This window comes from Schistocerca serialis, chromosome 7 (assembly GCF_023864345.2).
Source record: "Schistocerca serialis cubense isolate TAMUIC-IGC-003099 chromosome 7, iqSchSeri2.2, whole genome shotgun sequence".
Lineage (NCBI taxonomy): Eukaryota > Metazoa > Arthropoda > Insecta > Orthoptera > Acrididae > Schistocerca > Schistocerca serialis.
Genome location: NC_064644.1, coordinates 260877462 through 261004802, shown reverse-complemented (window position 1 = coordinate 261004802; position 127341 = coordinate 260877462). Strand labels below are relative to the sequence as shown.

Genomic DNA, 127341 nt, shown 5'->3' with positions numbered 1-127341 from the left:
TATAACATACCATGGTGCTCCAACTCTGTGCAGCAGTTCATCAATTGCAGTGGTTGGCAAGTGGTGCTGTCCCAGGTTCTTAGCAACCCATGGCCTGATGTTTTCAAATGGTGAGAGATTTGCTTCTGTATTGAGGTAGATCAGAACAGCGTGGGCAGCATGGAGTCTCACATTATCTTGTTGAAAGATATCATGAAGACTTGAAGATAGGGCACAATCACCAGCCTTAACACATCAGAGATGTAACACGTGCTGTCCAGTCTACCAGCTATGAGAACCATAGTGGTTGCATTGTGTACCTGATACAGTCACACCAATAGGACAATGATGAATAGAATCTGGCAACATTTGACCTTATGGAATGTTGCACATATCTGATGAATTACACAGAACTGGGACTCATCTGCATAGATAACACAATGCTATTCCTGTATCCAGTGTCATCATTGGATGCACCATTGTCACTGCTGCCACATCAAGGGAAGCTGCAACAAAGGTTGCCATGCTGACAGCCCATGGTGCTCCAGATGTCACTACGATGCCATTGTGGGTACTTGTCTTGTTGCATACATGCTCATTTCCTGATTCAAGGTACATGATATGACTATATGGTCCTGCATGGCCAAGTGGAAAGTATGTCTGTCCTCTTAGGTACTGAGTGCACAGGGCTGCTGAAACCCTGCACAGCATTGAGTATGGTCCTCTTGGATGCATCAATTCTACATTTGCATAACAGTCATGGAACTCCCTCCGAAGTGAGCAGCAATATGACAGAATGATAAACCACAGTCTTGATAGCCGGGGTCCTGCTGCTGTCAAATGCCGACACATGCTAGTAGAACCTTCTCCTTCTTACACAAAGCATAACAGAATCTTCTCACAATAAACACACCATTCAAACGCAATTTTTGAATGAGAAATCTGCTTTGTAATCCTACCTTATATACAGAATGTAGATGGCATCACTGAATTGGCACAGTATACTCACATTGTTAATAATAGAAATTGCTTTTAGAGTCTAGATGTATTAGAACAGGAAAAGTTACTTTGCAAAAAATCTGCTGTCTACCTGTTACACTAATCAACTGCTGTTTTCATCTAGTACTTCATACTAGGCATATGACTCCCCTGGTTTCAGAGACTACTATACCTGTCTGTATAATGGGACTGTTGAACCCAGTTTCAAATGAACATTAGTGTTAATCAGAATATACATCCCTGAGCCCAAATGTTCTGATAAATTACAGAAAGACTGGCTAAGGTACTCTTCCATTTTGTTGTTGAATACCTGGGATATTCGGTTTCCTGTCTAATGGCAACTTTATGTAGACTTTTGGACCTGAATATAAAATTCAGTTTTAGAACCTTGATAAGGAATCACACTCTATGTGGAAATTATTTTTACTTCTAGTAGTGTGGTTGTGAATTTCACAGTTCATTCTAAATACCATTAAAGACTAAAGGTATTGGCATCTATGTGTAAAAATCTCAATGTTCTTTATTATGCCATAGGTTAGTATTCTAGCAATTTCATCTGCTGGTCAGAACAGTGAGATTTCTAAGTACAAAACTAGCATAATGTAGCTTCCTGGTTAACTGGTGCACATGCTGGTACAATTTCAGTTTATTGTTCATCTGGATATGTAGGAAATTCACTCATGAAGTCCCATCCAGTATCTGCATACTGAGTTGTACTTCCAGTATGTGTAAGTCATTTTTATTTCTCTGGCATTACATAATATGCGTCTTTGTAAGAGAAACATTTCATCTGTTTACTGTGAATTACTTGTAAGCCCATTCCATTATTATCTTGACTGTGTCTAATATGGATATGTCAAGTCCTTTATCAGTATACTTGTACTATCAGTAAACATGAAAGTTTTTGAAAGGCTCTCCGGTGTTCCACATAAATCATTCATATAAGTAAAAACAACAAAAGCAGATCAGGCAATGAACTTTATGAAACACAGTTTTTATTGTTTCTTCAGTCCAAATTTGTTCTTATTCTTGTTGTATCATTTGTTAACACAACCCTTTGTCTTCTGTTGTTATTAAGATATAGCTACAATTGAAAGGGGGGGGGGGGGGTCTTTTAACAACATATCATTCTAGTTTTTCTAGTAAAATTTTGTAATCTACACAAAGGCCTTGGCTAGTTTGCAGAATATGTGTATTTCTTTCCTGAATTGTAATGCCAAGATTAAACGTGTGCAGGACCGACACTCAAACTCAGAACATTGCCAAAAGTGCATATTGTGCTGCAGAGTAAAACATTCATTCTGGTAATTTTTCTTATTTAGTTCAATCAAGATGGAGTTTGTGAGGCATTTACTGCCTTCTCTGCAGAGAAGCCTTTATGGAAGCAGAACTGAGCCATTCTTGTAAGGTTATTCTCATAAAGGTGGTGCAATATTCTGTAATAAACTTCCTTCCCAAAAACTTGTGATAATATATCAAGGAGGGAGATGGATCTAGTTCCCTATTGCAAATGTTGTAACCAGGCACATAAATGAAGCTCTATTATAAGTCTGTATTTACAGAATATTTTTTAAAATATATATAACAACTTATTCAATAGCAGATGACAGTAAAGCACACAGAAAATAAAAGCATCTGAAAAATGGAAGTTAATTCAACCAACAGAGCATTAACATTTTACAACTAACACTCTCCATAAGTGCTGATCATCAGCATTACAAAAATTAATGACAAGTTTTAAATAAGTCTACATCTATATTCTGCAAACCACCATGAGATGCATGGCAGAGTGTATGTTTCTTCCTGATCCAGTCACGTATGGGGCATGGAAAGAATGATTGTCTGAATGCCTCTGTGTGTGCAGTAATTATTTCTAATCTATTCCTCATTGTCCCTATGTGACAGAGACATTGTAGTATACTCCTAGGGTGATCATTCAAAGCCAGTTCTTGAAACTTTGTAACTAGACTTTCTTGGGATTGTTTCCATCTTCCAGTTCAGTTCCTTCAGCATCTCTGTGACACTCTCCCATGGATTCAACAAACCTTTGAAAATTTGTGCTACCCGTTCTCTGTATACATTCAATATCCTCTGTAGGTCTTATTTGGTATGAGTCCACACACTTGAGCAATATTCTAAATCCAGTTGCATGACTGATTAGTAAGCAATCTCCTTTGTAGACTGATTGCACTTCCCCAGTATTCTGCCAATAAACCAAAGTCTACCACCTGCTTTACCCATGGCTGAACCTATGTGATCACTTCATTTCATATCCCTACCCAGGTTTTTGTATGAGTTGACCAATTCCAACTGTGACTCATTGATATTATATTCATAGGATACTACATTTTTTTCATTTTATGGAGTGCAAAATTTTACATTTCTGAAAATTTAGAGCAAATTCCCACTCTTTGCACCACTTTGAAATCTGATCAAGATTTGACTGAATGTTTACACAGATTCTTTGAGATAGTACTTCATTATAGATAACTGCATCATTTGCAAAAAGCCTGATTGCACTATTAATATTGTCTGCAAGGTCATTAGTATACAATATGAACAGCAAAGGTCCCAACACAGTTTCCTGGGGCACACCCGAAGTTATTTCTACATCTGACAATGACTCTCTATCCAAGATAACATACTATGCCCTCCCTACCAAAAAGTCCTCAATCCAGTTGCAAATTTCACTTGATATGCCATAGGATCATTTTTTGACAGTAAGTGTAGGCATGGTACTGAGTTAAATGCTTTTCAGAAATCAAGAAATACTGTGTTACCTGACTACTTTGATCCAAAGCTTTGACTATGTCATGCGGGAAATGTGTGAGATAGTTTTCACATGATCAATGTTTTCGAAATCCTTGTTGGTTGGCACTGACGAGGTCATTCTGTCCAAGATACCTCATTATGTTCCAGCTTAGAATATGTTTTAAGATTCTACAATAAACTAATGTTAAGGATACTGGTTGGTAGTTTTATGGGTCACTTCTACTACCCTTCTTGTAACCAGGTGTGACCTGTGCCTTTTTCCAAGAACTGGGTGCAGTCATTTGTTCAAAGGATCTAGTTAGAAGAGGAGCTAACTCAACTACAAATTCTATACAGAATCTGAGGGATTCCATAGGGCCTTGGAGGTTTGTTTAGTTTTAATGATTTCACCTGTTCCTCAACACCACTGACAGTAACATTGATTTCAGTCATCTTTTCAGTGCAAGGATTAAATTTGATCAATTCTCCTAGGTTTTCCTTTGTAAAGGAACATTTGAAAATGGAGTTAACCATTTCAACTTTTGCTTTGCTACCTCAATTTCAGTTCTGTCTCACACACTAGGGAGTGGACACTAACTTCAGTGCCACTAGCAGCCTTTACATATGACCAGAATTTCTTTGGGTGCTGTGAAAGATCATTTGACAATAATCTGTTATGGTAGCCATGGAAGGACTCATGTATTGCTCTCTTGACAGCCAAATGTATTTCATTCAGCATCTCTCCTTCTATGACCCTATGCTTTGTTTTACATTTCTTATGCTGTAATCTCTTTCTCTTTAGAAGTTTCTTTACAGTGACTGTGTACAATGGAGGTTCCCTCCCATTATGAACTGTTCTATGGGGTACATGTCTATCCATTACATAGTCAACTATTCTTTTAAACTTCTACATCTACATCTACATTTATACTCCGCAAGCCACCCAACGGTGTGTGGCAGAGGGCACTTTACAAGCCACTGTCATTACCTCTCTTTCCTGTTCCAGTCGCGTATGGTTCGCGGGAAGAATGACTGTCTGAAAGCCTCCTTGCGCGCTCTAATCTCTCTAATTTTACATTCGTGATCTCCTCAGGAGGTATAAGTAGGGGGAAGCAATATATTCGATACCTCATCCAGAAACGCACCCTCTCGAAACCTGGTGAGCAAGCTACACCGCGATGCAGAGCGCCTCTCTTGCAGAGTCTGCCACTTGAGTTTGTTAAACATCTCTGTAACGCTATCACGGTTACCAAATAACCCTGTGACGAAACGCGCCACTCTTCTTTGGATCTTCTCTATCTCCTCCGTCAACCCGATCTGGTACGGATCCCACACTGATGAGCAATACTCAAGTATAGGTCGAACGAGTGTTTTGTAAGCCACCTCCTTTGTTGATGGACTACATTTTCTAAGGACTCTCCCAATGAATCTCAACCTGGTACCCGCCTTACCAACAATTAAGTTTATATGATCATTCCACTTCAAATCATTCCGCACGCATACTCCCAGATATTTTACAGAAGTAACTGCTACCAGTGTTTGTTCCGCTATCATATAATCATACAATAAAGGATCCTTCTTTCTATGTATTCGCAATACATTACATTTGTCTATGTTAAGGGTCAGTTGCCACTCCCTGCACCAAGTGCCTATCCACTGCAGAACTTCCTGCATTTCGCTACAATTTTCTAATGCTGCAACTTCTCTGTATACTACAGCATCATCCGCGAAAAGCCGCATGGGACTTCCGACCCTATCTACTAGGTCATTTATATATATTGTGAAAAGCAATGGTCCCATAACACTCCCCTGTGGCACGCCAGAGGTTACTTTAATGTCTGTAGACGTCTCTCCATTGATAACAACATGCTGTGTTCTGTTTGCTAAAAACTCTTCAATCCAGCCACACAGCTGGTCTGATATTCCACAGGCTCTTACTTTGTTTATCAGGCGACAGTGCGGAACTGTATCGAACGCCTTCCGGAAGTCAAGAAAAATAGCATCTACCTGGGAGCCTGTATCTAATATTTTCTGGGTCTCATGAACAAATAAAGCGAGTTGGGTCTCACACGATCGCTGTTTCCAGAATCCATGTTGATTCCTAGATAGTAGATTCTGGGTTTCCAAAAACGACATGATACTCGAGCAAAAAACATGTTCTAAAATTCTACAACAGATTGACGTCAGAGATATAGGTCTATAGTTTTGCACATCTGCTCGATGACCCTTCTTGAAGACTGGGACTACCTGTGCTCTTTTCCAATCATTTGGAACCTTCCGTTCCTCTAGAGACTTGCGGTACACGGCTGTTAGAAGGGGGGCAAGTTCTTTTGCATACTCTGTGTAGAATCGAATTGGTATCCCGTCAGGTCCAGTGGACTTTCCTCTGTTGAGTGATTCCAGTTGCTTTTCTATTCCTTGGACACTTATTTCGATGTCAGCCAGTTTTTCATTTGTGCGAGGATTTAGAGAAGGAATTGCAGTGCGGTCTTCCTCTGTGAAACAGCTTTGGAAAAAGGTGTTTAGTATTTCAGCTTTACGCATGTCATCCTCTGTTTCAATGCCATCATCATCCCCGAGTGTCTGGATATGCTGTTTCAAGCCACTTACTGATTTAACGTAAGACCAGAACTTCCTAGGATTTTCTGTCAAGTCGGTACATAGAATTTTACTTTCGAATTCACTGAACGCTTCACGCATAGCCCTCCTTACGGTATCTTTGACATTGTTTAGCTTCTGTTTGTCTGAGAGGTTTTGGCTGCGTTTAAACTTAGAGTGAAGCTCTCTTTCCTTTTGCAGTAGTTTCCTAACTTTGTTGTTGTACCACGGTGGGTTTTACCCGTCCCTCACAGTTTTACTCGGCACGTACCTGTCTAAAACGCATTTTACGATTGCCTTGAACTTTTTCCATAAACACTCAACATTGTCAGTGTCGGAACAGCAATTTTCATTTTGATCTGTTAGGTAGTCTGAAATCTGCCTTCTATTACTCTTGCTAAACAGATAAACCTTCCTCCCTTTTTTTATATTCCTACTAACTTCCATATTCAGGGATGCTGCAACAGCCTTATGATCACTGATTCCCTGTTCTGTACATACAGAGTCGAAAAGTTTGGGTCTGTTTGTTATCAGTAGGTCCAAGATGTTATCTCCATGAGTCGGTTCTCTGTTTAATTGCTCGAGGTAATTTTCGGATAGTGCACTCAGTATAATGTCACTCGATGCTCTGTCCCTACCATCCGTCCTAAACATCTGAGTGTCCCAGTCTATATCTGGTAAATTGAAATCTCCACCTAAGACTATAACATGCTGAGGAAATTTATGTGAAATGCATTCCAAATTTTCTCTCAGTTGTTCTGCCACTAATGCTGCTGAGTCGGGAGGTCGGTAAAAGGAGCCAATTATTAACCTAGCTCGGTTGTTGAGTGTAACCTCCACCCATAATAATTCACAGGAACTATCCACTTCTATTTCACTACAGGATAAACTACTACTAACAGCGACGAACACTCCACCACTGGTTGCATTCAATCTATCCTTTCTAAACACCGTCTGTACCTTTGTAAAAATTTCGGCAGAATTTATCTCTGGCTTCAACCAGCTTTCTGTACCTATAACGATTTTGGCTTCGGTGCTTTCTATCAGCGCTTGAAGTTCCGGTACTTTACCAACGCAGCTTCGACAGTTTACAATTACAATACCGATTGCTGCTTGGTCCCCGCATGTCCTGACTTTGCCCTGCACCCGTTGAGGCTGTTGCCCTTTCTGTACTTGCCCAAGGCCATCTAACCTAAAAAACTGCCCAGCCCACGCCACACAACCCCTGCTACCCATGTAGCCGCTTGTTGCATGTAGTGGACTCCTGACCTATCCAGCGGAACCCGAAACCCCACCACCCTATGGCGCAAGTCGAGGAATCTGCAGCCCACACGGTCGCAGAACCGTCTCAGCCTCTGATTCAGACCCTCCACTCGGCTCTGTACCAAAGGTCCGCAGTCAGTCCTGTCAATGATGCTGCAGATGGTGAGCTCTGCTTTCATCCCGCTAGCGAGACTGGCAGTCTTCACCAAATCAGATAGCCGCTGGAAGCCAGAGAGGATTTCCTCGGATCCATAGCGTCACACATCATTGGTGCCGACATGAGCGACCACCTGCAGATGGGTGCACCCCGGACCCTTCATGGCATCCGGAAGGACCCTTTCCACATCTGGAATGACTCCCCCCAGTATGCACTCGGAGTGCACATTGGTTTTCTTCCCCTCTCTTGCTGCCATATCCCTAAGGGGCCCCATTACGTGCCTGACGTTGGAGCTCCCAACTACCAGTAAGCCCACCCTCTGCGACTGCCCGGATCTTGCAGACTGAGGGGCATCCTCTGGAACAGGACAAACAGCCATGTCAGGCCGAAGATCAGTATCAGCCTGAGACAGAGCCTGAAACCGGTTCGTCAGACAAACTGGAGAGGCCTTCCGTTCAGCCCTCCGGAATGTCTTTCGCCCCCTGCCACACCTTGAGACGACCTCCCACTCTACCACAGGTGAGGGATCAGCCTCAATGCGGGCAGTACCCCGGGCAACCACAGTCGATCGGGGGATGCGTGGGACGAGCTGGCCGTCCCCGACAAACCCCCATCCGGAACCCCACAGTGATGCCCATTGGCAACAGCCTCAAGCTGTGTGACCGAAGCCAACACTGCCTGAAGCTGGGAGCGAAGGGATGCCAACTCAGCCTCCATCCGAACACAGCAGTTGCAGTCCCTATCCATGCTAAAAACTGTTGTGCAAAGAACGTCTGAACTAATCTACAGATAGCACAAACAAATCAACACAAAATTTAAACGGTTATTAAAATACAAGATTGTCTAGTAAATGCAGTAATGCTGCTACTTGCGCACTGCTGACACACTGCTCGGCGGCCACAGTTTCTCTGTATGCTCCTGCCCAGTGACACACACACACAAACGCACACACACACACACACACACACACTTGTTTTAGTTGTACTTTGTTAATCATTGTTGCCACGACTGTGTCATGGTCGCTAATTTCACTTTCAATGTGGACATCCTCAAAGAAGCCAGGTCTAGTTGTTGCCATTAGATCCAGTGTATTGCCATCATGAGTGGGAGTTCCTAACTATCTATTCTAGATAGTTTTCAGAGAAGGCATTTAGTAAAATTTCACAGGATATCTTATGATGCTCACCACTAACAAAACTGTAATTTTCCAATTATTTGTTGGATGATTTAAGTTTCCTCTAATGATTGCAGTATGACTGGGGACATTATATGCAATTGAACTGTGGTTATCTCTAAGGTTTCTAGTTATATCAGGAGATGGGTGAGAGAAGGATTCAGTCATCAGTTTAAGCCCACCCCTGATACTGAAACTTGCCCAAACAGTCTCACATGCCACTTCAATTTCTATCTTGGTGCATTTGTGTTTCTTGTCTACTGCAACAAATATGCCTCTTCCATGTCCCATTTGCCTAGCCTTTCAATATACAATTAAATTTTCCCCAAAAATCTCACTGATATCAATTTCAGGTATCAACCAGCTTTCTGTACCTAGTATTAAGTGAGTTTCACTGCTTTTCATAAACGCTTCAAACTCTGGCACTTGGTTATGAATGCTTCAGCAGTTTACCATTAGGATTTTAATGCTCTCACCTGTGGGAGATATTTCTTTTGATCCTACACCTCCGGCTGCTGTGGCCGAGCAGTTCTAGACTCTTCAGTCCGGAATCGCCCTGCTGCTATGGTCGCAGGTTAGAATCCTGCCTCAGGCATGGATGTGTGTGATGTCCTTAGGTTAGTTAGATTTAAGTAGTTCTAAGTCTAGGGGACTGATGACCTCAGATGTTAAGTCCCATAGTGCTTAGAGCCATTTGAACCAATTGATACTACACCTATAATTCTGGTTTTCCTACGGCTGTTGTTACCTGAATTTATTGGAGAGTCACCTAATCTAAAAAACCCTTGTGTGCATCCCACACTCAGTCAGCTTCCTGAATAGCACCCTCTGATGTGTAGCACACACCTGACCCATTTGGGGGGGACCCTACAGTTCTCGACCATATGGCGCAAGTCCAGGAAGTTGCAATCTAGCATGCCACGGAACCTTCAAAGTCTCGGGTTCAGTCCTTGCACTCAATTCAAAACCAAAGGGCCATGATCATTTTTGTAGATATGCTGCAAATTGTGATATTCATTGAAATTCCATGCACAAGGCTGGTCTTCTCAACCTTCTTTGCCAGCTGCTGGAATGACCAAAGTATGACCTTGGAGCCCAGATGAAAGGCACTATTTGCAGGTGATTGCTCCCCGTACGCTCAGTGGCTGCTGGAATAGCCTCTTCAAAATGTTGAATAAGGCCCCAAGGCGTGCACCTCGTGCCATCATTCACTGTACATTTGAACTGCCAATGATTAATAAACCCCTACCCTTTTGTGTTTGTTTTCTCTTGACACTGGGCAAAACAGATTTCTCCAAAACAGTTGAAGTGAGTCCCACTGGCTCATTTTCAGTTTTTGTGAAAGACAGCACCTCGAACTTGTACTACCAAGTCCTAACAAGGCTCTAAATTTCTCAGGTTTTATTTTACCTAGTGCCTTTGTCAGAACATCATCTTGTTGATCATTTGTGCTAATGTGCTTTAAAAGAATTTTTGAAGCAAACACTTTATCCCTCACAAAAGAAATTTTGACATCTATATGCTTTAGTATATGATGGAACTGTTGTTTCTTGTAAAGGCTTATTATTGGCACATCTTCTTCATAAAGTACTCATTGTCCAGTTCCTCTGGAGCAGTCATAGAATGTGAATCATTATTGTTGATTGTTGCTACTACTGTGTGAAGGCTGAGCAGTTGTACTCATTGGCTGCATGCACCAGGCAGACTTGTTGTGTAACTGTTGTTACAGCAACAGCAAATTGTCATGTGTGTGTGTGTGTGTGTGTGTGTGTGTGTGTGTGTGTGTGTGTGTGCGTGTGCCATGGGCAAAGGAAGATGTGGAAAGCAGAAAAAGCTGACTGTAACCAGAGGCTCGTTGATGACGTGTCTGAGGACTTGACAGAGAATACAGTCTTGGAAGATTAACTGGGTAGTCCTGACAGCCATGTCTCATAGCTGACACTTGTGTCAGCTCTGAAGAGGAAGAAGCTTCTGACACAACGGAACATGTCCCTCATGACCATGAAGAAGAACAACATGGCACTAGTGATCCTCCAATCACAAAGCAGGCCTCCCCAGTCATCAAAGTGCTGATACCACAATCCTACACCCCTACACAGATGGAGACTGGCTGGACTATCTGAGTGTACTCAAGGATGCCACAACAGGAGAAATCAACATCAGGTGTGTTGACAATGGTGCTCTTCTGGAGGTGAGAGTAGACTGCTGGCTTGTCTACGAGGTCATGCAGACCCTGCCTAAATTTGACCTCATCACAGTGCCAGAGAAGAAACCACAACAAAAGAAGAAGACAGTGCCTAAGACCACCACATCCCTCTGTGACAGATCTGCAGTGAAGACACAGTCTGCCAAGGGCTATTGTGGGCTGGATTTGGCAGTGTAGCCATCAAACTTCACAATAAAAACAACAGAAGAACACCACAATTGTTCATCCTAGTGATGGATGCAGACCAAAAACATGCAGTGGGTTGCATGTCGCAAATTGATGTGTCTGCAGTATCTTCACAGGCTGTGAAACCTCCAATGCGTCAAACAAAGTGAGATCTTCAAACACTGATCAAGCAAAGAAGAGACACAGAAAGAGATGTAGACAGTACAGCCTTGGCTTCACATCCCAAGCAGACCAGTGATGATCAGATAGCAGGCCCCACTCCTGCAAAGCTCACTACCCCCTCCAACAGTGAGCATGGAGGAGTGGGAAACCACCCGCATACAGTAGAGTACAGGCTGTCTGCACCGCACCGCCTTGCTGACCAGGACACTGCAGTGGCAGAAGGTAGTACATGCTCAGAACAGAACTGGATTAACATTACCCTGGAAGAATCTGTAGCATGCTTCGAAAAAGCGCTCCATGTAGAGCTGGAGGCAGCATGTCCATTGCTGTGCGAGACCTTCCAACAGCAGCCACAACTTGAAATGCAAGCAGCCCAGACCAATGTTCACACCAGAGTGGTGACAATCTCCTAAAGAGAGGAACTGATACCACACCAGCAGAAAGCGCAGTCAACCCAGATGTCAGAGACAACAGGTCTGTGGCCAAGGAAGGTCACAGAAGAAAAATGCCTCCCCAACCAATGATGGTCAACGAGGAAGTGATGACAACTGAGTACGTCAACAGACAGGGTCTCCTGGTAAGCACTGACTTACTCAAGAAGATGGACTGGATTAACAACACAACTCATGTATATCATATGAGTTGGTTGAAACCCCACAACAAACTAAGAGGACCACAAAGAAGCACATCAAGGAACCGCAACAAAGCTATGTGGCAACACCAGCTGCTGTGGCTGGGTTTTGCAGGTTTTCCTCAAGCTGACCCCCAAATAAATTCCCAATTGGGAGAAATAAGCTCCCCTTCCCAAACCCTAGTTGTAAGTGCCAATGAAGTGTCAAAACAGCATTCCATAAGCAAAGACCCCAATAGAGTGAAATGCTCTCCAGTGATCCACCTGATTCCGTAAGGATAGAGAATGAAAAAAAAAAATTCATAAAGTACAGTTAATGAGCCAACAAGCTTCTCTAATAATAGTATCCACCTTAAATTCTGAACAGTTTTCATTCCCAAATAGTTCCTAATCAGACCCAAATTCATCATATTAAAGGTATCACTTAACAACAGCTTTAAATTATCAATTTCACTCTGGAAAGTTGAAGCTATCAGTGTATCATCAATGTAAACAAGTAAGTATGTTTTATGGCTATTTTCTGTCTTTATTACTGTGTGGAATTAAACATTTCAATTTTTGGATATGTCCTTTAAACACTACAGAACCTTTTTAAGTTTACAAACTTTACCATTCACGTTATTGAAACATCCAGCAGATAATGTAACATAAAAGTCTCCAACTATCTCTCCACAGGAAAAGCACTTCAAACATCCAGTTGATAGATGGAAAAGTTGTTCTTATTACAAAAAAACAAGAAAAAGTCTCAATGATGTTAATGTTGCTGCTGGACTGTGTATTTTTTTATAAGTCAATCTTTATTGGAAACCTTTAGCTACAAGATGAGCTTTATAAGAAACTTCACTTCCTTCTTCATCTCTTTTTCATCTAAAAATCCACTTTGTGTCAGTAAAATTACAATAATTTGGCTTACATACATAATCCCATATATTATTTCCTTCCAGGGCTTGCAAGTCTCTTTCCAGTTTTCTGCATTACTGTGCTGTGCTCATCATCATTCACTGCAGTCAACAAGCCCAGTCATAATCCTCTAAGTAATGTAGGTACTGAATATTCCTCCTGTGTCTCAGATTGTATTTTCTTTCATTCTCATCATCTATACTGTCTCTGTATCCTCAAAAGAAATGTCACTGTTTTCTCTGTCTTCACTGATATCTTATTCTTCTCTAAGATGACTTCTATTTTCTTCCACAACATCAATCCTCATTTCTTCTCTCTGACTCTCTTATTCTGAAATTTTATCTATGTTCTCTTCATCACAATAAGCAATATCTGATTCTATTATAGGAATATCAGTTTTTGTTACCCATTCAGATACCGCTAGTAGCAAGAAAACTACATCTCAATGCACCGCAGTTTTCTTTGTGGAAGGTATAAATATTCTATACCACTTCACATCATTATTATAACCCATAAATAAAATATCTTGGGGTCTAGTTTCTGTCTTTTTACTTTGGGTGCAAGGACAGACACATAAACTCCAAATATTTTCAAATCTTTTAAGGGCAATTCTCTTTCACAAAAGGCTTCAAATGGAGTTTTACCTCTGACAGGACTTGGACCAGTTCAATTTAGTACATAAGCTGCCATGTTAAGTGCTCCAGCTCAGAAATGTTTGGACATTCCTGAAGTCATCAAACAAGCAGCTTCAACCAATGTGAGCATTTCTCTCTCAGCTCCTCTATTTTGCTGTGTTGTGTACACAGTGCTTCTTGGATGGGTTGTGCCATTTTCACTCAAAAATGTACCAAAGTCAGTATTTATAAACTCCAGTCCATTATCATTCCTTAGAACTTTAAGTTTCAGACCAGTTTCCTGTCAGCTTCAACAGTAAAGTTCTTGATCAAACCTTTAATTTCATCCTTGTGTTTCATAAAGAATACTTTGTGACAATCTTAGTAGCCATCCTTCAAAAGCAAAAAATTCTTGCTCCTCCATGTGAATGCATCTCCATTGGTCTGCAGAGAACTGCATGAACCAATTCAAGTTGGGCATTAGATCTTGACAAACTGATAGGGAAAGGCAAGTGATGTTGTTTATCCACTAAACGCTCTTCACAATTGACAAATTCATCAACAAAGTCCACTTCTTTACATGCCAAGAATTCTTTCAAATGCATTATGCTCTGATAGCACAATTTTTTAAAGCCAAACACTGCAGTTTTCAACACATTGAGACAAATTTACCAGACCACTATAAAAACTGGCTAATGAAAGCTCATTAGTGTCATTACTGTCAACTACAGAGTACATTTTAGCTGAACACTTCAGAGTAACCCTGACAGTTCTGTTGTGTTCCATTTAGGGAAAACAACATATGATACATTTTACTGACATATCTGAATAATGCATAAACTTCACCTTTACTGTTCAAGAATTCACATTGTTCCTTGTTTGACACTAAACACATACCTTTGTCCAACACAGTTCCTACTGAAAACAGCTTGAATTTCAGTTCAGGCACAAGATGCATTCCACCATGTACTGTTTTTATAAATTTACCCTGTTCTGTGCATATCATTCTACAGTATCACATCCAGTCACATCAAATAATTTACTGTCACCCATAGTTACCTTATTTTATGGACTATAAGACACTACAAACTATAAGATGCACCTTAATTTTAAAGCAATTTTAAAAAAAATAACATTTTTACCATTTTCATTACTTGACTTCAAAGCCAGATAAATAAAATTCTTAGTTTATAAAACCAAACTGATCTTTAAAATCCTTGAAAACTGTCATCTGAACTTTCTTCTTCTTCTTCTTCATCATTATTGTTGTCCTCTTCAAATTAAGATGGTCTTCACTGCCATCAAGAGTGTTATTTATGCTGCACTTCTAGAAAGATTTAACAAGTATGTCTTCTCTCACTCTAAATCATAATTATTTTATCCACTGATGCACTTGTTTGATTGTAGGTTGTTTTAAAGCTCCCTTTGGCATGAACTAATGTTGGGTTCCATCCATCATCCATTTCTTCCATTCTTCTCTCATGTTGTTGTTGTGGTCTTCAGTCCTGAGACTGGTTTGATGCAGCTCTCCATGCTACCCTATCCTGTGCAAGCTTCTTCATCTCCCAGTACTTACTGCAACCTACATCCTTCTGAATCTGCTTAGTGTATTCATCTCTTGGTCTCCCTCTGCGATTTTTAACCTCCACGCTGCCCTTCAATACTAAATTGGTGATCCCTTGATGTCTCAGAACATGTCCTACCAAACGATCCCTTCTTCTAGTCAAGTTGTGCCACAAACTTCTCTTCTCCCCAGTCCTATCCATTACCTCCACATTAGTTATATGATCTACCCATCTAATCTTCAGCATTCTTCTGTAGCACCACATTTCAAAAGCTTCTATTCTCTTCTTGTCCAAACTATTTATCGTCCATGTTTCACTTCCATACGTGGCCACACTCCAGGCAAATACTTTCAGAAATGACTTTCTGACACTTAAATCTATACTCAATATTAACATATTTCTCTTCTTCAGAAACGCTTTCCTAGCCATTGCCAGTCTACATATTATATCCTCTCTACTACGACCATCATCAGTTATTTTGCTCCCCAAATAGCAAAACTCCTTTACTACTTTAAGTGTCTCATTTCCTAATCTAATTCCCTCAGCAACACCTTACTTAATTCGACTACATTCCATTATCCTCGTTTTGCTTTTGTTGATGTTCATCTTATATCCTCCTTTCAAGACACTGTCCATTCCGTTCAACTGCTCTTCCAAGTCCTTTGCCGTCTCTGATAGAATCACAATGTCATTGGTGAACCTCAAAGTTTTTATTTCTTCTCCATGGATTTTAATACCTACTCCGAATTTTTCTTTTGTTTCCTTTACTGCTTGCTCAATATACAGATTGAATAAAATCGGGGAGAGGCTACAACCCTGTCTCACTCCCTTCCCAACCACTGCTTCCCTTTCATGCTCCTCGACTCTTATAACTGCCATCTGGTTTCTGTACAAATTGTAAATAGCCTTTTGCTCCCTGTGTATTACCCCTGCCACCTTTAGAATTTGAAAGAGAGTATTCCAGTCAACATTGTCAAAAGCTTTCTCTAAGTCTACAAATGCTAGAAATGTAGGTTTGCCTTTCCTTAATCTTTCTTCTAAGATAAGTCGTAAGGTCAGTATTGCCTCATGTGTTCCAATATGTCTATGGAATCCAAACTGATCTTCCCCGAGGTCGGCTTCTACCTGTTTTTCCATTCGTCTGTAAAGAATTTGTGTTAGTATTTTGCAGCTGTGACTTATTAAACGGATAGTTCGGTAATTTTCACATCTATCAACACCTGCTTTCTTTGGAATTGGAATTATTATATTCCTCTTGAAGCCTGAGGGTATTTCGCCTGTCTCATACATCTTACTCACGAGATAGTAGAGTTTTGTCAGGAATGGCTCTCCCAAGGCCGTCAGTAGTTCTAATGGAATATTGTCTACTCCCAGGGCCTTGTTTCGACTTAGGTCTTTCAGTGCTCTATCAAACTCTTCACACAGTATCATATCTCCCATTTCATCTTCATCTATATCCTCTTCCATTTCCATAATATTGTCCTCAAGTACATCGCCCTTGTATAGACCCTCTATACACTCCTTCCACCTTTCTGCTTTCCCTTCTTTGCTTAGAACTGGGTTTCCATCTGAGCTCTTGATATTCATACAAGTGGTTCTCTTTTCTCCAAAAGTCTCTTTAATTTTCCTGTAGGCAGTATCTATCTTACCCCTAGTGAGATAAGCCTCTACATCCTTACATTTGTCCTCTAGCCATCCCTGCTTAGCCATTTTGCACTACCTGTCGATTTCATTTTTGATACGTTTGTATTCCTTTTTGCCTGCTCCATTTACTGCATTTTTATATTTTCTCCTTTCATCAATTAATTTCAATATTTCTTCTGTTACCCAAGGATTTCTACCAGCCCTCGTCTTTTTACCTACTTGATCCTCTGCTGCCTTCACTACTTCATCCCTCAAAGCTATCCATTCTTCTTCTACTGTATTTCTTTCCCCCGTTCCTGTCAATTGTTCCCTTATGCTCTCCCTGAAGCTCTGTATAACCTCTGGTTTAGTCAGTTTATCCAGGTCCCATCTCCTTAAAGTTCCACCTTTTTGCAGTGTTTTCAGTTTTAATCTGCAGTTCATAACCAATAGATTGTGATCAGAGTCCACATCTGCCCCTGGAAATGTCTTGCAATTTAAAGCCTGGTTCCTAAATCTCTGTCTTACCATAATATAATCTATCTGATACCTTCTAGTATCTCCAGGATTCTTCCATGTATACAACCTTCTTTCATGATTCTTGAACCAAGTGTTAGCTATGATTAAGTTATCCTCTGTGCAAAACTCTACCAGGCAGCTTCCTCTTTCATTTCTTAGCCCCAATCCATATTCACCTACTATGTTTCCTTCTCTCCCTTTTCCTATTCTCGAATTCCAGTCACTCATGACTATTAAATTTTTGTCTCCCTTCACTACCTGAATAATTTCTTTTATCTCATCATACATTTCATCAATTTCTTCATCATCTGCAGAGCTAGTTGGCATATAAACTTGTACTACTGTAGTAGGCATGGGCTTCGTGTCTATCTTGGCCACAATAATGCATTCACTATGCTGTTTGTAGTAGTTTACCCGCACTCCTATTTTATTATTCATTATTAAACCTACTCTTGCATTACCCCTATTTGATTTTGTATTTATAACCCTGTATTCACCTGACCAAAAGTCTTGTTCCTCCTGCCATTGAACTTCACTAATTCCCACTATATCTAACTTTAACCTATCCATTTCCCTTTTTAAATTTTCTAACCTACCTGCCCGATTAAGGGATCTGACATTCCATGCTCCGTTCTGTAGAACGCCAGTTTTCTTTTTCCTGATAATGACGTCCTCTTGAGTCCTTCTCTCATATACACTTCAAATGGTGTATTTATTGAGAGATCATGAGGTTGCAATTGTGAAATAAGTTCTCCAGAAATAATAGCAAGCTCTCTATTTCCCTGTCTCAATTTCTCTTTCACAGAATTTTTCAAATTACTACTAAACTGTTCTAGCACAAGAAGAGAACTCTGCTTCAATAAAGCACCTTCTCTTCCACACTCTATAAATACATAATTTCATACTAGCTTTAACCATCCAACCCTTGTCATGTATGTGCACAACACCTGGCTGTATTTCAGAAGATTTTGGCATTGTTTTGCACTTGAAAATTACGATTGGATTAAGTTTAGTACCGTCAGCACAACATGAAAGGACCATAGAGTAGTGTATTTTTTTTATGTCCACTTGTTTTTATACACACATCAAAAGTGTTTTACACCAACTTGGTTCCCAGAACTTCTGAAGATAGACATTGACTGTAGATATTGTATCACAGACACAGTCCCTTTGACTGTTTAGAGATGTTTCTCAACCCACCTAAAGGTGTAAACAACCATGCATGAGCAGCACCTATTAGACGGAGGGGGTCCGACAGCCAATCAGTTCCAGTACCAGGAGACATACGGCTCTTGTTATCTGTAGTTCAACCATTCCTAGACTGTCAGTACCATGGTTTGGTTGTGTCTGCATTGTTACTCTGTGCCAATAAGGGCTCTCAACAAGGGAAGTGTGTAAGTGTCTCGGAGTGAACCAAAGCGATGTTGTTCGGACGTGGAAGAGATACAGAGAGACAGGAACTGTCGATGACATGCTTTGCTCAGGCCGCCCAAGGGCTACTACTGTAGTGGATGACCGCTACCTATGGATTATGGCTCAGAGCAACCCTGACAGCAACACCACTATGTTGAATAATGCTTTTCGTGCAGCCACAGGACGTTGTGTTATGACTCAAACTGTGCGCAATAGGATGCATGTTGCACAACTTCTCTTCCGATGTCCATGGTGAGGTCCATCTTTGCAACCATGACACCATGCAGCGTGGTACAGATGGGCCCAACAGCATGCTGAATGGACCACTCAGGGTTGGCATCACATTCTCTTCCCCGATGAGTGTCACATATGCTTCCAACCAGACAATCATCAGAGATGTGTTTGGAGGCAACCCAGTCAGGCTGAATGCCTTAGACACACTGTCCAGTGAGTACAGCAAGATGGAGGCTCCCTGATGTTTTGGGGTGGCATTATGTTGGGCTGATGTACGCCGCTGGTGGTCATGGAAGGCGCTGTAATGGCTGTACGATATGTGAATGCCATTCTCCGACCGATAGTGCAGCCATATCGGCAGCATATTGGCGAGACATAGTTACTCAGCACATCATATATCAGAGGTGTTTCATCCATATTCACTATTTGGCTTAGTTCCACATTGGTTTTCTTCCAGCATTGGATAATAAAGTGATGGAAAGGCAATATTTTCTCTTCACACTCCTGTGACATTTTCTGAGATATTTTGGTTTTGGTTCACATGCTAAGCCCATGACGCTTCATAAACCTGTAACACCAACCAGCTCCACCCTTAAAGTCTGTTAAGCTCTACTGTTACGCTAGCTTATGAGTGTATATTTGAATCATTTTTCTATTAATTCAAATGTTATTTTGATGATGTCCTTAAATCCATCTCAATATGTCCTCTTATAGTTTTGGCCATTTTGCATTTAGTCCTCTATTTGCACATTTAGTCTTCCTCATTTTTAAAGTCTTCATAAATAGTTTTTTTCTGTTGGTGGAGGGCTGGTGCCCAGCTGCTCTGTTTCCATGTACTTCTGCATATGCAGTGTTAGCAAGTTTGTGAATCCCCGCAACTCATGTTCATTTCATGGGTGCAAGATAGGTTTCCTGTGGCTTTGGATATATAACCATTTTTAAGACTGGCAGGAATTTTAAATCAAACACTCAACAATTTTATATTAATTTCAAGTATAAGATGGACTTGAATTTTGAAGGCAATTTTTTAAAGAAAAAAGTGTGTCTTATAGTCCATAAAATAAAGTACTTTGAGCTTTGCACACTATCCAGTTTTTTTTAATAATTCTCTCTTCTTGCACATATGCTCACTAGCACCCATATCCATCAACTAATAATGTTCTAGGTCAGCTCCCAGACTCATACACCTAAAGGCATCGATATCTCAAGCCTTTTTGCTTTCCTTGGACTCCAACAATCTGCACTATGACTTCAAATGACGTCTTTTCTTACAATAACTGCAGCTTCTCAGTTCTCTTTCTGCTTTATTTTTGCAATCCCTTGCAAAATAGCCCTCCTTACCTCAAGCCTAACAAGTAATTTTTGCTGCCTGCTTACACTGGCCAATATTACCTCCTGCTGATCAGAATGATTGTTTCTGTCTTCTTCAAAAAGTAATCTGGAAGTTTTTGCTTCTCAAAGGAGAGGGACTCCCATGTTGAACAGAAATGTTTACATCACTCTGGCAATGACATTAACACTTTAGTTATTATAATTTTATCTAAATGAGGGTTCACACACTTGCTTCAATTTAAAGTTAATTTCTTGTACTTTCAACATAACTGTAACTGATGAGTCATCACTAAATTGGAGCAAGAAAAACTTTTGCTGAAGTAAGTGAATGCTCATCATGGACTCCTTCTCATAAACAGTTGTCAGTTTAGTTCACATGCCAGCTAACATTGTACATAAAAGTCAATGAGTCAATGATGCTACCATCATCTGCCTGACAATAAGTTCCTGTGCTTTTTTCCTCAGCTTCTTTCTCTTTTGGAGATTTAATAGCCTATGCCACTGACAATATCTAAAAAGCCTATTCTTCTGAATATCAGTTCCATCTGGAAATTCCACATCGCCCAATTGTCCTCTCCAGACAACTTCAAACACTGATGCATAGATAGTTCCATTGTTCCATGCCAGCAGTACACCAGTAACGTCAACTCTGCCACTACACTGAAGAACAGACTTATGCGCCTGGGGCCATAACTTGTAACCATGTGCAGTAAATGAAGCTCTATTACAAGTCTGTTTGTACAGATTACACTCAATGACAATTTTATGAAAAGGATGTTTGCTATTCACCATATAGTGAAGATGCTGAGTCACAGAGAGGCATATCAAAATGACTGTGAAACAAAGCATTTGGCCAAACAGGCCTTCATCAAAATTATGCAACATACACACACAACACACTCACGCAAATGTAAATCACCCTCACATGACCACAGTCTCTGACTGCTGAAGTCAGACTGCAAGCAGCAGTGGATGATGGGAGAAGCAACTGAGTGGTGGAGTGGGAACTAGTAAGGGATAGATGGGTAACGGACAATGACTAATGAAGATTGAAGATAGTAGTGTTATGGGCATGTAGAATACATTGAAGGGAGAGCTCCTAACTAAACATTTCAGAAAAGTTGGTGTTGGTGGGAAGAATCCAGACGGCACAGGTTGTGAAGTGGTCATTGAAATGAAGAATGTTGTGTTGCGCGGCATGCTCAGCAGCTGGATGGTCCAGCTGTTTCTTGGCCACAATTTGTCAGTGGCCATTCATGCAGACAGACAGTTTATCAGTTGTCATGACCACACAGAATGCAGCACAGTGATTTGAGCTTAGCTTGTAGATTCATGACTGGTTTAACAGGTAGCCCTGCCTTTGATAAGTTAGGTGATGCTTGTGACTGAATTGTAGTAGAAGGTGGTGGGAGGATGTATGGGACAAGTCTAATCTCCATATAACTTCTGTCTAAGCTCCCAACTGCACCTAGCTGCCCTATCCTCTCCCCACCTCATTCCTGTAGGCTCCCACAAGCAACACTTTACTGTCCCCCATTCCTACCCAGCTACCCCTCCCCATCACTGCCCCAATCTCCTTCTTACCCCCACCACCCACTTGCTTCTTCCATCATGCACTGCTTTTTGCAGTCTGCCCTAGGCAGCCAGAGACTGTGGTCATGTGTGTGTGAGTTGCATTTGCATGAGGGTGCATATATATGAAGGCCTGTGTGGCTGAAAGCTTTGTTTGACAGTCTTTTTGTTGTGCGTATCTGCTACATGGTGAGTAGCAACTACCCTTTTCATGATTTTGTCATTATTCTATCCTGGATTTTCCTTTGTTTCAGCATTTTACATATTCATAAAAGTATAGTTGTTACTAATTTTTACATTATAAATTATATATACTCATACATATACATACATCATCATTTTACATATGCATAAATAATAAATACATAAAAATACATAAATACATAAACTTATTACTAATCAGAAGATTTCACTAATAATCATTATACAGTTTACTATCAAGAATTAATTATACAGTTTTACACATTTAGTTAATGATAGTTACATTATTTCATTGTTTATACATTCCTTCCAAATTACTTCCAAGATATACTTCAATTGAGTAGTATGCTTTATTTTTAAACCATGTGTCTAATACCTCCTTAAATTGAAAGAGGGTGAGGGTTTTGACTGATTGTGGCAGTTTATTATATAACTTTAGGCTTAGGTGTTTGTGACTGTTGTGTGTCAGTGACAGCCTAGAATATGGTATATCAAGCATGCAGTTATTTCTAGTGCTGTGGAAATGTAAATTCATTCTCTGTGTAAATTGTTGTATATTTTCTTTCACATGTATTAAGCATTTATACATATAGAGACTTGGGAGGATCATTATGTTTAATAGGCTGAAGTGCTCCTTACCGGTTCTTCTTGGACCAAATCCTTGTATACATCTAATTGCTTTTTTTTTTTTTTTTGCCATTTGAATACACAGTTTGTGCCTGTTGAATTACCCCATAACTGAATCCCACATTGTAGTTGTGACTGAAAGAATGCATAGTAGCAAAGCATCGATAACCTTTTACTGACAGAATATCTTAGTTTATACAGGAGGAATATCACACATGCAAGTTTGCCTGTCACATAGCTTATATGGTCATCCCATGAGAGCTTTTGGTTAATTTTTAGTCCCAATAATTTGACACTGTGAATCTCTTCTTCTTCTTTCTGGACCTTCGGGTTAAAATAATTATGGTTAGCAATACACCACACCCTACATTTTTCAAAAAGTTCATTATTTTTGTTTACCACCTCTTGCATACTCTCACCTGTGGAGATCATGGTCATATCATCAGCATATAAAACATTCTTGCAGGCTATACAGTTTGAGAAGTCATTAACATATATAATAAAGAGGAAATGTCCAAGAACGGAGCCCTGTGGAATTCCTCTCTTAATTTTCATTAGTTCTGACCTTTCATTGTTCACATACACTAACTGTTACCTGTTATTTAGGTATGACTTAAATTAAGTGGTTTGTCTGCTGTACCATAAATTCTAATTTTTTAACAATTATCTCATGTGATATTGAGTCAAATGTTTGCTTAAGTCTATGATTGTTGCACAGGTGGTCAATTTCCTTTCAAATGCATTGTGGATTTTAGTTATCAGGCATTTAATGTCTTTTATGGTTGATTGACTAGTTCTAAATTGAAACTGACTGTCATTAAGTAATTTATTGCTCTCAAAATGCGTGTAAATCTGTGTGTGTTTGAGCAGCTGTCTATGATTTTGGCCAGTCTAGAGACAGTTGATGTTGGTCTATAGTTATCTGGCAGTTCTCTGTCACACTTTTTGTATAAGGGGAGTGTGACCATAATTTTAAGGCAATCGGTGAAAATACCATCATCAAGGATTTTATTTGCAAGATAGAGTAAAGGAAATCTAATTTCCTTAATTATAGCCTTTATTACAAAGTTACTGAATCCATAGTAGTCTTCTGTTCTAGAGTCATTCAGCTTGTTTACAGAGTTATTTATATCTGTAGCAGTTATTCTACTCCAATTAAATCTTTTATCTGTTTTATTCTGTGGTTACGAAAGAAAACCTTCCACATCAATTAAATCATCACTTTTTGGTACATAGGCATTTACTGAATTTATGAAGTGTTCGTTGGGAGTGATACAATTGAAACTTCCTGGCAGATTAAAACTGTGTGCGGGACCGAGACTTGAACTCGGGACCTTTGCCTTTCGCGGGCAAGTGCTCTACCAACTGAGCTACCCAGGCATGACTCACACCCTGTCCTCACAGCTTTACTTCTGCCAGTATCTCGTCTCCTACATTCCAAACTTCACAGAAGCTCTCCTGCGAACCTTGCAGAACTAGCACTCCTGAAAGAAAGGATATTGTGGAGACATGGCTTAGCCACAGCCTTAGGGATGTTTCTAGAACGAAAGTTTCATATCAGCGCACACTCCACTGCAGAGTGAAAATCTCATTCTGGAGTGATACAATTAATTGGGTTACTGATTTCTTCCTTTCCCATCTTTATCTCACTTTTAACTAAGTTCCAGGCAGCTTTACATTTGTTTTTAGAATTTAAAATATACTCCTCATTAGCTTTCATTTTGCTTTAATTTCAGATTTGTTTATTTTTCTTAAGTTTATACATCTATTCTTGTTTTCTTGACTGTATTCAATTTTGTCCTTCAGCGTGAGTAGAAGGATTCTGATTTTATTGAGGTGTGGGGTGTACCACTTTTTTGTATGCTAGGGTTACATCTCTCAGTAATAAGAGGGCAGTTACTGTCTAATGTATTTTTTCACATTGGACATGAATGCAGAAAAGCTTTCACTTATATCCTTGTCAATGGTTAGTATTCTAGCCCGTTCTATTCTACTCAGTTCATTTCTCATTATTTCAGTGTTCTCTTCCTTGAGAGCTCTATATGTAGTTAGCATCCTGGTATCATCAAGTGTCAGATTTCCAATTTTGAGCCATATGCCATCATGGCCAGATCGTCCTAGTTTGGTGGTATCCCACTCTACTTCATTCCTACACACATTGCTAATTATATTGTCAAGGCTTGCCTCCATTCTGATCAGTTTTTCATTTAAGCAGTAGTAATTAACTGATCTTAAGATATTTAGGATGTGTAGCACAGTTTTTCTCTTTACTCTTACATCTATATTAATGTCTCCTGTGATAGACGTTTTATATTGCTTATATTTGGCAGTCAGTGAGATTAATTCAGAGAGTTTTTCTATGAATATCTCATCATCAGAAGCTGGTGGTCACTGAACTGTTGCAATAATGAGTTTCTGGGTGTGCTTTAAAAAGTCCTTCAACAGACAGGCTTGTCAGGTCTGTGGTTGAATATTTTAGATTCAAGTTTTTGTTGATATAAATGGACACTCCACCATGGGCATTGTTTGGTCTACAGTAGCTTGTTGCCAGTGAGTAGCCATATGGTACAAATAAGCTTATTTCCTCACTTCTAATCCAAACTTCATTCACACAGAGAGTACCACACTGAATTTCCTCCAGCCAGTACTGTAGTTCACTGACTTCATTTCTTAGGGACTGTACATTTATATGTAACAAAAGTAATTCATTTGTGTAAACATCCTCACTGTTGGTAAAACCCTTTCCCCACAAATGTTCTGTCAGCTTATAGATGGAAACACTCCACGTGGGAAAAATATATCTAAAAACAAAGATGATGTAACTTACCAAACAAAAGCATTGGTATGTTGATACAGATACTAACAAACACAAACACACACAAAATTCAAGCTTTCGCAACCCACGGTTGCTTCATCAGGAAAGAGGGAAGGAGAGGGAAAGACGAAAGGATGTGGGTTTTAAGGGAGAGGGTAAGGAGTCATTCCAATCCCGGGAGCGGAAAGACTTACCTTAGGGAGAAAAAAGGACAGGTATACACTTGCACACACACACACACACACACACACACACACACACACACACACACACACACACACACACATATCCATCCACACATATACAGACACAAGCAGACATATGTAAAGGCAAAGAGTTTGGGCAGAGGTGTCAGTTGAGGCAGAAGTACAGAGGCAAAGATGTTGTTGAATGACAGGTGAGGTATGAGCAGCAGCAACTTGAAATTAGCAGAGGTTGAGGCCTGGTGGGTAACGGGAAGAGAGGATATATCAGAACTCCAGAGATGGGAACTTGTCCTTCAATATATCCTCTCTTCCCGTTACCCACCAGGCCTCAACCTCCACTAATTTCAAGTTGCTGCTACTCATACCTCACCTGTCATTCAACAACATCTTTGCCTCTGTACTTCCGCCTCGACTGACATCTCTGCCCAAACTCTTTGCCTTTACATATGTCTGCTTGTGTTTGTATATGTGCGGATAGATATGTGTGTGTGTGTGTGTGTGTGCGAGTGTATACCTGTCCTTTTTTCTCCCTAAGGTAAATCTTTCCGCTCTCGGGATTGGAATGACTCCTTACCCTCTCCCTTAAAACCCACATCCTTTCGTCTTTCCCTCTCCTTCCATCTTTCCTGATGAAGCAGCAGTGGGTTTCAAAAGCTTGAATTTTGTGTGTGTGTTTGTGTTTGTTAGTATCTCTATCAAAATACCAACACTTTCGTTTGGTAAGTCACATCATCTTTGTTTTTTTATATATATTTTAAAAAATGGAAATTGTATGAAGCAAGATGTGGACTGTCTGGTGGATGCTTACAAACCACTACAACAAATTAAATTTTGCCTATTAATTAAGTACCATGCAGAGAGACATGTATATCCTTGAACTCAATGTGCTAGAGTTGAAGGAATAATTTTGTTCTTCTTTTATATAAAACAAAGAAGGTTCCTGAGAGTCCTACTTACTTCACTCTCTTTCTTCTGTCTTGAAGCATGTAAGATTGCCATGTTCATTGCTTTAAGTTAATTATGAATAATAATCTTGCTATTGAGTTAAAATGACTTACTATTTATTGAGTATGTACCTTAAATATCACTAATTGTCTGTATAAATTTATTACATGTTTCAGCAGTTTAATTTCACAGGGAAGCAAAAATTTGGTGATGTGACAATTACACATCATCAGAATGCTGTCATATGCATATTTGCAACCTTCTTCTAAGACCTGCAGTCTAAATTGCTTGTTATATAAAGTCAGATTATTCTTGCTATGCACTGTGATGTATTTCACCACACTGTGCTGCATTTCAACACAGTCGCCCAACACCCAACTTATCACTCTCCTACAGTAATCTCTGCACCTGGTTTCATCATAATAGGAAAAGTAATGGTAACAATGTGCAGAATCAGCTTCAGTAAGGAGTTTCTTCAAATCATCTCTTAACGGAAAACTAAATATGATTATTTTCAGTCCCACTGCAACCTTTGTGATTTATCCCACCTCAGAACAATTTGTTTTCAAGGTACAATGCAGCCTAGCATTCCATCTTTATTTTGATGAAGTTACAGGATAAAAAAATCACACCTCCCTTTAGAAATGCTGAAGCAAGGTTTGTGTCATGTGCACCATGTGGACTGTTGCATTGTCTTATAGGAGAGCACTACCTTTGATTAATTTTCGACTCTTCTTCTTTATGATGTTGTGCAGCAACATTAGTGTTGGACAGTAAGAGTCAGGATTAATAGTTGTGCTGTTTTCCATGAACACTGTATATGCAACTCTTTCACTGTCAAAGGAAATGGTGGCCATCACCTTTCCTACTAGTGAAACAACTTTGTATTTCTTTTGTGGCAGTGGGGAGGTGTTTCCATTCCATAGACACTCTCTTTGTTGCAAGTGTGAAATGACGGTCCTGTGTTTCATAGCCCATCATGACATGGCTTAGGAAATCATTGCCTTCTACAGAGAAATACTCAAGGAATTTCAGAGATGACATAGATCTTGCACCTTTGTGTGTAGGTGAAATTAATCACAGAACTCAGTGTGAGCACCAGCATATGCAGCTGATTGCCGAACAATTCTACTGCTGCCATCATATGTTTTGTATGAGGACTGCAAAGTCAAGATAAGAGAAATTAGAACTCGTGCGGAGACATATAGAAAGTCGTTTTTCCCTTGCTATATTTGCAAGTGGAATAGGAAAGCAGTGGTATGAAGTACCCTCCACCATGCATTTTATGGTGTCCTTTGAAGTATGTATGTAGATGTAGAGCACAATTTTCAATACTACAGGTGATCTGGGGCAATGAAATGATCACTGCCTATTGAGATGCACTTCTGCTAAGCAATGTCCCTGATAGTCTCACTGCAATTGCTGCAAATCAATTCCTTGACTGCCTTGACATTGTTGTCTGTGGTCAGCATTGGTGGTCTTCCTTCTTGATCTGCATTACCCATGTCCCTGGAGCCTTGGTTAAATTGTTGGCACCATTTCACTACACTGCTGGACACGACATTTCATTTGGTCATTTACCGCCATAATTTCGTGGTGCAGCTTTGAGTGATTTAGTTGTTTAACAATAATGGAAATTTCTGGATGGAGCAATACATAAAATTATGGAAAGACACCCATTCACCTGTAGCACCCATTCACATAACAGCATTCACACTAACTTTTGAGCACTAGCTTTTTTTACAGCAATAGTACACACAGTCACACACAACCACACAGACACTCAAATGCATACTCAGTATGTAAGAGCTAGTGCTCAAAAGCTAGTGTGAATGTTGTTTTTTGTTATGTGTTTCACTGCTCCATGCACTGATCCAATTTAGATGTTTTTTTTCATGTACTTCAACTCTGCCGTATGTTTCTGGTTGCTATGCCATTCTGCAAACACACTGTGATGCATCTGTTATCCATACAGCTGCAGAACTATGTTTGCAGGAAACCTGGATCATGTAGTCTCTCCTGACAATGTGCCACTCTTCTCGCTATCTTAATGTAGGACTTTTACTTTCTGAAGTCCATCCGTTCTTTTTCAATTTTTCATTTTCCTGTAGTTATATGTGAAGCTCATATTTCACTATGTTGAAATATATTATGATTGCTATTCTTTTGTGCTATACCAGCTGATGGGGTTTTTTATTACTTTATTAATTGTTGCAATGTGTCTGCAGTTATTCTACAGTAGTATTTTGCAAATATTTAATTCGTGTGGTGGATGAAGACTGATATTTTATAACTGTTTCTGTATGAATATGTACACACTTTTTGCTACACTTTGCCCTGACACTACAAACTTTGTATATTGTAACAATACGAGGCCTTCTATGTGTGTTAGTGATGTAGACTACACTAGTAATAGCCAATCACATAACGAATTGCGTAGATTTATTCACCATGAAAACACAACACAACACGAAACTTTACAAAGCATGGTGCAAAAACTACTAAGAAAATAGGCCCCAGTCAAAGAAGTCAGCATAGAGAATACAAAACCAGCAATTATGCTTTGGCATGGTCCACACTCGCCAAAAAGCATCTCCCCCCCCCCCCCCTCAAAGATAGTGTGGAGGTGGGGTAGGTGCAGAGCTGGAAATAGTGTCAATAAGACAAAGTCTCGAAACCATCAGGGAGGACTTACGCGGCAACCCGTGCAATACTAGAAATGGTCTCTGGCAGTCGGGGGTAGAATGGTCAATGGCAGGCAGAGAGGCACGTAGATTGAAAAGATGCCATCACCTGAAAGAGATGCTGTTAGAGTGTTGATGTTGGCATTGTTGGGGACACCGAATGTGGCAAGAGGGGGGTGACATTAAGTGCACTGTGCACTGATGTGTCCTGTGGTGGGGCTGAAGGAACGTTGAGGATGAAGATAGTGCCATTGCACACTCTGATAGATAGGTGATTGGTGGTAAGGCCATAGACAGGTCGTTGATGGTAAGACCGTAGACATTGACATGGAACACTGACCTATCTAAAGGAAAAGAATCTCACACAGAGGAAAGGACAGTGCACTCAGGCAGTGAAGAATCCCTAAAGGAATCACTCAGAAGAGAAATGGTAAACTCACCCTGGGGACCAAAAATTGTAGAATCAGAACTGTCATCTATACCGGAGGAGGGGTGGGGGGGAGGGGGGGGGGAGGGACACTTGCTTCCTTCTTCCCATTACAGATAATGTTTAAGGGGGTTCGTCCTTTACTGAGTGCTCTGTGTGGGCCAGAATAGGGAGGCTGGACTGTGGCTCAAACTGAGGCATTACATATCATAACATAGTCACAATGTTTGAGGTCTTTATGCAGGAATATGCGAGGAATGTCTTTTAAAACTGTATTTGCACACTTGTTTAACCAGTTCTGGACATTCATTCGTGGTTAGAATGGGCACTGGCTTGACAACCTGAGTGGGTAGGACATGGGCTTCATCATATAAGACCTGTGCTAATGAGAGGTTGTCTTTATGTACTATGTGCACTCTAATTAGAATCCATAAGAGTTCCCATGCTCCATATGTGAATGGAACAGGAAGAAACCTTAACAACTGGTACAATGAAACATAACCTCTGCCATGCACCCCACAGTGGTTTTCAGAGTATAGATGTAGATGCAGGTGTAGAGTGCGGAGGACCAAGATCCACCATGGCACATGAGTGCCACCTTCAGAGTGTGATGCCATCTCTCCCTGAAGCAGTAACTCTGAAGATGGTGTGCTGTCATATGGAATTTCTCCAACCCACAGAGCCTGCACAGGCAGAAGAACAATGCTGATACAAATTGGCAGCCCTGTTCCACGGTAACAGTGGAAGGACAACCAAATTGAGCAATCCACACATTGATAGAGTAGGACAGCTTCAACCCACCATGTCTTACAATCAATAATAGAATGGATGTAAAGGAATCAGTCAGATAGGGATAGAGGACAATGATGTTGATGTGCACATCTTGTAACCTGCCCTTCAGTATGCTAAACATTCTGAGAGGTGGCTGGGCATGTCTACTGACTTTGGTCCTTTGGAACAGTACGCAAGCACGTGTCCATTCCCTGCAATCCCAGCCAGATGAAGTGCTCCATTACGATGGTAGTCATAGCTTTAATCCCTGGATGGGCGAGGCCATGAAGGGTGTCAAAAACTGCACAATGGAGAAAGATGGGGATGATTGGGTGGAGTGTGCCTGTGGAAGTGTCACAGAAAATATGTACTTGGAGTGCAGGACGAGGCACTGCTCAAGCATTGAGCACAGTTCAAATCCTGAAGCATTTACAACAATTCTGGGTCATCTGCTTGGAGGTTGGCAAGCTCATCCATATTAATGGGGGAAGTTACAGAGTTCAGGTGGGAGAGATAGTCTGTGATGACACTGTCACACCCCATATATGCTGCACATTGGTGGAGTATTGACAGAAGAGGTCCATGTGGCATAAGCATTGTGCAGGTATATCCTAGCTTGGATTTTGTATCGCATCTGCCAGTGGACGGTAACCTGTACAGATGGTGAACTCGCAGCCCTCAGTGTCATCACAAAAGTATTGTACCACTCCAAAGACTGCTGGTAATTCACAGTCAAATGTGGACAATTTGTGCTGAGAGGCTGTCAGTTTCTTGGAAAAAAATTATAAAGGCTCTGTTGTACCACCCACAAGTTGTTGTAACGCTGAACCTATTGATGAATCACTTGCATCTGTTGTAATGGATAAAAAGTGTCTGGGATAGGAAGGGCCAAAGTGAGAGCATAAGAAAGAGCTGACTCTAGTGTGTCAAAAGCCCAATGCATGTCTCCCAGCCAGGCAGTCTTCCTGGTGCCATAAGTGTTTTTGCCTTTAAGGGCATCAGTGAGGGCAGCCTGAAGGGCATCTGTAAAAGCTGATAATGCCAAGAAATCGGTGCAACACGAAGTTGTCACCAAGAAGTCACCCAGTCAGAGGTAGGATGGATGCCACCCACCAAACCTGCATGGTCAAGGAAGGTGACATCGCCTTTCTGCAGTTGAGATTTCTCATGGTTAATCTCAACACCATTCCTATGTAATATGTTCTGAACATCAGCAAGATGTAATTCATTTTCAGTCTCAAATTGCCCCACAAATATGGATATTGCAAGATTCGACCACAATGAGGTGTCTTTCAAACTCTGTCAGGCCCTGATAATGCTGTACCACATGAGTATGCAGCATCTCTGTGACCTTCACACTGATCACTCAGCATCTGATGCTGTTCACGTCCCTTACATATCTTACCACACCTGTTAACAACACTAAAAAACTTAAATTAAAATTTTAAAAACCCAACACAAAAAAAACTCTAAACAGTAAAAAAAAAAAAATGTATTGCCGCTTCAAGTTTAATACAAGTAGTAATATTTTGATCCAAGAGCTGTCGTGTCGGCGAACCACTAAGTAAATGAAAAAAATACGAAGCTGTTCTTTCGACAACAGCATACTTTCATTATTGCTGGGCATAAGCCTCTTCTGTTTGGCGTCATCTCTTCCAGTCCTGTGTGTCCCAAAACCACACCTCAAAATAGCTAGTGAAGTTATTACTTATTATGTAAAATAAAAAACCAACCCATCTATAATTAGCTTAAAATTGTTAAGAAATTGTGTTACCTATTTATTTTATATAACATTTTAACAAAACTATGTACAAACTTAGTTTCATACATTAATCTGTCTTAAGAGGCCTATGTCCTACAGTGGTTTGATGATTGTGTACTAAGTCACACTTCTTTGAACCACAAGTTTGACGAAGTTTGTGACCCAAGTGCAGCAACTCAATTGGGCAGTCACGGAAGGCAGGTGTTGTTGACGGTATAAACTATGGTGGTAAAACCATTTGATGGAGTATTGTATTCTAGGCCTGAAAAAGAACTACAAAAATGTCTATGAGGTCATATGTTTATGTTTTACAGTTGAGTCACTATCACCCTTTTTCTGCTTTGTAGGTACTGGAACGGACCACTTCAAAAGACAATCATCATTTTGGTCAACAATAAAAATAAACGTATTTTATCAAGGACTTTTAGTTAGACCTTTTTGAGTTCTACAAGCTTGATGTAGCTCTTACATATTATGTAGCATATATTGATAGAACATACTAGCGCAAAACATTTTTACGTAATCTACTGATGAAATGTAAATGGTTGAATAGACTTTCATAGAACATAGCTAAGGACTATCCTGATTAAACCAGTTTTCTTTTAAAAAAAGGAAGAGCATTAAAATTGGACCTTTTGTTGGACAGTATGATACACACATTAAACTTACTGTATTATATAACACCCCTCTCAACTGCAGCTGCAATCAGTTACATACACACTAACAGTGAGTACCTGTACAAAATTACATTGTCATCTTATGAGTGCCTCACATTTTTGTCACACATTGCGGCACTAAAGAAACAAAGTAAAAACATACACTGCTAGTCATTACAATTGTAATAATGTGAATATGGCTTGCAAGAAAAATTACGTTGATGTGAGGTGTAGTTCATGCTTGGATGTGCAAATGATTAGCACTTCAGCACAACATCCTAACACCATAACTGTGAAGTGGATGTTCACGCATGTCTTTAAAGCTTTTGTCTGACCAAGAGTAGAAGCTGCTGCTGTTAAAATAATGAGGTAAATGGAAATGAGCTCTGTTGAGCACTGGGAGAACAAAGTTAACTGTCATCAGTTCAAGCAAATTTTTATGGCCATTTTATAAGGTTGTTGGTGTAAATTGTAATGAAATATTTATCTTGCACTGCTATCAGAGATGCATTGCACAATTGTATTTACAGTTTGCTTGGTGTGGGCCAGTTCCCACTGTGTGTTTTACTCGCTGAATGTTATCTGGTGTTCCAGCTGACAAGGACAATCTATTGACTTCTGTTTAAATATAAACCTGATTCTTTGATGCTGCCTATTCATTAAAAAAAACTGTGTTACAGGATGAAAAACATCATCTTTGATCGCCGCTGATATGATGGCAGAATTGAAACTGACTTGCAGTGCAAGAATCTTCACTTAAAAAAACTTTCCATAATAAATGCTTGGGGCCTGCATTATCACAGTCCCTTCGCAATTGAAATGGCATCAGATAGGACACAATGAAAATGTGTAAGAAATGTGTTGTTGTGAATTTAAACCGTCAGATCTTTTCGCCACATCACGTAAACCATAAATAGCAGTGGTCCCCACCCAGTTTTCTGGGGCACACCTGAAGTTACTTCAACATCTGTCGATGAATCTACACCTATGATAACATTCTGCATCCTTTCTATCAATAAGTAGTCCATCGAGATGAAAATTTTGTTTAAAACCCTGTATGATGAGACATTTGCTAATCTTTGTTGATGGTTGGCAAAATCCTTCGCCTATTTTTATGGCCACGGAATAAAGTGGTTATCGAGGTTAGGATGTAGATTAACACAAGCTCTGAGTAAGTCTCTGACGAAATTTTAGCAATGTCCTATTACTCATTTGTGCAGCATGCTAAATAGGAGCTTATAATGTAATCAGATAGATAAAAAATCTACTCTTCAAGTGGCTGCAGAAAAACACACGTACAAAGGTACTGAAACTTGCAATCTTTCGGAACCAGTGGCTCCTTCTTCTGACAGGAGGGTTCTGGGGAAGGAAGGGGGGTGAAGGAAAGGGCTGGTGAGATTTACGAAATGGAGAAAAAGTCTTCCCTGATCTGGGCAACTTTTCCAAACTCTCATCATTTCCTAAACCTCACCAGTCCTCCTCCTTCACCCCTCTTCCTTCTACTGCAAAGATGCTCCCAGAAGAAGTCACTGGCTCTGAAAGCTTGCAAATAATTTCAATACCTTTATTTGTGTGTTCATTCTCCTGTGGCTTTATGAGTAGATTTTTTTTTATCTATCCACTCACATTATATTTTCAAAAATTATTTTCATAAATGGGAACTTAGGAATTGCCTGCAGGGCAATACAGCCACACATAATTTCAAGTGTGTCCACAACTGGACATCCAACAAAACAACACAAAGTCAGGTTTCCTTTCACAGGAGTAGCTGCTATTCTACACTCTGAATATTATAAGCTCCTAACAAATTTTAACTTCTATTATTGGAAGAAAGTAAAAGATGCAAAGTATATGTAACTTGCCAAATTTTATTTAACATTTAAAAATTTTACAAAAATATTCAATGTAGCAAACATCAACAGTGCATTTGTAAACTCTGAAACAGTACAATATACAATAACAATACTTACTTTAAAATGGAAAAAAGTTACAAGTGTATAAAATTACAAAGATTCAAAAAGACAATAACAACATTATGATTTGTTTAAACTAGCATTTGCACATTATTCAGCTATATACTCAATGCATCATCTTGAGGAATGAAAGTTTTACTGGTGCAATGCATATCACAGTCAAAGGGAAAAAAGCTAATCTGTACATCTCCAGTTTTATACTAAACTGAATAGATACTTCATAACAAAGAGAGAGAGAGAGAGAAACAGGCAGTTGGTATTCCATACAAACAGAATCTGAGGGGGATCTAATTACAAAAAATTGAACATAATTAATTTTCAGTTGGATACAGGAACCTAAGCTGCATGCAGCAGTTTAAATTGAGGAGTACAAGACATATATATCAATTTCGAACAAGCAACATTTTAGGTTTTTTAAGTGAACTCTCATTTTTTAAAAATAAAATTCAGTTCAATTTTAATGTCCACTCAACTGTTATTCTTCCAAAGCCTCAGTCGATTTCAGCTCACTCTGGATAAAATTCATAAAACTTCCATATTTTCTCCTCTCATTCTACACAGGACTGTTTATAGTAGTAGAAACAATTGCTCATGTGGAAACTAATCACAAGAAATTTTCATATTTAAATAAATTGCATTTTAAGTACAAAGACTGCATATCTTGTCACTTTGTATGACAGTCATACATACACACAATATATCTGTTTATAAAGGCACATGTTTTGTGAAATTCTGAAACAAACGGCTATTTAATACAGAGAAGGATGGTGGATATGTATCAATAAAAAGTACAATTAAGTCTAAACAAAAGGTAAGGGTGACTTGCGTGATTTACTATGTGTAAAAATTTGATGACTGATGTCCATTGCTAATTTAGACGTGTTAACCCTTTGACTGCCGTGCATGAGTTAAGTTGTCATGCTCTCCCACGCCCCAGGTGGCTTTTGGGCCAAGGGTAGGAGCATTTCGCGCAAATAGACATGCAACTGTTGAGCAACTGAACCAAGCACAGTTGAACCAAGCAGCTCCCAACAATGTCTCCTCTATGCCCGTTCAGCAAACATTGCTGCATGTGGGCCTCTGCAGCAGGTGCCTGGTTCATGCACCCATGCTGACTACTGTTCATCAGTGACAAAGGCTGGAACTGACACACCAATATCAGAACTGGACATCCACTGTGTGGCAACAGGTGGCCTTCTCAGATGAATAACTGTTTATGCTCTACAGAACTGAAAGCTAACATCGTACAACAATTGTTGGGAGGATCCTGGCTGGAGGAAAGTGCATGATAGTCTGGGAAATGTTTTCCTGGCGTTTCCTGGATGATCTCGTCAAGGTGGATAGCATGGTGGATCTACACACATATGAATTTATCCTTGGATACCATGTCCACCCTTACATGCAATTTGTTTTTCCTCAGTATGCTGGCATCTACCAGCAGGACAATGCAACATGTCACACAACTCATGGTGTACATGCCTAGTTTGAAGAGCATCAGGATGAACTACATACTCCCCCAGCCATCAAACTCCTTTGGTTTAACCCAATCAAGAGTCTGTGGGACGTGTTGGTACCTTCCAGAACATCACTGACTCTCTCTCTGAACAGCTTGCAGCAGTCCGCACTGCAAAACATGGTTATTTAGGCTTTTGATAGTTTGTCACATTAATGTGACTGGACAGTGTTTAAGAATTTATGCACTTCTACAAAACCTGATATATGAAAGGCATTTCATGGGGCATGAGTAATGAATGCTATGTCAAACATTTACAAGTCTGCAAATGAAATTCACAAAAATAAGCAGTACATAATAGATATCCACTCTTAATGCACAAGTTCAGCAGATTACAGCCATAACATCACACTAAAATATTTTTAGTAGACTAGTTACTAAATACATACAAGCAAAAACAGAAAAAAATGCCAACTGTTTTCCCTCTGAAACAATATAACAATTCTTTGTACTCATACTTAACATGAAAGAACTATTACATGGCTAATACAGAAGTGATGGCTGTAACAAAAATTGAAAATCTGAGCCAGATTGGGACTCAAACCCGCATTTCTTGCTTTTCGCTATCAGTTGTCTTAATTGTTAGGCCTGACTCAAACTTTCATTGTCACTGACATCATTTCATGTCATTACAACTTCCCTGATTTCTATCTCATTGATTCACTTATTTAGTTTCAGTGCATTTAATTTGCTTCATAATAAAGAAGTTTAGCTAAATGTCTAATACGAAACTGTAACAAAAAATATGGTAATCTGCTTTCAAAGGAAAAAAGGTTATAGTTTAATGTCCTGTTGATGATGGGGTCATTGTGGACAGGGCAGAAGCTCAGATTAGGGAAAGATAGGAACCATCCCAACATTCACTTTAAGCAATTGAGGGAAATCATGGAAAACTTAAACATGGATGACTTGATGGGGATCTGACCTGCTGCCCAGTCACGTAAAAGACCAGTGTCTTAGCACTGCACCATCTCACTCAGCATCTGCTGTCAAAACTGACAATGATCTCTGATGTACGGCAGTAAGTTAAGTGATCTATTTAAAAAAATGGAGACAGGAGGTCTGCCCCTCTGTAACAGCATGGCAACTAACGTATTAGTTCATCTGAGTATTTATCACAGATGACAGATAAGACAATTTTTTTTTAAGTGTCAGAACATGTCGTGTATATTCCCAGAACTTAATGACATCACATAAAATTTCATTTTCACATAGTACAAACCTGTCATACATTATACAACTTGGAATTTAGAGTATATAAAGCATTCTCCTGTTTATTTCAACTGGAGTGCATGTAAACACATAATACCAGTTATTTTTTCTTTATTTTGTTATGAACTGGATGAAAGATAATCTTTAACAGTAAGTCATTTAATCGCCCATTGATGTAGATCCACAAAATCTTGTTTCTTTTAATTGCTTCATTTATACACCACACTGAACTGCAATTTATTGTTGTGTGGCACTTAAGATTCACTACACCCATACTTGATCAATAACACCACACATTAAATGTATTGTAGCGACTAAAATTTTCAGTGAGTAACTTTTCAGCAGTCTATATCTTGTAACAACTGAATTATACAGGTGGAATACTGAATATTCACTGACACTCAAATACAATAAGAACTGCAACTGCAAGGCTATACTCAGCACACACAAAATAAGGATTTTTTTTTAAAAAAAGTGACATACATACAACAGATTCCATTACATAACTCATCCAAACTTATTAAGCTATGTGTATAATAGGCAAAATGCCTCCAATACAAAAATTTCCGAAGACACAACTTTTGCTAAGTAAATATTTGAAACACACATTTAAACTGGATACAATAAGCATGACTGATTTACTAAGAAACATGTTCAAGTATGTCTCCGTCAGTGTAGATCTTAATAAACCCAAATTACACATATTCTTATTATGTCACACAAGTCACAATTATTTAATCATCTGAAAGAAGAAAGCTTAAAGTTAAACAATGCTGTGCAGTTTTCTGCAGCTGCACAAGTCATTATGATTATAAAAGCAAACTTCTTCCTCCCTGAATCAATTTCAGTCTGTTAAAAACCCATGCTATATGTAATTTAAGAGAAACTTAAGCAATGCAGTGCTCTCAAGTTAGAAGTAACTTTCTTCATAGATTGTGTTATTGATGATCTGTAAATACAGAAAAAGTGCTGATGACTGCTAAGATACAGCACACTTCGCTGGTTGTACTGTGTGTTGCCTGTTTGGTTGTCTTCTGCCATCTGAATCTTCTAATGATAAGGCAATGGCACGTGCAAGAGCTTCATCTTCACTCTGCAACAAAAATTGAGAGTTCCAAGCAACTTTAATAAGGAACAACATAATGAAACTTACAAATAATGGTAGAAAAATGGATCTGTACCAGACAGTTGCAGTCACTAACAAAAAATGCTACTTTTCAAAAGCATGATTTCTTTCATTATGCAACAGAGAACATGGTGCAATCAATCTATAAACTGAAGAGCAAGCAATTTTCATAGGGGGGAGGGGGGGGGGGAGTGGTTGTTCCAGGAAGAATGCTACAACTGCCCTAAAGGTATACTCTGAATCAGTTTCCGGTCTAGCAGTGTAGTGCAGTGTGCAATGATTTATGTAGATTCTGCTTGTGTACATATCTTGTGTGTTGTATTAACTACTGGCAGCAGTTAGTTCTATTTAAATATTTTGTGAGTGCTTGCTATTTGCTGTTTGCACAACATCAGCAATGAGTTAGAAATATCACCTTCAACTCATCAATTTTTTTCACCAATATTTCACGCAATGTTCAATCATTTAGTTAAAGAGTCCGTGTAGTCTGTCCAAAATTACTATAGCACTAACAGCAAGGATGGAAGTGATACAGGGGGAAACCCACATGGCAAGTTCAAGCTACTTCATGCCAGTATCATGCTTCCCATTCCCAACGTTGCCAAACCTTCATCCCACACCACAACACTTCCCGCTTGCAGTGAACTTGCTGCACTGTGCAATTTTTGTGCCCTGTGACTTTCTGTGTGTTCATTTTCATTGTTGTAGGAGTTGTTCTTTTTGACAATGAAAGTTTCTGCATCAGCAATGCGCCAGAAGGATGGACATACTCTAAGTATAAACTGACATTTTTGTATAAAAGTATGTAAATGTATGAGAAGATTTGTGAGTGCAGCGTACAGCAGAACAGGTGTGAAACTCAAGGATTTGACTGTGAATGTGTTCATTGGCGCATGTGAAGGATGAACACACTTGAAATGCGAACCTGTACTACCCAGTAAAATTATAAGATGATGTACAAAATAAAATGATTACTGGAAGATATGTCAAGTGTGAGGAGGTATTACCTAATTTACACTGGCTGCTATTGGAAAGCTGTGTCTATCATAATACTTCTGCTCTCTATTCAGAAATTTTATTCTGTGCCAATAGAAAGTCGGTCCTCCTGAGAATTTGAGATTAAGTATTAAATTTTTATGAGTGGTAATCTCTCTTTCCACTGAACGTTTTGATTATTAAATGTGACTTTTTTTTAAAAAAGTGATTTTGTGTCTGACGACATTAACTCAAATTTGACCTGACAAAGCATTCCAGCACTATTTCAGTTTTAGTTTGACTCACAGGTTGAAGGTCTTAGATCTACAGTTACTGTTGCAATTTTATCACATGCAGTGCTGAAGGGTAGTTAATGTTAGTAAAAGGCAATAACACCAAGTCATTTTCATAATTAGTGCTGTGATGAGTAAAGTGCCTCATTCATTTTTTTTTTTTAATTATGAAATTACAAGAGAGACCAACTCGTTTTCAAATTTGTCAAAAGATTATTATTGAAAAGTGGTGGTGAAGTTGTCTTTACATTACAACAGTGAACAGTACTTTGACAAACTAAGTAAATGAAATAATTATCACAAGGTAGATTTATTTTCTTTTCAAACAATAATGCATGATGCAACCATTACAGTAATTTTCACTAAAGCAAATAAAATCTTTTAAACCATACTTTATCTTACAAAAGTATTTTTCTATGTCCATTTTCTATGTATTTTTGTAGTATATGCATGCATGAATGGGAGTGTATTAGGCAGCCCCTACAAACGTGATTCGTCACAAAGGGAACAGTTTTGTCATTTTTGTTGGTTGTCATTTAGATGCAAATAGGGTATATTCATTACAAATTTACACCTCATTTGATAAGAATAAATATTTATCTGGGACTTAAGTATAGGAAAAATCACAAAATTTTACAACAGTGTCATGGCACCAGATACTTTTGTAATATAACTGAATAAAATTTCTCCACAATTATTATTATAGTGTGAGTATTGTTTCTGATGAACTCATCAATGTGTATGCGGACAATCTTCTCACAACTTTCTCAGGTTTGTGTGATAATGGTTAAACTTTTTGTCTGTAACTGCATAAAGTGGTTCACCTTCAGCAATACACTTTTCAAATACTAAAAATGTGATTGCAATGATAGTCTTTCAATTCAATCATGTGGTATTTGTTTTATGACTGTTCTTTTTCTATCAGGACGCACACTGTTCCAAAATACATGGCTGCCTGAAAAATTAACGTAGTTCTATGGTCAAGTACGCACACTATCTAAAATCATCACAAGTTGCCTACACTTCTATGCCAGGGTGGTAAGCTCACAGTTTTGTCTTTAGGATATATTATGTAAGACTTTTTACAAATTATAAATTCGGCCTCCAAGTATCTGCACAACAGTGAAATGTGTGTCAAAACAAAAACTGCTGCTTTGTATTAGAGCTTTATTATTAGGCACCTCTGTAAAACTACAGCTTGCTACACAAAAATTATCACAACTAATTCACTATTTTCCCTTTACATTTTACTACTAGTAAGATGGTCATGTAATTCAGCACTAGATCACCAGGCTTATCTTTCCAGTTTACAAAAGTCAACAACACGTAGTTCCTTTAACATAATCACAAATTTCTAGTTCTTTAAAAGTCACATTAATCATTTGAAAATACTTTCTTCAAACATGGTCTCAATCTTAATTACATTCTGACCAGTTTCCTTCTATGATTAATAATTAATAGTACTGGAAAGTATCTCTTTAAGACTCAAAGGAAGTGCCGAAACCCATACACACATCTCAAGAAATGTTTGGAATCTCACAGAGTTTACTACAATGACTTCTCACAGTACACCAACTGAGGTTTGTACAATAATTTATGAACAAAATAACCATAACTCCTTCTGATAACAACACTGATTTCAGTTAGTTACAAAAAAAATCATTACAAACAAAGCAGGCTCTCTTCTAAGTGCACTTCTTGAAAACTAGTCCTTCTTGAAAACAAAGACAGTGAAAATCTGTATGTCATGATGATGATGATGATGATGATTATCAGTCATTAGTAGTGAGTATGTCCTCCCCACACATGGATGTGTTGTTCTACGTGGCAAGGCATGTTCTGGATGAGATCATCAAGTGTATCTTGGAGAATGAGGTACTGCTCCTCAATGACAACTCCAGTGAGGTCCAGAAATTGTCAGGTGGGTTTGAATGCTGTACAACAGCCACCTTCAACATGTCCTGCACATGCTCAGTTGCATTCACGTCTGGGGTCTGTGCTGGTCAATGCATTCGGTTGATGTCGCATCTTTCAAGATACCAAGAAATTGCTACAGCACAGTCTGGCCTTGCATTGTCATTGACTAGGATGAAGTTGTCACTGACTTCACGCCTGTAGGGCCTTACAAATGTTTTAGGACCTCTTGGCTTTATTAAGGAGCAGTTACATTACTGTAGATGGGGATTAGAGGGGCCCACCATCCCATCATTATTGCCACCCAGAACATTACACTTCCACCTGCAAATGGATGGACCTCCTGAACATATCACCATTCCTGGTGTTGCCTAGTGCTTCTACAAACCTGAACATGTCTAGAGTCTGGTCATAAACCAATCCCAGTCTCATCAGCAAACATGACATTTACTCCATTCTGCACTGGTCCAATGTTGTTGTGCACAAGCCCAGGTCCTTCAATTGTGTCAGTTTCATTTGTTCAGCGCAAAACTTCTCCTTAGTCTTCTGGAAGGAAGACCATTCTGATGCAATCTTCTACGCACTGTTTGGTCTGAGATACAAATCCGTTATTCTCAAGAGATGTCATATCCAATATTTTTGGCAGTTGGTGTCCGGCTCCTGTGAGCTGATAGCTGGAGGAAACGATCTTGAATTGCTGTTGCCATAGGAGGATGACCACTGTGAAGTCTATCGTTCACATTCCCTGTCTTTCACCACACCTTGGACACACCACACTGAGTGACATGTAACTGATCATCAACACCTTGCTGTGTATGACCTGCTGAAAGTAATGCCACTATCCTGACTCTATCAAGATGGTGTATGCCTCTATGTGACATGTTCCTGCAATGCTGAACACAAACTGAATGAAGCTGTTGTTGATATTGGACTGGTTGGGTGTGTCACTGCAGCAGCAGTATGTTTACATGACTGGGAAACAGCCACAAAGCATAACAGTAGTAAATACCATCCAGTATGCGGGCTCTAACTGAATAATGCATGAAATCCCTAGGTGAATGAGACCTTTAGTATCACACACTATATTTTACAATAGTATTCCAAACTTTTCTTAAGCATGTAATTCAATGAAAGCCAATTCTGACTGTGGTCAGAAATACTTTAAGCTACTTGGCTCTATTCCAGAACATGAAGCACACTTTTCTTTTTCACTGTTTTTAATGAAGAAGGATTTGTGATAATAAAAGCTGAAGTTACAATAAATAATATATATTACAAATTATTCCTGTGGCTAGTAGGACTACAAATGACCAAGTGAGCAGAACAAGCTCTCTCCAGATGGCATACTAAGGCAGCAGACTCCAGAATGTAAGAAACAATAAGGCTAAAGCCATTTCTGATACAAAATTGTAGAAACGGTTTGATGTGTAACTTACCAATCCACCCTGCAACTGTGCAGCAGTGGCTGTTCGTGTGTTTGTGGAGCTGGACACATTCTTGTTGTAGCCTGGACCATTCTGACGAGCAAGAGCTGCCTCCCTGCACAAGTAATATTGTTTTAAGTATAGCTCAGATACTTCGTATTGCATTAACGCAATAATTTACTGTTTTAACACTTTCAGCAATCTGAAACATACATACACAAATATCACATGCATGGGCGAGGGAGAGGAGCTGCCACTTCTAGATTGACGGATGCTACCTGTTCCAACTACTGGAACTGTTATTTTGTAAAGTAGCGACAAATCATTTTCATAGTTATGTATGTAATTTCAATTGTGAATTTAATGTAAAAGCATTAAGTTTAATCACTCTAGAGGGTAACTGAATCTGTTATTTAATTACACTGTAGGAAATACTGCAACCAGCCACAAGTTTTCTTGAAATGATTTTATTAAACTATAACTAGTTTCAGGCCTGAGCCCATTGTCAGATGATAGCACAGATTTCTTGCAAGTTCTTCGTCTGTGTCTTCCCGTAAAGCCCTCCTTTATGTATTGAAGGACAAAGGTTTGGTTTTCTTTTACAATCCATACTGATCTTGCTTTTAGTTCAGTTCATTGGTCAATATGGATTGTGAAAGGAAACCAAACATCTGTCTTATAATGTGTGAAGGAAGCTTTTCTGCAAGAAACAAATGTAAAACTTGGAGGAGGCAATGCTATCATCAGAAAAAAGGCTGAAATGCGAGACCGTCACAGCCTTGCTGCTTGTACAGAGCAGATTTAAATATGTAATTATTTCTAATAGGGGACAGAGCTCCAGGAGTTGTCATATTTTAGAAATAGACATGTGGCATGCCTGGAATCTGTTATTTCTGTTGAAAACTTTGCTTAACCATTCCACTTAAGACGGGCAGCTCTAAGTTTGAAGTTTCAAACACCGATGGAAAAAAATAAATAAAATGAAATTAAAGAAAGATTAGCTTAATTGCTCTTTAGTGTGCAGTGTGTTTTTAATTTTGAGATACACAACATGAAACCAGATGGAGGCACATTTTATTGTTGTCATGAGGGCCCAAGTATGAAAGGTCCTAATCAGTGCAACTGTCATGAAAAGCAAGTGAGTACTAATTCCAGATCAATATATTTCACTCATCACCAAATCTAGCAGCCTTGGTCACTTTGAAGTTTACACAGTAAAAACAAATGAAATAGCGAATTTTAAAACATGATGGATCCCTTTATACAAAAAGATCATCTCAGCTGGAGCAATGGTAAGAGGCACTAGAAAACAGGACAAAGTATCACTTGTTTTTCATTAGTTTCTGTACTATGATGATATTTCAGAAAAGAAAAGGCTAATAGCTGCTTAGTCCTATATCGAATGACCAGAAGTCCTCAATGCCTTTGCATTACCGAAAGCCAGGAATATTTTCCCAACAAGCACTGGGTTTCCTGAAACAGTTGCATGTTATGGGGAAGGACCAATTACAATAAGGAAAGAAGACAATAAGAAACCACTTAAGTATATTACGAATAGAAAGCATCAAGTTTTTATAATTACCTGCAGATGTAACCTTCAACAGAAGTGGATGAAGGTGACTCAAAATTGACTAGACTGAAGCATTTTTGTAACAAGCTTAATACAGTTTTGTGAATAAGTGGCCAATTATCATTTATAACATGTTTTTTATTCATTTTTTTAACTTATGGCAGTTTTCTATCTTGTAGTTATAAATGTTATATTAAACATATTCAGTGGTTTAAGTTCAACAATTAGAAACAATCAGTTATTTGGTTATCATTTAAGTGTACATCCTATCATGATGATGTATGCCAATTTTTCTGTACGCCCCAAATAGACACATATAATTTACATTACATTTATTGCACACAAAATACTGTCACTCATAAAATATAAGTTTTTAATTTCAGGTAATTCAAATAAGTGGCTTAAAATATATTTGCTTTCTTATTCAACAATGGAAACTCCATGTTAGAATGTCAACAATGTAGGAATGACATATATTGCAGACAGGCAAACTTAAAAGACACGTACACACAGGCTTTCAGCCACATCCAATGTCAGGAAAAGGAGAGACACAACACCATTCATTCACACAAGTAACCACACCTTATGCACCCATTACCACCAACTCTTGCAGCTCGGACCAGTATGCAGCTGTCATGTGGAATGGAAGCAGCAATCTGGAGGGGGCGGGAAGGAGAAGGGATAGCAGTGTACGGGTGGGGGGAGAGAGGAGCGCTGTCTGGCAAAGTCGCAGCGTCAGGAGGTAGTGGGGCAGGGAGGTGGGGAAAACTGAGTGGAGTGGGGAAAGGTGGGTGTAAGAGGGTGGCAAAGAGGGTGGTAGATATGAATGGGGAGGAGTTGATATTCAGAAAAGCTTGTGGTGGAGGGGAGGATCCAGATTGCTCAGGTAGTGATGTAGCCATTGAAATCAAGCATGTTGTGTTCAGTTGCATGTTGTGCCACAGTGTGGTGTACTTTGCTCTTGGCCACAGTTTGGCATTGACCATTCATTCTGGTAGACAGCTGGTTGGTAGTAATACCAATATAAACACGAGGGTTGCCCAGAAAGTAATGCACCACAATTTTTTTCTCAGCTAAAAACAATGCTACAAATGCAAAACATTACATGTGTATTATTTGAAGTCTCCTGAGTGAGCATGCCAAATTTCTGTCACTTCTGACAGACAGCTGCAGGACAGTTTCAAAATGGGATCTGTAGGTGATATACATTAGAAGGAATGTGCCGTCATTGAATTTCTCGCTGCAGAGAAAGAAACGGTGGGGAATATTCACAAACACTTCTTCAAAGTCTATGGAGCACCTCCTGTCAATAGAAGTACAGTTAGTTGCTGGGCACAGAGGGTGAGGTCATCAGAAGGCGGTCGACAGAGCTCCACGATTTGCAGCAATCGGGGAGACCTTCCATGACTGTCAAACCTGACATGTTGCAGAGAGCTGATGTCATTCACAAGGACAGATGCATTATGACTTGACAGTTGGCACTGCATCTATCCATCAGCAAAGGAAGTTCACACAGTGAAGCACTGGCTCCGCCACCAGGACAAGGATTGGTACCGACAGGGCATACAAGCCCTTGTTTGCGCTGGAGGAAGGCCACAGAACGGGATGGAGATAACGGGGAAGAATAGGATGTGCAGATAAAACACCATTATTTCATGTGTGTAATTCTCATTATGTTCAACAGAGAACTGTTGAAGAAAAAAATGTGGTGCATTACTTTCTGGGCAACCTTCGTATATATAGTATGAATACCAGCCAGCTGTCCACCAGGACGTATGGCCACCAAGAAACTGTGGTCAAGAGCAAGGTAGACCACCCTGTGGCACAACATGCAACTGAACGTAACACACTTGACTTCAATGGCTGCTTCACTACCCGAGCCATTTGGTTCCTCCCCTCCACCACCAGCTTTTTTGAACAACACAGATGGAAGTTATCCTTACAACACATTGTCTGCTCCTGTAAAGAGCTCCTCACCTGGCAGCTCACAGGCACTGTGGGCAGCTCAGTTGCTGTAAGAGCACAATACACACGGGAAACGGCTCCACAGATGCTAATGTACTTATTTCGTCATACAGTTTTAGTTCATTTCGTTTTGAAAAGTTGAAACATATTTTAAATTTCATGGTCACAAGCAGAACACACACAATATATTCTGGTAACATATTTCAATTAATCTTACACACTTAATCTTACACACCTACTAGTGGGAAAAAAAGAAAAAAAAAACATTTCTACAGCATGTAACAAAATTTTAAATGGCTTTTAGTTAACATGTTGATATTTGGAGTGGAAGTACTGGTCGTCAAATGGACTGCTATGGTCAGATGAATGTCACTGATATGGACCATAAAGTTTAATTTTGTTAATTTCACATCTGAAAATACACTTTCACATGAGTATGCAGTTCTAAACACATTGCAGACTAGAGCTGCGAACTGTCAACACCACAAACTGTGCATTCTGACAATCAATATGTTAATTGTCTTTACAACTATGTCCACAGTGCCATTTATTTGAGCACATTTTGCTGATATACCAACACGATATAAGATGTAGTGAACTGCTGGTATTTTCTGCTGGATACCAGCTTTTTTCAACTCTTTTCTCACCAAAGCAATGGCAACAGACTTGTGATCAATCATTGTAGCAGCCCCATGTGCTGCGACTGAGGAAAAGTTTTCCCAACATTAGGCTTCTCCATTATATTTTCCAAGAAAAAAAATTTATCTGCCATGGTTGGTTGTGCAAAAGGGTCAAATACCAAAGAGTTCCTACTTCATGTTGAACTCAGCATCAACATCTCATCCTGTTGAACTCAACGTCAACACCTCATGAACATGTCAAGTAGGCCACTACCAGTTACATCAGCACTTTCGTCTAAATAAAAAGAGAAAAAAAAAACCAAAATGATTTTTAGTGTTATTTTGACTGCACTACCACTCTCTTCTTCATTTTTTCATTAAGTCCACAAACTGTTCACCTCAAATGTGAAAAGGTTTTGAAAAGAGGATTTTAAGCCAGAAATGAAATTTTTGTGGTATTATAAATTACTTCTTCCCAAATCTTCCATTGGCAAAAGGTCATACTGCTTTTATTTTAAAAGCTATAATATAGCTCAGGTTCATTGCAGCGTTCTTATGTGTTGTTTGATATTCCTCCTATGAATATGTTAAAAAGCTGGAGGTAAATTTGAGGATAAAATGACATAATGCATCATCCATAACAATCTTTTTTTTAAATGACATCCATTTACACACAACCTTTTTTCCTCCCTGTTCAGCATTAGCTAAAGAAATTTGGCTTTCCTTTTTTCAGTATTGTAACTGATGAGTAATTTATTATGAAGCCATTACAAATATCACATCACAGTATATTTCTTCAAAGTCAATAATTCTATTATACAAAATAAACACTGAGTATCACTTTCTGCTTTAATGAAAAAGTAAAGTTTTTCTCACTGCGAGACAAAGTGTAAGGACTCATTATATTTTCATTTTGGAGATCTGAACTACTCCTCTGCCACTTTAGTCTCACTATTTGTGCATTATTACCAAAAACGAGACTTTAACATGGACAATGTTAACAACAAAAGGGCCTTGTTACTGCGTGCATGTAGGATTTAAATGTGAAATGCTTGAGTGGCTAGTGGGATGGAGCATGGAGTAATGACTGCCAGAGAGTGGGAGAGCCATGGGAGGCACTGGAAGCCTTTCAGTGTCCCCCACACTCCATATAAGAGCGTCATTCAGAAAGGAAGATCTAAATCACTGCAGCTCTGGCCTGCTGAGGAGCACCACAGTCCTGGGTCCGTGGATAAACTATGAAAATTAGCTGCATTACGCCACGCACAAATAGACCTTGCCTGCGAGCATATCAGTAAGGCTACATCCAACAGGCAGGGCCTACACTTCAGTGGGAACTGAACGGCTTCAGATCAACAGGCCCGATCCATTACGGATACCAGCAGAAATGGCCTGCATTTTTGGCCCGCCACGGAAGTCCACTTGTGTGGCGAACTATTCACAAGCTCCAGAAAGCATGTTGATGAAATGAGACTGCGGTGATCAATCCATGTAACAGAAAACTTTCTCAAATACTCTGAGAATCAATAATAATGGGAACAGATAGCAATTCACCATAAATATGCTTGATGAGCTGCAGACAGTCACATGGAAAAGGCAATCACGCTCTCACAACTAAGATTTCAGCGACAGATTTTGTAAAAAAAAAAAAAAAAAAAAAAAAAAAAAAAAACCGAGAGAACACACACATTCACACAACCACTCAGACACAACTCAAGCACACATGACCTCCGTCTCTTGCCATTGCATCTACAGTCTCTGAGAATCAGATCCAAACAAACTAAGCCTCATGCCTCCCTGCTGCTTGTCGGTAGCTGCTAGGCTAGTGGCAAGAAGGGTGGCAGCACTGACTGCAAGCTGAGGGAAGTGGTAGCAAGGGGAGAGGCAATAGTAATGACGGGAGCAGGGAAGCGGTGCACGTACTCAGCTGCACCCAACCACTGAAAATGCACGACACCTCAATAAACAAACCATTTCATCTACCAAGACAAAAATGAGATTTTTGATTTTTCCAATTTTTTTTTTTTTTTTCTCTTTTTCTTCTTCTTCTTCTTCTTCTTCCAAATTTTCCTGATTTGTTTGAAATTCCATGATTTCCAGAACCTGTGTCTAACCTGGTAACACTTGTATATCTCATTTGCTCAGCCCTAACCCAGGGCCACTAGTTTCACCTTTTGTAATAAATCTTTGTATGTCCATCCTTTTAATGGATGGTTACTAGGACTTTATCTGTTCAACATTAAATGAAAACTAAAACACTTGCAGCCATCATTTTTGCATTTAATTTATTTATGCATCTAGTTTCAGTGTTTCATCACACAATGTGCAAGCCCAAGTGTAAAAAAAATAACACTCAAGTTAACAAACGTACTAGTACCCAAAATAGGATCAATAAGTGGATGATCTACGGGTAAACTGGTTGGTAGTTAGTTGCCACAACAGATTACAGATTCCTGATTTAAGCCTACAAAAGTGTATGTAAATATCTGCAGAGTATGGTAGGTATATGAAAGGATATATTCAATGGTTGGCTTGCTAGATGGCACTGCTATAGGTCAAACGGATATCAACTGCATTTTTTAAAAAAAAATAGGAACCCCCATTTTTTATTACATATTCATGTAGTACATAAAGAAATATGAATGTTTTAGTTGGACCACTTTTTTCGCTTTGTCATGAATGGCTCACAATTTAAGACGAACAGTTGGTAACAGGTAGGTTTTTTAAATTGAAATACAGAATGTAGGTACGTTTGAACATCTTATTTCAGTTGTTCCAATGTGATACATGTACCTTTGTGAACTTATCATTTCTGAGAACGCATGCTGTTACAGCGTGATTACCTGTAAATACCACATTAATCCAATAAATGCTCAAAATGATGTCCGTCAATCTCAATGCATTTGGCAATACATGTAACGACATTCCTCTCAACAGCGAGTAGTTCGCCTTCCGTAATGTTTGCACATGCATTGGCAATGTGCTGACGTATGTTGTCAGGCGTTGTCGGTGGATCACGATAGCAAATATCATTCAACTTTCCCCACAGAAAGAAATCCGGGTACGTCAGATCCGGTGAACGTGCGACGACCAGTCCACCTGTCATGTAATATGCTATTCAATACCGCTTCAACCGCTCGCGAGCTATGTGCCGGACATCCATCAGTTAGAAGTTCATCGCCATTCTGTCAAGCAGTGAAACATCTTGTTGTAACATCGGTAGAACATTACGTAGGAAATCAGCATACATTGCAGCATTTAGATTGCCATTGATAAAGTGGGGGCCAATTATCCTTCCTCCCATAATGCCGCACCATACAGTAACCCGCCAAAGTCACTGATGTTCCACTTGTCAAAGCCATCGTGGATTTTCCGTTGCCCGATAGTGCATATTATGCCGGTTTACGTTACCGCTGTTGGTGAATGATGCTTCGTCGCTAAATAGAACGCATGCAAAAAAATCTGTAATCGTCCCATAATTTCTCTTGTGCCCAGTGGCAGAACTGTACACGACGTTCAAAGTCGTCGCCATGCAATTCCTGGTGCATAGAAATATGGTACGGGTGCAATCGATGTTGATGTAGCATTCTCAACACCGACGTTTTTGAGATTCCCGATTCTCGAGCAATTTGTCTGCTACTGATGTGCGGATTAGCTGCGACAGCAGCTAAAACACCTACTCGGGCATCATCATTTGTTGCAGGCCATGGTTGATGTTTCACATGTGGCTGAAAACTTCGTGTTTCCTTAAATAACATAACTATCTGGCGAATGGTCCGGACACTTGGATGATGTCGTCCAGGATACCGAGCAGCATACACAGCACACACCCATTTGGCATTTTGATCACAATAGCCATACATCAACACAATATCGACCTTTTCCGCAGTTGGTAAACGGTCCATTTTAACACAAAGCAAATATCGTCTGCACTGGTGGAATGTTAACGTAATGCCACATACTTATACATTTGTGACTATTACAGTGAAAAAAGTGGTCCAACTAAAACATTCATGTTTCCTTACGTACTACACGAATATGTAATAAAAAATGGGGGTTTCTATTTAAAAAAAAGAAACGCAATTGATACCCGTTTGACCTATGGCAGCGCCATGTAGCGGGGCAACCATAGTGCCATCTGGTTCCCCCCTTCAAGCTAGATGAGTTTCATTCTTTGTAGTTTTTTCGTTTGATGCTTATTTTGTGAGATATTTGGCCCGGTCAGTATCAATGGACCACCCTGTATAAGGGGTGTTCAAAAAAGAAACAAGCCGGAGGCATAATTACAGAACGTCAGCATAACCTTTCCTGCACTCGTGTGGATGGTGACATCCAGCTGTATGTGTGGAACTGGTTAACATCTCAGCCCAGGGAATTTTATGAGACAGCCATTCACCGCCTTTTATCACAGTGGCACAAGTGCCTCAACAGCCAGGGTCAATACTTCTAACATACAGGTACTGGTTTCTGTAATTATGCCTCCAGCTTGTTTCTTTCTGAATGCCCCTTATATATCTACATGTCACATAGTAAATATGAAATGTTGAGATGGAAGACATCAAGATTGCAACGAGAACAGACAGTTATGACGTATGTATCCAAAAATGGTTGGTTGGTTGGTTGGTTGGTTTGTTTGGTTTGTTTAAAAGAGGGGGGAAGGGACCAAACTATGAGGTCACTGGTCCCTTGTTCTGAAGGAAACAATGCCACACAGGTGAGAATAAGACAATAAGACAACATAAAACAGAATGAAAGGAAAAACCACAAGAACGACTGAAGGGCAACAAACACTTAAATGGACAAAAGGGGACAAGAACACCACAAAGACATGCAAGAAACAGGTAGAAATTAAAACAAGAAAGTATGTTATCATGGCTGGCTGACCATGAGAATAAACAGGAAAAGCCAGCGACTCTGCAACACGTTAAAACCCCCACCCTGAAACCACTAGGGTAGACACACAGGGACAAACAACATGTGCTAAAACTTAGAGCAAATGATAAAACTCACCCTCATGAATAAAACTTAATACTAAAGCTGCTGTTGAGGCATTGTCGTCCAACACCGAAGGCAGGGTGCTGGGAAAGTTAAAAGTCCGCCGCAGTGTGCCTAAAAGTGCGCAGTCAGCAAAAGATTTGTGAGCCACAGCAACACCAAGGTGGGTCCTCGCAAAGGAGGAGGTAACCATTCGTCATCCATGTATGGCCAACTACGAATGTGTCTTCCACACATTCGTAGTTTCCTTAATGGCATGCAGCTCATTGTGAGTACTGAGGTTATACCATTCCGTCTCCCAAGGCCGCAAAGCCCTGCAGCATAATACTGAACGCAGGTCAGTTTCAGAGAAGCCGATCTCGACAAGCAGTTTCTGCATAGCCTGTCTGGCCAGGCTGTCAGCAAGTTTGTTGCCTGGGATTCTGACGTGACCTGGGGCCCTGGCAAACACCACTGAATGATTGGACCATTCTGGGGCATAGATGGACTCCTGGACGGTCGCTACCAAAGGATGACGAGGGTAGCACTGGTCAATAGCTTGTAGGCTGCTCAAGGACTCAGTACACATTAGAAATGACTCGCCTGGGCATGAGCAGACATGCTCAAGAGCACGAGATATGGCCACCAGCTCTGCAGTGAAAACACTGCAGCCATCTGGCACAGAGTGCTGTTCTATATGTCCTCCATGAACATATGCAAAACCAACATGGCCATCAGCCATCAAGCCATTAGTGTAAACCATTTCATGGTCCCAGTACATGTCGAGAATCAAGAGGAAGTGACAACGGAGAGCTGCAGGGTTAACTGAGTACTTAGAGCCATGTGAAAGGTCCAGGCGAAGCTGCGGCCTAGGTGTACACTATGCAGGTGTACGTGAATGGACCTCAAGTATAGATGGTAAAGGCAAGGACTCCAGTTCGGAGAGAAGGGATCACACACAAACTGAAATTGTAAGCCCTGACCTAGGCTGCCGATGCGGGAGATGAACCGCCATGGGCGGGAAAAGGAGACAGTAATTCAGATGTGCAGGAGAACTACGAACAACATAAATGGAGAGCAACTGCGCACGCCTAACCTGCAATGGAGGGACTCCAGCCTCCACTAGGAGGCTGGTCACCGGACTCGTCCTAAAAGCTCCTGTCGCTAGGCGAACGCCGCAGTGACACACTGGATTGAGTAAACGCAATGCTGAGGGTGCCGCCGAGCCATAAACCAGATTTCCATAGTCAAAGCTCGATTGAAAAGGGCTCTGTAGAGCTGCAGCAGCATACAGCGATCTGCACCCCAGATGGTGTTGCTCAGGCAGCAGAAGGTATTGAGGTGCTGCCAGCACTTCCGCTTAAGCTGACAAAGGTGAGGAAGCCAAGTCAACCAGGCATTGAAAACCAGTCCCAAGAATCAATGTGTGTCCACTACAGTGAGTGGATCATCATTCAGATAAAGTTCTGGTTTAGATGAACGGTACGACGCTGACAGAAGTACAAAACACACGACTTTGTGGCCGAAAACTGGAAACTGTGGGCTAGAGCCCATTACTGCGCCTTGTGGATGGCTCCCGATAGGCACCGCTCAGCAACACTAGTACTGGTGGGGCAGAATGAAATGCAGAAGTCATCTGCATACAGAGATGGTGAGACAGACGGCCCTACAGCTGCTGCTAGACCATTAATGGCCACTAAAAATAGAGATACACTCAATACAGACCCGTGTGGGATCCCATTCTCCTGGATGAGGGGGCAAATTATGGGAAGCATCAACTTGGACACGGAAAGTACCGAAGCGACAGGAAATTTTGGATCAAATTCAGGAGCGTGCCTCTGAGACCCCACTCGTATTATGTGGCAAGGATATGATGTCGCCAGGTCGTGTCATACACTTTTCGTAAATCAAAAAAGACGGCAACCATGTGTTAGCATCTCAAAGAGGCTGTTCAGATGGCAGACTCGAGGGACACAAGATTATCAGTGGTAGAGCAATGCTGGCGGAAGCCGCCCTGACATGGAGCCAGTAGGCCACCTGACTCCAGCACCCAATCCAACTGCCGACACACCATATGTTCCAGCAGCTTACAAAGAACATTGGTGAGGCTGATGGATCAAGCAGGTTTTTACCGGGTTTAAGCACCAGAATGATGGTGCTCTTCCACCACTGCGATGGAAAGATGCCATCGCACCAGATCCAGTCGAAGATGATGATGAGATGTCACTTATAGTCAGATGAGAGATGTTTAATCATCTGACCGTGGATCTCATAAGGCCCAGGAGCTGGGTCAGGGCAATGTACAAGGGCATTGAGGAGCTCCCACTCTGTAAATGGGGCGTTATACGGTTCACTGTGGTGTGTAGCGAACAAGAGGACTTTCCTTTCTATCCGCGTTTGAGGGTGCGAAAGGCTGGGGGGTAGTTCTCCGACGCAGAGGCTCAAGCATAGTGCTCAGCAATTGCGTTTGCATCGGTAGATAACACGCCATTGATGTTAATACCAGGGACATCTGTTGGGAGGTCTGGTACCCAAAAAGACATCTGATCTTTTTCCAGACATGGGAAGGTGACATATGGCATCAAATGGTCGAGACGTATCTCTCCCAACACTCCTTCACACTTCCGTCTTTTGATAAGCTGGTGAACGCGGGCACGGATCCACTTAAAGGCTATGAGGTGCTCCAGGGAAGGGTGCCGCTTATGCCGCTGTACAGCTTGCCAACGATCCTTAACTGCCTCAGCGACTTCTGGCGACCACCAAGGGACTGCCTTTCGCCGGGGGCACCCTAAAGACCGAGGGATTGCGTTTTCTAATTGTTGTAGTCACCTGCTCGACCATCACATTGATGTTACCATGTGGGGGAAAGTCAATGGTGACCACAGAGGTGAAAGTTTCCCAGTCTGCCTTGTTTAAAGCCCATCTGGGCAAGCGTCCATGGGCCTGACGCCGGGGCAGTGACAGGAAGATGGGGAAGTGGTCACTACCACACAGGTCATCTGTGCTCTCCAGTGGATAGATGGGAAGAGTCCTAGGCTGCAAATGGATAAATCAATGGCTGAGTAACTGCCACGAGCCACACTGAAATGTGTGGCGGCCCCAGTATTTAAGAGGTAAAGGTCGAACTGAGACAGTAAGCATGGTGCCACCCCACAAGGGGTTATGGGCGTTAAAATCTCCCAAAGGTAGGAAAGGTTTACGGAGTTGATCAATCAGTGCAGCTAATGCATTCAGGGATATTGCACCATCTGGAGGAAGATATACGTCGCAGACAGTTATTTCCTGTGTCATCCTCATTTTGACAGCCACAGCTTGAAGAGGGGTTGAACAGGGCACAGGTTCAGTACAGACTGAGTTTAGGACATAAACGCAAACACCACCTGACACTCGATTATAGTCGCTACGATTCCTGTAATATCCCCTATAGCTGCGGAGGGCTGGGGTCCGCATTGCCGGGAACCAGGTTTCCCGGAGGGCAATGCAGAAAGCACGTGTAGAGCTTTCCAGTTGCCATAGCTCAGCCAGGCGGTAAGAATAAACCACCACAATTCCACTGGAGGATGACATCGTGAGACTGGGAAGGCATCGAACACAGGGTCACCTGCTGCCACGGCTGTATTGCCTGAGCAGTCTATATCCACTGTATCTGAGGGTTCGGCAAGATCTAGGTCCTCAGCGGACACTAGAATCTCCACCTCATCCCCAGACGCAGAGCTTGTAGGTAGTGGTAGTTTGAGTGCCACTGCGTATTTCCTTGGTCTTAAGGGTCTTCTTTTTGGACTTTTCACACTGATCCTTGGATTTCTCTGGCTGGGAGGGCTTCACTGATTCAGTCACCAGGACTGAGGAGGATCATGAAGCCCTATGACCAGCTGCTTTTGGGCACTTCAGCCATTGGCGGGTGTCATCTTTCCCACTAGCAGAAACGTGGGAAGTGAGTGGCCGAAGGGATCTCATCCTGACGGAGCAGCCGAAGAAGACTTACGCTTCTCCGGCTGGGAAGTGGGGACTGATGTCCCCGATGGTTGGAAGAGCAGTGCTCTTGAGGTACGTGGTGCAGGAGCAACAGGGGGGAATTGCCCCCCCCCCCCCCCACACACACACACAATCAAGAGGGCAGGTGTAGCCTTCTGGTCCTGACAAAACTGATGGGGCTCCAACTGTTCTCGTAATGGCGGCATACGGGGTGGTCAAAGCCACAGGATGTAGGTGCTCATATTTTCTCTTAGCCTCACCGTAGGTCAGTCGGTCCAGGGTCTTGTATTCCATGATTTTCCTCTCTTTCTGCAAAAGGTTGGTTGGTTGTTCGGCAGAAGAGACCAAACTGTGAAGTTATCCTTCTCATAGGACTAGGGAAGGATGGGGAAGGAAGTCGGCCATGCCCTTACGAAGGAACCATCCCGGCATTTGCCTGGAGCGATTTAGGGAAATCACGGAAAACCTAAATCAGGATGGCCGGACGCGGGATTGTTTCTGTAGAATCCTGCAGTCTGGCAATCAAGGTGATTGATGCTCTCCATAGCTGACACAGATGAGAGGTGGGGCAAATGGAATATTGGGATGTGATGGACATCCACAATCTCGACATGTGATGCTGGAAGTACAGCGGGAAGACATATGGCCAAACTTCCAGCACATAAAGCACCGCATCGGGGGAGGGATATATGGTACGACATCACAGCAGTAGGCCATCACCCTGACCTTCTTGGGTAAGGTGTCACTCTCGAAGTCCAAGATGAAGGCACCGGTGCCAACCTTATTATCCCTTGGACCCCGATGGACTCACTGCACAAAATGAATACCTCGCCACTCTAAATTGGTGCGCAGCTTGTCATCAGGCTGCAAAAGAAGGTGCCTAAGGAATATAATACCCTGGACCATATTTAAACTCTTATGTGGCGTGATGGTAACAGAAACATCTCCCAATTTGTTACAAGCGATTTAAGCCCGTGACTGGAGAGTGGATGCTGTTTTTATCGAGACTGACCCAGAGTGCATTTTGGACAAGCCCTCCATCTCCCCAAACTTGTCCTTTAAATGCTCTACAAAAAACTGTGGCTTCATCAAAACAAAGGAGTCCCCATGAGTTCTCGTACATATGAGGTACCGGGGTGAATAAGTTTCGCTGCCATCCTTAGCCTGGCGTTCCTCCCATGGTGTGGCCAGGGAGGGGAATGATTTAGGGTCACACTTTCTTGCAATGTACTGTGACTTGGAACGCTTAGAGATTGCCGGTGTCTGATCACCAGCAAGTGATGACACGGTACGCTTCATCGCGAGTCATCTGCTCTGATGTCACCCACTCCATTTAGGGGCCACTCAGCCACAGCAAGGGCCACCTAGCAGGATGGCCATTGCTGGGAGTCCCAATGCCCCAGGGTGACGAGCATCTACTCCTTGGCATACGTGGGGAATTAACAGTGCAGGCATCAGCAGAGCGATCCCTGTGTAATCAGGGGGCTACAACCAACAGGGTACATGGCGGCCACACCGCAACAGACTGGCTACCATGCTGGATATGAGGTGCAAAGAATTCCATGGCCATCGTCAGCACAGAAAGCCAAACTGCATATTGGGTGGAGGAAAACGCACCTAGGAAGGTGTCCTTGCTCAAGAGATGGAAGGTGAATCGGACTGCTATACCACGACGAGAAAGTGGGGTAAGGATCTCAATGGACAATGGACATGATGCACCATGCAAGGTGTCCTTCCCCAGCTGGCTCGCTCTTTGGGAAAATTTTGAAAAATGGTGACCAAACCCTACAGGAGACCATCACATAAAGGCCGAAAGGTGTGAGACTCCTCTTAATCACCTCTTACGACAGGCAGGAATATCTCGGGCCTATTCTAACTCCCGGGCCCCCATGGGGGTCGAAAAATGTGTCAAAGAACCAGGTATAAACAAAAACCTTTGTCTTAACATGCCAAGAAATATATAAATAATACACTAAAAGATAATATCAATACGAGGTGGATAAACTGAAAATATGAATGTATCCACATCCCTTGTAATAAATATAAAACAGTTACAGTAAAACATATACAGGGGATACACTACAGAAAATTACCTATTTTGTACAATATCAGTAACACACACAAATATATTCCTACATGTCATGCAGTAAATACAAAAAGTTAAGGTAGGAAGCACTAAGACAGTCGACAAAGCCAAAAAATACATATTCTCTGATGGTGTCCTACTTTAATTTCATTAATAATATATGGAAACATTCCAAGTTTCATTTTGTCCACTTTATCTGGAAATTACCCAGTGATGTATTATGACTTATTTATGTGTCTGTATCTGGTTCTTCAAACATATTTTTTGGATAAATATCACATATTGTGTGCCTTTGTTACTGTCTTGATGTTTCCTGCTTTAACATTTCTTACTTAGTATACGACATATACATTATATTTACATTTTTGTTTTAACCATTTTGCCTGTTTCGGATACTCTGATGATAGTTGACACTATCCTCTGACTCGTCCCTTGCAATGACTACTTGTCATATAGATGAACATTTCTTTGGTTCTCTTGCTTTCTGATGCCATTGAATAAATGGAATGCAAAAGTGATGGCTGTAGGGGTTTTAATTTTCGTTTCATTTTCAAATAAAAGTAAGTATAACTTTCAATCTGTTTTTTGTGAAAGTTTATATCATTTCCGAGATGTCATTATTCGATACTTTGTGCATTATTCAGCACTTATCATTAAAATGTGATGGCTTCATAAAGGGAGTAAGCTGGCTATATGAGTAGGAATATTCATTCCAGATTAGAGAGCGAAAGCTAACACACACACACACACACACACACACTCTCTCTCTCTCTCTCTCTCTCTCTCTCTCTCTTCCTGAGGACACTCCAGGTAGGAATATCAGCAATGCTTAACATTTCTGCCTGCTTTATTTCTTCATTTGTTGTCCTCAGTGTTGACGTACTGGCTGAAAAAACAGGGGTTGTATGTGCAACTACTGTCTACAGTAAATGATGTAGCCAACAGATGCACAGTTGCGTTTCACAATCTTTTACTTTCACTTTTCACCCCCCCCCCCCCCAATAATACATAGTTATATATGGGCAGTGCACTATTGTTCAACTTTCAAGAAGCCTCATTACTAGTTTGCAGGTGAATGTCCACATACTGCTACAATAGTTTACTGTTGAACATCTATGAGCAGTAAAAACATAACCACATAATTCACAGTTTTTTTGGAATAATCATTGCTTTAACACATGGCCTATTGGTGTAACATTTATTTCACTGTTATGCTGCTGCATCGTTGTCGTTCTAACCAACACAGATTCCTCGTCTGAAACTCTGCCGTAGACTGACTGTCTTGTGACCAAAAATTGGGCTTTATATATTGTCGCAGTAATGGGTACTGAAACTACACATTGTTCGAAGTTAACAACCAATTACATACATAAAACTATGCACAAAATTAGATCTGGTGTTATATTCTTTAAAACTGAGGGCCAACCTTTCTCTTTTATGAAAATGCAGATTATACACATGCATGTTAATGGTAATTAGTCCAAATTGAAAAAATGAATTTAAGGAGGCAGATGGCAAAACAAAAGGGGAAGTAAAATTATCCCAGCTTGTTTCATCACAAATGTAGGAGATGACAGATTGCTACTCATCGAAAAGAAGACACTTTAAGTTGCACACAGGCACAATTAAAAAAAGACACTCCCACAAAGCTTTCCGCCACAACCTTCCTCAGCAAAAAAGAAGTTTGTGGCTAAAAGCCTTATGTGAGTGTCTTTTGCTTGTGCCTGTCTGGAACTTAACATGTCTTCTTTATGGTAAGTAGAAATCTATCTTCTCCTGCATTGTTGATACAAAAAATACATTTTTAGTTAGCAAAAAATTCTGATGCCAAATACTAAATCACAACAAAAAAGGTGAATGTGTCCTTGTTTTGATGTGATTCAATGGTCACCTTGCACTGAGGTAGTTGAGGTAGATTATACAATTAGCATTGAAATGGTTTAAGAATATTAGTTTAGTTGAATATGATCAAGACCAAATCCACTCAGTCAATACGAACAGTTTTTGTCACATTGTTACAAAACACTGATTTACTCACTGTCCTTCTGAATAGCTTCTGTGCTTAGGTCAATGCAAGAGTGATGCTGTGAGTCAAATACAACTGGTCCACAGTAGTTGCCACAGCAGGGTAAGCAGTTTAGTAAAATGCCAAATGGATACAATATTTTGCTACGAAAATTTTTTTCGGAGAGGAGTAACTATTCTCGGAATTACTTTTCAGATTGTTTAATATATATTTTACAGGCTCTCTGATCAAAAACTCGTTATTTGGTAATGCAAATGATTATGCTTCCCTTTGACAGAATTCACACTGTGTATTCTATGTATCCACGACAACTACAGAGCTAATGGATAGAGTTCATTACTTGTTATTGATCAGTGTTCACATTGCACTTATAAGTCAGCATACTACTTTTCAGGAGTCCAACAAGGAAGAGTGAGACTGTCTGGACAACAAATTTGACATACATGTGTCAGAACTTGCAATATGAGCAAAAAAATTTATGTCTTCTTTCTTTACATATCTTAACTCAACAGCAAGCTCTGCAAAGACAGAACTATCAGCTTATATCCTTCCTTCTTTTATAAGCTAATGTCAGAAGCATGACTGCACATACAATATTCTACAATTTCTTTAATAAAGAATCAGCAATTTTTGGCTCATATATTAGCTTATGCGTATCCTTTTATCTACTTTTGCTGTGACTCTTCATCTCTGCCTCTTTTCTCGAATATACTACCATTCAAAAGACAGACACAAACATTATTTTCTTTTGAAATCAGAGTTAAACATTCACACTTGCCTACCTCAATTTCCCTACATCAATATTCATGAGAAACTGCAAGTGAAGCTGATCACTTTCAGATTTGTTTTGTTCATATATAAGAATACACCAATAAAAATCAAATAGCATGCATGTGAACAGTTTTACTGTGAGATCAGTATCCACTATTCAACAATATTGGTAGGTGAAGTTTGTATACAGTACTACTTACACAGCTCTCCTCCTGCGAGCTGCTTCAGCACCTTCACAATTATGATCAACAGGGTGGCGGTGCCTCAGACAGAAATTCAGACGACACTCTGCACATTGTACACGGACAACTTCTTTTTGCTTGCAGCCCTTAGCAGAGCAACGGTTAGCAAAGACCTGTAATTACAAAACACACCAGAAACTTTAGTTCATTTCATTAATTTCCAACATGACTTTCTTAATTAAGTTTGCTGTTGTGTGCAGGAGAACCAACAGAAAAAGATAATTACCTACAAAAGACTGTAAAATTAAAAACTTTTGTCCTTCTAATAACATCAATGATTAACACATGAATACCAAAATGACAAAATATAAACAGTACTGACAACACTGCATCATTAGCAATAAAGAGAGCATTGCAAAAAGTGTGGTGATGCAATGTTACCTTAGAGTGCTCGTAAAATAAAGAAATAATTAAACAGAGTTTTCAAACAATGGAAACTACAGGTTGGAATATCAACAATGTAGAAAAAGATAAGATTGCAGATAGCATTCTGGTCAGAGCTGCCGGAGTTGGTCATGTGTGCACAAGTTGTGCTTGCTTGTGCGAATGAATGGCAAGTATTTCTCTTTCTTTTTCTTATGAAGACTGTAGCCGAAAGCTTATGTGCAAGTGTCTTTCAATTATGTCTGTCTGCAACTTAATGTATCATCTTTACAGTAAGTAGCAATCTATCTTTTCCTACACTGTTAAGCATAGTTTTTATTTGGGCCATTTCAATACTGATTTAACTAACTTTTCTCTCACATGCTATTAGCAGATGATGGGTTCATGTATCAGGATTTGTTCATTCCTGCAGACAAGTTCTTCTATCATGTAAAATGAGTTGACAACCAGGTGTATTTTTAATTTATTTCTAAGCAAAAACAAAATATCTCTTGAGCATTAGATATTAAAAAGCAGATTTTAGTACCAGTGTACTTTACTCCCTTTTGCATGAGGACCAAATCTTCTGTTCAAGGAGGGAAGTCACCTTTTCTTCTACTGTTATGGACACAAAGTGAGCAATTTTTTACATATTAAGCCGAGTTAGTATTGACAAAATGCATAAGAGAATATATGTATTGAGATATTGTTGCTATCGCCCCTAGTTGTTTGTTGAGATTATGGCATGGGGTTAGTGAATGTGCCCCACATGACCACAGGGTCGCCCATAATAGGGGCGGGGTGGGGGGGGGGGGGGGGGCAACCCACCAAATGTTGAAGGGAGGGGGATGTTTGGGGGGCCTGTGGGAAAAAATTATATCTGTAGTATATGTATTTTTGATCTTTTAGAAGACTGAAATTTTCGCCACACTGTCTGTGCTGGGAGATCGACAAGCACGTATGGTCAATGATGTTACTGCTTGGCAGTCATCGATGGAATTCTTAAGTTTTCTTGAAATTCGCCACTGAGCTTGTCACTCTGTCAATTTATACAAACTGACACTCTGTGGCACTGCAGTAGCTATAATGCAATATGATCACATTTGAAACTGAGCCATGGCCTTAATTTAATTTCATATCACCTTCATTGCTACACTCATGTATCATATGTTACCATCGACTAGGATGTACGAGCTCTTGGCCTGAATTCTTAAGCAGAGCTAAAATATGGTAATTGAAAATGGCATTGAGGCAGTATGTTCAAAAAAGACTGGAAGCAAGCGGAAGGTTACCTCTGATAAATCTGATTGGGATTGTAATGGAGCACCTGACACACACCCAGATCAAACTGAATCAAATCAATTTCAAAAAGAGGTTTTTGACATAGACATAGGCAAGATGGATTCTCAGTATGAAGGAACAAGAAATATTTGTGTAACTTTAGAATCTATTCTCAGAGTAAATACAAATTTGGATGATTATGATACAATGAAGAAATTAATCAGACCTTATCCTGATGATCTGAGTGATAATCTTATCACAGAAATACAAATGTTTAAGTCAGTGAGTGCACTTACTTTTCCACATTTTACAAAGACAACAGAAAACGAAGAGCTTCCATTTCTTCCTCTAAATGAAATTTATAAGTTGAGATTACAAACTGTGTTTCCTGAACTTTGCACAGCACTCAGGGCTTTCATTACCCTACCACTGACTGTTGCTTCAGTGAGAGAGAATTAATAAATTAGCATCCATAAAAAATCATTTATGGTCTACTGCATGCTAAGAGGAACTTAATCATCAAGCACTGTTATCACAGAGCATGAATTTGCTCCTGAAATGAGCTTCAGTGATACAGAAAATAACTGTATCACCTGCAAGAATGGAAGATTCAGTGTTCCACCTAGAGTAGTCTGAAACCATTCAGCTGACCCTGACAGTCTGAAATAAACTCTTTAAATCAAGATGACAAAGTATGCTGGAAAGCTTTTTTGCTATAAGTTAGGTTTGTTTTGTTCAGTAGCCATTACTACTATTATTATTACTACTACTACTACTACTACTACTACTACTACTTCTATTACTGTGAGTACTAATTTTTGTGTATTTTCAAATACGGTATATACAATTAGAAATAAATTATTGACAGTTCACAGTGCAGGCAGCATTTACTTACTGCTCATTTGTAAACCAATGTACTGAAGAATCAATATTTGTTATAATTAAGCAATGTGGGCTGAGTAAGCTTGCATACCCTCACAAAAGTTTGTCTAGGGGCCCATGAAATCTACAGGTGGCCCTGATGACCATAACTGCTCTTTGAGCCATGAAGTTGTCTCCTCCCCCCTTACAAACAATGGCACATTGCCCTACAAGATTTTCCTATTACGCATCATGAGTGAAAATAGTCAAAGGATGCTGACTTAGATGTACTGCAGTTACGAAGACAAGAGATCACTGTTAAAGCAAATACTGCTGATGACAACCAATTTAAAGTTTGGAGCACGTGATGTTCCCAATTCAGCCAACTATCAACAATGGTCAAAAAATTATATCTTAACATTCTTTGACAGGTGTATTTTGAACTCTATACAGTTGATGGCACTTTTAACTCTCATGCACTCTTTGTAATATCTATACTGATCACATTTACTCTGCCCATTGTGTGTGTGTGTGTGTGTGTGTGTGTGTGTGTGTGTGTGTGTTCAGACCTATGTATCTTGTTAAAAAATTGCATATCATCAGGATACCACAATTGCCACATTTGTTGACTCCAGACTATAAGTAAGTTTAGAAAAGTTTAAACACAATATTCAACAGTTTTCTGTCATTGGCAGGTGACAAAACGAAATGTGTATCTGTGGTGTCATCGAGTATAGAGAGTGGCGCAAGAAGTATCGAGCACCATAGATATACTGCACAGCAAAGTAGTGTCACAAGGCGTCAATGAGATGATAGGAAGAAGTCATGCTTCCCGTAGTTTCGTGGCAGCACTATTGCCGCACTTCTGCCATGAAATAGCATCGCCAGAGGCCGGGAGGGAAGTTCTGCTTGAAGTCTGATCCTCCCCACTTCCAGCAAGTTTCTGTCAGAGTAAAGTGTTGTGCTGCCTACTCGCTATGCCACGCCCCATGGCAACTGCCAGGGAGAGAGATTTTCATCTCCTGTGAACAGCGCCTACTTGCCAACGCTATCAGAACTATGTCTACAAACTTTTGTCTTCTAGTGACTGTAGTAAAAACACAGTATGACCACCCTGAACTTTGATCAATTCACCACTCAGAAATTGTGGCGCATTTAATGTTTTCCGAATTACAAGTCCATGTATGCAATTTCACAGCTTGTGAGCAAAGATAAGTATTGTTGTAATTAATACATTATTACTTATTCAGAGTATTCTAGTTAACTATATTATTACAAGCCACCTCAGTGTCCAAGAAATCAGACACAACAGTAGTTTTCATTGTACATGGAGACAAAAATGCAGTCGGAACTGTGGACTGGAGGAGGCAAATGACTAAAATTATTGTGCTAAAGAACGATGTACCTGCTGACAGACTGGCCAGCCACTGCAGTGACAAAAGAACACAAGCCAGTGTTCAAACAAGTTGTGTGGCCAGCCTGTTCTCCAGATTCAGTTAGACTTTTTTCCCATTCCTCAGATCAAACAAATGACTGATGGAAGAAATACTCTTTGCATAAAAAGATGCCGAGTCGGACCTACGCACAACAAAAAAACTGTCACAAATACAGCTTTCGGCCAATAAGGCCTTCGTCAACTTTCCTTTTCATAATATTGTTACATTCCATCCTGGTTTTTCCATTGTTTGATCTTCACATAAAGAGAGCATTCATACATTTAATAATAATAATAATAATAATAATAATAATAATAGTAATAATAACGAATATTATTATATTATTATTATTATTATTATTATTATTATTATTATTATGATGCAGAGTTGGAAGCAAACATTCAGTACGTTCTATCATCTTTCAGGTGTGCATCCAGGATATTATTAATTCTTGTTATGATAGCTCAGCAAACACTCTCACATCCATTTTCAACGTGAATCGCCTGCAAAATTTTTAAATCACTTTATACAGTATTTTGGAGTAAATACATATGTGCAAGAGATAACACAGGTTCGTAACAAGAGCATCAGTCAAAACTTTATGCATTTAAGAGTAAAACAAAGCAAGTACAGAGTCAGTAAATTCACACTTCTTACAAAGTATGTGGTTGACAATTGTGTTGTTGTTGTTGTTGTTGTTGTTGTGGTCTTCAGTCCTGAGACTGTTTTGATGCAGCTCTCCATGCTACTCTATCCTGTGCAAGCTTCTTCATCTCCCAGTACCTACTGCAGCCTACATCCTTCTGAATCTGCTTAGTGTATTCATCTCTTCGTCTCCCTCTTCGATTTTTACCCTCCACGCTGCCCTCCAATATTAAATTGGTGATCCCTCGATGTCTCAGAACATGTCCTACCAACCGATTCCTTCTTCTGGTCAAGTTGTGCCACAAACTCCTCTTCGCCCCAATTCCATTCAATACCTTCTCATTAGTTATATGATCTACCCATCTAATCTTCGGCATTCTTCTGTAGCACCACATTTCAAAAGCTTCTATTCTCTTCTTGTCTAAACTATTTATCGTCGACGATTCACTTCCATACATGGCTACACTCCATACAAATACTTTCAGAAACGACTTCCTGACATTTAAATCTATACTCGATGTTAACAAATTTCTCTTCTTCAGAAACGCTTTCCTTGCCATTGCCAGTCTACATTTTATATCTTCTCTACTTCGACCATCATCAGTTATTTTGCTCCGCAAATAGCAAAGCTCCTTTACTACTTTAAGTGCCTCATTTCCTAATCTAATTCCCTCAGCATCACCCGACTTAATTCGACTACATTACATTATGCTCATTTTGCTTTTGTTGATGTTCATCTTATATCCTCCTTTCAAGACACTGTCCATTCCGTCAACTGCTCTTCCAAGTCCTTTGCTGTCTCTGACAGAATTACAATGTCATCGGCGAACCTCAAAGTTTTTATTTCTTCTCCATGGATTTTAATACCTACTCCGAACTTTTCTTTTGTTTCCTTTATTGCTTGCTCAATATACAGATTGAATAGCATCGGGGATAGGCTACAACCCTGTCTCACTCCCTTCCCAACCACTGCTTCCCTTTCATACCCCTCAACTCTTATAACTGCCATCTGGTTTCTGTACAAACTGTAAATAGGCTTTCGCTCCCTATATTTTACCCCTGCCACCTTTAGAATTTGAAAGAGAGTATTCCAATCAACATTGTCAAAAGCTTTCTCTAAGTCTACAAATGCTAGAAATGTAGGTTTGCCTTTTCTTAATCTTTCTTCTAAGATAAGTCGTAGAGTCAGTATTGCCTCACATGTTCCAACATTTTTACGGAATCCAAACTGATCTTCCCCGAGGTCGACTTCTATCAGTTTTTCCATTTGTTTGTAAAGAATTCGTGTTAGTATTTTGCAGCTGTAGCTTATTAAACTGATAGTTCGGTAATTTTCACATCTATCGACACCTGCTTTCTTTGGAATTGGAATTATTATATTCTTCTTGAAGTCTGATGGAATTTCGCCTGTCTCATACATCTTGCTCACGAGATGGTAGAGTTTTGTCAGGACTGGCTCTCCCAAGGCTGTCAGTAGTTCTAATGGAATGTTGTCTACTCCGGGGGCCTTGTTTCGGCTTAGGTCTTTCAGTGCTCTGTCAAACTCTTCACGCAGTATCATATCTCCCATTTCATCTTCATCTACATCCTCTTCCATTTCCATAATATTGTCCTCAAGTAAATCGCCTTTGTATAGACCCTCTATATACTCCTTCCACCTTTCTGCTTTCCCTTCTTTGTTTAGAACTGGTTTTCCACATGAGCTCTTGGTATTTATGCAAGTGGTTCTTTTTTCTCCAAAGGTCTCTTTAATTTTCCTGTAGGCAGTATCTATCTTACCCCTAGTGAGATAAGCCTCTACATCCTTACATTTGTCCTCTAGCCATCCCTGCTTAGCCATTTTGCACTTCCTGTCGATCTCATTTTTGAGACGTTTGTATTCCTTTTTGCCTGCTTCATTTACTGCATTTTTATATTTTCTCCTTTTATCAATTAAATTCAATATTTCTTCTGTTACCCAAGGGTTTCTACTAGCCCTCGTCTTTTTACCTATTTGATCCTCTGCTGCCTTCACTACTTCATCCCTCAGAGCTATCCACTCTTCTTCTACTGTATTTCTTTCCCTCATTCCTGTCAATTGTTCCCTTGTGCTCTCCCTGAAACACTGTACAACCTCTGGTTCTTTCAGTTTATCCAGGTTCCCATCTCCTTAAATTCCCACCTTTTTGCAGTTTCTTCAGTTTTAATCTACAGTTCATAACCAATAGATTGTGGTCAGAGTCCACATCTGCTCCTGGAAATGTCTTACAATTTAAAATCTGGTTCTTAAATCTCTGTCTTACCATTCTATAATCTATCTGATACCTTTTAGTATCTCCAGGGTTCTTCCATGTATACAACCTTCTTTCATGATTCTTGAACCAAGTATTAGCTATGATTAAGTTATGCTCTGCGCAAAATTCTACCAGGCGGCTTCCTCTTTCATTTCTTAGCCCCAATTCATATTCACCTACTATGTTTCCTTCTCTCCCTTTCCCTACTCTCGAATTCCAGTCACCCATGACTATTAAATTATCGTCTCCCTTCACTACCTGAATAATTTCTTTTATTTCCTCATACATTTCACCAATTTCTTCGTCATCTGCAGAGCTAGTTGGCATATAAACTTGTACTACTGTAGTAGGCGTGGGCTTTGTGTGTATCTTGGCCACAATAATGCGTTCACTATGCTGTTTGTAGTAGCTTACCCGTACTCCTATTTTTTTATTCATTATTAAACCTACTCCTGCATTACCCCTATTTGATTTTGTATTTATAACCCTGTATTCAGCTGACCCAAAAGTCTTGTTCCTCCTGCCACCGAACTTCACTAATTCCCACTATATCTAACTTTAACCTGTCCATTTCCCTTTTTAAATTTTCTAACCTACCTGCCCGATTAAGGGATCTGACATTCCACGCTCTGATCCGTAGAACGCCAGTTTTCTTTCTCCTGATAACGACATCCTCTTGAGTAGTCCCCGCCCTGAGATCTGAATGGGGGACTATTTTACCTCCAGAATATTTTACCCAAGAGGACGTCATCATCATTTAATCATACAGTAAAGCTGCATGCCCTCGGGAAAAATTACGGCTGTAGTTTCCCCTTGCTTTCAGCCATTTGCAGTACCAGCACAGCAAGACCGTTTTGGTTAGTGTTACAAGGCCAGATCAGTCAATCATCCAGACTGTTGCCCCTGCACTACTGAAAAGGCTGCTGCCCCTCTTCAGGAACCACACGTTTGTCTGGCCTCTCAACAGATACCCCTCTGTTGTGGTTGCACCTACGGTACGGCTATCTGTATCGTTGAGGCACGCAAGCCTCCCCACCAACGGCAAGTTCCATGGTTCAGGGGGGGACGTTGACAATTATGGATGGCATATGGCGGAGTACCAGGCAGTGAATACTTAGAACAACATTTCCTTTAAGAACATTTCCATTTTAATAGAATATCTAAATATCTCTTCCAAGTGTACCAGTTCACCCTGTATGCTGCCAGCATCGAACACTATGTGAGCCCTCTGTTCTAAAGTTTTAAGTACATTACTCATAGTTTGCGAAAGGATATGAGAGCTAGGTGCCTACCAGTATAATCAGTATGGGTGAGCTTACAGTAAATGCAATGCCCTAAAAACCCATCTTCCTTATGTCTAATAACAACTCCAGAAACAGTAGACAGCCATTAATTTCCCATTACATTATAAATTTGATATTTTCTTGAATGGAGTTAAGATGTTAGAGAAACACAAAAATTCAGTAAATTTTTATTGGATCATAGCACGGCTTTCCCAAAAATGTAAAAAGTTCTTGGGGAAATATCAGCAAACAATATTAGAAAACTAGATGGTTTAAGTGATGTTAGACAGCCAATATCTAGGGAAAACGTGCTGCCAGAATGCAGACAGTTGCAGCTAGTTGTCAGCTATTTCTTGGTATGGTGAATCCAATACTTACATGCAGTTCTGAGGTTTTCTTAAGAAACTGAAAGAATTATGTTCATGCTAATGTGATTACAATCCACACCACAGTTTAAACAGTATCTGATTAACACTATTTTACTATGCACAAGATTTTCAGTATGAATCTCCCACCTACATAAATTTCTTTACAGAACTAGGCTTTGAACCACAGCTCAATATGAACATGTCTTGTATGAGCACCGGCCTCCCATTTCTGCTCACCTGGTCTTGTACATGCAAATTTAATGTATTTTATTTACTCTTGCCTTCTACTGTCCTATCAATGAACATATCAGATGCCATATCTCTACAGCAGCACAAGTATTAATGCTGGATACAAAAAGACATACAATCTGATCACTGCGTACAAGCATGTCGAACATAAATGTCTCATCACAAATAACTCCCTAACTCCGTAACTCCCACATGGTAAGGTTGCAAACTGACATCTCCACAATAAGAACATATACTCAAGTCTAATAAAAGGTATGGCACTGACTCACCTTTCTACTAGTTTTGGCAGTGTGAGACTGACAGTCACTGTCAATGTGCGCACCAACTGTGATATCAGGCGGTTCTCCTCGTTTCACAGGTATAGGTACATTGCACAGTGGACACACTGGCACCTGTACATCTTTTTTATATGCTGAAGGACAGCTGTGGCTGTTATACGAGACATGATCTTTACTGCAAACAATCAAAACACAACATGTATTAGCTCGTAAGATATATGAATGAGTGTCATGGAAATGGAAATTAAGTCCCATGCTTCTTGACAGAGCGTAGGGAAACAATGCGGGAGACCCACACTGCCGTACTAGGCAAGAATGGAGGTGGTTTGCTGTTGCCTTCCTCCGACCATAATGGGGATGAATGAAGATGATGAAGACGTCACAACAACACCCAGTCATCTTGGGGCAGGTGAAAATCCCTGACCCTGCCAGGAATCAAACCCAGCAACCCGTGCTCAGGAAGTGAGAACGCTACCGTGAGACAACGAGCGGCAGACTAATGAGTGTTGTAGATTAAGTAATTTAAGGAGACAAGGTAACAACTCACCAAACTGTTATTAAAGCACTGAGAGAAACATAAACAAGACAATGTTGCTAGCTATTCAACAAATTCTTCTTCAGAGCTACAGAACACATGCAAACACGTCAATCTCCCCCCCCCCCCCTCACCCCCCCCCCCCACACACACACACACACACACACACACACACACACACACACACACACACAGCAACACTGTCCCTAATCAACAACATCGTGCCACACTGCGGCTTGAACAGGGATAATGGGTTGTGTCAAGGGATGTGGGAGAGAGAAGAAAGGAGCAGTGAACAGGAGGGAATACTGAGGAAGAGTGGCTGATAGCTGCAAAGGTAAGACAGCAGATGTAAGAGACAGGAATGTTCCACAGGTGAGTTCTTTTTTGGGAGAGTGAGATAAAGGAAGGAGGAGACTGGGGAGGGAAGCATTTGAATGCAGGATGGATCATGGGGCAGGAGTGGAGCAGTGGGGGGAGGGGGGGGGGGGCAGGGACTAGCAGGCACTAAGCCAGGAGGATTACATGATCACAGAATGTGTTTAATGGACAATTTCAATCTACATAATTGTGAGTAGCTCATCTTGGGTAGCAAGGTTCCAGAAGACATAATTTTTGAAGCAGCAGTCGAAATTGGGCATATTGTGTTTAGCAACATGTTTAGTCGTTTTGAGTGACCAGCTGATTGCTGGTTATGCCAATATAAAATGCTGTGTAGACATCACAGTAGAGCTAGTATATGAAAGAACTGCTTTCACAAATGTTCCTGCCTCTGGTTGGATGGAATAAGTCTGTGATGGGACTGGAAAAGCCTGCAATAGGTGGATTTACTGGCTATCAAGAAAAAGTGTTCAGAAAAGTGGATTCTGAAAGCACGGAAAAGGAAGAGAAGCTTCGAATGACAGTAACAGGACACTGAATAACGCTAATGAATGTAAGGAATTCTACAGAAACATCAATAATTTCAGAAAGGAATTTCAATCAAAAACAGCACAATGTAGAGGACAGAATGGTGAGCTAATAGTATCACAGGAAAGAGTGTTACATTGTTTGGCAGAGTACTTTAGAGAATTATTATTCTCAGAGAATGCTGAAGTATGAGATCTACCTGAAAACAAACAAGTGAAAGAAGAGGAAAATGGGATGCCCTCAATGCAAGAGGTTCGGTTAGCAATAAAGAAACTAGCCAAAAATACATCAACTGGCAATGACAATCTGCCAGCTGATGTGGTGGAGAAAATCTTGTTAGATGCAAGCATGCCCTGATCCAAAATATATGGAGGCAAAAAGTCATCCCAGATGATTGGAGTGACATGTGCTACACATAAAAGAGAGACATCATGGAATGTGTAAACTACTGGGGAATTACATTACTGAACACCACATATGGAATATTCTCCTACCTGCTTTGCACCCATGTAAATCTTTTGCAGAAAAAGCAACAGATATATCAGGCAGGCTTTAAATCTGGTAATTAACTACTGACCAAATATCCAACCTGAGGCAGATATTTGGGAGGGAAAAAAAAACCTGAGGGAATACAATATAGAAAAACATATTACATTTGTTGATATTAAAGCAGCATATGACACCACAAAAAGTAATAAGCTTATTGATGCCATTAATGAACTGGGCATACCACGACATTTAATACACCTCACAATTTTGACTAAGGAAAAAGTTGTATGTAAAGTACAGATACAAGGAAAGTTAACACTAAGTTTTGGAACTAACTGTGTGTGAGGCATGGGGATGCACTCTCATGTATGCTTTTTAACATAGCACTAGAGAAACTAATAAGGACAGCTCAAATCAACACAACAAACACAATATACAACTGAATGGTGCAGCTTCTGGCCTATGCAGTTGATGTAGGTATTATTGCAAGAACAGAACTAGCTGCTAAATAAACATATAGGCTACTGATGGTAGAAGCAACAGGAATGGGACTGGGGATGAACACCAATAAAACCAAATACATGTGAATAATACGACTAGAACTAAATACACTGTTAGAAATTGACCAAGTGCAAATAGAATCTGTTATTGAATTTGTCTCTCTGGGTCCACTGGTAACATCACAGAATGATATTATGATGGAAATAAAGTGGGGCATCCACCCAGCTGATAAATGACTTTATGGGCTGGACTCAGAAGTCCAGAAATCTGTCCAGAAGAACAAAGTGTCAGCCATATAAAAATTTTAATACATCCAGCATTAACGTATGGCTAAGAAGCCTGGTCACTGACAACTATGAGAAGAGCTAATAAGATGTTTTTGAACGAAAGGTGTTGTGTAAAATCTTTGGGGCAACTAATGAAGATGAAGCATGGATGGACTACATAATTTTGAACTTAACAGATTATATAAAGATCTTGAAATCATAAAGTTCATTAAAATCCATGTTTTTTGCATGGAACATGAAAACCAAACTGTGTAAGGGACTGCTCATCACTGCACTTGTACTATCTGTGTGTAGCCAGACTAAGGTCGGTTTATGGGATTGATGGGACCAGACTACTAGGGCCATCGGTCCCTTTTTCCACGAACTTAAAACATCTACAAAGAATAAAAACGAACAGCAGAGACGACACAGGACAAGAAAGACACAGACAGAGACCAGAAAATAGAAATTAAAGTCACACCGAGTGTGACAGTGATTGGCCGACCATAGAAAAAAAGGAAAAGCTAACCACCAAGAAACGCACTAAAAACCCCAGTCTAAAATCGTAGGCCAAAGGTCAGACTCAACACAAAAAAGGACAAACACTTAGATCAAACAATAAAAAACCCCTACACAAATAAAACTCAAAACTAAATCTGCCATCCCAACGTCATCTGATAAAAGTGCAGGAAGCGTATCAGGCAACGCAAACGTCTGCCTGAGCGGAGTTAAAAGCGGGCAGTCCAACAAGAAGTGGGCCACCATCAAAGCTGAAACGCAGCAAGATAAAGGTGGGTCCTCGCGGCACAAAAAATAGCTATGTGTCATCCAGGTGTGGCCAATCCGCAGCCGGCAGAGGACAACAGAGTCCTTGCGAGAGACCCGCAAGGGGGAGCGCCACACACCGGTAGCCTCCTTGATGGCCTGAAGTTTGTTGGGTGAAGGAAGGGTGCACCATTCTTCACCCCAGGTGCGAAGTATCTTCTGCCACAAAACTGACCTGAGAGGTCGCTCTCCGAAAGGCCAATCTCCAAGGCTGGTGCACCGACAGCCTGTTTGGCCAGCGTGTCAACACATTCATTTCCCGGGATGCCTACACGACCCAGGGTCAAAACAAAGACCACAGAGTGGCCGCAACAGGCAAGAGTTTGGAGGGTCTCCTGGACAGCCATCACCAGATGAGAATGAGGGAAACACTGGTTCCGCTAAGTAGTTTACAATTGTGTCGGAGTCAGTACAGACTGCTCCATTCAGTGAAGTGCAAGCACACTGACAGGGGTCCAATAGCCATAGGGTCGCCTAATCTTAGCCCAAACCTGTGATGGAGAGGTACGGAGGCCAATAGTGGAAACATACCCTTCCCAGCACTTCTGCTTGCATTGGCGAATGAGGCAGCGGGCTCGCGCACGGAGCCGTTTAAAGGCGATGAGGTGTTCCAATGAGGGATGCCACTTGCGACGCCGGAGTGCCAGCCTGCAATCTTAAATCGCCTCGGCGATCTCGGGTGACCGCCAAGGCACAGTCCACCGCCGAGGGGACCCAGAAGAACAGGGAATGGCAGATTCTGCGGCAGTAACGATGCTGATGGCGACCGGGTGAACCACCACATCAATGGCGTCATTGGTAAGAGCCTCAATGTTGGCAATGGAGGTGAACAAGTCCCAGTCAGCCTTACTCATAGCACATCTGCCGGGGCGCCCAGAAAAGTGACACTGTGGCAATGACAGAAAGATCGGAAAGTGGTCTCTACCGCACAAGTCATCATGCACACTCCGCTGGACAGATGGTAATAGGCTAGGGCTGCAGATCAAAAGGTCAATGGCTGAGTACGTGTCATGTGCCACACTGAAATGTGTGAAGGCACCAGTATTTAAAAGAGAGGTCGAGCTGTGACGATACTTGCTCAACAACACGGCCTCGGCCTGTTGGCACTGACCCACCCCACAGAGGGTTATGGGCATTGAAGTCGCCCAGTAACAAAAACGGCGGCGGCAATTGGTGTATCAGTGCAGCTAGGACATGCTGTGGGACATCACCATCCGGTGGAAGATAGAGACTGTAGACAGTTACAGCCTGAGGCGTCCACACCTGAACAGCCACAGCCTCTAAAGGTGCTTGTAGAGGGACAGACTCGGTGTAAAGAGAGCGAAGGATGTAGATGCAGACGCCACCAGATACCCTCCCATAAGCTGCCCGGTTCTTGTAATAACCCCGATAGCCATGGAGGGCGGGGGTTTGCATCACCGGAAACCAAGTTTCCTCAAAAGCAATGCAGAGGAAAGGGTGAAGGCTGAGAAGTTGCGGAGCTCAGCAAGATGGTGGAAAAAACCGCTGCAGTTCCACTGGAGGATGACATTGTCCACGACCGAGAAAGGCATGAAGGGACCAAGGAGGCAGATTACGCTGCTGGGTCACCTGCTGCCACTGATTGAGTACCGATGGGAGCGACATTCATCATGTCTGAGGGACCGGTGAGATCTAGGTCCTCAGCGGACGCCAGAATCTCCATCATGTCCTCAGATGCAGAACTTGTAGGTAGCAGTGGAATGGATGCCACCGCGATTTCCTTGCTCTTAGGGGTCTTTGATTTTGATTTCTCACGCTGTTCCTTTGGTTTCTCTTGCTGGGAGGGCTTCTTTGATTCAGTCTCCGGGACTGAAGAGGACCGCGAAGCCCTACGACCAGCTACCTGGGGCTTCTTCAGCCCCTGGCGGGTGTCTGGTTTGCCACTGGTAGGAACCTGGGAAGGGAGTGACCCTAGGGATCCCTTCCTAGTGAGAGAAGCCAAAGAAGACATGCTTCTCCGGCTTAGAAGTCGGGACTGGTGTCCCCAATGGTTGAGGGGGTGCAGTTCCCGAGGTAGGTGGTGCGGGAGCAGCAGGGAGGGAAGCGCCCCCCACCATCAAGGGGGCAGGTGTGGTCCTCTGGCTCTGAGAGCTCACTGTACGTGGTGCAACGGATGGAGCTGTAACAGGAGTGACAGTGGCAGCATAAGATGACGTCATGCGCACGGGATGAAGCCGTTCAAATTTCCGTTTAGCCTCAGTTTAGGTCAGTCGGTCCAGGGTCTTGTATTCCATTATTTTCCGTTCCTTCTGTCCAGTGACCAAGGGGGATGGTGCTCTCCGCAGTTGATACAGATGGAAAGCGGGGCACATGGAGTATCGGGATGGGATGGACGACCACGATCGCGACATATGAGGCTGGATGCACAGCGGAAAGACATATGGCCGAACTTCCAACACTTGAAGCACCACATCGGGGGAGGGATATATGGCTTAACCTCACAGCAGTAGACCATCACCTTCACCTTCTCGGGTAATGTGTCACCCTCGAAGGCCAAGATGATGGCACCGGTGGCAACCTGATTATCCCTCGGACCCCAGTGGATTTGCCTGATGAAATGCACACCTCGTCGCTCTAAGTTGGCACACAGCTCGTCATCGGACTGTAAAGAAGGTCCCTGTGGAAGATAATGCCCTGGACCATATTTAAGTTTTTATGGGGCATGATAGTAACAGAAACATCCCCCATCTTCTTACAATCGAGTATGCTCGTGACTGGGCAGAGGATGCTGTTTTTATCAAGACTGACCCAGACCGCATTTTTGACAAGCCCTCCACCTCACCGAACTTGTCCTCTAAATGCTCTACAAAGAACTGAGGCTTCGTGGACACACAGGATTCCCCATCAGCTCTCATACAGACTAGATACCGGGGCGAATACATCTCACTGTCATTCACAGCCTTTCGTTCCTCCCAAGAGATGGAGAGCAAGCGGGACTGCAATACAACGACGAATAAGCTGGCTAAAGATCTCAATGCACGATGGACAGAATGCACCAAGTAAGACGCCCTTCCCCAATTGGCTAGCTCTTCGGAATAATTTTGAAATATGGTGGTCAAACCCAAGAGGGGCCATCACATAAGAGCCAAAACGTTTGAGACTCCTTTTAGTTGCCTCTTATGACAGGCAGGAATACCGTGGGCTCCATTCTTACCCCCGAACCCGCAAGGGGATAGCTGGACTAAGTAGTACAAAGAGTATTACTTCAGTCAATATCACAGAACCAGAGCAATATTTCATGTACATCCCTGCACTTACTTGCTTGAAGACATTAGAGAACCACAGGAAAACAAAATCATGATGATCAGATGGTAATTTGGAATATGCTCTTAAATATGAATCCATAGTTCTACAACCACCCCATTCATTCAAAATAATCTAACACACTGACAATTACACTCACTAATTACAAACTGTTATTTCAATGACAACTGTTTCCAGTTTTCTTACATCACCTCCGAATATATTTGATTTGCCAGCATAACAACAGCCTCTGATGGACAAAATCCAAAATCTAAATACCGCATTCCTCTTCTTTTAATAATTAAAATCACATTTTCATTCCATCAGCTTCTCAAGCTCTATGTTTATGATAGAAGTAAATTGTCCATAATATATATTTCATATTTATTAATTTGTTTATAATAATAGCTGATGTTAACAGTTTTCTGGACAGTATGCCATGTATGAATTATGTACCAAGTGCTGATACCTGACTGGTACGCTTATGCACAGCAAAGAACTGCTATGATCCTAGCAATGCTCAGCTATATTTACATTATGTCTAACTGAAGTGTGCAAATATTACAACAATGGAAAGTTTTTTGTATAACAAAAATAAAGACATATGGAAGATCACTATTTAACTAAAAGAAAATATCACGATCAACTTTCTTTTAGTTTAAATAATGGCAAACAAAGCAATGAACAGTAGCTGCACACTAATTTGTAAATCCTAAAAGCAACTAAGTTAACTAGTAAAATAAAATAATAATAAAGCACAATAAAAATAAAACAATAAAATACTTTTAAAAGGATAAATGCACAGAAATATGTAAGAATAATATAACATGCTGTGAACTTGAAGAATTTGTGAGATTGGGGTGTAAAAGCTAGCCTAAGGAACAAACTAATTGTTCCTTCCCAAGCTGTAAAAATAAATGCAAAAATTTAGTACGCATTTACACTGACACTGTGTTACCATCCACAACAGATGCCAAGTCACCCTTCATAACCACACACTGCCCTCAAATGTGTAAACTGTGTGTTGTCATCAACGGACAGCTGTTGCCAGAGTAGGAACCTGTGCCTTAGATGACAATGCCTAATCTGCAAGCAATTAGACCTTCATTTCACCTCTGTTAAAGGTTAAGTTAAAAATGAGACCAGCAATCTGTGCCTAGACAAAATCAGACCACAGCCAAAGTGAGGCACTAGCTAGTGGACTGCTAGGCCAGCATTTCGCAACCACGTCTGCGATGACAAATTGTACGTGCCAAAACTGGGCCAGCCTGCTGGGGGTATTACAGCCTGAGCACAACAACTGGGTCATCATCCCATTCCGGACTATTCATCGTGGCCAGCCAGCACTGCCATTACCATGAAACCGGCATGGAGCAGCAGTATCTAAACGCAGCTGAACGGCAGGGCAATTGTGTGATGTCGAGCCTATGCTGTTCTGTGCCATGTCAATTACACAGACGCGTGCACCTCTGCCAGAACACGAACTGCTGCCTAAGCACCTGTGAGCCAGGGCAAGTGAACACTTTGCCGCCATGCTGGGAGTATGACGTGAAGGATCAGCCATCTATGCTATTATCAGGGTATCAACCGAAAACCTCTACACTCCAAGTCCTGGAGCATGATGTGGCCTGATGTTCTTACAGCAGCAGCCACCACCCTGTGCCACAAAAAGTCAAGAGTAATGGTTGCCCACTGCTGTCAACACAGTACTGGCATACCGCGAATGTGCTGTCTCAGCTCACTGCCTCCCAAGCAACGTATGCACACTGCTCACAGTACACCATTACTGGCCACCTCAGTGTCAGAATATTACGAGGGAACATTGGACTGCACCACAGAATAGGACCACATGCACGTGCATTCCCATGTACAATTCCTCTCAGTTCCCTAAATACAAACACAGAGTCTCCAGTAACAGTCTAAGTAGAAGATTGCGGAGCCACTATTTACTTTCAAAGTGATGTAACAATGAATGTACCAGTACAAATTTTACTTTGTAGTGGAGTGTGCACTGGTTTTAAATTTCTTGGCAGCTTAAACTCTATGCCAGACTGGACCTAAAACAAAGGACCTTTTCCTCTCGCACAAAAGTACTCTACCAACTAATCTCAGTTCCCAGGTTCCAGTCCTAGTGTGGCACACAGTTTTAATCACTGTGGAAGTTGCATAACGTACAAGTCCTATAATCACAGTTGGAATTGGGTATCGGAATTTGTAAAGAACTAAACATACGATTTTAGGTAGTTGTCGAAAGCTAGGATTCGTGGTTTATCTGACCTGTGGAAAGGTGCACTGACCTTGTGAAATGACATCCAACAAAGGCTCATGATTGGTTGCATCCTCTGGATCACTTCGAAGAGCCTGCAAAGGTTTCGTGTGTCCAGTGATAAATCTTTTTCAGATGTGACTGAGGCACAGTGTGGATTTGCAAAAGGAAGTGTACGCCACACCTTTCTCACATTTTCTACTCTCTTCATTTTTGCAGGAAGAGCATCAGAAGGAAATATACAAACACACAAGGCTGAGGCCCAGCTGTGATTAGTAGTGATCTGGGGATGGTTAGTGGAAAACAGAAGATGTGATGGGTATGGAAGGGGAGTGATAGCATGGTAGGAGTGGGAAAGATGCTGTACTGCTGGCTGTGAGAATGTGCAGGAACATGGCAGGGTCAGGATAGTGGGCCACTAAGTGCAGCATTGGAAGGCTGGAGGGTAGGAAGGGGGGAAGGAGGAGAATGAAGAGAAGCAGAGAAAAGGAAGGACTATGCAGAAGTGCTGAGGGGATGAAATGTACATGTGAGGCTGGAACATGAGCAAGGAAAGGCCAACAGAGGCAGTTGGAAGACATGAAATTGTAAATGTTGAGGCCAGGAGAAACAAACAAAATATTGCAGGAAGAGCTCCCACTTGCACAGTTCAGAAAAGCTAAGTTAACATTGGTGGAGAAAGTCCAGCTGTCACCGGCTGTAAAGCAGTCACTGAAGTAGAGCACACTATGCTGCATGGCAACTGAGTGGTCCAGTTTTTTCTTGGTATTTGGCAATGGTCAAACAAGCAGAAAGACCATTTGCTAGTGGTCACACCCATATAGCATGCCACACATAGTTGCATCTAAACTGACATACTAAATGGCTGCTTTCGCAAGTGGTCCTGCCTTTGATGTGCTACAGAATGACAGTGACAGGACCGGAGTAGTTGGCAGTGGCAGGATGTGTGGGGCCGGAGTATGAGACATAATTGGTTGGGAGCAGAGGTAGAATAGGGATGAGCAAGGATGTTGTGTAGTTTGGGTTGGTGACAGAATACCACTGTGAGAGGGGTGAGAACGATACTTTTCAATTTAGAGCAAGATGAACCATCAAAACTCTGTTGGTGGTGGAGAATGAGATTCAGTTGCTCCAGTCTTAGGTGACACTGAGTTACAGAATTGGGGGGGGGGGGGGGGGGGGGGGGTCCTCTGAGACGGCCAATCAATGGGTATGTAGGGATGGTATAGTCTGTCGGTAAACTGAAGAGCGAGTGAGCGAGCGAGCGAGTCCCCACTCTGCCAACCCAGCTACGTCACAAGACACTTCTACAGGCTGCTTCACAATGTAGTATCGGCCCTGCCGCAGCGCATGCTTTAAATCTGTGGTGATGCCACGTACAGATACGTCTCTGCTGCGTTCACTTTTAGACAAATGCATTAAGACCATAAGGAATACAAAAAACAATAGCTTCTTCCAAAACACAACATTATACAGTAAATAATATTAAGATAAGAATGGAAGTCAGGATTATACTACAAACATAGAACCGAATGCCTGTTCATGTGAATGTATTGTATGTTCCTCTATTGCTATTCATAAAATGAACCCCATATAAGGCAATCAATCTGTAGAATTTAAGGCTTGTTCTTACTTTGTGTTTCAACTAAAAGGTAGAAGTTTTCTTTGAAGGACTTGCAACAAGAAGAGTTTTTAAAAAGTAAGCAGAAATTTATAATTTGGTGTGTTGTATTAGTCCGATTGGCACTACTACTTTGTTACTGTCTTTGTAAACATGTCTCAAAAGTATGTGTACAATGTTATGCATATTAGGTATTTACTCTGTTGTCAGCTGTCAAAAAGGTTGTGTGTGTTTTTGTAGCATCAAGGATTATTTGTTTTGCATAAAAACAGATTAGAGAATCTGTCTTAAATTTTGTTATAGGAATGGAATAAAGTGTATGAATTTTTTAGAAATTTTAAGTATATGAGTGAACCAAGGGCATACAAGTGGTATAAACATTTCAAAGCAGGCCTTAAAGGACAGCAGTTTTACAAGCATGCATGAGATTAAAAATGCACAGTTAAGAGACCTATAAACTATCCCGAAGAAACAGTACCTAAAGAATTGGAAAAAGCACTGGCACAAGTGTATAGTATGCAATGGGGAATATTTTGAAGAGGATAACATTGCTGTGTACCAAAAAATAAAAATTAATATGTGAACGCACCTCGTATGTCAAGGTTTTTGCTTAGAAGTACAGAATAATGTACATGTTTCGAAGAAAATTTCAGCAGTGTTTAGACTAGCTATTGCACACATATTTAAAGCAATATGTCTCAGAGTCAGTTGAATAGAGACCCAGATAGAGATTAAGTGTTCCATAATCATCAAAGGTTTTACGTGATTTTGAAACTGTCTACAGCGATCGGTTTCCTCCCAAGATTATTAGTTTTCCTTCATGGCAATTCCACTAAACCATGCGGCTTATTTTTGCGTTCATTCCTTATGCATCCTATTGGATGAGGCTGACATTTGTATAAATTGTAGCCCTTTGATTGGGACAGGTCATATTAGTCAACAGTTCTTTTTGGCCACCTCTTTAATATACGCTGTAATAACATTAGAGATGATCGAACTCTTGTTTCTCCGCAAATACCTCCTCTTCCTCGTATTCTGCACATTTTCTTGCAATGCTTGATGATTATCCATCATTTTCAGACATTGAAGTATATCATTAAGTACACAAATTTAACTGGCTGACACTGGCAACTAAGATTCCACGAACAGAAACGACGTATATCACTGCACGCCGACCTACACAGCTAGACAGCTAACGGGCAACACATTTTGGGTTCCCCTGTAGGCCGATGGCAGCGTTCTTCCGGGAAAGGCCACTTCCCCAACCTCGCTCTTGAGTTTACAGACAGACTATAGATGGCTGAGGAGACAAGAGACAAGGCATGGGAGATCTGTTTCTGGGCAAGGAGTGGAGGGTTTACCATTGTTTGGTTACACTGTGCTAACAATTTCCAGAGCGATTCTTCAAGCATAAAACATTTTTTCAATAGCACATGTTGCAAAGTGTCGAAGCAAATTTTCAGCTTCAAGACAGCTACAGAAATGTAGTACTGCTGCCAGTTTTGGCAGATCCTTCAATGATTTTACATGATGGATCACATTTATTAAGGCTATGTCTTGACAACAGGTATCACCCTCTCCCTTCTATCATCATCTCCTACACAACACCATTACGGTCATCAGCACTTAACAGATACACTTCCATACAAAGCTTTATACTTCGTGATGGAAAGGTGTCTGTGGGCACTGAGAATAGGAGAAACCTTTCAATTAGGTGGCTGAACCTGCTCTTCAGGACCTCCCACCCATTCATGCCATACGAGTTTACTTTCACTTTTACTAAATTCCTATGACACTCTTCACTAAATTTGGAATTCAAAAGTTTTTTTTACCTTCTGATCAAGACAACAGACTCATGATGTTTGATCTGTATTACATATGGGACAGTCAATCAAATGTAACTTTCGATTCTCTGCCATACAACATACTGTGGTGAAAAAAGAAGTACCAAAAATGGGAAAGAAATATTAGTGCAAAAACCAGTGAATGAAACAAATTATATTTGTGCCAAACAGTGGAAAAGTTAGAGCAAGCTCAAATCTAAATTTGTGCTGACATGACAAAATCCAATAAAAGCGGTCAGAGTAACCAGCTTTATGTCCAAAGAATATCCTATTTAAACAACAGCAAGATGTGCCTGGGTTAAGAAGAATTTAGCATACTGGAGTATCCAAAAAATAGTTTTATCTTTACATAATAAAATTATAAATTACTGTTATTTTCTTTGCTGTGCAAATTAATTGCAAAACTAACATAGGAGATTAGATAACATATTTTCTTACATCATCTAAAAAAAAGAAGTCAGGAAAGTTAACCTACCAGAAAATTTTTTCACATGCATCACACTTCAACGGCAGATAATCTGAAAAATTAAAATAACAAAATAAACACATTTATATAAGCTTTTCCAAAATAGTAATGAATTATTTCGCTGTGCAAAATAAAAATAATTTCACACCAGTTCTCTTCAGCTATTTCTAGAAGTAGTTAGATAAATTAAGCTTATAAAACTAAACCAGTTAGCACATATAAACATCTAAGGGAAATTGCTTTTGTTGACTGCACCACAAAAAATTTTGGGTTATTAAACTTCTAAAGTGAAATAAAATGAGTCACTACTGAAAAAGGAAACATGCAAAATTATTGACTATCAATGGAGCTAAGATGGAGTTTACACAAATATTAAAAAAAAAAACAACGATTTTAGATGTCTCAATTCATACTGAATTAGCAACACGATGACAAAGTGACATTATAAATGTAACTGGCTGAGTGACTTGGTTCATGTACTCAACAAAGACCATTTTTCTAGACAAACAAGAGCTGGTATGGTTACTTAAAGCTCTCACAGAGGTCAGAGACAGAATGTATGAAAAACAGCTACTGAGCTAGTAGTTTCCAGCTTCAGCTATTATAGCATGTAGGCCTCAGTGTACTGCCTTCTATAAAGCTTAAAGTCATTTTGATAAATAAACACTTTATTTGCATTGCCTCTGACGAGTTTGTTTAGCTTCTGCTGTGTGCTTGTACATTACTTTTAACTTATGTCATTTCAATTATTTCTTCACATTTAAGTCATCAGCCTTTTGACTAGTCTGTTGTGGTCTTCCATTCCTGGATGACTAAGTGTTCTACGGACAAATTGCGCTTCACGCGCCTTTAGAGCAGTGGTTTCCATAATAAAACCTCATGCTTTTGACCATTGCTGGGTTATCTGCCTTTGAGCACAGCTTCCCGTCAGAAGAGCAGGAGGATGCCCTAAACCTTTTAAGCTCCTTTATCTTCTTTGACAATGTAATTAACTGAATGAGTATGACTTCTTATATCAAAAATCTTTGGTCAACATAAATCATTTCATTAATTTGTAAAAAGGTAAATTTTTTGTGAAAGAGAAAGTTGATTTGAACATTATAGTATTTTACTAAGCACGGTTCTATTGAAATTGGTATGTCCTTGCATTCCTTTGGTCTTTGAAGTGACTGAACCAGACAGCCATGGAGGAGACAGTTTAGCAAGGACTCCAGTTTATGGCACAAATTGCCATTTTTCCTATCAATGAATCATTGCCAAAGGTGAAAGAAGTCATAAAAAAAATAAAAATGTATCATAGGACCAACATGTGATTGAAACACAAACATTTGGATTTAGTATCCATTACACCACAGATGGGCCACATCAGTGAAGAACCGTCTTTATAAAAGCTTTTATTTCACGTAACCCTAGGACGCCTGGGGGGGAGGGAGAGGGGGGGGGGGGGGTCGCTGAACCCACAATTTTTTTATGTCTCCTGCTTTTGCCCAAGGAATTTTCATACTACATATTCCCTTTGAATTATTGTTTGTTGGCTACTTTATGAAACGTTAGTGTCAATATATTTTATAGAAAATTCCTGCTTTGAAAGAAAAAATAAATAAACTTATTATGGGTCCAACAACCCCCCCCCCCCCTTAGGCTTCCATGCTATAGAAAATTTCCCTTAGTAGGATTTCGTATTTCTCATCTCTACAACAATGCAAGTTAGTTTCTTGTTGGTTGGTCTTCTTGATATTCACAACAATCGGTTTACTTTCAGAGGAAGTGACTGTTGATGTCAGTCAGCTGTTATTTATTTCGTAAACTTGCAGTGAGTTAGTGCAGTTCCTTACTGTCCCCACCCAGACTTAGAAATGACTAAAAGAATACGTGACTCATCTTTAGAAAGTGTTCTGAATGAAATATTAAATGAAGATTCTGACTCTGGGAGTGAAAGTTAACATGAGGATGGTATTATGGAGTATGATTCAGATCGGGAAAGTGATGCGGATGTTAGAGAAGATGAAGATAGCGCAGCTTCAGGCAGTGACCATCGGGATGTTATTGTGGCCAAGTCTGGAAGAAGGTACGTAATCACACACCCTAGAGTTCCTCGGAGGTCAGTTGCCAATATAGTAAGGGAGCAGGCAGGAGTAACTCCAGCTGGTGTTTGCCATTCACTTGGAGAAGCCTTGAAGTTGCTTCTTACGCCTGACATCATGGATGTTATAGTATAACATTCAAATGAAGAGGCAGTTAGGCGAAATGTTAATTTGACTAATGAGAAAGAATTGTATGCCTTTATAGGAATCCTGATATTTATGGGGGCAAATAAGGACAATTCTGTCAGTGTACACGATCTTTGGTCAGACCTAATGGGTCAGCCATTTTACAAGGGTATTATGGCATGAGAATGTTTCAAGGAACTTATTGCAATCATAAGGTTTGATGACAAAAGTACCAGCCAGCTAAGAAGGGAAGCAGACAAGTTCACAGCAATCCGTGATGTTTTCAACAAAGTGAATGATAGGTTTCCACTACTGTATAAACCAGGGGTCCACCTCACCATTGATGAAATGCTCAGCTTGTTTAGAGGGCACTGCCCCTTCAAAGTATTTATGAAGGATAAACAGGGCAAGTATGGCATCCTTATACACATGATGTCCGATGCAGTTGGCAGATACGTCTTGAATATGGAACCCTATGCAGGTACTGTTCAGAATTTGTCGAAAGAAGAATTGGGTTCAGCAGCTGTCGTCAAACGTCTGGTAGCATCTGTGAAAAATACTGGTCGAAATATTACTACAGACCGATACTACACATCGGTGGATTTGGCGGAAGAGTTATACCAAGACTACAAAGCTACTACAGTAGGAACTCTCCAGTCAAACAGGAAGCATATTCCAGACATAATGAAGAATATGTCAAATCGAGAGCTATATTCGTCAATGTTCTTGTTACAGACCCATCAACAGGTAGGCCTCCAGTAACTTTGGTGTCCTACATAGCAAAAATGAAACCACGTAAAAACTTACTGATGTTGTCAACAATGCACCAAGATAAAGGCACTGTTGGAGGAGAGAAGAATAAAACCGAGATAAATGCATATTATAATTCCACTAACGGTGGAATTGATACCATTGATCAAATGGCGCGTCTGTACACCTGCAAGATCGGAACAAAGAGATGGCCTCTATCTGTATTTTACTCTCTCATTGACATTTGTGCTATCAATGCAACCACCATATTCATCCAGCAACATCCAAGATGGAAGAAAAGAAACACAACAAACGGAAACTTTATCTTCTGCAAGCTGGGATGGAACTAGTGAAATTGCAGGTGGAAGAAAGAAGTGCCAATGCAAGAGGGTTATCTAACCAAATTGTTCCATCAATGGATACTATTCTACAAAAGAAAATTAAAGAAGTGACAACAGAAGCATGTCAGCCTCTTGCAGGGAAAGGTCAGTGCCATATTTTTGTACGAGAAGCTAAAACAAAGAAGCAGAAGTACAACTATCTGAGTAAAACAAAATAGTATTGTGGACACTGTCATAAACATGTGTGTAACACACATTCAGAAAAAATTGTGAAGAGTGTCTCTTGCCTTGAAGTTGAGGACTCAAGAGTAGTCTATTGTATATGAACACATCTTTATTTTGTATTGTAATATGTCAATTTTTTATTCACTCAATCCAATATTTATAACAATTAACAACATTTATAAACCGATGCCTTAGTTAAAATACATAAACCATTTTTAAAGTTGTAATTTTTCGTCAGTAAACTTATTTAATACCTGTGGGCTCACCGAACCCCCCCCCCCCCCCCTTAGGCATCCAAGTTAGAAAAAAATGCTTGGGCATCCTAGGGTTACAAGCCCTAAGCAATCATTTGGTATCCTCTGCCTGATAAACAAAAACAAATTTCTATGTGAGAACTGCACAGGAAAGAATGTTCTGCATTTAAACAGGCTGGGGTCTGTAACACTCAGCAGAATATTTACAGATGTCTGCAAATGCATTAGGAACAATGGAAACTACTGTGGCCTAATGGGATGAAAAATCAGATGTTCTACTTGAAAAAGCCAAATGTAAGCACCATCCAAACCAGGAAGCCTTACAGAATACACTCTCCAAACATGTGAGTCAGCAAAAAGGAACTTATACAAAAAAAACTACTCTAGAACATCCAGTACATTGGTAACAAGAACCTAGAACAAAAATAGAAGTACTTATAAGTGAAACACAAGCAGATATATTTTATAATCACTGAATATAGGCTAACTCAAAGTCAGATAGGTAATCTGACAATAAAGCAGTATATCTTCTCCATTTACATCCGTAGTTCTAAACACAGAAGTTGTGGAGTTTCAATGTCTATTAAAACAGGAAAATTCCTAAAGACTGCAAATAGTGAAGGTGTGAGATTATCCATAGGTAATGAACAGTGATTGAAATTACTGGTGTTGTGACAGATGACATATAAGTGGGTTTTGTATGTACAGAACAACTAACTTAATACGAATGAATATGGAGAGATATTTATTATATGTCGAGATTTCAGTACCGATATGGGAAAAGGAACAAAGACAAGTCAACATTTTGAAGAACTATTAATACAGTATAACATTGCCACAAAAATATATGTATAACAAGGGTGACTTCTCGAAGTCAGACAATTATTGACAACAACAACATTAGTAATATTAGTTCTAATATAACTACAGGTTTGCCACAAGTTTCCCTAGTGAAATCCCCTGATTTCCAGACAAGTTTTAGCATCTACCCTGACAAATTTTGGGACCTCAAGGGTAAGGAAAGACATAAGCTGACAAAAAAATGTATGGACTTCTGTATTTCTAAAGGTGTGAGCCATCATCTTAAGTACCAACATCAACATCTTGTGTGATGAACTGCTTTTAGATGGAGGAAGCAAGCCAAATGGTATATATGTTTCATTAGGACCAATGATGTTATTTCATTTCAATAAAGCAAAACACATTTGGTGACAAAAATAGCCTACAAATTTTGTTTGAGTCGCAAGACAGATTTAAAATACCTTCACTGCAATCAGAAATAACCACAGAAAAAGTAGGCCGCCTGAAAGAAATGTATAAGTTGGGGAACTACTACTACTACTATTACAAATATTCGGTTCTACAGCCCTTGGAGGGCCTTGGCCTGCATCACAATATCCTGCCATTCCATCTGGTCCATGGCTTTCCGTCTCCATCTTCTGACACACAGCTTTTTCACGTCTTCAATTCTGTCCATCCATCTCTTTCTGGGACGACCCTTCTGTTGTCTGCCTCCAGCCCTGCCATCAAAAATCTTCTTACATGTTCTGTTTTCCTCCATTCTGACCATGTGTCCTGCCCATCACAGTCTTCTTGTTTTAACAGTAGTGACAATGACAGGTTCTTCAAAAAGTTGTCCTGATTCTGCATTCGTACGGATGCACCAACCTTCTTGATCGTATATTGACCCATATATTTTACGCAGAACCTTTCTCCCCCGAATGCTAAGGATCCTTTCCTCATTTGCAGTCATGGCCCATGTCTCAGCATCATACATAACTACTGGTATTATAATTGTTTTGTAAATAAGGATTTTAGATTTTCGTGATAGAAGTGAGCTCCTAAGCATGGGTAGTGTGGCAAAGTAGCATCTGTTGCCTGTTGCTATTCTAGCTGATGTCATTTGTCTCTGTGATAGTCGATCTGAGGTATTTGAAGTCTCTCACCCTTCCAAACTGTTTGTCGGCTATCCTGAGATTTGGTAGGTTTCGCTGGTTGGTCATTGCCATATATTTGGTCTTTATGACATTGACTACCAGGCCAAGTTCCCTTGCAATTCTCTCCAGTTGTTGATAGGCATCTGCCAGCACAGCGGTGTTTCGTGCGAGTAATGCCACATCATCTGCGAAGGCCAGGTACTGCAGTGAACAATTAAAAGTGGTTCCTCCTCTATTTAACTCTATCTGACTTATGACTTTTTCTAGGCAGGTTGAATAGCAGTGAGGAGATATTGTCACCCTGTCTCAGTCCCTTCTTCACTTCCACTTCTCTGGAGATTTCGTCCTGTATTTTTACTTTACAGTTGGTTTCACTGAGGGTCATCATAGTAAGTTTAACAAGCTTCTTCGGTATTCCTGCCTCTTCCATCACATTCTGCAATGTCACTCTTGATATGCTATCATAGACTTGTTTAAAATCGATATAAAGCTGATGTGTGTGTAATTGGTGTTTATAACATATTTCAAGTAGCATGTGTAATGTGAATATCTGGTCAGTTGTTGACCTTTTCCTTCTAAAGCCACTCCGATAGTCTCCAATTCTCTCTTCCACATAGAGAGTAAGCCTCCTAGTTAGGATCTTGGAGAACACTTTATATGTAGTATTTAGCAGGGATATTCCTCGGTAATTCTGTCAGTTTAATTTACCTCCTTTTTTATGGATGGCACACATAATAGCCATTTTCCACTCCATTGGCATGCTCTCTTCCTGCCAGATGTTCAGTATTACTTTATGTATTGTTTTCCACAATGCTTCCCCACCATATTTGAGAAGTTCCACCTGGATGTGATCTTCTCCAGGTGCCCTATTATTTTTTAAGATCTTAGTGGCTTGTATCACTTCCTCCAGTGTGGGTTCTGGTGTTAAGACCTTTTGTCCATAATAAGTTATTTCCACCAGTCTTCTTGTTCTAATCTTCTACTTCTGGGTTCAGTAACTCTTGGAAGTATTCTACCCATCTGTCAAGTGTCTTATTACTCTCCCCTATAAAATCCCCTTATTTATTTCTACATAAATTTGTTATGGCTTGAAACTCAGCCTTTCTTTCTTTAATCTTTTGGTATATTTCACATACTTGCTTCTCTTCTCCTAGCTGTTCCATTTCTTCCTTTTTTTTCTTTTCTAGTGCTCTTTTCTTCTTTCTGCAAACCCTCTTAGTTACATGGCACTTCTCATTATATTCATTCAGATTTGCTCTAGTTCTTCTCTGAAATAATTTCATTCGTGCTATGTTACGCTCCTTAATTCTTCTCATACATTCTTCATCAAACCAATCTGCCTTCCTTTGAGCCTGTACATGTCCCAAAACCTCCCCAGCTGCCTCAATTATTGCAGTCTTACATCGTTTCCACATTATTTCTATATGTTCATTTGATGAGTCAGTATTGTTCTTAATCCCCTCTTCTATTTTCGCCTGATATGCTCTCCGTATTTCTTCTGACATTAGTTTCTTAATGTCAAAATGTTTCTGTTTGTGGTCTTTTTGTTTACTCAATAGTGAGATCCTTTGCCTGTACTTACTTCTTACTAGATTATGGTCTGAACTGCAGTCAGCTCTACGTTGGCTTCTAACATCCATTACATCTGATCTGTGCCTCCTGTTAATATATGGTCTATCTCATTTCTACTCTGTCCATCTGGTGACATCCATGTTTCTTTGTGTATATTTTTGTGTGGAAACCATGTACTGCTGAGTCATGTTTTTACTTATAGCAAAATTTACAACCGAAATTCCATTATCATTCGATATTTCATGGCAGCTATGTCTTCCTATAGTTGGCTGATAAGCCTCTTCTTTCCCTACTTTTACATTCAAGTCTCATATTAAGATCTTAACATCATGTTTAGGAGCCTGATTGTACAACTCCTCTACTTTGCTATAAAACTCATCCTTCTGTTGTTCATCTGCCTCCTCTGTGGGTACATGTACATTTATAATTGTTATGCTGAATACTTTTCCCTTTAATCTTAATATGGACATTGGTTCGTTGATTGGTTCGAAGCGCATTACAGCATGCTTCAGTCCTTTAAAGGCCACAAAAGCTGTATCAAAGGTATTCATACTCCCGCCACTATAGAAGATTGTGAAATTTCTCGAGTGCATTGTGTCACATCCCTTCCACCTAATTTCCTGGAGAACCAATAGATTTATAACGTAGTTGTTTGCTTGTGTTAGCAGTTGCTGTAGGGCTCCATCTTGGGATAGGCACTGCACGTTCCATGTTCCTATGTACATATCTCTCAACCTTTTTTTGTTTGCTGGGGTCATCATAAGGTGGGGAAGAGTTGGGTAAACCAACACCATAAGTGACCGCGATTAAAATGTTGGTTCTACTATGTCCGTTATTGTTGGTTATTACCCAATGTGTTATGTCTATTATTCTACAGGTATTGTGTAATTTTTCTTTCAGGAAGTGCATTGAGTGCATAGTGTACAATCTGCCAGCGACTGCCACAACTTTCTTCTTCTTGTCGTCCATACTTTCTAATATATAAACTACTTTCGAAATGCCAAAATGTACTAGAATACATAGAAAGCCTATAAAACGCCGCACTGTACAACGTAGTTGTGGTGAGACAGTCGCAATTCCTGAAATCCATCGCCCACGGCCTCTGGCCTGCCGAGGAGCACAACAGTCCTGGGTCCATGGGTAACCCAAGAAAATCCACTGCATTATGCCTCACAGAGACAGACAGGGCCTGCACATTAGTGGGAAACTATGGGCTTCAGATCGGCAGGCCTGATCCGTTAGAGATACTTGCAGAAATGACCTGTGGTTTTGGCCTGTCATGGAAGTCCAATCATGTAACCAGTTATTCACGTGTCACAGACACCATGTTGATGAAATGAGACTGCGATGATCAACCATGCAACAGATAACTTGTGCAAATACTCTTGAGAATCAATACTAATGACGACAGGTAACAACTCACCAGCACACACACACATTCACACAATCACTCAGACACAACTCGTACACACATGACCATTGTCTTCGGCCGCTGCATCAACAAGCTCTGAGAATCACATCCAAACAAACCACTCCTCACACCACCCTGCCTCTCATTGGCAGCTGCTAGGCTAGCAGCAAGTAGTGGTGGCACCACTGACTGCAGGCTGAGGGAAATGGCAGGAAGGGGAGAAGCAGTAAGAATGAGAGATTTGGGAAGCAGTGCACATTTTCCACTGCGCCCAGCCAGCGACGAAGCATGACATCTCAGTAAACAAACAATTTCATGCTACTGAGCCAAAAATGATATTTTTCCAGTTTATCCCAAATTTCCCTGATACATTTGAAATTCCCTGATTTCCAGAACTTGTGGCAACCCTGTACTATGAGTCACATGTAGTTAAACAGAAATATTTGGTCACACGTGAGCTTATCTGCTTTTGCAGATGTAATGACATAGTATCAGAAACAAAATGAGCCACCAAAGAAATCAGAATCAGGAAGCAAAATGTTAACATCTTAAAAACAATATTAAGCAAGGAAACAAGGAATGAAACTCTACATGAGCCATGCCCCAAATTGATAGGTCATGTCACATTCTCAACAGTATTCATCTTTGGCCAAAGAGAATAACTGGTGGCCTGACGGCCATGCCAGCAGCGGCCTTGCTCTCTTGAAGTTCGGTGGTGGAACCGTGAAGTTGGTCGAAGAGCAGAGCCAGGAGTGGGGTCGCAATTTCATTTGGTATTGGTTCAAGTGGCCTCATATTCTGGTTCATAGTCGCAATCCTTCCTGGTGCACATGAAGCGTGCTGGCCACGGTGACTTGGACTGATCAGAGTGGAACGAGGAGTAAGCCCCCTGCCATTTATCACCATAACAGTGCTCATGTGGACAGCAGATAGTAGAGAGGGAATCCTCAAGGGGGAAGCAGCTCTCACATTGATATCAACTTCAATTTTCTAACAGCCTGCCAGATTTTATTCTGGGTGAGCACATTCTGCAACTTTCCCAGTCAATAACAATGTTGTGTTGCACAGTGTAGCCTTAGTGTAAGAAAGTTTGCTGTGCAACCAATTCTTTCAATCTCTTTAGAGGTGTTAACCAATGATGCTGTGTATTCTGCTCCACGTGTTACTGGCTGGTGTACATCTGATTTTATGGGGCCGGACAAGCATGTTTTAGATAGCTAAATTGCATGCAGTGCAACTCAGCCTCCCTTGGTATTTCTGGTTTTCATAATTATGTTTTTAACAACTGTACTGTTTTATATTTTGTGATTCATAAAACAATTCTGCAACACACTCCCAATTTGTGCTTTGTTTGAATGCCTGATCAGTGCAATTTGTAAGAGAAATTTGTGGATTAATTCTGCTTGCTTCCGATGTGTTGACGGGAGCTGCTTTTGTTTGGTGCAGTAGCTTTGAGTGCAGCAAGCCCTAACTGTTGTTTATACAGTGAAGTGGAACTGCTTGCACTGGATGTTGGCATTTACCTCACCTGCTGAAGAACTTAATTTTTATTAAGCTATTAACTCAGATGTTGCTCGAACATCCGTTCACTCATTACACTTACTCAGCCTGAGTCCTCTAGTTCACATGCGAATGCAGTTGCATTTATTTAAATCATATGGGTTCAAAATAAAGCACTTTTTAAATTTCTTGTAAACTGTTAAGCTTTCAGTTCTTGTCTAAGTGCATGTGTGTTCATTAAATATCGGATACCTTGCTGTCAAATTTTGGTGTGTGACCACTGATTGATTTAATTGGTAATTACCTTAAGCTGCACGTTTTGTTCGTCATTTTGAACACACAAGTGCCATTAGAAATCACTGGGAATTTATTAGGTTCAATTTAAATGTATTTGTTGTTGAATATAAGATTCCTGTGGTTAACGGCAGCACCTAAGGCGTAAATTTGACCAGTTGTTATCAAACACACTTTAAAATTACTGTATGTTTGTGTTTTACAATGAGATGGTGTCTCGCTTTTGACGAGTCTTGCACGTCAAGTGTCCCGATTAACTGGTAGTGTCAGAACTGAAACTTGTTCGTCTGATTTCAGTTGACACATTCCAACTGTCTGCATCTATGACGTCACTACATACACATGGCTACAAAAACTTGGGGGGGGGGGGGAGGGGGGGGGGGGAATACAACATTCTCCTATACCAACAATATCTACAGGAATCAGACACTTCTCTTGATTTATACAACTCAACCACAGCTGACGATATCAAAACACCAAAACATCTACAGCTATAACTACAAAATTGGAATCTGACATTTCCCTTGACCTATATTGGTCAACTGCAACTACTGATACGAAAAAAACTAAAAATACAATGAAAAATAAAACTAAAACCACACCACCTCAAAAATCCAAAAGGCTCATGCCACATCAAAGGGACCAGTATTGAAAGGAGTCTCCACATGACCATCTCCAAATCTAATGAAATTTGGTGTGAAGGTTCTATATGGTTTTTCATGCTTATACACCATATTTGAGTGCAGTATCTTCAGTTGTTGAATTTTTTAGGGACTTTTAAAGAGAGGCTACTCAAATATGCATCATTTATGAAGGTGCAAATGTGCCAAGTTTGCTACGCTTTTTTTTTTTTTTTTTTACAAGTTCTAGCACACATTTGGCCATTTGCTTTAACACACATTGACAACTTTTTATGCTGAACCACACCATGGCAAAAATTTGTGATTTAGCCACACTTAAATATAGATACAAGCCTCTAAAGTGGCTAAAAATTCATCAAGTTATTTTGAGAGCAAAGGTTTGACTGCTAGGGAATTAACTGTGCTAATAAGTGTTTTACATTATTTTACAGTATAGAATGTAAATATAATAAAACTTCAGCAAATGCTCATAAGGTCATAAAATCTAGACGATCATGGTGGAATGTTATGTTGTTCAGAATGTTTTAACCCTACAATGCATGGTGGTGCATATACGCATTGTCACACTCAGTTTCCATAGCCACTATAAAGCAGCAGTATTTTTTAAGGCTCTATCCTCGCAGCAGTGATAGCATTATTGGCAATTTTCACTGTGTCAGTCTGCTGTGAGGTGTAATCTTTGGTGTTGACACTTCGTGTTGAGTACTAAGTGTCTGAATTATCAATAATCATTGTTGTAGCTGAAGATAAGCACTAAAATAATATATTTTGATGGCCTAATTTGGATATTTTATATAGGCCTACAAACAAGACTGAAACTTCAATGCTTCAAACCCGGATATTCATAAACTTTAAAAATTGCTTGTTATAGGTTAATAAACTATTGTATAAAATGAACTAAGAGACCCCTTCACCCAGCTACTTTGGTGGACCATGGAGCTGACTGTCATAAGTCATCACCATTCTATGATGACAAAAGTCAACTGCAATCAGTTAGGGAAATGTTACCAATGGTCAAGGAGCTTTTATGATGTCTTGATTTTACTGATGATGCCCAAATTTTTCCATACCATAATGCCTGGTTGATGACAAAATCTCAGTTCCTGTAGAAGACTTGCTGCAACCCATTTTGTAAGAGAAAAACACATAACCAAGCGGTGACCACTACAATGTCTGACAGGTTGAAGTTACTGACTAATGTTTTTAAATCTGGTCAGAAAATTTGTATCAAACGTAGACAAGAAGTGGCCCAAAAAGAATCATCCCACTGAAGACATGGACGTTATTGATGCCTGCTCTAGTGCTAATACTTCATTATCATCACTTGGAGAGTTACCATTAAAGGTTCAATGGATCAGCAAAAGGGGTTCGATGGGATACATAAAGTGCAAAGTTCTGAAAGCCCAAGGTAGCATTACTAAGGTAATTGCTAAGTTGCTCGTGTGAGCCAAATAGATACTGCTCAAATACAAAAGGAAGAGTGCCAAAAATTTAATTGAAGAACTGAAGCTTCAGGCTTCAAGAAATTATAACAAAGTTCAAATTTTGAACCTGGCAACAAATAGCTGGACTACTGGAAAAAAAAAAGCTAAAGATTTTGCTGTATCTACTAAAACAGAGAAGCTGTCTAAGAAACTAAAGATAGAAGATGGGATTTTAGCAACACGTGCAAACCAAAAATGGAAAAAACTAAAACAAAATGTCCTCACTTTTTTCTTTTTTTGAGATGATGAGTTTTCTTGTTTATGCCCAGGCTAAAATGATTGTGTTGCAGTAAAAATAAATGGGAAAAGGATTCACAAGCAGAAATATCTGCTCCTTCGAAACCTGAAAGAAATGTTCATTGCAATATGTAAATCAACTGAACTTCTCACTACAGTTGGTGCTTCTGGATCACATTCAATATGTGTATGTGCAACTCATCAAAATGTAAAATCCTGGTTTTGAGAAAAAAAAACTGTACACAGTTTGGAATCAAAAGATTGTATGCTGCAATGTTGTGAGGAATGTCCAGGAAAAATACAAGTAGAGGCTTTTAAAGACTATGAACCTTAAGAAACAATGTAATACTGACAATAGGTGAATACTGACAGACACACATTGGAGACATGTCAGAGATGTTTAAGATTTCACGGAGACACTAATTTTGAAAATTACCGGTTTAGGAAGCCATCACTTTGTGACAAAACCTTAAATTTTATACCTTAAGCAGCTAAAAAGAAAACTTGCAGAAAATGAATTAATTATATTGAAGTATTTTGCTGAGAATTAATCATTTGTTGTTGAAGGGAGCTCATACCAGTCAGAAACCATAGCTATGTAATGTGGACATTGCTCTTTAATCTGTTTTTGAGTGATATAGATATTGAAGAGAAAGATAAGAACATATTGTATGCGGATGAAATGACAGTAAAGAACAGTGATCAAAATGTGTAACAACTCAAAAGAAGAATACATATTTTTGCAAACATCACAGCACAATGGCTCACGGAAAATGACCTAGGATTATAAACCCTAAAGAGACTATGCATAAGCATTCAGAAATAAAGGGAAGTCTGTGGGTCGGATGACACAAAGCCAGAATAAGTAAAATTCACAGTGGATAATGTGCTGAAATGGAACAGCATATTAATTCTTTGTGCAAAGTTCACCGTGGACTTTTTAAACTGTACTTGCAGTGTGGAGTGACAGTGTGGGGAAACTAAAACATTCAAATAGTGCATTCACATTACAGAAGGAAGTAATTAGGATCATTTTAAGAATGTAGTTGGGCTATGTATTGCCACACTTTCCACTTATAAAACTAAACCTATTCCAACTAATTGTTATACAATCAAAGTTTCCCCCATACATTTATTTCACAGCTCTGGCAAGTGTGACTGCAAAATGTGTATTAGGGAGCCGAGGGATGAAATTTTCAGTTACATCTCCTGGTGAATCAGATAGCTGGTAAACATACCAAGTTGTAAGCTGATTTCCAAACAATTTTGCAACAACTTCTATTTTCGTCAGTATATTTGGTACACTAATGTGCGTTTGAACCAGTGCCCTTTGTTTCAAAGGTTGTTAGTACATAATCTCCTGAAACTTCAGTTTTGTATTTTAACTCGCAACCTGCCCGTGGTCTAATCTGTTATAACTACTATTAAAGGGCGTTTGTTTCTGTTTGAATAAAATCTTTTATATTTTCCTAGAAAGTCGTGACAAACTTGAAGAATATTCTGTAGATTATGGAGAGAGTAATCGGTAATGACACATACTTTTCGACTTAAACATTTAGTGACAGCCCATATCATCAGAAATATTAACAAATGTTATCTACGCAAACTCTGTACCAAGTAGTGTAGGAAACTTTGGAAACACACTTCAAGGTGCTTTCAGTCAAATTTTTCCTTCTCAGCTGCTGTGGTACTCAACATTAATTACTCTACGACTCTAGTTTTCCCCTTTCAGAGTGAATGATATCCATATAGCTTACACCAATGAAACAAAAAATATGGAAATTTACAAAAACGAGCAATAAAGCATTTCTAAACTGCAGAGAGAAAATATCTGTCGTGACAAATCAGGCATAGATTTCTGAAACCATACATACCTAACTGCTTACATGACAGCTCAGAACACTGCTCACCCAGATGCGGAAATTCCATCACTAAGGTGGTACACGCCACAAACAAATATCGAACAGCAGCACACCCAACATCCAAGTACGTGCACTCTAAGGGGGGAACGCTGTATTTATAAAGTCCTTCTCAAGCGTCTGACACAATGTATGAATCATCACTGCAATACTACAGTCATGTTACACCAACTTGCCTGTAAGCATTAAACATCAACAACTTTCTGCAGCCAAGGAACATGGAATGTGCAGTAACAACAACTCACGTCCGTCAAAGATAGGAAATTCCGCAGGCAATCGAAAATATCGATTTCCACTGACATCACGGAAGGAAATGCGAAAATAATCAGCCTTGTTTTCACAGGCAATGAAAACATGGATTTCTTGTAGAAGTCATTTGGGGTATCAAAAAGTACTAAGAATGTTTTGGAAAGTGAAAGAAGCAAATGAATGGCTAAAATTGCTTTTAAATTCCACCCTGTAAACGAAAGAATATCATATCAAATTTACCCCCAAATTATTTAAATGCTACTCTTAAATGTATTTTTCTCCAACAAGTCACACAGAGAGATGAAGCTAAGGACACTCAAAAACAAATATTCAAATGGGGTCATTGATGTGCCAGTTTATGTATTTAAAAAGCCCTCACATTATGTAATAAAACCACCAATGTAAACAATAAACATTCCTCCGCATCTGGGACCGATGATGTGGCGCAGTGGTCAAAACATTGGATTCGCACCTGGGAGGGTGATGGGTCAAATTCACATCCGACCTTCCAGATTTATATCAGAGATTAGATTAGATTCAGTTTTCGTTCCATAGAACTGTGGGAAATACAGTAACGGAGATCAGCAAAATAGTGACGCCCCATAGAGATATGATTTACACACTATTTATCGCTGAGTACAATATACATAACTCGTGTATTCGTTACAAGTGTACAGAACAAACTAACTCTTACTACTTCCCAGGACAGCAATGTTCCTTTTCTCCAATCAGAGATGTTACGCCGTCACAGAGCCCCAGCCCCCCCCCCCCCCCTTTTCCGTAGTGTGGAGCACTTGAGAAGAGTCTGCGGCGAGGCATCATCTGTCAGGAGTAATGTAGGCGCCTGAGTGACAGTGGATGCGATACAAAACATGTAGTCAGCCAGGGCCGCAGGGCACACCCAAAGCACGACGCTGGGGGTGCAACTAATGGATTACAGTTCGCAGCGTTAGCAGATATGGATGGTCTCGGCAGCATCTTTTATTCTTGCTGACTCGGTGCCGTTATTTGAAGAGTGAGGCATGTTGGTCGCGTTACTGTGCTTTGTTGCATCCATAAGAGGTGCTGTGGGGCCTGCAGCAGTGTAAGCTGTGGCAGTGATGATGAGTGTATTGTCTGCTGGAAAATGGGAGGTGAGTCCTGCCATGTCAACTTCTGATGGGACAGAAGTGGTGTGCATGAAATTGTGTATGACAGTGCTTGCATCCGACCACTTGTTTGTGTGGTTAGCGGTAATCACAAGTCATGAGGTCGGTATCAAGTAATGCGACAGAAAATAATAGCAGAAAATAATGGAGATTCACACGTACTTGGAAATTGACTGACAGATGCATAGGAAGCGGTGGGGCAGGGAGTGCCTATTGTGACTGGTCCGCTAAAATCCACACCAGTTTAAGCTGGTTCACAACACTGTTGTTTGCTTTCTAGTAATTTCAATATCAAAAGTGTTGTATAGCATTTCAGTGCTCAGTATGGTTCTTGGTATGGCAGTTGTAGGACGGGTTTCATTGCGTGTATTTGTAGCATCACATGAGAACATGTGGTCAGGTCGTTATGAATAAACATTAATTGTGTCAAATAATAGGAAAGTGGTGGGACATGGATATTTTGTGTATGTGTGCACACATGAGCAACTAAGTCTGATAAGTCCCGGTCTGTGGGGAGCGCATTTCATGTGCTACAAATTCAGCAGGTAGGGGCTTTCCATATAGCATTTCAGCGAGTGATGCATCAAGGTCATCTTTATGTGTCATGTGAATGCCCAGAAGAACCTATTGACGGGTCTCAACCCTCGATTCTAAGTGACACGTGAGAGCAGCTTTCATCATTGAATGCTACCATTCCACGAAGCCATTGGATTGATGATGCTAGGTGGCTATGTGGAAGCGGTGGCGTCTGCTTAGGTGGCATAAGTCACTGAATTGTTGAGATTGGAAGAGCCGACCTTGGTCCGACATTAAGGAGGCCAGGTGGCTGAATCTGGCAATCCAACTGTTGATGAAAGTTCCCACTACCATCTCTGCTGATATGTCAGAATTGTGCTTGACCTCCACCCATCATGTCACATGATCTATCATTGACAGAATGTAAAGGTAACGATGTGGTTTGGGGGGTGGCCCTGCAATGTCAATGTGGACGTGCTAGGAGTGCCCCTTTGGAATGGGTAATTTACCAAAAGGAGGGCGGTGGGGTGGTGCATGGCTGCCAGTCTTTGCCTGCTTGCACAGAGTGCAAGTCCTGGCCCACGCGCAACAATCCTTTTTAACGTTACATCAAACAAGCTGTTCTGTGATGAGGCATACAGTAGAGTGCAAGGTTGTGGAGAAGGTCAAAAATTGTCCTGTAATACGTCACTGGAATGACTGTTAAGACCCCTTCATTTGAAACTTCACACCAAACTTGTTTGGTCGCGTTGGGTAGTGGTTTGTTAAACAAGCTGTGGAGATTGGCGTTTGTAACTTGTGAATCTGCAATCCTATCGAAGTCCAACTTGGTGTAGGTAGCTACAATATGGAAAAGATAGTCTACAACAATTGTCGTAGTGGTCCCTTATTGTCAGAGGGCCCGAGCAACCGACAAGCAAGATGGGTTGCTGACCCCTTTTCAGGAGTGGGGAGAGAAACATCGCCAGCGGACAGTCTTTCCAAATAAACAAGGAACTACTTCACCAGACAACATGTGACAGTGTTCCACCAAACGGAACTCATACGACTCATGTAGCACGCCGTCGACCTGGCTTTATAAGCACATCTAGACCATCAGACCGGCAGGGTTTACCAACGCTAGGAGCAGCTCCGGCCAGTACTTATGCCGGCCCTAGCATTTTATTCACTCACCGTAGCATTGTGGTAGCACGTTGTATTTTGTAGTGTAGATTTTGGTCAGTATTTTCTTCCATTGTCTTGCTTCCTTATCTGGTTTGCCACCACAAGAGTTATGAGTTTTTCTGTTAGTTCTTGCGTTTAACACATAGTGTATGGCAAGAAGGCGTTTTTCTTAAATTGTAATAAAGTGCGCTCAAATTGACTGTTAGTTCTCTCCTGCTGACCGCAGTACACTACAGGAAAATTATTGGCACCTTTGCCGTATTGCACATCGTTAGCAAACTGTGCTAAAAAATCTCTGTGACAGAACCTCCTGGGTGCAGAATCCACCAATGGACTGCGGAATGTGTCTGCCAATGCACGACGGTCTGTACATATGGTAACAGGTCTCGCCTCAACATCATCTTGAAAGTGACAAAGTGCTTCATATAAGGCTAGTAGTTTACAAGTAAATGTGGAACATTTGTTCCGGCTATCAGTAAGTTTGTGCGAGATAAACCTGAGTGACTGAGTGGTCCCACAGATCTGTTGCATGTTACATGATCACTAGCACTGGACACCATAATTAGATGTGCATCAAGCGATGGTTTGCAAGAATTGTGGCATTTACAAACATTATTTTATTTTGTCAAAGGCCATTTGCGTTTGCAATGTCCAATTGATGTGCTGTTTACCTCATGTATTCTTGCTGCACAATGCTTGTGTGGGTGGTAATTTCCTATAGAAATTATGACTCCTAAAAACCTAAGTAGCTCCTGGTAGTTATTAGGAGGTGGGAGGAGGTGTATATGGTTAGTTTTCTCAATTGTAGGAAGCACCCCAGACACGACTATGTGGTGCCTAAAAAGGTCACATGGGTATATAAAACATTCTCGGTATTCTTGCCGTGTCAGTTCTGGATAAAATCTCGAGCCTTCGACGTTTACCTCCATCGTCATCGTCAGGAGCTGACTGTCTTCAATGTTGTTTTTTTTTCTTTGTTGAACTTGGTGGGCTGGCAGCAGCTTAGTATGCCGCCCTTCAGCCTACAGACTTTGTTTTAAAAAAGTGAAGATAATACATAATAAAAAACAGGCGGTAAAATCGAAGACTTAAAGGGTAACATGGCGAAAAAATCATGGAACTTAAAACAGAACAAAGAGATGATGATATTAATAAAAATACATATGAAGCAGACAGGTAAAATAATAAACAGACAATTAAAAAAACATGGCGATAGTCTGGTTTCTGTTCGCAAAGGACATAAAATTCACACCCAGCGACAGCATGGTTTCTGTTCACAACACGGGAAAAGATGAAACAACACTGACCATTCACTGGAACACTGCGCTAAAATATGACATACCAGAGCCGAGAGCATGTGAGGGGAAACTAGACAGATGAGGGGAAGATAAAAAAGGGGGGAAGGTGAGGAAAAGCGAAGGGGGGGAGGGGGGAAAGGAGCCAATGGAGGATGAGGACCCATAAGAGGGGTGGGGGGTGCTGGGCAGACGCGACAGGGATTGGGGAAGGCAGAGGACATGAATACAAAGGGACTCGGGGGGGGGGGAGAAGGGAGGTAGGGAGGTAGGGAGCGGTTAGGCGGGGAGAAACAAAGTATGGAAGGGGGTAAGAGGGAGTCCAGGGAAAGGATGGAGGAAAGGAGGGGGGTGAAGATCAGAGTTGATAGGAGGGATAAATGGAGGGAGAGAGGGCATCATCTGGGAGGGGAAGTTGATGGAAGACACCTTGGGAAAGGAGATGAAGGGTGTAGAGATGGAGGGTAGGGGGGACACAATAGGGAAGACGTGGCAGGGGGTGGGGATGGGAGAGGAGAGGAGCAACCAAGGGGTGAGGGGGATCAAGGCGGCGGGAAGTGTAGAGTATGCGGATATGTTCGAGGAATAGGAGCAGATGGGGGAAAGGAATGAGGTCATAGAGGATCCGGGTGGGGGATGGCAGGCATATAAGGAAGGCGAGGCAGAGTGCATGACTCTCAAGGATCTGGAGGGACTTGTAGAATTTGAGGAGGGCAGATATCCAGGCGGGACTGGCATAACAGAGGATGGGACGGATTAAGGATTTGTAGGTGTGGAGGGTGGTAGAGGGGTGCAACCCCCATGTCCGGCCAGAGAGGAGTTTGAGGAATCAGAGGTGGTTGTGGGCTTTGGATTGGATGGAGTAGAGATGAGGGATCCAGGTGAGGTGTTCAATGCTGCTGTGGTAGCCTTTTTTATAGCCCGTGGATGGCTTCTGATTGGTTGGCTTATGATTGGTCGGCGATTACGTACTGCTGTCACAGACAGTGCCACTGTGTGCGCTGGTGGCGCCACCGCTTCCGTTGAAACGTAAACCTTGGAAGGAACGTCTCTGCTCCTCTCTGCATCAAGCGCTCTTTTCCATGCACAGCTGGGATGGTATCCGCTATCACGGTTAGAGTTCTTTTGGTTCATTCTTATTTCAACAGCCTCCCTAATAACAGAATCCCAGTACGTGGTCGGCATGGGTAAGAATTTTAGTTTCATCGAACAATATTTTATGTTTGTTCGTGAGGCTATGCTCCGCAATTGCCGATTTCTCCAGTTCTCTATTTTTAATGTGGCGTTGGTGTTCTGCACAGCGGTCGGAAACGGTACGAATCGTGTGACCAAATTGCTTCCACACTCACAGGGTATGTTATAACCCGAGGCACCCTGAGGCCAAGATTGTCCTTAACAGGGCGCATCATCTCCTTAATTTTCTTAGGAGGACGAAAATCGATCCTATACCTCGTCTACGCAGGACTCTTCCTATTTTGCTGGAAATCGCGCCACAAAAAGGAAGAACCGCAATCAGTGTTTCATCCTGTGAGTGTGCAGCATTTTCACGTTTCCTTTCTTTGGAGAACGCTGCCTTCATATCGCGTGCACAATAGCCATTCTTTCGGAACACGTACTTCAGATGGTTAATCTCGGACCTTAAGTGGTCCTTGTCAGAAACTGTTTTTGCTCTGTATATCAACATGTTCAAAATGGGTCCCTTCTGAGCAGGATGATGTAAACTCTGTGCATTCAGGTATAAATCGGTATGTATCGGCTTATGGTATACAGAGTGGCCAAGACGCCCGTCCGCCTGTCGTTGTACCAAAACGTCTAAGAAAGGCAGTCTCCCTTCCTTCTCCATCTCAACAGTGAATTGTATATTCGAATATATGCTGTTCATGTGTTCTATGAATACTTGGAAAGCTTGTGCGCCGTGTGGCCAGATCATAAATGTATCGTCAACGTAACGATAAAATTGGGATGGACGGAGGGGAGCCGAATTTAATGCACGTTCCTCAAAACTCTCCATAAAAAAGTTAGCCAAGGATGGAGACAACGGAAAATCCATCACCATACCGTCCGTCATTTCATAAAATTTGTTACCATACAAGAAGTAGGTGGTCGTCATCAGGTGCCGGAACATCTTTATAGTTTCAGGAGGAAAATGCTGGCGGAACTTTAACCGCGATAGCGAATACCATCTCAGCTGTGAATGGAAACGAGCGCTTGATGCAGAGAAGCAGCAGAGACTTTCCTTCCAAGGTTTACGTTTCAACGGACGCGGTGGGGCCACCAGCGCACACAGTGACACCGTCTGCGACAGCAGTACATAATCCCCGACCAATCAAAAAGCCGACCAATCAGAAGCTGTCTACGGGCTATAAAAAGGCTACCACAGCAGAATTGAAGACATTCAGCTCCTGACGATGACGATGGAGGTAATCGCCGAAAGCTCGAGATTTTATCCAGGACTGATGCGGCAAGAATACCGAGAATGTTTTATGTGTAAGTGCCGTCGCGAAAAACTTCGTTCCCGTAAGGTCACATGGGGTTGCCGAAGCTGGCACTTGTCACCATTCATCATGATCCGGTGGGAGGCCAGTTAATCAAGGATAATATGCAGGTTGTTGCCATTGTCTTGTTCGTTTTGCAAAAAGATTACATAATCTAGATAGGCCTAACAAAAAAGCAAACTGAACAGTACACTATCAATGAATCTTTGCCATGTCTGTGCCGCATTTTGTAGTCCGTACAGCATGTAGAGGAACTCAAAGAGATTTAATGGTGTGTTTATTGCAGTTTTTGATACATCTTTAGGTGCCATCGGAATTTGCAGGTATGCTGTTTTTCAGTCAATGACACTGAAAATTTTTTCCCCAGCCAAGATGTGGGAAAAATCGTGCAAGTTCAGAATGGGCTAGCTGTCAATGATTGTCTGAGCATTGAGGTAATGGTAGTCACCGTGTAGGCGCCAAGTACCATTCTTTTTAGGAACTAGTTTTATAGAGTAGGCCCAAGCACTGTCTCACGGCCTGACTATTCCAGCTCACAAAAGTATGTCCACTGCAGCTTTAGGCGCTTTATGTTTGTGGGGCGCTAGACAACACGGGTGGCGATGGACAGGGGGACCTGGTGTGGTGGTAATGTGGTGGATTGTACCATCCTGCACAGTACAGATTGTATGTGGTCTAATGAGGGGGCGTGGAGCAAGTCCAGGAGGTGGGTCACAACATGATTCGCCATTGCTATTAACGTCACACGACGTTATATCATGAGTGCATTCAAGTGAGGCTTGTGACATTTCACCAACCTGAGAAGTGTCCTTATTAGTGGCGCTCTGTTAGTGATCATTGTCAAGGTGAATAAGGTCGTTGGGATGCTGTTGAGCTGCATGTGGTGATGTGGTAGTATCCACGATTCGTCTCCATAGTTTTTCAGTGTTGAGGCGCATGACCTTATTGTAATAATGAGTACTTGGTTGCCTTTAAGCGTAGCTACTTTAAAAATGCCTCACTCTATAGCTTAAGGCCAATTGGTGTGTCAAGTGGCGGCATGGTGACCAAGAGAGTTACTAGAATGAGATTTTCACTCTGCAGCGGAGTGTGCGCTGATATGAAACTTCCTGGCAGATTAAAACTGTGTGCGCCGACCGAGACTCGAACTCGGGACCTTTGCCTTTCGCGGGCAAGTGCTCTACCATCTGAGCTACCGAAGCAGGACTCACACCCGGCCCTCACAGCTTTACTTCTGCCAGTATCTCGTCTCCTACCTTCCAAACTTTACAGAAGCTCTCCTGCGAACCTTGCAGAACTAGCACTCCTGAAAGAAAGGATATTGCGGAGACATGGCTTAGCCACAGCCTGGGGGATGTTTCCAGAATGAGATTTTCACTCTGCAGCAGAGTGAAAATCTCATTCTGGAAACATCCCCCAGGCTGTGGCTAAGCCATGTCTCCGCAATATCCTTTCTTTCAGGAGTGCTAGTTCTGCAAGGTTCGCAGGAGAGCTTCTGTAAAGTTTGGAAGGTAGGATACGAGATACTGGCAGAAGTAAAGCTGTGAGGGCCGGGCGTGAGTCGTGCTTCGGTAGCTCAGATGGTAGAGCACTTGCCCGCGAAAGGCAAAGGTCCCGAGTTCGAGTCTCGGTCGGCGCACACAATTTTAATCTGCCAGGAAGTTTCAAGAGAGGTACTGTCCAGCAGGTAGTGTATCACTGACCACACCACACATTGGCTGTTGGATGTCCAGTCATAATAGGATGACATTATTTAAATCCAGCAGTAGTTGATAGTGGTGCAGGAAATCAGCTCTGAGGACTGGTTCAACTCTCTCTGCCACTAGGAACGTCCGAGGTATTTGTGTATCTGTTCTGAGGTCGAGCATGATTCCAGCAATTGCAGTTACAGTGTCATTGGCTGTGTGCAGTTGCAGCAGCAATGGCAGGTGGTACACTGCTCACATAAACCCCAGTATCAATGAGGAGATACGTGTGCAGCCATCTATCATGGATGAATAGTCTGGAACTGTCTGCCCATTGAAACACTGTGTCGGTGCTGTTTTGTTGTGGTATGCAGAGTTGTCTTGTTAATGAAAAGTTGCCCAGTGCGCCTATGTCATATCACAGTTCTAGTCTGGGTAAGCATAGGGTTGTCTGCAGCACTGTGCATCCTGCTCTAATATCGTATGCAACCAGCAGTAGCATTGCTGTGTGTTGGGCGTGGCCGGCCGGAGTGGCCGAGCGGTTCTAGGCGCTACAGTCTGGAACCGCGCGCCCGCTACGGTCGCAGGTTCGAATCCTGCCTCGGGCATGGACGTGTGTGATGTCCTTAGGTTAGTTAGGTTTAAGTAGTTCTAAGTTCTAGGGGACTGATGACCTCAGAAGTTAAGTCCCATAGTGCTCAGAGCCATTTTTGTTGAGCATGAAAGTAAGCAATGCAATGGGTCGGCACAGCATTTGTTGATACAGAGTGGTAGTGGCCATGTGGAAGGGAAAACAATCTCGGCTATTGCAGTAAGCAACTGCTGTCCACCAGAGCCATGAAAGGTGCTTGGGGTGGTAGAGGCAGGGGGCATGGCCCAGTTCGGGTTGGTCCAGCCATCGTTGGGCAGTCTGTGGCTGCGTGGGATGTTGGGGCACCTAACTGGGATCATCCAAAATTAGTTTCCGTGCAGGCCTACTGGGCGTCAACTGCAGCGTAGTGCTGTTGATTGTTGGTTAGAGTGGGATGTTGTGATAATGCCTGCATTCTGTTAGAAAGTCAAAGTTTAAACTCCAGAGGTGCCTCCTCATGCGCTATCATTGCTGTCTGTATGTTTACTGGTACTTTTAGGATCCAAAGTGTCCAAGGCATACAATCAGGCAGTAGCGCTGGGTCAATTAGAAATCGCAGCAGCACCAGAGCGAAGACTCCATGCTGTTGCCCAAATTAGTGTCGCTGATGATGAAATGAGGTGCTGTTAGGCGTGTGTGTTAGTCACTGTAGCAGTGGTGTCTTGGCAGATTCGTATTTGTGAGAAGTCATACTGTCCAAAAGCGAGAAGCTAATGTCTGCACTGTGTGCGAGGTGGTTAAGATGAGTGACGAGCTTCTCATTGTCCCCAATGATGCCACAGGTTGACATAAAACTCTTGCTGAGGGCAAACCACATTGTGGGAGAATTTACGAGGAACAAAGGTAGTTTCGCACAGTGGTGGACAGTATGATAGTTGTCAGTGGGTTGATTGTAAGGCACCATCATGAGATGCGTATGGCACTACATGGGAGGTGCGGGATGTTGGTGCTTGAGATGGGCAGGAAATGCTGCTCAATGGAAGAAATCATGTGATAAGGCAATTCATGTCACAGCATGAATGGCGTCGGCATCACACAATGATGTGCATAGAACTTGTGTGTCTGTTTGAAGAACAGCTGTGTATGTGAGTGCAGTTGGTGCCAATGACTTTCCCAATATCAGATACCTGAGACAGATGTAAGAGTGCACATGAGCTCGTGACACCATAAAGAAGGAAGGCATGGTCCATTTATCATCCAGTGGCACAGCCGGTGTCTCATGGAGATTGTGCAGACGTGCAGCCAATCGCAACGCCGCTGACATGGATGTGATGTCACCTGAACAGGAAGGGAGCAGTACCTGACCATGCTAAGGCGAGGTCGTGAAAATGACATCCTCGTAGCCCATAGTTGGTTTTGGTGCTGTGTGTAATTGATGCACATATGAAGCACGGTGCTGGACCAGAAACCAGTTGGTTGTGATCCCCAGTGTGGCTGGGATATGAGTGACATCATAGTCTGCCTAGTAAATCCGATTTCTCAGATACTGAAAAATGATGTAAATCCTGATCCTGTTGTTTGTTGGTAAATGGATGATAAAACATAATGATGGAGTAATATGGTACAGGGAGGCACCCATAGAGCTCAGGGCATTAATGGTGGGGTGGAGAGCATTGTTTATTGTGATTCTCTGCAGCACTTTTGCCTGAAGTACCTGGAATAAATTCACTCATTGTCAAATCTGGAATATTTATCGTGAAGTCACTCGGTAAATTCAACACTCGTTGCGGCACAGTTCACTGCTTGACATCAGTGGCAATGCAAGGTTGGTCTGAAGATGTGGCAAACAATGAAGGCATCGTCGCTATGGCACTCAGCACAGTAGTATCATCCAAGCCTTTGCAGATATCTAGCAATCTTGCACATGGAATGTTTGTGGGATACATGAGCAGTTGTTGAGAGATGTTGTCGACATTGCCGAAGAAACAGTGAAGTGGTACTGTTTGTAACGGCAACATTCGTAATGGCTTAACCAGTGCAACAGATTTTCGACTTAACAGCAAAATCGTGGTGTGACACGAAAATTCAGGGTCACCACTGTGGGAAATGGGACACTGGAGGTGTGACAGCTGAATAGTGACACAACATTAAGATAATATTTCAACTCTATTTATTGCTAATAAGGAAACCTCCCCATCGCATCCCCCTCAGATTTAGTTATAAGTTGGCACAGTGGACAGGCCTTGAAAAATTGAACACTGATCAATCACGAAAACAGGAAGAAGTTGTGTGGAACTATGAAAAAAGTAAGCAAAATATACAAACTGAGTAGTCCATGTGCAAGATAGGCAACATCAAGGATAGTGTGACCTCAGGAGCGGCGTGGTCCCGTGGTGAGCGTGAGAAGCTGCGGAACGAGAGGTCCTTGGTTCAAGTCTTCCCTCGAGTGAATGCCGGCACGGTAGCTCAGCGTGTTCGGTCAGAGGGCTGGTTGCCCACTGTAATAAAAAACACTGAGTAAAGGCATCAACGATCAACTTGAACAGATGTCCTGTGACGTCCGCCCAGACCAAACGCAACGAACAATACCGAACAAAAGAGACGTACAAATAAAGAGAAGCATACGAGCTGTGTTCAAAACTCCTTCATGTCATTATTAAAAAAAAAAAGTGAAAAGTTTAATTTTTTATTTTAGAGAGTATTCCTGCTAACGAGGCTCCCTGGCTGGGAGTTAACTGTTCGCTACTTTGGACGGGAGTGCATTAAATACGTGAGATGTATTCCGTAGGCAATATGAATCCAGCAAATATAGCTCGCGACTTCAATAACAAGGTCAATGAATATTTTCCGACCTGTAAGGAATCGGAAAGTTCCTTAAGGGATCGAACGATTGTCGAACATTTTTATGATTGTTTCCTGCATTTGTTGATACATAGTACGTGTGGTGATGACGATACCTTGCTGATTGCTGCAGGGCTGTATGTACCAGATGATGAGATTGTTGACGATCCGTAGGAAGAACACGACGAGGAAATACTGCGACTTCAATCTGATGGTATTTCTTTGGGTTACATGAAGGAAATGCTCCAATACAGGTTACTGTCCAAAGCAATTAAAAGACGCAAATATAGATTATGGAGTGAAGTAACAAATAATTTTAAGAAATTTAAAGGGATGGAGGAAAAAAGCACAATTAAATATTGCAAAGAAGTCGTGGAACGAGGTGGAACCAGAAGACACAAGTTCAGTGAACTAGAAAACCATGTATACCGACAATTTATTAAAGCCAGAAATGAATTAAGTGCAGTGCATGATACAGACCTACAGATTTGGGGATTGCATTACGCTAAACACATCGGCCTCGACTTCAAGGCTTCATCTCATTGGCTTGTCACGTTCAAAAGAAGAGTGTTCTAAGGCATTTGTTACAGAAACTAATGTCAGATACCAACAGTATGGAGACGCATATGTTATCAACACAGATCAGTCCGGTTTTAACTATGAAATGAAATCGACCCGCACGTTATCGTTAGTTGGAGAAGGCGACACGGAACGTACTGTAGACCAGCTGCATGCCACTTCGCCTGCCCGAGTGGCCGAGCGGTTCTAGGCGCCACAGTCTGGAACCGCGCTACCGCTACGATCGCAGGTTCGAATCCTGCCTTGGGCATCGATGTGTGTGATGTCCTTAGGTTAGTTAGGTTTAAGTAGTTCTAAGTTCTAGGGGACTGATGACCTCAGAAGTTAAGTCCCATAGTGCTCAGAGCCATTTGAACCATGCCACTTCACATAGTTATACCATACAATATGCTCTGAACAAAGCAGGATTTCTTTTGCCTACGTTTTATTTATGTTTGCAGGGAAAAAATGGTGTATTTGGACCGCAAATTCAGCAACAGGTGAATAGGGTACTTGCGCAAATGCCGAATGTCATTGCGAATTGCAGTGCGTCAGGAAAAATGGAGAAATGGCTAGTGAAAGACTTTAATGAACGTGTGATTGCTCCTTACGCGGACAAAGATTTTTGCCTTAGTCCTTGACAGTTATGTAGGACAGAAGGATCAGGCATTGTACAATTTTAGAGTGAGAGTAGACGTGATTACCATTCCTCCAGGTTGCACACCTCTTGTGCAACCGTTAGATGTGTTTGGTTTTCGGCAAGTGAAACACTTTGTGAAAAGATTCTATGATTTTGCGGAGCTGCGCAGGTACACAGAGCAGTATTGTTTACGTGATCGTGTGTCAATTATCAAAGTTGAGGCACTCACACGTAATCAACTTCGCTCTCCAAAATTCCAGGACATGTTCAGATTTGCTTGGACATACGCTTGATTTGACGGTCTACACACGGAAAAATTTGAAAACGTTAAAAACATATGTTTTGACAGAACACAGGGAAAACTGTGCGGCTGTGAAACTGTTGCATTCATTTGTTCCAGTTTATGTGACAAACTCTTATGTTTTTATCACTTTTTTGCGAGTGATTATCACACACAGCCTAAATCGGGAAAGGTAGAAGAATCTTTTTACCCATTCGCCAATTGTACAAGTTAGGTGGGTCGACAACATATTCCTGTCATGTGACGCACATGCCGTCACCAGTGTCGTATAGAATATATCAGACGTGTTTTCCTGTGGAGGAATCGGTTGACCTATGACCTTGCGATCAAATGTTTTCGGTTCCCATTGGAGAGGCATGTCCTTTCGTCTACTAATCACACGGTTTTGCGGTGCGGTCGCAAAACACAGACACTAAACTTATTACAGTGAACAGAGACGTCAATGAACCAATGGACAGATCATAACTTTGCGAAAATAAAGAAAGTAAACTTTTCACTCGCGGGAAGACTTGAACCAAGGACCTCTCGTTCCGCAGCTGCTCACGCTCACCACGGGACCACGACGCTCCTGAGCTCATGCTGTCCTTGATGTTGCCTATCTTGCACATGGACTACTCAGTTTGTATATTTTGCTTGCTTTTTTCATAGTTCCACACAACTTCTTCCTGTTTTCTCGCTTGATCTGTGTTCAGTTTTTCAAGGCCTTTCCATTGTGCCAACTTATAACTAAATCGGAGGGAGGTGCGATGGGGAGGTTCCCTTGTAAGTGCAATATATATAAATCATGTAATTATTACCAGTGTACAGAATATACTAACCCTCACTGCCTCCTGGGGCAGCAATGTTCCTTTTCTCCAGTCAGAGATGTTATGTCGCCATAGACCCAAAAATGAGATGATTATAATGGATGTGGAAGAAGTCAGAAAGTAAAACACAAAAATTATAAACCATTTTAATATAACACTCACTTCCCTGATCATCTGTCAGGAGATTGTCAAAATGTATGAATACATTACAGTAAACTGGAACTGCTAGGTTTTCCATATTTCCCTAAATTGTTCCAGGCAAATGCCAGAATGGTTCCTTTGAAAGGACACCATTCTTGCAACAATCTGAGATGTGCTCTGTGTAATGGCCTCTATGTTGATGTGACATTAACCCCAAACGACCCAAGCATGGTCTCACAGACTGCTAAAGTTACTCCGTTGCTAATATATTATGGTGGGCTAGGAGATTACAGCATTGTCTAGTTGTTCTTTCCCGAAGCTGCCATTGTTTCCTTCATCAGTAGCCACTTGAATGTTATGTGGACGTATACTGTGATTTTTCATTTCTATGCACACTCATATGAGGCTGTTCACTCGAGATTTATTTCGTCTGGACCTATACTATTACTGCTTCTTTCATGATAGAGGTCTCTGAGACCACACGTGGGAGTTTTTGTTATGGATTCACTAGCCAGGCCTTCGTCACCTGTTCACATTTAACAGACCCTGACTTTGAAACTACTGTTTTAATGGTTTGAGGACATTTTAGGAAGTGATGTTGGATCAGGTAGTGACAATAAAATTGAAAGTGAACATAATACAGTATAGGAACAGCGCGAAAGTGAAGACAAATTTATTTTGCCATCAGCGAATTTTTTGAATGAAACAAGTTATCAAAGTGATGAATACAGAAGTGTGGAGACTGTATCTTTAGCCAGAGTTCTGCTAGAAATGCATTAGGTCGAAACAAATATCACTGCTCATTGAAGCCTCTTCCAACGATGGCCAATGACATCATTTTTTCACTTGTTGGACATAAGTGGGGTGAATGCATTTGTTCTTCATAGTTCCTATAAAGACAACACTCAAGTCAACAGCTTTAATTTTGAAGACACTTATAAACTTGCTGGGACAGCACAGATAAAAAGCAAGTCAACCACATACCCCATGAACTTCTTGCACGCTTCACCGTGCTTTGGATGTAACAGAACCAAAAGTAAAAGTCAATGTAGAACGACTGGAGAAACGCAGAACATGCTCCACATGTGACCCAAAAAAGAAGAGAAAGACAGCTTATATTTGCCATTATTACGAGAAGCCAATTTGACATGAAATCTCTACAAAAATTCCAGCAAGTGCAAAGCAAACTTCTGAGAAGGAAACAAACTACTAGTGTAATTTTCATTTCTTGAATGTTTTGTGGGAGTTTTTAAAGTTTTTATTATTACATGTGTAATAAACTATAAAAAATAGCAAAAAGTAAAATTTATAGTGCAAGATATTTCAGTTTTCAAAGCATTAACATTATTATGTAATATTATGCTCATTTCATGTAGTTTTCTGTTTAAATGCATTTTCTCGTAAAAATAAACTTTAATATTTATTTGAATATATATACATTTTGTGTGGTATTAATGCAACCACTTCCATAAAATCTGAACAGTTCCACTGAAACAGGTCGATGCAATTTTTGTGGCTACTTTTAGTGGTCACTCAGACCACATCCAGGACAGTGTGTGACCAAAAAATGATCTGGGGAGGTAAAGGTTAACCCAACCATTGTTCCTTCTGTTCCTCAAATGGAATTTTCCCCAGTACTATAAAGACAGGACAAGTATCTCCTTTATCTAAAAAGGGACAATAAAAGAGTAAACAACTAACTCAGTGTTTTCTCCAAAATAATTGAATGAGTTTTGTATATAGGTGTCAAACTACATTACAAACATTTCATTAGCATGATAGTAGCATGTATTTAGAAAATGTAACTCTGCTTCCACAATGATGTACGTGTATTTAGCTGCTCCCTCTGAAGCACTGGCACAGAGAATATTCTACTTGCATTTTTTTGGATGTGTCAAAAATATTTGACGCAATTAATGGTGATATTTTTATTCACAGATTAACCTGAAATGTGTCAGACAGATCCCAAATAAGTGGATATGATCATACCTCTAAGAGATGTAGCAAATGATGGTATTAAGACACTATGACATCATCAAAGAAAATACGATTATATTCCGTTCATGAAGAGATAAATGAGGGCTCCCTGATTCTGGATTGCCAGAAGTTGATAGGAGCCAATCTCAGTGATCTAGTTACCATTTATTACCATAGGTGTGTTGTTCGCCACTCAAGACTGGACAGACTGCATCAATGTTATAAGGTAAATATACGCAAGTGTTATAATACAAAAACTTAGCGTAAGTATATACAGTATATACAGAACAAATTTTCACAAGTATAGCATAACACTTCATGAAATATAGAGTGAGAAATTCTCAACAAGTACATATTCACTTAATTTCATATGGCAGTGCATTGTTTAGGGATTCCAACTTGCTGTTTCACTGTCAAAGAACCAATTTAAGCTGTACAGCGGTTTTTGGTATGGATTTTGCAACATCTTTCCTTGAAATTTCACCATGTCCAAGGATTGCATTTCAATATTTAGATGGTTGAAGATTTTATTAGCTACTGTTGCAAAACTCACAGATATTTGACAGCATGAGTCTTCCTTACTATGCATGTTATAATTGTGTACATCACTTCTGTTTGTGAATGTTTCATGATTTTCTTAGACAAACATGAGACAGGTGAGGACATATTGACTGAAATTTGACATCACTCCTAGACGTATGAAGATGAGTTTACAGTGGTCCAGTTTCCTGCATGATGTTAGGATCCTTGTTGCTATTTTTGTAGTAGCAGAATTTTCTTGCAGTCTGTAGAGTGACACCATAGTAACAGGCCATAGCTAATATGGCTGTGGAACAGCGGCTAATATACCATCAGCAGATACTGATTAGTTGTCACATGGTTGAGTTTCCTCAGGATGTATGTGACTCGTTACAGTTTGTGACACACATGTGCAGTGTGTTCTTGCCAAGTGAGTTTACTATCCGCCATGAATGAGCTTAAATCATTTACAAATACTAAGAACAGGATGGGTCCTATTACTGATCCCTGTGGCATACCATATTCCACCTTCCGTTCACATGATAACACCCCTTGAACTGATACAATCTGCATTCTCTTTTCCAAATAAGAGTTGAGGGTAGCCAAAACTGTGCTTCCAGCTCCATATTTATGGAGCATATGTAGCCATTGCAAAGGGATTGTAGTGGCGTGTTGTGTTGCAAATCGTTCAGATGGCTCTGAGCACTATGGGACTTAACATCTGAGGTCATCAGTCCCCTAGAACGTAGAACTACTTAAACCTAACTAACCTAAGGACATCACACACATCCATACCCGAGGCAGGATTCGAACCTGTGACCATAGTGGTCGCGCGGTTCCAGACTGAAGTGCCTAGAACTGCTCGGCCACAGTGGCCAGTGTTGTGTTGCAGATTAATACATTACTTAATAAGTGATGTAGTGATTCATGGCCCATCACTGGCAGCACCAGAAACTCCTTGCACTCCTCAGGGAGGGAAAAGGACAGTGGACCTAGAAAAATAATTAATAACATCACTGAATCTTGCAAGCAGGAGAGCAAAAATATAAATGGTAACTCTATTCTCTCTCTCATCTAGTGAGACAAACAGTGTCACACACAGGAGCAAGCTTCAGCTCTGTGGGAAGAATCCAGTATTTATGCAAATATAATCTAGGAAATCACCAGAAAATACTTCATAAACCGTAAATTTCAATCGATAGCAATAATGGAAACTCCAGGATGGAACAAAAGGTAAAACAGGGAAAAGACAACCATTCACCTATAGCAGACTGATGTGTGGCTTGTAGACACACAAAACAGAAAGCGGTGTTTAGTAGCTTTCAAGCACACAAATACACACTATTGCAGCTGTGGCAAAACTGATCACTGATTAGCAGTTACTGAGAGAAGTTGCCAGAGCTGATTCATGTGGGGAGGGTGTAAGGAAGGATGCTCAAGTCAAGGAGGGGATCGCAGGCCAATGTGAAGCAGGAGTGGGAAAGACAAGTGACTCAGCAGCTGTGCAACAAAACAAATGGAGTTCTGAGGCTCTTGCTGAATAAATATAGATTTTCCTTAATATAAAGGAGGCACAAAAATACATAACGACTGCAAACAGTCATTATTTCCAATCTCGTGAATAATGGCCTGTGATGCTCCCGACTCCTAATCAGTGTTATGATTCTTATTGCCTATTTTTGGAGTAATAGTACTTTCTTGCATCCTGTAGAGTGACCCCATAGTAACAGGCCATAACTGATATAGCCGTGAAACAATGAACAATAATCTATTAGCAGATACTGATCAGTTGTGTCATGTTACAATTTTCTCTGGAGGTAAATTACTCATGACAGTTTGTCACACACATATGCAGTGAATTTGCTGTCCAGAATTTTCACAGCCGCAACACAGATTAGTTATCATTTGTCACTGAGGTTACATACCAATTTTTGCTTTTCTTCTTCTTTTATTTTTATTTGTTTATAGCAAATCATCGCTTTGTCACATCAAACAAAGCATTTGTCTCTTCTTGAGCCTTGCTGGCATTGATGCCTGTTAGGTACAAAGATGAGTCATCCGCAAACTGCAAGAATTTTCCATGAGAACTTAAACCATTTGCAAAAACTGGGACACAGGAGGAGGGCCATTACTAATCCCTGTGGCACAGAGTATTCCAGCTTTCATTCACATGATTGTGTTCCTTGGATTGATACAATCTGCCTTCTGTTTTCAAGATGAGATATGAGTGTTGCCAGAACAGTACCCCCAACTCCATACAGACTGAGGTTATTCAGAAGAACACTATGAGGAATCCACTCAAATGCCTTACTAAGGTCATAAAGTGTCAGAGCTAAAGATTTTTTTCTTTCACAACTGTGATTTATCCCAGTAACCAGTGCTGCTGCTCGTTTGTTGTAGATATGTCTTTGCTGAAGCCATGTTATGCATTTGAAAAGAGTTCATTGATTTCAATGTACTTAGAGATTTGGTGTTTCTTTCCAGTCTCAGTGATTTTAGCAAAGACTCTGAAATCCCCCCCGCCTTCCTAATTTCCTCTAATGTCCACATATGCCATGCTTACTTTTGCAGAAAAGCGAACCCACCACAGCAATGTATTTCTCAACATGCCTCACTTCAAATTGTATTGTCATAAAAGATATAGGTTCCCATTATAAACATTACCTGGTGCAGAGTATTGCACGGAAAATGGCACACACAAAATTATGATTTGGAGCACTTTCCCTCATATTCTGGTACAAACAATGCAAAATATGATAACATTGGGCCTCATGTATATAACTGTTACAGCACATATGTTCATTCCAAAGTTAGAGTAACAAGGATGCTTTATTACTATTATTTTGTTTCATTAACAGTCTACCTCATTGTTAAGTCATTTAAGTAGAAATTGGCACCTGACGCTATGGCTGCAGGCCTGCAACTGACATGTATCTTACTTGTGTAAACTGCAGTGTTGCTAATCTGTTTCTATATATGAAGTAATTCTAATTTTAAGTGATTGGATGAAACTTAGTCCAGACCAAATAAGCTGTAAGCAGATATTAGACACCAACTAGGATAGAAGCAGTATCACTAACAGAGAAACAATTTGAACTGAGAGACAACTTTAATGCATTAGACAAAATACAACATAGCACAAAAAATTAAAAAAATTCACTGTCACAGGAAAAAAAAGTCACGTGTCACTGGAATTTTTCTTCTTCCAGTACTTCAGTTTTTCTTTCAGGGCCAGAATCCTTAAATTTTTTTATCCTCAGCTCCTTTTGGTGCTCTGCCTTCATCATGAGTAATTGGGCCTCCAGTAGTTCCACTCTCTTCTTGCACACATTGTCAATCACCGTTCCCGAACCTGATGGCCTTGGTTTTGCAGGCATCCTGCGACGATTCCATGTATTTTTTGGCGTGCAAATGTTTTTATTCGGTTGATCAGGAGACTGTGAAACAGATTGCAACTGGGTGACATCTGCCAGAACATTATTTGGTGTCTCTTTACTTAATAATACGACAGGTGAGTGGGAAGTGCTAGGTTGTGTGCACTCTGCTAACTCGACAACTGAAGCAGGTGGCATATTCTCACTGCACTGCACTTCACTGCTCTCCATGTTGACAACATCCACAATCATGCTGAACTGTGCATCGGAATCATATGCATTTGTTAAAGGTTTCATTGAGGAACCAACAATTTCTAATAGTTTAGCCCGATCATGGATCGTGGTTTTTTGGGTAGGCTTCCCCCCACCTGTTTTATACACTTCCACCTTTTCTTCTGCAAGGTCTTTTCGAAGTCTTCTTTTCATATTTTCATAACAGGTTTTCAGCCTGTCACAGGATCTTTTTGTCACACCTGAAATTAAATAAATGTAGTTTGTAGTACCATAAATTAATTCTTACATTATTTGCATTCACAAGTCCATTTTGCATTCTGGGGCTCTTAACTTATAACTGCAATAAACATCTAAGATCTGTATATGGCTTTTGTTTACATATCAGTTCATTAAAAAGAAAGTGGTATAGGCATATATGAAGAATACGGCACAGGGCTAAATGAGAAACGTATGTTCACAATTTTCAACATAAAAGCTTCCGTTAGTCACGTAATATTTAGTTAACAGTAGCACGGCATTGGATTTTAAATTTAAAACTAACAAAACAATTCCAACCGTAAATATGCATAGTCCTATCACGTATTTCAGTGGTACGCCAATAACAGTTTTAAATTTCAAACTAAAAGCCAGTGTGTCCCATATCCTACGCTTACGATGAACCTAGAAAAGTTATTTATTTATGAGTAAACTTACCAGGAGTAGAATTAAATTGCGCCTCCATATGGGACCACATTGCCTGTTTTTCTTTTAAGCTGCAGCCGTCGGTTTTCTTATTTTCAAGAACGGATGCATTTGCACCCACCAGTTCAAGAAGTACATCTATCTCGTACTTCGAGAAATTCGGTGTTCTTCTTTTATTCTCCATTATTCTCCAAAAAAGAAACCAACAGATCAGAAATAGGTACCGAGGTACGTAAACACACTTCTGCTTGTCGACGGAAAAAACAACAAAGATAGAACGTGGCACCAGCGATTATCTGTGCAATTTCTTGTTTACTAACATCTTTGTGTTGCCAGGGCACGTTCCATTGCAATGTAGAGTGTTAACCGCGGTCAAATGGACAGTTGGCTGACGACGGTTTGCTGACCAGCGATTAACGTTGGTGCACTGCAGAAACATTTTAAACGCGATTTACTTTTAACCATGATCGCGGGACCTTGGTTATCATGCTTTTTGACCGGAGTTGGTGCACTCGGCCATATGAGGAATGCAGTCAAATGCCTTACTAAGGTCATAAAGTGTGAAAGCTAAAGATTTTTTTCTTTCACAACTGTGATTTATCCCAGTAACCAGTGCTGCTGCTCGTTTGTTGTAGATATGTCTTTGCTGAAGCCATGTTATGCATTTGAAAAGAGTTCATTGATTTCAATGTACTTAGAGATTTGGTGTTTCTTTCCAGTCTCAGTGATTTTAGCAAAGACTCTGAAATCCCCCCCGCCTTCCTAATTTCCTATAATGTCCACATTAAACAATATTCAGCCCAAGTAATTAATAACCAAAGTCTTTTAAGATTTGAGAGGAGCAAAGATTACAATAAATTTTCTAGTTTACTTAGCTTGTCATGTTGAGTTGGTTCTTATTGTCTAGGATCTAATTCTTGTAGCTGAAAATATCACACCAGGTCCTCATGGTTGGTTTGAGGTAAATAAATCTGAAGATTGTTGTTGCACCATTTTTTAAGTAAATATATTTGCTCACATTTTAGTATATCATACAGTATTTTGATTTTTCACATTAACAAAGCTAAAATAACATTGTTCGCACAAAAATACATGCAATCACATCAGAAGCATGCTTATAACTCTCACACTCTGTGGAAATAACAATATTCTACAGGATTTACCATTTTTCTCAACAAATGAGTTTGTATTAGTTTCTGTTACATTATTAATTTCGATTATTATTTCATAAATAAATCCAGTAATAAACATAGTAAACAGCATGAGATTGCGTGATTAATAATAGAAATTTTAATTCTGCCAATAATTTGTAACTTCAAATGTTTCTAAAAAAATAATTTTAACTGTATATTCTGAACTAGTACTTATCTATTACAACATCAAGATCAAAATATTTTATAAAGTAATTCCTTTTCATAGATTTTAGCTTGAAATATAACATGCTGTGCATAACATTATATGAAAGGTTTCAGAAAAGCAACTGAGATAATAATTGACTTGTCCAAAATTCGAAAAATAATACTGGTATCGACAACAACTGTTGAGGAAAAGTAATGCTAGAAGAGGATGTCACGTTACAATGGAATTATTGAAATTGGTGTGAAGCTTGTTGTCATGTCTGGGTCACATTTTTTGGAGGATGCTAAGTTCACCGGACTTGGATACGATGTGACGTCATTATGACGTATACACGCTACATCGAAAACGATAGAAACCGTATATCGACTATTCGACTTTTGTGAACTTTCGAGAGGTTGTGACAGGGTAGCGCTGTGCTCTGCGCCATTCGTTTAAATGTGTTTTGCGTTCCTTGCGTTTAATCGTGTATTGTACTGTGTTTGTGACCTGTGCGTTGTTTTTCGTTTGCTCGTCTCTAATTATGTGTTCAGCATTCGAGAGACTAATGAGAGAAAAGCTGAAAGAGTTCAGCATCGATGACGACGGACAATTGCGTGGTTATTGTGACTCTCAAGCAGAAATTGATGTACTTCTGACCCAGCTGAAGTGCGTCGGTTATTCGTACTCGGTGAGAAGAAGCACTCAGCAGCCAAAATCTTTAGATGCGTCAAGACACTAACCTTTGGTTAAGATTACATTGTGAAATCCACTTCCCCTCGTATTTCATCTCCGGTCGACGATTTTTCTTCAACAAGGCCTCATATTTTTCTTTTTAATTTCGAAATTCAATCATTCTATACACCAGTCATTATTGGACACTAAGGTACCTGTCTCTGCGGTCTGAGTGTAAAATTACTTGGAATTATGGTTGATAAAAGACTATCTTGGGGTGGACATATAAATTACTTAGCTAACAAACTTGCACGAGTTCTCTTTCAGCTATATAAATTAAGAAAAAAATGTCAGCAAGAGTATGCTGCTACAATCTAATATGTACTGACAAGACCAATTGTATGAAACCATACTAAAATATTGATAATAAATAAATATTATTTTCGGCATAAGCGTTCAATACAACAATCATACAATCTAATCTGGTCGGGACATAAGAAGACTTCACTTTTTTACGAAACGTGTTGTCCGTGGTGTTTTCAAGGCCACGGTCAGGAATATTTCTATTAACATCCAGCTCTTTTACTTTTATTTTGGCGAAATACATATACGCTGCCACACTGAGCTGTTATCAGAATCGCACGTGTCAAAACAAACCACTAGCTGACGACAGTTTAGAATCTCGAACGTTCGTAAAAGTCGATAGATGTATTAATCGACTAAAGCGTATATACGTCATAATGACGTCACATCATATCCAGGTTGGGTGAACTTAGCATCCTCCACATTTTTTATAAAGTGGCACTGTCCTGGCAGTCAGGAAATATACCAACAGAGAGACACAGATTAATTTCATAGTTGATGGTTCAGCAATCTCATAAATAATTTTGTTGAGGACATCAGTAAACATTCTATATACATTCTGATAATGAATATACATATATGATCTTACAATCTTCCTTTTTTCTACTGTTTATGATGGTCCACCTTTTGTCATTTCTTACAGTAGCTGTAGGGTCTGGGTTTGCACTTATGGTGATTTCCACAATGTCAATAAAACAATTGTTAAAGTCATCTGGACTACACAAGTTTGAGGGAGACGTGACAAGATGGCAGCGAATATGGGTGTGCGCGATTTTGCTGCTAAAATGAATTATAGCGATGCAGCTAAAAAGGTAGCGTGTGTGAATTGTAAAGTGAAATCGCTAAATATAATGAACGTACGGTATTTCAAGTTTACAATGTGTAATCAACGGCGTCAGATGAGAAAACGACAGCCTGAAGTACGAAAATATGCAACTGAAATCGAAGCAAAACATGGGTGATCTACCGAAAAGAATGTCGACTATTTGGCTGAACGGAAGAAAGTATCCAACAAACGGAACGCATTAGGCGCAAAAATGCCACCGACAGTAAATGTTGAAGGTTTGAGAATGTAAATAAATTTAATATACTCTGTTCTAGTAACACTTTTCCAGTGAGTGACTCAGAACTAAATCTGAATTCGAATGTTAAAGCGACCTTCGCAAACGTTCCTAAAAGTGTAAATTGTCATAAAAAGTTACGTTTGATTTGCCAAAGCCTGAAGTTAAAGCGTCGAGAAGAGAAATTTCTGCTGTGAATAAAACAGCAAAGCGCTTTCATATTTTTGCATACACTCATGGAAGAGGTATGGCTGAAATGGTAAAAAACGGTTTTAATAGTGCTGATGTTTGTGGAATCGTGAAACCTGGAGCGAAAGTTCAGGATGTCGTAGCAGGCTGCGATCCAGAAAGAGTAAAAAACGATTATGTAATTATAATAAGTGATTCGAACGATATAGCCTGCAATGAAAGTTTTGATGTTACACAATCACTCAAGGAGAAATTAACGGCGATTCAGTATTCTAAGGTATTTATTGTGAACATTCCAAAGAGACACGACTTAATCCCACAGTCCTGTGTAAATGAACCTGTCTCTTAAACGAACTCTACATTAGCAAAGATTTGTAACAGTTTAGCAATACTTGTGTTGTAGATATGAGTAATTTTCAAAGAGAGTTGTTTACCAGACACGGCATGCACCTTAACAGGTCAGGTAAACAAACCTTAGATACTCTTGTAAATTCAGCAATCATGAAAGAAATCAACAAAATATCTCCTCATTCGGAGCCTATTCCCCTTAAGTGGCTCTAGCAATCCCATCAGACTAATTTTCAAGCTCAGTATTTCCGTGAAACTTTTAACAATGTGCCTCTTGTTTCTGAGCCCACAAATGATTTTTTAGGCAAAAGCAGCTGCTTGCAGCAAATACCAAAGCTATGACAATTTTTCACCATAATGAAGGAGGACTTATAAACAAAGTTAACGAAATTACTGTTCATTTAGATGACCCACAAGAGATAAAGGACATATCATATAGCACATTGAATTTAAAGAGTCACTGTATTGAACAAGATATTGAAATACGTGGCACAGAAATTAATGTAAGTGACCATACAGTTGTAGTGTTAGCACTACACAGAGCTCCCTCGGGGAACATAAAGGTGTTCCTGAGGCAGTTAGGTTCTGTCTTATCACAAGTGTACTCAAAATCCAACGATCTAATAATTACAGGTGATTTCAATGTAGATTTCCTAAATGAAAGCAATGGTAAAGCAGATCTAGAAAATCTAGTTGATTCTTATAATCTGATGACAGTAGTAAATTTTTCAAATAGAGTTACTGAGAACTGTCAGAGTCTGATTGACAACATATTTATAGATAAGTCAAGAGTCAACAATACAAGTGTACATCCAATTCTTAGCCTTTCAGATCATGGTGGTCAATTCCTTACCCTCACTGACATCAAGCTGAGCAACAGGTCTGAAAATTCTTGGAAATCTTCTTAGGATAATAAATGAGGAAACCCTCCAAAATTTCAACACCAGCCTGCAAGAGATAGATTGGAGTCCAGTTTTCAATGAAAGAGATGTGAACAAAAAGTATAATACATTTCTGAATGAATTTATGTCTACCTTTGAAGCCACATCCCCCCCCCCCCGCCCAAAAAAAATTAGAAACACTCATATAAGCACTGTCAATAAGTCATGGATCACTGCAAGAATAGAAACATCATGCAGAACAAAGAGAATGCTATATTATTCCCTCAGAACTTGTAATGATCCAAAGAAATGTCAGGACTACAAACTTTACTGTTGCACCCTAAAGAAGGTAATCAATCTATGAAAAAAAATTGTGCATTAAGTCTAAAATTGATAAGTCTGACAACAAAATAAAAACAATTTGGAATGTAATGAAGTGGGAAACAGGCAAAAAAAATGGGGAACAGGACACCCATTGAAATTAAAGAAGGTACCAATATTGTGAAGAAACCTGTCATGGTTGCAGAAATCTTCAACAGGCACTTTTAGTCAGCAGCAGAGAAGACAAGCTGTAATGGTTGTGTGGACAAATCATTGCCTCTTCTACAGATAGCTATCAGTAATAGACTCCCACAATTATACTTACCTCATGTTACAGTAAAAGAGATTGAAAGAATTATTACCTCATTAGAAAATAAAAAATCTGTTGGTGTGGACAATATTTCCTGTAAAATAGTGAAATATTGCTATAAATATATAAGTCCAGTCTTATGCAACATATTCAATACATATCTGCAAGAGGGAAGAGTCTCTGACAGGCTAAAACTGGCTGTAGTGATACCACTCTTCAAAAAAGGTGAGACAAACAATGTTACAAACTATCACCCAATCTCTCTCTTAACCATCTTTTCAAAAATTCTTGTGCAGGTTGATTGTCAACCATCTTAGCTTCCACAATATCCTAATCAGGAGTCAGTTTGGATTTCATGCTGGTCTTTCTACAGAACAAGCGGTATTCTGTTTCACCAACCAAGTTCTGGAAGCCATGAACAAAAAAATGACTCCAGTAGTTATTTTTTGTGACCTCTCAAAAGCCTTTGATTGTGTAAACCATCTAAGCCATTTGAAAAAAGGCAGAATATTATGGTTTGGGTGGTACCATTGGTTCATGGCTCCAATCATACCAAAAGGCCTGTGGCGTTGATAGGTCGTATCGACCATGATTAACACCATCTTCAGACTCTTATTGACCTGCCGAGCCTCCATGTTAGTTTTTAGTTCTGTTCTGTATCTCAAACTGTGTACACGTTAATGACTAACTACGAAATATATCTCTATGTGAAATTTAATGGGGATAGTTGTTGTTTTCGACCGATAATCGTATCTCGTTCCCATACTGGTGACCCCAAAGTTACTACATTTTCCGCGACTTCCACGCTAGGTGTTGTAAATCAACAGGTTATGCACACGATGCCATGGCTACCTCACCCAACGATTTGTTCGAAGATTTGGAGGCCCAACTATGACAACCAGGCCACTCCAATCCTTTGCCAACGGTTGGCTCTCCACTAATCAACAGTGATTCACAATCTCCAACCAAGTTAACCTCAAAATTTGTTGTTCTACAACAGTCGAGTGCTACACCATTAGCTCAAACGATGGACTCAGGTTTTGTGTCACCGGACTGTGCTGCCAACATGTGAAATGTGAAATGGATAATTTTCAAAACTGTGTAACTACCGATTGATCGTGTAATGTTCAAAGTGATCTAATTCACACACGTACTTTGACTCTCAAGGGGCCACAAAGTTGGTTACAGTCATGCCGTGTGCAATGCCACCATTTGTGCAAAACGCACATGCTATCAACAACTATCAACCTATTCCGGTTTTGCATCATTCACAAACTTAATGATGGACATTTTCATGCACCAAATTCCCCTTGCTCACCTACCAGAAGTGTTGCTCAGTTTTTCGACCAAATGGGCTCGAGCACATCTTACGGAGCTTCGCCTTCCAGGAACGTTTTACCGCAACAGTGCGATCTTCAGCAAGTTTCACCGGTAATTTATAGTCCGACCACACGGGGTGTGTTCTCGATGTGCACAGAAAACTCACACTGTTGTCGCATGAAGTACCAGCCCCCTCTCCCCCCACCCCCCGCCCCACACACACACACACACGCAGCGGAGGGCCCCAATTCCGACCGTTCAGCCGTTCCACCTGTCTCTGCCGCGCCGGCCTTCCGCTTCATTTCCCAGGTGGACAATTTCAAATCTGTATCTCTAACCTCCGGTACAGTTTACGGGATCGTTACACGTGTTGCGCAACCACTCGTTCCCAGGGTACCTGTGGTATTGATAGCTCCGATGCCACAGTGTTAGGTGCCCGTTCTTAGGCTGGCACTACGAGAGCGGAAGAGCTTCGCCGACCACAGAGCCCTCTAGCCGACGCTGTGCAGCTCTATGAGCGCCGCTCAACTTTCACCCAGTTCATCAAGAGCAGATGGCCAGGACACTTGGCTCCAGCTTCGTTTGGTGTAGAGACTTTGCACCACTTACGACGGGTCTAAGGCTTCGCACATACGTGCTCATCTGTACAAACTTATGTATATATTCATGCACCAGTAAACCCTTTTTACTTACTTGCAGTACCGACGTGTTTTACCTCACCTGCTCCTACTCGCTTCCTTCATTCGGCCAACCTTTAAGTTTTCGGGAGCAGACCCACGCGCCGCCTTCCAGGCAGGATACAAAAGTACCGACCATGCCAGCCACGTCGTGTTTTCGCCACTCGTCAAGGACAATGCAACCCGCCGTTGCTTCGGACGTGCTTGCCAATTACACACCTATGCCTATGGTGCCGA

At 40.7% G+C, this 127341-nt stretch overlaps 1 protein-coding gene across 1 annotated transcript; it reads right to left on the bottom strand.

The window, feature by feature from the left end:
* Positions 1–34861: 34861 nt before the first annotated feature.
* Positions 34862–98651, bottom strand: LOC126412406 (AN1-type zinc finger protein 2A-like). The gene is made up of 7 exons (XM_050081991.1): positions 98606–98651; positions 98385–98507; positions 83664–83706; positions 70660–70843; positions 61590–61744; positions 43415–43517; positions 34862–38763 (listed from the first exon to the last, which is right to left on the bottom strand). The coding sequence occupies exons 1-7, from the start codon at positions 98613–98615 to the stop codon at positions 38650–38652; spliced, it is 732 nt and encodes a 243-aa protein (XP_049937948.1). The 5' UTR covers positions 98616–98651; the 3' UTR covers positions 34862–38649.
* Positions 98652–127341: the final 28690 nt, after the last annotated feature.

Coding starts and splice junctions, on each gene's coding strand:
- LOC126412406 (XM_050081991.1), bottom strand. Junction 83,707..98,384: donor GCTGTCATGTAAGCAGTTAG/GTATGTATGGTT, acceptor TTAATTTTTCAG/ATTATCTGCCGTTGAAGTGT. Junction 70,844..83,663: donor GCATGTGAAAAAATTTTCTG/GTAGGTTAACTT, acceptor GATTGTTTGCAG/TAAAGATCATGTCTCGTATA.